Source organism: Perna viridis, chromosome 4 (assembly GCF_037379345.1).
Source record: "Perna viridis isolate PV_CMFRI_1.1 ecotype Kerala chromosome 4, ASM3737934v1, whole genome shotgun sequence".
In the NCBI taxonomy this organism is placed as follows: Eukaryota; Metazoa; Mollusca; class Bivalvia; order Mytilida; family Mytilidae; genus Perna; species Perna viridis.
Genome location: NC_142448.1, coordinates 17,397,183 through 17,519,078, shown reverse-complemented (window position 1 = coordinate 17,519,078; position 121,896 = coordinate 17,397,183). Strand labels below are relative to the sequence as shown.

Here is a 121,896-nt window from a genome sequence, read left to right as displayed (position 1 = left end):
CTGCGAATCCGTTCTCAACTTTTTAACTTACGACTTCACTAACTGACTGATACAGTTAATTTCATCTCTCAATATACTATTTTTTCCGAAATATTTGCATCAAATCTTCGTTCAACACCATCGATTCGACGAATAACTGCATCAAAAACTATTCGTAATTAAATATGCTCGGGGTCGATCAGAAGCCGTGAAAATGATAATTTAACTGAAGAAATATAAAGACACATGTGCATGTATAGACTTCGTCGTGCTAAATGAATAGCTCGTGATAGGCGGGAACAACCGACGAACAACCCAAGTAGCTATGTGAGACAACTGAAAAGAAACCAATTTCAATCTTCAGGTTTTCAAATAACATTGTTTACATCATTTTGATGTACATGTACATAGTTTCAGTGTCAGCAGGTACTATATAGTGACTTTTTTAAACTTTAAAGTACTAAAGTTGTGCATCAGTCATTCCTTCGTCCCACTGGCTTTTGATATTGTAATAATGTTAAGTCTTTTTTTTTAATTATTTATTTAAATTGTAATCTGTCTGTTGTTCACTTCCTTCTATAAGTGTTTGTTGATGACGTTCTTACAACGAGCGGCCCCGTGCAGGTCCGGGTGTTAAAAGAATAGGCCTGCAGCAGCGCTAAGCTTATCGTAAAAGGCGACTAAATAGTGCTCAGAAACCTAGCCGGGGGCTAGGCGCTCTGCCCACAGAGCAACTGGGATGTGTGCCCCAGGTGGTGGAATGGGGTACCCCTGGCGTGTTACATGCTGGGGTTGTCAGGCTATAATACGGAAAATCTGACCGCAAACCATAGTGGTGCACCGTGTTGGGAACGATGCCACATTTGCCCGACTTTACCCATCCCCCTTTTTCCAGTGGCAATCAAAATTTGTCGACCCTATTATCCTTTTGACCCATCCTTTTTTTTCATTTCATGTTCATTTTATCATCCATTTCATGTTCATCGTCTGAATATAGCTGAAATATTGCTGCTCGGACGTTAAACCCCAACAAACAAACTTACAACGAGTGAAAAGTATATGTTTTTGCAAGGGATATTTAATTGTATTTTTTCATACGAAATGAACATTAAATATTACATTTTAATTAGTTCATATCGTAAGCAAACCAATTTAGCTCCCTATGTGTTTCTTCAGTTTGCTAACTTTATTCTGGGTTTTGAGGATTTTTTTCAGTTCATTTGCAACTAACATTACTTTGGAATAGTGTGTATTGTTTAATGTAATTCTAAAGTTAAAAATTGGATTTCACCACTGATAAAACCATCCCTTGAACGTTTGGAATTATTGATAAATGCAATAGTTAGAGAAATAAATTGTTCAAACTATCCATTTTCAAATGATTTCTTATAGATTATGTACTTTATATACTCAAATAGTTGTTTATAAAGGACTTAAATCAGCCAATACAAACTGTAAATTTTCATGCCCAAATTCAAAGAATTTCATCATCCATGATAAGACCATCCCTTAGACGTTAAAACTAGTTAATAAATACAATAGTTAAAGATGGAAATCGTTCAAAATTTACATTTTGATGTGATTTTCTATTGACTATGTACTTAATATACTCAAGCGGTTATTTATAATGGACCTAAATCAGTCAAATATGATGTATATATTATTATGCCCAAATTTTAAAATGTAAATCACTGTAATATAAAAACAAATACAATAGATGATTAATAATGTGCTTCTGATGTTAACAAAGTTTCTTTAAAGTGCGAGGAACGTGGCATCTTTCCCAACACGGTGCACCAAAACAAGCAAAAACAAAGTATAAAAAATGGCAATAGTCAACAGATTTGTCTGGAAAAATCGCCATGGTTAGATTATATGAAGCTGACAAGAATTTATGTACCCCTAAAAGTTATTGAGAAGTTTGCAAAAACTACTTATTAACCTCCTACTGTCATTTTTTAGTTACGGCTTTTCGATGGGTTCTACAGTTAGTTTGGTGCACGATACCCATAAGGACATGTTTACAAAGTTTGAAAAGAATCTGTTTTTACAGTTTCAGAGAATAAGATTTTAAGAAATAATAACTGAAAAATAACAAAATAAGTTTAAAAAAAGCAATAGCAGGGATCAGTAGTGTTCTCACGAAAATATCGCCATAGATATATTTCATCCTGCTGAACACTTTCGTTTCGTCGATTTTGTCTAAACCCAATGAAAGCATTGTTTTTTTCTTTGTTTTGTTTTGTTTTGTTTTTTTCATAAATAGTGGCAAAAATTCCTGTTTGATCCCTGCGGGTTTGTTTTAGTAACAGCGGATCATTTGTTTTAACAATCATATCGGACCAAAAAAAATTCAAACAGCAGTTCTTGGTAGCAGTTATACCATTTTTAGTTCTCAAGGTAATGTGGTTAGAGAAGATATTTTTAGAAATAAAAACGTCAGAAAATGGCAATACATTTGTGAAATTTCGACATTAATAGATATTATTTTGCTGGACACTTTTATTAGATCAGAACTTGTCTAAACCTGATGCTTTTTTATATCTTTGCAAAAATTGATGTGTACTCATTCATCCCTAGTCTTTTTAAGCCACAGAAGCCATGCAAGTCGACGAATAAAAAATCCAAACATTAAATCCTAGCAGGATACCGGAATTGGTCAATCAACTTCCATAGGAAGAAGAAGTTTAGAACACAAAAGCAGCAAAAACACTTATTAAGAACTGCTGATTCAGTACTTCATAAAAAGTCATAAGATTTTTCTGAAATTTTCAATGATTGAAGGTCTTAAGATCAACTTAACGTTTTATTAAAGATATATTTCATCGAACTGAATAGCTTGTTTGTTTGTTTGTTGGGGTTTAACGCCCGAGCAGCAATATTTCAGTTATATTCAGACAATAAACATGAAATGGATGACAAAATGAACATGAAATGAAAAATGGGATGGGACACAAGGATAATGGGGGTCGAGAAATTTTTGATTGCCACTTGAAATAGGGAGAGGTGGGTAGGGTCGAACAATTTAGTCTTCTGTGGCCGAGCCCTATGGTTCCTACTCCGGGAGAATACCACAGTAGGATTTTTTTAACGTGCGAGGAACGTGGCATCTTTCCCAACACGGTGCACCACTATGGTTTGCGGTCAGGTTTTCCGTATTATAGCCTGACAATCCCAGCATGTAACACGCCAGGGGTACCCCATTCCACCACCTGGGGCACACAACCCACTTGCTCTGGGCAGAGCGCCCTAGCCCACGGCTAGGGTTCTGTGAACTATTTAGTCGCCTTTTACGACAAGCTTAGGCCCCGTTCAGGTCCGGGTGTTAAAAGAACAGGCCTGCAGCAGCGCTAAGCTTATAAAAGGCGACTCAATAGTGCTCAGAACCCTAGCCGGGGGCTAGGGCGCTCTACCCACAGAGCAATTGGGATGTGTGCCCCAGGTGGTTGTATGGGGTACCCCTGGCGTGTTACATGCTGGAGTTGTCAGGCTATAATACGGAAAACCTGACCGCAAACCATAGTGGTGCACCGTGTTGGGAAAGATGCCACGTTCCTCGCACGTTAAAAAACCTACTGTAGTATTCTCCCGGAGTAGGAACCATAGGGCTCGGCCACAGGAAGCTAAATTGCCCGACCCTACCCACCTCTCCCCATTTCCAGTGGCAATCAAAATTTGTCGACCCCATTATCCCTGTGTCCCATCCCATTTTTCATTTCATCATTTCATGTTCATTTTATCATCAATTTCATGTTCATCGTCTTAATATAGCTGTTAAATTGCTGCTCGGACGTTATACCCCAACAAACAATTGATTATGTTTTGTAGGGGTAAATTGAAAATAATCAGTTTGATTAGGGACTGTTTATTCATTTGTTTATACAATATTTAAAGAATACCAAGTGTATATAATAAAGTGACAAAAGGTAGGAATGAACTGAAACAAACATCTCATCAAATTATATATTTTCATTTACCGTACATCCTTAAGAGTTTCACTCGTACACGAACATCTATCATTAATTGGGTGCTATATAAACAAAGGTTTTAAGCCAGTGATGAAAATTTAGTGTCTTTCAGATGACGAATATTGAATTACATTTAGATCGAAGTATCGATATCGACACTTTGTCGTTGTGCATCACGATGAAGTATACAGTAATTCTTGAAGAGATCTACAGATATTGTTCGTACTGCTGATAATATTTCGAATTTTCCTCAATGTTCGTGAAAACATCCATTTCAATATTGCTAGGAGCTGTGACACGAAAGTCCATGAATGATTCATTAATTCTTGCTTTGAAATTTGTGTGTGCGTCATGGGAATGTTGCAGCATATATGGTTTCAAAGACAAAAAAGAATCAGCATTATGCCCGTTGTGCACGTGTTTCCTCAAAAATTGATTTCCATTGTCCTGTAAAATTAAAATGTCAAAAACACTTTTAGAACTGCTTTTTGCAAGCATGGTTTTAAACAACTTCCGTGACGACATAAAGTGAGTCTTCGCTTTTTACAATCTCAAATAAAAACTTATCCAATATATGTGGTTATCTTCCCTTCTTTTGAATTAAAGGAATTTTAGTTTCTTTTTCAGTCTCTAAAATGCAAGGTTTCGGAAAGATTTGGTTATAAAACATTCGTTTTATTCATATGCTTTTCCAGTCGCTTTTTTGCACCTGTGCCAAGTCAGGAATTTCTGTATGTCTTGTTTCGTTTTCTCTTCAGTTTACTTTTATGTTGCTGGAATATATAGATGCAATTGTTTTGCTGTACCCGTATAGAATGTTGCTTTTGAGCCAGCTGCCTACTCTGTGGTATCAGAATTTCCTCATCGTTCATCGAAAACCCATGGGTAGCCTTGAGCTTACATTTTTCATCCAGGTGGGGTTGTTGTCTCTTTGACATATTCACCATATCCATTCTCCTTATTCTGTACATTGTATACAGAAATTTGTATGCAGAGGGTTTATTTTCTTTCGACTTAGTCATTGAATGAAGACCCATGGGTGGCCTTGAACTTACATTTTTCATCCAGGTGGGGTTGTTGTCTCTTTGACATATTCACCATATCCATATCCATTCTCGTTATGTTTCGTAGTAATAAACTATTTAAATGACTTAGACAACACATATTTGGAAACGAAAAAGGGTCGAGTAAAGCAAAAACCTGTTCAGCAAATTCTCATAGACCAAAGCAAAATTATTGTCACGTTAAAACACAATACTTTCGCTAAAGATCAATAAATACAATAATTATTTTGGTGTACGAAAGTGAGCTTAAAAAGGTGTTGCAATATTATAAATATAATCAAAGAAACAAATGTAACCATTAAAAGTAAATTGCGTGAATTACCATAAAAGAATGAACTTTGAGATTTTTTAATATCAGTGTAACAATAAAATTACTGAACACTAATCTGTTTCATAACCAAGTCAAGTCCAAAATAAATCTGGCAAAATAGATACTGCACCACAGGAGCAGCTGGTACCAGACTTTTTTCAAGGAAATTTTCTCGTTTGTAATACTATCGATAATACAAAATACTTACAAAACCCTAAATTGTTAAAATTATTCTATCAAATCATGGAAATAGAATTGTTATTATACCTACATGTAGGTTAACATCGGGAAACGTTTCTCTCACTATTCGTAAGATGCTAGAGGTATTGACATCTTCGTTGTCAGAAAGTCGAATTCCTTAGAAAAAAGAACAAAAATATAAATAATTTGAGCATAATTTTCAAGTCATTTTTAAATTGTAATTTTTGACATAAATAAACAATGAACACATTAAACATGACTTTTTGTAACACAACAAAAATTAAACTTACAATTACACATTAATGCAAGTAGTTCCAATATATTTTTTTTTGGAAACGGTTATATGTTGTATTTTTAGCTTAATTACGTATATGTTCGGCACGACATTTAAAAAGGTAGACCTAAGGTAAGGGACACAACTTTTAAAAATCATTGGAACGTTTGTATTCAGCATTTTACATCAAACTTGTGTAAGCATCTAATTAACTTGGATTCATTGTATTCTGCTTCAAACGAAAGCTTGAGAGGCTTTGGTGAAACTGAATATGATACAAACATATCACTAATTTCATGAGTTATGTCCCTTACCCTAGGTCTACCTCCTTAGTCCGAACCCCGATATCTATAGATTATCGCCACTATTTATGAATAAGCTCACTGGTGTCTACAAATATCAATAATCAAAATCAATAATTGGTCTTTCTCCTCAAATCAATTTAATCTCTTACTAGGATTATTTCTAGTCGTCTTCCTACCAATAAATAAACCAAACATTTGTAGGAAGTCCTGAATTGACCCTCTCAATATATCAGTCACTCCGATTGTGTCCTCTTTACTATCTGGGCTTCCTCTTACGTCCTCAATGGCTTGATTCAATATAGCTATGAAAACAGTCATCAGTGTAAATATTATGAAAAATACATATAAGAAAAAGTATACCTCCGCGAAATTAGGTGATGCCTGCACCAGTTTATCTAAACTATTTCTTCCTATTAATGTGTTCGTTAGGCTACCAAATGAAACAAAAAGGTTCCTCCATTCGTATACACTAGATCCAAATAAGAGATAACCCAATATAACAAATCCTGAGAATGCAAAGAAGAAAACGACAAAGAACTGTATCATTTCTTCCCCTCCAACTTTTAGTACTGTAGCTATCTGTGTGAGACGCTTATTGTAACCCAACGCTTTGAGAAGTCGTATAACTGAAAAAAAGCAGAGAATTCCAAGCAAACAGTTGTACATATACTCCCAAACGACAATATGTTGAAAGTTGACAAACTTTGACTTGTCGTTGTAGTATGATTTTAGTACTTTTCTCGTAACTGTGAACTTACATGCCCATACTATGATAGCTGCACAGCCAAAACAACATATAATTAGGTCTATACAAGTCCAAAAATTTTTGACTGCTTTACACTTGTTTTTCTTTATTTTCTGGACAAGGCATATCACCATAATCACAATAATGAACGTAAAGATACTCAAGCAAATAATAGTAGTAACACCATTTGCATCTACCAGCATAGATGGTCGGAAGCTCTGAACGTCAAACCAAGTAAATGCACCGCCAGTTTCAGGAAACTCTGCCATGCATATAACATAAGCTAATAGGTTCACATTAGCGTTGTATAGTGTAAACTCAACAATAGCCGTCCTAGTAAGTCTGTCAATCCAGTTGTTTTTTATCATCTCGTCAATTATCTTCTCGGCTCTATTCACATCGTTGTCCAAAGTACTTATAAAACCTCCACCACCATAACTGTTATACTTCCCAACTAAATCTGACCCAGAAATCTCAGAAGCAGATATATGATGCCATGCGTCAGAGGTCCACGTAAGTGAACAGTCTTTACAGTATGTTTCCTTGCTTTCACTAGAACGACTGTACTTCCGACTACAGAACCGACTATGAACGAGGTGTCGTCCGAAGCACTTATCTAAATAAAAAAGGAATGTATCAAGCCTAACCTAAAATTAGGAGGTATGTAAATGTAGGTATTCTTGTGCTTAATGATGACGTCACAACAATCGTGTCATTATTTATTACTCAAGAAGTTTGCTTCTTTCCCATTCTATGGTATACGTTTGGATGGGGATAGGGAAAAGGAATAGGGGATGGGGAATTGAGGTAGTAAATGGAAATCGTAAATTGGGTGGGTTAGAATTTTAAATGAAGTGGATTGGGAAATTTGATAATGTAAATATTTGCTAAAGAAAAAAATGCGGTAGAGATTTTTCTATGGGGAATTGGGAATTCCAGTTGTGAAAGGGGATGGGACAGTGGGGTTGAGAATTGGGGGATGGTATATAGTGTAAATGGAAAGTGTATACCATTCACGAGCTGTAAACGAATAAACGACAATCGGAATATTTGGCATCCACCAGTTACCATTGTTACATGACTGGAGTTTGCTTAACCTTATAATCCCACGAATTATGACTTACCTTTATTGACCCTGAGTTGTCGAATTCTAATTAAACCAAGCCTAAGATTGGCCATATCTTTAATGAAGAATTTGTCACGGACACTAATACTTCCTCCGTTATGTGACGTTGTTGGGAAATACGAAGGTAGTAATGTCTGGTTAATCCAAGTGTAAAACCCTTCATACGACGAAACCTAAACAATGTTTAAAAGAATACAGGAGCTTTAGAGAGCTGTTTTTTTTTACCTGGTCAAAAATACAGTAATGTAAACAAAAAAGCATCAATTCAACTTGAATCCTAACATACATTTGTCATATGGATCATTTTAACAATTAAAAAGTTTGGCATTTTGAGTGCATTAACTTAAATAACCAAATGGAAATTTTTGTCATACAACAGCACAAAAAAGTGATGTCACATTTTCCACAAATGTATCCTATTGTAGAAACTGGTGACTTAACCCCAGTGGTCTACAGATAGCAATAATGTTCATGATTTACGCTTAACCTTCAATTTGTGAAAAAAAAGTTAAGTGCAGACATCAGACATTGATGACAATTGCAACGAGTTTGACATGAATAAAATAATGCCAAAATTTGTTTTTTTTTAACTTAAAATATAAGATTTAAATAAAAAAGAGCACATCTATAGAGTTATGTACTTGTTTGTAACCCAATTTCTAAAAAGTCGGGTATTGAAAACTCATAATATATTCAACTCAATCTCAAACACAGATTAACTGATACATATTGATCTTTCCAAAATAATCTATTTAGGCCAGGTCATAACTTAGTTTTTTCCATATATCGAGGTAATAGTCATGAAACATAAATGTATCCATAATCAAAATTTCCAAAATGCTTTCACTCGCATTGGCGTTTTGAACATTTTTTAAACTGCAGTTTATTTAACACTAATAGGGTTCAAAAGAACTTCGGGTTTGTACAGTGGTCTGGTCCACAAATTTTCAGGAAAATTGTGTTTTACGATCCAATTCAACATTCCTATACTTAAGTGAGTGAAAGAGTAATTAAAAGGACACCCCTTTAATACAAAATATTTAGAGACAATATATGCAGAACCAAGAATGACTCAAATGTAAAGCCTTTTGCTTTCAAATCTACATATAATGCCAAACCTTCATATAAAATTACATTAAAACCTCTTGAGTGGTGAAGGAGCAGTTGCACTCAAAATGTTTCAACATGTAAAACCCTTGATTATCTCATCTAACAGCAATTATAACACATGATGGCAATACTTTGAAGTATAATGAGATTTTTACCTTCTCGAAACCAAACTGGTATTTTGATGCTAAATGGAGTTGGTTTTCAATATTAGCTTTTAACAAATATGACCTTTCATCTCTGCTAAGGTAGCTTATGACCATTACTAATGTTGTAAACAAAAACTGCACAAGAAGGTTGAGGAATGCGCGCTTGGCTATTCTTTCTTTGAGAAGCTGTTTTCGTCTTTTATCTATTTCGGATTTGGCATTTTCTTCAGTCTTCATAACCACCATCTGCATTTCTGTGATGACAAAAAAGATTTTATGATAAATATTTTAGCAGTACATAACATTAAATTATCGATACAAGTTTACTGTTCGTATGCGTCGAAATTTTGTTGCAAACAAATATATTATGCAATATGTTCGATCGAGAATTATAAATTATATTGTTTCATGTTTTTAATGTCGAAAAACTTCTCATCTTCTCATGAATAGTTTTGTTCAATATCGATACAAGTTTACTGTTCGTATGCGTTGAAATTCTGTTGCAAACAAATGTATTATGTATTATGTTCGATCGAGAATTATAAATTATATTGTTTCATATAAATTGATTTTGAATTGTACAAATTTTGTTGACTTGTAAACGATATAAGTTATAAGATATATCCCTGACAATATAATATACCTAGAATGTAGCTACAGTAGCTGCATGGGATAAACTTTCAATCAATTTATTGGATAAATGTGCAATGGCGTATTGGAGGCAAGCATGGAGCTTTGGAGATTATAGAATGAGGCATGTGGAAAGGGAGTGTGAAATCTCTATTAATTAAATACTCACTAATGACACTTTTTTTTAAATCACAAGCATTATTATTTTATCAAATAAATTCTAAAAATTAATGAATTACGTTACATGCAAAACCCGTCTGTACTATACATTAGACCATGTTGAATGTGAATGGATAATGAGCATGACAAATGACAAAATTGGGTATGGGAAATTGGGAATTTGACAAATATGGAGAGTAGAAATTTTCAAGAAGAGCTGTACTCATGTTTTTTTTTCAGATTACCTATAGTAGAAATGTATTTCTCTAATTTTGCTTCAATTTTCATACCACTTAACCAGTGTGGGAAAAAAATGTTCTCATCACTAGTGACCTTTTCGATTGGCTTAGAAATCGATTGTCTTGGACTCCATCTTGAATCGCCTCGATTGACATTGTAGTTATATATTTCAGTTAAATCAGATAATTTTGGTGTTTTCTTACCTTAAATAAGAATTGAGGGAAGGGAAGATTTGAAGTGAAAACACCTTTGAAATCGTCTGGTTCTTATGTTCGCCTTTGTGTGACATCAACATGTTTCCTATGAATTGGAATCGTAACGTTTCGCGTGCTTTTCATTTTTGGGTATTTTTTACGTTTTTAGGACATTAGAGAAACAGAATCTACACTCAAAGCTTGTTGATTATGAATTTCTCACATCTCGTGAATAAATTTTATAGTTTGAATAGCTCGGCAAGCCTCGGTTATTTCACTCGATGTGAGAAATTCCACAATCAATTCGTTATCGTTGTAGATTCTATATGTAAATGCGTACCTAAAAATAGCTGTAGTTCAATATTTGTCTCGGCTTGCTTTTTGGATGACGCCAGCTTTACTGATTCAATATCTACCTCTGCCATATCATTTTCAACAGGTCTCCTGGTCAGGACAGCCACCAAAAAAGCTAAGAAAATAACCTGTCAAAACGACTAATGTATTAACCAGTTTTGCTTGTTTTTTTCCGTAAAATTCGCTAGTTTTCTGCTTTTCTATTGTTTAAAAAGCCTTTAAAATTTATTACTTCTATCATGAATGATAAAGTCAAAATTGTTGTTTTAAGTTTGCGTTCCTTTAACCCTTTCGGTGCCAATTTCAAAGGAGTAAAAACGTTTTTTAAGAAAAACGGCCAAGCAAAATCCTGAATTTTACGCCCTTACCAATAGAAAATATAATTCAATAATTATGAACACAATTTTTCATAGTCTTCAAATATGCCAAGAAGTCATATTGTCTGACCGTTAAAGACGGTCATTATATTGCCCGAATCATCGTCGGTAACGGAAAAGTGCGCATTTTAGATTAAAAAAGGTTTTATTTTATTAAAATTCAATGTGGTCGCATGCAAGGACCATAATTTAATTTTGTGAATTCATTTTTAAATGTATTTGTCTTCGAAAATAAAGCTGTTAAACCGTGGTCGAAAGCTGCGGCCTTATCATAATTCTAAAAAACATCTACATCGTCTGCTGCTGTAATCGGGAAAAAGATGTTCAACTTAATTCACAGACTTGATGATTGAAGATAAAGTGGTGATACAGGTACATATTTGTCAGAACTTTCTTAATCAGTTATTTTTAATCATCCGAATCATATTTTAGTGTGATGAAGTGCATTTTACATGGTCCGGAATCCATATCGTTGTCAGCGTATTTTGTCTGTAGACCACGATATGCTAGACCCACAATAGAACAATTATTAAAATAATTTTCAATTTCTACGGTTTACTTTTACATGTTATGTAAATATAAATATCAAAGTCGGAAATAAATTTGAGGTTGAAAATGGAAAGAATGCACGACAAACACGGAAATCATAGAGAAAAACGTTTTCATAATCAAGGGTAGTATACTATATATGAGCGTTCGTATAACTGAAATGATCCTGAAAATTTTCAGTCATAACATAAGAATATGTTGAAAAAAAACAGATACATTTAGCAGACGAACACCCTGTAATCTTATGTCATTCTCGACCGCGTCGATTTATGACTAAGTGTTAGTCTAACTTGAGTTAGAGCTGCCGTGGACTTGTGGTTACGTGGCCAGTATATATATGTTAGCATTATTATTATAATTATTTAATCTTTTGTGTGCATGTAAATACGTGTTACTGTATGGTTATAAGCCAGCCGTAAATGGAAAAACAGGATATATTTAGCAGACGAACACCCTGCAATCTTTTGTCATTCCCGACCGCGTTGATATATGACTATCTTTTACACAAATCGATTGCAGAGCTACAGTGGTCTAGTGGTTGCGTGTCTAATTTTTTATGCAGTTGAATGTTCAAATCTAGTTTTTATTATTTTTTTTCCAATTATTCTTATTTTAATTGTTTAATATTTTACATATGCCTGTACAAACATACGTGTTACTGTTTGATTATAAACCAGACTTAAATTGCCCTTGTGTTGATTTAATATATTAACCATACACACCTTTTTCTGTGTTTCCAAGAAATGCTACACATGTAGCAGCTGAAACACTGCCATTTATATACAATTCTGAATATGATTGTTTAACACATAACTGGCTGTCAAAAGCATTGTTACCTTTTTGCCGCATGTAAATATAGCGCAGATAAGGTCATCGTGGTCGAGTGGTTTTGTCGGCGTTTACATAAACATATTATTTAAAGTTCAAATCACGATGTGTTATTTTTTTATTATTTTTATTTCTTTCCTTTTTTTTTCATGGGATGCCTGGTTCTGGTCCTCTTCAGTATCCTTGCATATTATGCAACAAACGTACAAAACCATTTGAGAGAAGACCAGTAAACAAAGATTGTCTCAGTTGTCAAAATTACTGAGAAAACATTTTCTACTAGACAAACCAGAGGGAGTAATTTGTAATAGATGTAGGCATAAGTGCTATAAGATCAAAGACCAAACGGCTAAAAAAAATAGTCCAAGTGCCGTTGCCACAAAGCCTCAACAAAACGACGTTATCAGCGCCAATTACTTTGGCGACGTCATGAATATATGGCAAATAATTGGGATTTCAGTCTTTTTTCAAATTGCTGTTGAGCAAATTCTATCCGATCGATATCAACGATATTTTGGAAAACGTTCCCTATTGGTCCGCGCTTGATATTGAGATTCATAGCCTTGTGTTAGCTTACTGTCTTTCAACAGAGATATTCTGCTATAATGATTGAACATTTCTGGAAACGTTTCCTTATAAAGGCGTTTCTTATTTGACAGTATGTACTTAGTGATACAAATTAAATATAAATCATTGATCTCATTTTCAATCTGAATCGTAGTTATCATGCTACCACTTATAAATCGGTCTTTAACAGGATCGGATTCATAGGGGCGGACCTGTCATACCTACCCCCTACTCTAACATTTGGACACACTATTTTGTTCTGGCATGAATTATGATTTTTCCCTAATTCACTCCAAAAAATTATCTTGCTCCGCTTCACTCGGCCTTAAATTTTTTTACACCCCCTAATCCTGAAATCCTGGACCCCCCCCCGTTTGGGGACTGTAAACACCAAAAAAAGCCAAAACAAATCTCCTAATCAATGATTAACACCAAAGACCTAAACATGTATCAATGAAATCAAAGCATTTTTTTTAAAGTGGACGGTTACTATAAGATCGAGAATTAAAGGTGAACAGAAAACAGGATATCAGTAGAGCGGAGATGGGTATACCGGTGCACCTGGTCCATTCTCCCAGTTTTTAGTGGAGTCCGAGTTGCTCATTTACTTTTGTTACTTTGTATGTATGATTTTAGTTACTTTATGTTCTTTGTTGTGTATGTCTGTTTTCCATGTCTGGTCTTTGTCCCTGGATTACATTCTTTTGATTACCGCTATAACCTTGGTTCCCTTGATTACTCTCTCATTGGGTTAGGTCACGCCCCCTACCTTGACTTGCACCAGAGACACATAGCTATGAAGTTTTATGAAGTCAGCCTCAAATAGTTGAATAAAACATGAAGTAGCATGTTATCTTTAAGTCTGTAAGTCCAGTGTTGACAAGGTTTGCCCGTTAAAACAGGGGTCACTCCATGTTGAAAATGATGCGGGGCTATAGTTTGTCTTGCTTTAAATTACACTTATTTTTTTAAAAAAGAACACCACATGACCCTTCAAATTGCATAAATGGAACGTACACTTAATCTATCCAGGGTGTTTCTCGCCATTACATATTTTAGTTTAACAGTTCGCAGACTTAACTTTCTCCGTTTTCATATCAAAATATGTAAGAAAAGTATGTTAATTGAAGAAAAGAACAGTCGACAACACAATAGAGTGCAAAAAAAGAAGAAAAGTAGGAAAATAAGAGTAACTTGAGACTTTCATGAGTGAGCTAAATAAAAGTAATAACAAATTTACCGAACTAAAAGTCATAAATCGGCAAGGAAGATATCGTATAGTAAAAAAACTCAAGAATCAAGGATAAACCAGAAAAATGAAATTAGCGACAATGTTCCTTACATAGTACAGATATTTTCAAGTGAATAGGCTGTTAAACCAAGCTGTATGGCTGGCCAAACCTCCATTAGGTACATGATGGAACTACATATATAATTTTGTAATAAAAAAATAAATAGCCAACTTGACAATTTTGTAATCGTTCAAATTGCACTGAATACCTATATTGGCTCGTTCAATACTTTTGCTACATTAAATAGAATGATAAATGGCAATGGATAAGATGTCAACTATGCCGGTAGAACAATGGTTTAAGAACACTTACCTTCAATGGATCAACGACAAGGATGGATTCAAAAAATGAAAGTACAAAGCTAGTCAGCCATTCTTCTGAAGTTTTCTTTCCCCATTCCATACTGTATAGCAACATAAAAAATGCCGATGTAACTATTGCCAAAGTAAGTATGGTCCATGCTATGTAGATGACCCAGTGAGGTAACTTCCCCTTATTTATGAGTTTTATTTCCGTATTAATGACCTCGGTCTTTCCGCTATCATTCAAGACACCCACGTCACAGTATTTTTTTATATTGTCATCCAGTTTCATCTCAGATACATCAGAACGATTCTTGCTATTTTTTGATGTTTTCTTATTTTGTTTTATTTGTTTGTTTTTGGCAGTTCTGAACAAATGTGTGATTAGAAACGTAGGGACTACGGTGATGACTGCTCCGACAACAGATACATATGCGGTTTTCAGCGATAACCTGAACGCACCAATCCGTACCGTATCGGGGGAGATAATATCCTCGTCTTGCGGTGTGAAAAACATTGCGTTTGTAATCATAGAAAGAAACAGAAGACCAAAGACACATGATAATCTTTGAACACGAGTAAACGAATTGTTTTGGTGACGTAACAAAAGTGAAAACCAAATATGATTGTCAGTCAATTTCATTCGTGCATGTTCCGAGACAAGTGTGTCCAATTCCAAGTTGGTTTTTGATAATACTGGCAATATTCTGTCCGCAATGCCATCACCAATATCCGTGGCAAGCCAGTTATTACACAAGAAAATGAATCTATTAGAAGAAAAAAAATATAGTTATATTAGAATCGTTTACAAATTAAAAACAAGTTCTGTACTACATCTTGTCGGACTTTATCATCGTTGTTCGAAGACCAAAATACATTGCTTTAGAAAATTTGATTTGTTGTTTTTGTAGTTTACGCCGTTACCCTTTAAGTGTACATGGTCCATGTATCCTCTCCTAAAGTGGGCTTAAAAGTTAACATTTTCCGTTTACTTTGTTTCAGTATAAAGGCGGTGTTTCCTCCTACATGTTTTTATCGGTATATTTTCATCTTAGCATTTACCAAAATTTCATTTAAAAAAAATAACCAACAATAATTTGGGATATCATAAAGATTTTTGCCATTCATTAATTCATTTGTTCTTACTTGTCCCCAGTTTGTAGATCATCAATAACGACTTTATTGAGATACCAAGAACAGTCTGCTCCTTCACCACTACTATCATGCCATATTCGGAGATATGAAAGTTCTCCAAGATGCCCATGTGTACTCATAATAAATGGTTTGGTACTGCCAGTCTCAAAAACCTATCGAATAAAACGAAAGAATATGTTTTCTAACAGCCCTTTTCCTACTAAGTGTTTAAAAAAACTTAGGCTTAGTACTGGTTAATATTCCATTGTAACTTACTAAAAGTCGTCCGTATTATTTTTACATATCCTGTTTTGTTTTGCAAATAGCAGTATGAAAATGACGAATCGGTCCGTCTAAACACAATTTGACGGCATTTATGCCTAATTTGATTTCTAAACTGTATATTGGCAGACAAACATCCCAATCATAAGCAAAATAACTTCATTGGTAAATTGTAGGACAAATGAAAAGTTCAATTTGATGTATTTTGTACTTTACCTGTGAGTTACCATCAGAAAAAATTCTCAGACCAGTATCACCGTCTTCGCCGTTAACAATGAAACATATATTAGACTTGGTACCTGACTGTGGACGGAGACCTGTGTAGACTGTTACCATGTAGAAGTACTCATTGCCGACTTTGTTGTCACAAAGAAATACAGGTATCCACTGCAAGTATTTATTTTATAGATAGAGTAGCTAATTTGTAGTGGTAATTTATTTTTTATAACACAAGAAATGTCCCTTGTTTTATTAAATATCTTTTAAATGTCTCAAGTATAGCGCAAATGATATTTTTCATTTTTTGCAAATTTGATTTCAAAGTATACGGATGAATCATTAGTTCGAAACTGTTTAGAAGATTACACGGAAAGAAAACTGTTGGTTATTAGCATAAAGGAAAATATAGAAGAAACTAATTTGGATAGAATTGGACAAGACAAACATTTATTATATAGAAAGCAGTGAATTATCGGATGTTCCCAGTGTTATAAATTTCGATAATTCACATTGAAATAAATTCGCTAATTTCACTCTCGCGCTTTCTCCAGCCAAAACGTCACAATTTTGATATCAATCCGCCGAGCACAGAATTTAAAATTCATATTGACAATATCGATAAATTATGAAGAAAATCTATATGATAAATAGGATAATTAATTGGATATCGTGAATAATCAAAATACTCGTGATAATATTTTTGTTATTCACTCTTTCCAATTAATTATCCTATTATTATTGCGGTTTTCTCTTAACCTTAACATTATATAAGATGTATTTAATAATTTGAAACTATAACTTTTTCCATGCAAAATATTCCAATTTGTTCTTTTTGATCAGAAACCTTTTTCCTGAAGAAAAGAAGATGGCTCCTAATGGTGCGAAAATGGTACTGTTATATGCAAAGTATACGTTTTTCTTATACTTTCTTTTGTATTTTGTTTTTATCATTTCGACATATATATATGCTTTACATGAACACTATCAGCTTTATCCTTTCGTCTGAAGTAGACAACACCGACAAAATATAAAACAAAAAGTCCTATCATCGTCCCATAAACTGCTGCATTCGAGGCATCGAACTTTCCAAACACTGCATGAAAGTCAATGAGGTTCGGTGTGAGGAAACTAGTTGCAAAAAACTTTCCGGAACCAGGTGGACAACGACATGCCGTTTCATTTATTGTTGAAAAAGGTAGCACCTAAAAAGAGAAACTTGTGTAGTTTTGTTCTGAATGATCTTACATTAAAACTATAATTTTATAATTCAAAATGGCGTCTATTTAAACTAGAAAATACTATTAGTAACATCACAAAGCAAACACAATTGATTTTAAACTGAATTAATTCAAGTTAAACCCATAAGTTGAATAATTCTCATATGAATTTAACATTGACCTGACAATTTTTAGTAATGCATATATTTAACCATCCTACATTAATTCATCAAATCCATTCCGCTGTTTAAGAGGAGACGCGCTTAAAATTGTTATAATGCTGAACCTCCCTTTGCAGGCAGTTCACTATAATCATCTTCCTTCATATGTCTATGATGCTTCACTTCTCATTCAGTCTAGTCCTAGTTGCTCATTTACTTTTGTTACTTTGTATGTATGATTTTAGTTACTTTATTTTCTTTGTTGTGTATGTCTGTTTTCCATGTCTGGTCTTTGTCCCTGGATTACATTCTTTTGATTACCCTATAACCTTGGTTCCCTTGATTACTCTTTCTCAATACAATTTATAAAAAATCAATTGAGCAGTTTAGATGGAGTTGCGCTTACAAGATATAAGGAGGGACGTACAGACAGACAGAAAGACATAATGTTTCTTATATAATTCTATAATATCCTTTAAGCTTGAAGGCGGAGTAAAAATCCTCTTAGGTTTGTACCAAGCACTATAATGATCAAGGTTATCTCTATCACATAGAACACATGAAATTCACATTTTTTAGGGTTGATATTGACAGATGCTACCAACAAAAGTTCTAAAATATGTTGAAATTTGGTAAAATCCGGATTTCCGGTCTTTTGGGAGTATATTTCACAGGTAAAACTGTTCAAGGTTTAAGTAAATATGCCAATTAAATTATACCTACAGTACAACCGTTCGGGTTCCAAGAGTCAGTATTAGGATCATAAGCTCGACATCCCGTCGTTACTATACTGATTGATACATTGGTCAATACTGTGTTGTTAGCGTTATCATCTTCTTGAATGCTCCTTCTATGTCTTGATTGTGTTTCTCTATTTGGCGAATTTAATTGCGGCGCTATAAAAGGTATCAAAATTTATGATTCAATTTGATACCTTTGTTGTTTCCTACGGGTACAATCTCTTCCTTGTTATCTTATTTTATTTAATTTTTTTTTAGTTTTGGATACTGTTTTTGTCTTGTTGTTTTAAGTCTTTTTGTTCGTTTTGTGATAGCCATTCTCATGTGTTTTTCCTACATTGCGTTCTGAATTTGAAAATTTCGAATTAAATTATCTACTACAATGCCAAAAAATTACTTACCTTCAACAACTGTTAAAGAAACTAAGACGGTTCCAACTTCTAAAGTTCCACTGGGGACAAACACTTTAAACCCAAACGACGTCCAGCTTGTTGGTGATAACTTTTCAGTGAATACACTATCTATAGATGTTAGAGTCGAAATTGTCACCGTGTAGTTATACGAGGCTATATTTTTCTCGTCGAAACCCTCAGGTCGGATGTAGATCAATATAGCGTCGCTCTTATCTTTAAGTGGACTAATGAATTGCATTTCGCCACCTGTTGTTGCAGTATATTCGCTTTCGTAGGCAACGGCTTCGTTTTGAATTTTCAGAGTAAATGGCATTTCTATGTCTTCCCCGTGGCTATCTCGAGCTTTTATTCCCATTACCCGGCCTTCAATCTGATGATCGTTGTCAATATGGAGGAATGGAGATTTTTTAAAGACACTGACCTAATGAAAGAGAGGTGAACATTTTTATGAGAGAAATCTTCTGAGTTTTTGTAGGTAACTAATTTTCTGTAATTCATTTCGTTGCATAATTATCTCTGAATGTAGAATTACAACTGTTTTCATGACCGAACCACTCAGTGGTATTAAAATATGCATGCACAAATATAGTCCACAGTCATATCTGTTTGTGGATGATAAAGATTAATCTGAAATGTAGTTTTTTTTTATTTGGATAGGATGATTTGTCATGAGCATTTAATTTTTGCAATAATAACTTTAAAGAAATCATTTAACTGAATATTTATTTTGATCGGATTACTGTTAGTTATGAATGCATGTTTCTGTATTTTCTTATGCTTACAAACAAACGTCCACATGTTTTAACACGCCGTGGTCATTGGTCTACACAAGGAGTTAAATATAGATAAAAAATACTTGGTCTGCATTAATATGACAATTTTTCGAAACGTGATTAAAATGTTTGTTTCGCGAAGGGGAACAGTTTGCGGTCGGTTTTCTTATTCTTCTTATGATAATTTTGCATTATCGCTTAACCCTCATAGATTAGGAAAAAATAATATTGTTTTGGAAAAAAAATATGAACTGCACTTATTGTTTTGTGCTGACTCCCATACGCATTTCATTTCGACGGACCCAAAGAAAGTGTTTAGGGTTTACTCCCTTTTTTCCTTAGGTTAAGATTTGTGCTGACTCCCATTCGCATTTCATTTAGACGGGCCCAAAAAGAGGGGGGAGTTACTCCCTTATTTTCCATAGGTCAAGAATAATATCTGGTATTTTCGACTACCAAACTATCTCACAGAACTTAAAAAAAAAAAAAAAAAAAAAAAAAAAAAACCTTAAAAATGCATATGACCCCTATAATTTTATTTCGACTCACCTCAAAAGGTACTGACAAAAATTTGGACAAAAAAGATACCAATACTAAATATTTTTACCCCTAAAAAATACTCCTAGCCTGTGTATGGCAAACATTTCTGCGTGCCCCCTCTGGGCACGGATCATTCAATTAGCCTTGTGGGGAATTTGTTTTTTGTTTTTTGTTTTTTGTTTTGTTTTCTTCATCAAATTATCAAGAACTTCAAAAAAAAAGATAATTTCTGAGGAAAGGTTGAAAAAAAATAATGTGAAACGAAAAATTTTCTTTTGAACGCTATGAATTTATAGAAAAAAATATTGGCTGCAGTGTGTGAACAAAAAAAAAAAAAAAAAACAATGCACCGTCTCAGATTGTATTTAAATAAAGAATTATTTTTCTTCTTGCTGTAAATTTTTGGCAATTTGAGATGAACATACTATACATTCCATCAAATATTAGGGTTAGAGATAAACTTTTAAATAAAAAATAATAATTCATACTATCATGTGCAAGCTACAGAAACAACTTATTATCTCTTTTTAATCTTCAATATGCTAACTATACATAGTTTGTAGTCCTGTCAAACAGACAATTTCATGCAGGTTTCGAGAAGAGATGCATCGGTATTTTCTTTAAAACAATGTCATAGCATAAAAAATCTGGAATCAGTCCAGCATGTTCAAGATTAGCGAATAACATAATAACACACAAGAAGTCTGTTGATAACACGTTAACACACGAGAAGTCTGTCAATAATGTATAGTTGGAGAACGCAACTTTATGTAACGCATCGTTTGAGAAGGCCGTCGATTAGATTATTTTTATCTACATAACAAACCTGCAATTCTATTTCTCGCTCTGTGATATTATCAAACGTTCCATTGGACAGATCCAAGACAAAACCATCACGGATAATTTCAGTTTTATTACTAAATGCTTCTACCGAATCCTTTTCCACACTGACGTTCAGATTTTTCGCTCGTATGACTGTTTCTCCTTCGCCAAAAGCTGTTGTCTTTGACGTTATATTTAGTGCAGAGTCAATGGCGGTTACCATACTAGAAGTTGTATTACGAGTCTAAAATTGATTTGTAATATTTTCATTATTACTTTTCATTTTGTTTTGTTTTGTTCGATTTTTCCTTTTCATTATTTGTTTGGTAAATGAGTTGCTTTATTCACAAATATCCGACCCACGTGATCTGGTTATGCCTGATACTGTATTGAGGTTCAATAGATTTTGACACTAACACTCAAGTCGGCTTTGACCTTCATGAATAAACTTTCTGCCCGATCACATATTGCTGTGTACCACTTTACATAACTTAAGCAAACCAGTGCAAAGTGATTTCCGTATGAACAAATGATCAAAGGACAAAGGCCATTTTCCCAAGGATTCTGACCTGAAGTAGGGCCAATTGAAAAAAATATTAAAATGTCCGAAATCCTCATTAGAATATGTAAAAAAACCTCTCTTTCTAAAAATGCAAATTTGTAAACAATCAAAACTCAGAGTGAGGAAAAGTAAAAAAATTAGCAACAAAAGTTGTTGTAATTTGGATTAATTTCATTCTGTATCAAATGAATGCTTGATGGGCTCTGGCGAAATTGAATATAATTCAAGCATATCACTGATTTCAAGAGTTCCTTACCACTGGTCTACTTCCTTAAATTAAGTTTTTTGAGTTGAGAATTTCCAAAGAAGCACAGTTTCAGCTGTTTCGATTATTGTTTTTGCATTCTGTGATTTAAGAAAAATACATCAAAGTATAAGGTGTTTTAAAGTGATGATGTAACCTTTTATTAAAAGAATAATTAGAAGAAATAGTAAACCTTGTGTACAACGCTAATTAAGACTATTCAATATATGTAGCTTTTGTAGCCCAAACTGTCAAGACAGTCGCATTCTGCATTTATTGTTAAAAGGTTCGAACCTGACCCTGATATTTTCAATCGTTTAGGTTAAGTTTTTTTTTTTTTATTTTGTTAAAATGTTATCATTATATTCTGGTTTGAGTACCCCCCCCCAAAAAAAAAAAAAAAAAAACAATATTAAATAGCAGATATGTAAATAATTTGTTGTGTTTGATTTTGGAACTTACTTTCTTACAGTATGTACGTGTACGGGTTAGAATTAATTTTGTTCTTTTATTTGAATTCATAAGTTTCATTGAAAATCACACGAATGTAAGCAAACTAATGCTAGCCTCTTTAACAAACAAAACATGGCAGTTTGGTAGGAAAAGGTTGTAGAACAATAATCATTATTCGCTCATTCAGTATTTTCACTAGATTGATTGTTGTTAAAATGTCGATGTTAACCTAGTTATGAAAAATAAATATCATACTGCTTTTATAAGTGCTATGTAAATTTGCTCACGCTGTCTACTATATTTGATTTTCTTTCTCGGATTCGCCGTTTCTTTTCCCACATGAGATTCACCAATTCTCCAGTGATTGTAGGATAGCCTTCAATACCATCAGGATGATACTTGTAGTATTCTATCAATTCTTCTCGGACCACTTCTATTGTGTATGCTTTTGCGCAATTTTCTTGACCAGCAGTTCCAATGAATTTTAAGTTTTCTGACATTACGCCGATGATATCTGTGTTAAAAAAACGCAATGCATTTAAAAGAGAATATTTAATTGATGACATACAAAATAATCACATGTACTCAGAACTTCTTGTATCGCGGTGATATAGAAAAAACGTAGCTGAAAATTGTTTCGAAGATGCATACATGAAAGCTGCATTAATATAAAACGATGAAATATTCATTATTTTTTAAATGATTTTTAGAAATCGAAGTAAATTATGAACGAAAAAGAATAATGCTTAAAGAAACCAAAATTCTTTATAGCGTTTTGTGAAAGTTTAGAGTGATAAAATGTATATATGGATTAATTTTCGTCCGCCTGGTAATATGAAATATGGGTAATGACATGGTGTTTGAATTCAATGCATGCACCTTGTTATATTTAAATGAGACAATTTGACAGCTATACTTGAGTGAATCCTCATGACGGACGGGAATCATTGAGGCGTGTGACGCAGTACATTATTGATAGTTTAATATGATTTTTCTTTTGAAAGAGAACAGGAACAAAGACTCCAAATACATGATAATAAAATATGATTTTAAGGATCTGGAAACATGCGATAATTTAGCAAACATTCGGGGTGACATAACCGGAAGTTATTTAGCACTAGTTCTTATAGCCATGATCAAAATGATAGAAGTGAATACGTTGGAGTTTAACGTTTCCACTCTTTCGGTGATCACGGAAGATTTAGTTTTAATGTACAGCATTGTAAAGAAAAGAGTTCAAACAAAAATATTTAGTTTTACCCATATGTCGTTCCAAATTACTTTAAGAATTATTTATACCGATTTGACCCATGTTACAATTGCCTTATGTTATAACCATTATACTTGCCTGAAGTTGCCTCCTTAACATTTTGAAGTTCTGTCATTGGAAATGGGACCATATTAGCCACTGCTTGAACGCTTCCTATTAAATTTTTAACAGCTACAGAAACTTCCGCCTTCAAAATAAGCAGTAAAATGAATCATATATACAACTGACATAGTCAAATGCACTAAAATAATTCACCCGTTAGTTCATCTTTAAACCCAAGCATTTTATTTTAGTGATTTTCACGAAAAAGTTCATTTCAATACTAGTTCCATAAATTACTGAACCAGTTAGTTATAATTAAGTAGCAGTCTTTCTAAAAATCAGACAGAAGGTGATTCATGCAAGTCAAAAAACCACCAAATTCAGTTTTATTTCTTGTTCATAAACAGTAACTGATCACGTAACCAGTCTTAGTTTTTCATTTGGTTGTTGCGCTTTTGAGATAAAAATTATATAGATTGTACATGAAATTTGCACTTTGCAAGAGTAATCGTTCTTGATTTGGCTTCATTTGGTTGCTTTTAATGGGAGGTAAATGTATGATTTTCTCAAAAGTGCAAACCTGAATACAGAAAAGGTTGTCGTTATGTGAAAGTGTAGCATATGTAGTCTAAAAAAAGCATCGTTTGTTTGGTGGGTTTTTCTTGACCATGAATCACTTGACCATTGGTAATGTCTGAATTTTATGTGGACTGGTACTTAATGCATATAACGTCAAAAGTCCACCTGTTCAATGACAGTTTTCAAGTTTTCTTGCCGTAACCCATCATATTAGTCTTCGCCTAATGACTTTGAAGCTTAATTCAATTATTTTATTATTGAACCCACTGTCACTTAATATTTGTACGTATATTTCATTTACTACAGTAGAAGGTTGTTCATTTTTACTTATTGCAGACGTTTAAATAATAGAATTCCATAGAAACCATGTTTAGCCTTTAGAGAGAGAGAGGGAGATATTAATGTAAAAATTCCAATTTGCCAAGAGTCAACTTTTGTTTTTGAAAGGCACTATCTGCTAGAACTGTAACTACTAACGACAGTAGAAATGAGATGTACGATATAACCTATTGATAACAATGTTTATTTCATTTTTGACTGCTTAGAACTCAAGTATAATGTATGCGGCGCATCTGTTCATTAGTTTAATTGAAAAAAATGAACACACAGAATGGTGAAAAAGTAATTCTGTGCCAAATTACCACTTGATTATACATGTATTTTGAAGGGAAGTGTTTTTTTGCGCCTGTTACATATTTTGGAGGTATCATTTGCGCTATAAACGTTTTCTCTTATTTTTGAATCGCGCTAGGATATGGGGAACTCATAAAGGAGTAAGCAGTAGTACAAACACCACTGTCGTCACAGGAGTAAACAAAACTCTGGCAATTAAAGAAAACTTTTCTATTGTGAAATTACTTTTTGTGTGTAGTGGCATGTCTGTAGCTGTTAACATAGAAATCAAATTAATCTTCAAAAAGTTCGAAATTTAACCATACTTCATTATATAAATGGCTCAATCGAATACAATAAGTATTTGTCTAAAGTTCATCTATTTGGAAAATTGGGTGGCGCAAAAGGACGCTGAAATAGTACATAAGGACATTTCCCGATTGTAAGACAGACATACCGACGTGTTCGGCGTCATTAGGTCTACATTAGTTATGGCTGCCTCCATAGATTTTGCTATCAGTCTCGTATCAGCCGGAAGGATTACCAATGATGAGTTTCCAGGTACCTTGGATGAAATTTTGTTCACAATATCTAATGTTTTCTGTAAAAAGTAATATTCAGAGCATATAGTCACTCAATTTGTTTTCTTCATTTAAATGAATGCGAGTTTGAATATGCTTAACGATAGCTTTTAGATTTTGTTATTATTTTAACAGATGAATTTAGAATATTACTAAAAACTTTCCTTTGACATATTAACTGCACAAGGTATGTCGAGAAGTTGTGCTTTGAATACGTATTAAAAACTAACACCATCTTTGCAAGCTCAAAAAAATTAAGACGCCGCATATCATAAAAAATAAAAAAAAAACACTAATTCATTTGAAACTGATATTTGGTATTAACCTCTTGCATATCTGTCTGCACGTCACTAATATAAGAGTCTTCGTACAGCATGACTTTGTCTAATGAAGATGTATCTGCCTTAACTGTCGAGTTTACCTGAAAGTTCACAAGTTAAATGTCACGTGTTTGAAATATACCTTGTAAACGTTTTGAATAAATGCACGAAGACGTTTCGATTTTATGTTAATATTTTTACATAAAAAATATATACGCTCGAGTTTTTTCATTGGTAATAAAAATCTAAAGCCTTAAGATAACCACTATTTTAAATGATATATTGTAATATACCAGAACTTACAAACGTGAGCGTATTGTATGACCCTGCTACGGCCTTAATTAAACGAAACACTGCGTTGTCATTTCCACCAGCATCTGTCATCTCATAGTTGTCGTCTAGGCTTTTTAGTAACTTAGTTGTAGTGACTATATCTGTCTCCCCTTCAGGTGTTATTGCCTCATTAGGAAACACCTAGGAGACAAGATGCTAAGATAATTTAAGACATCACTTCAATCCCTGTGGACACTTCTATAAAATAAGCATTTACCAACGAACTATTGAGCAAATTGAATGAATGATTTTGTGCATAATTTAGCGAATAAAGAACTTCTTAAGATAAATACCTTCCATTTGGAGTTTTTGATTTATTAGTCGAAACAGGTAATCTTCCGTTTTTACTTAACTTTCAGTTTATGGATATGTAAATTACCTGTTTCTCTAGAGTTGGTCTTTTATTAATTGTATGACACTTTCTTGATGACATACGCCTTAGGTAGCTAACTGGATAATTGATAAGGCATTTCTTCAAGACAGAGTTATCAAGGGGACCAAGATTCGAGCGGGAAGAATATAATCCAAGGATAAAGAAAAGACGGGGAAAACAGACAAACACAACAAGGAACAGGAAATGGTAATGGTCTAATCAAGAGAATTTCAACTCTACTACCTTTAGTTTACTATTGCTTTTGCTGTAATAGTTTGCCTAGTTTCCAGTTATATTTACTTAAGGCAAGGCGTCGTCAATTTCACGAAAAATATCAAAGACGTTGCTTTCTTTCATTTTTGTTCAATTAAGTGTGTTCCATTTTATTATTATGTTATAGTTTTCTTACTTTCTGATTTTACAATTATCTGTATCTTCGAAAAAAAAGCTTAACGAATGTTTTACTCGTTGTTTTTGTCTTTTATTTTAGTTTAGTATAATATAATGTACTTTACTTTGATCTGTAATGTTACACTGCTGTAGTCACCGTAAACGTCATAGACATTCACCGTAATATCTATTATAAAATCATTGGTCTCAACACCTGCAGGAAACCGTAGTTCAGAGGCCGTACTCTCACCTGTAAACAAAGACATATAATAAATTGTATATTTAGGTCCTACTGTAAAGGATGATCTCAGAATTAAAATTATTCATTCCCTTTTGCAAAGAATTTTGGGGTTATTTGGTGGTTATTAACATCCTCTTTTAAAAATGGAACTTTTGTAAAAGTTTGTAGGCATGAATGTTGTGATTCACGGAACTTTTATACTTAACACTTTCATTGACAAAGCAGGTGCCCTCTTGTCATTTACTGTACAAGAAAATACATGCTAACAGTAAAACCTTACTAATGATTTGATAATATTGAAAGCAAAGATAACAAAAAAATCAAATTAAAATATTTAGCAACGAACTTGAAATGGTGCTACAGTTGTTTTTTTTTTCTTCTTATTTTCCATTCCAAATAGGATCCTTGGTGAGTGAAGACTGGTTTCTATAGATTTTTCTATGCTCTAATGTGCAACTTTCCACTTTTTTCTCAAAACGTAATGCGTATGATCCATATATAGAACTACCTCAAAAGGGTCAAAGTTTCGGAGTGAGATATTATGTACTTCTTGTTTATCATTCAGCACGACAACTTTTTTACTGTTTTCAGATGAACCATAATACACTTTATTGCCTCCATAATGAAGATTTGAATCTCAAATGAATGTAAATTTTCTGTTCGGATGCCTTGTAACCTAAATTACTTTGTGAGAACAGTCAAGAAAAAGTATCAAATATTTTATCAATACTCCCACAACTGAATTCGAATAAACAGTAAGACACATATACTTCGGGAATGTCAACGATACAATTTTAAGCTGTTACATTTTAATGAAAAGTACAAAAGTGTTCTTTCTAATCTCCAAAACCTACAAGAGGATTCGATCTAGACTCCAAAATCTACCAGGGCCGACTAGTCTCCAAAACCTAGTAGTACTGACACAAGAAAAATAATGTACGAAACTCTTAACATTGAAGACATCGAGCACATGCCATTCTCTCATGATGGAAAAAGTTTCTCCGATTGATCAATACCTTTATCAACGTCACAATACCTACATATATCAATACCAATACTAACCTCCTTTACGTATAGTTGTTGTTTCCTTGTACTCTTTGCCCTCTTCATCTGTATAAATTTGACTCATTAGATATTCGTATATGAAAGGCTTTTCTCCACTTTTCCCCCCTGAATCCACAGTGTCATCTTTCCAGCCGCTGCAGAGTATTGCGAACAGAGTATCTGATGCCTTGCCCGTAGGTACTACGTTTGTTGGTGTTCTAACTAGAGCCGCCGCTCTACCCGTGGCTGCAAATATAAATCAGCATTCTGTAAAATAAATAAGAAGTGTCTTTACTGAATATATGACGTAGAGCTACTTTACAGCCAATTAAGTTATTATTTACATGTGTAAAATAAGCAGCATTTACCCACCTCTTATCTGCATTTTCGCTTTTGTTAATTGTTACCTGATCTGTTAGACGCTCGACATGAACCCCCGAAAGGGGGCATTTTTGTAGTCAATACATAGCTGACTTCTTCGGTAACTGATTGGCCAATTCTATTGACCTTTACCCTCAGTAGATATGATGTCATTTGTTTCAGCGTGTTTGGTAGTATGACCAATTCTTCTCCGTTGACACCTAACATCGAAAATCAAAAGTTTGTTACTACGTTGACAAGGCATTTCCTTACTCGCATGTGTAATAATTTGTTATAAAGTTTAAATTTCTTAAAAACTTAAGTGAAAACTTTAAGATTTATTATTAGAGAGCAGTGATTTACTGAATGTTCCCAGTGTAATAAATTTCGATAACTCACACTGAGAAATAAAATCAGTAATTTCACTCTCGGACTTCAAGTCTCCCGCCAAAACGTCACAACTTTGATATCAATCAGCCAATCACAGAATTTAAAATTCATGTTGAAAATATCGATAAATTATGAAGAGAACTTTATAATAAATAGAATTATCAATTGGTTATCGTGAGTAACCAAACTATGATCACTCGCGCCAAGAACGCTTTTGAGGATTTAACTCGTGACCGGAAAAAGTTCCGCACACTCGTAAAATCTAGGCGTTCTTCTGCACTCGTGATAATATTTTGGTTATTCACTCTTTCCAATTAATTATCTTAATAATGATATTTTGAGAAAATAACAGACGCAGCACACAGTGACAAAAACTATTTGTTTGATTTTTCCCCCAAATAATAGAAAACGAAAATAAATTAAAAAAAAAAACTATATATCGCAAATAATAACAAATTTGCACTGGTACGAAAGAACTTTACCTGTGTCTGTTTTCGATCCAAACGAATTGTCCAGAATATAACTATTTGTGACGTTGTCATGGAAACTAAAAGTCCATAGATATTGCAAGTATGTAGAATTGGTGTCATTGTCTGTGCAGTCTGTACACACCGCCCTGAATATCGACCTGGACATGATGGCATATTTCTTTTCGCAGTTTAAACGGCAGCTATAATAAAAACAATATGTACCGTAATCTTACTCTATAGTTTTCTGTCAAATTATAACGCATGTGCATTTCATACAGGAATGAATAAATAAAAATGATAAATACTTTGTATTATAAATGATCGTAATGTATGTTAAATATAAGGACAACATTTCAGTAAATAAAGAGCTGGGAAAAATCTGGTGCACTCCCCGAATAAAAGAACATTTCTTTTTGTTAATGTCATGGTTACCCACCGGAAATTTTTTAAAAGAGCACTGTTCTTAACATATCGGTAATCCTCCAATATTAGGCTTACACGTTTCTACTCATTACTGTAACAGTAATGTTGTGACTTCTGAAACAGTACTTTTCAGTTCTTTCTTTCGGTATTGTGTTAACAGTTATTTTATAGTATAGTCTTTGACAGAATTGTTTCAATACTTTTTAAAAGTATTTAAAATATTTTTTTTTTATTTCGACAAAGTATACAGTAACGACAAATACCACTTGACAAGGTTTACGCCTACCTTATTTCAATGTCAGGAGCTGTGGAGTCTATACCCATGATAAGTTGTGTATAAGAACTAGATAGCGGCTGGGAGGAATTGGTTAATGTCACTACGACTGTTACTGCATAGCCTATCTGAGTACTCTGGTCTAAGAACAATAACACTTTCCCTTTCTCTTGATTGTCCAGTGTACAACCACCGTTTTTGTTTGTTCCTGCTTGGTGGTGCTTTGATAAATCTCTAATATCATTTGCTGAAATCCTTAATCGTAAAACACTTGATTATTATTAAGCAAAGCATATTAGCTACGAACCCCTGCTCTAAGAGTCATCAAAAGAACCAAGATAATGGCGGAAATCAAAAGAATGTAATTCAGGGACAAAGGTCCGATATGGAAAACAGACATACACAGCAAAGAACATAAAATAATCAAAATAATACATACAAAGAAACAAAAGTAAACATTAGCAACTTGGACTCCACTAATAACTTGCAGCATCGACCAGCGTCCTCTGCTTTTCTAGAAACACCAGCAGAGTTGCTCATAAAAAGTTAAGTCCCAGGTAGTCGTAAAAGAAAACGAAAACTATGACACGTTGAACAAATCAGTTTTATGGTGCAGATGGATACACCGTAACGATTCACAAGTTCATGATGACAAGCCTAATTGTAAGAAGTCCAACGCGATACAAAAGTTTGCGTAGTAACGGCAAGATCTGGCATAACGTATGAATTGTGATATATGAAAACTTCATACGCAGGTGCTGAAGGGATGTTGCCACAAATGAAAGTTGACAATACGGAATGAAAAAAAACAGCGTCTGTCGAATAGTTTGGTCGATAGTTTTCCTTTCCTTCCATCTCTAAGTGAGGCTGACTTCACAGTGTCTGTATTATCATTTATCTCAAGATCTTTTGGGTAGATGCGATGTATCAAATCACCAAAACTAGGATTGTTTAACGATAATACTTCATCTATTTAGTGGAAACTGAGATTATATTATCTAGCTAAACGATGTTCCTTCTTTTTAGATCAGATCAACTATAAAGACAGCCTCATAAGGGTGAAGGAATGGGTCAGCATGCTGAGGAGCACGATTTGTTCCTATTGGAATGACGACCGTTTGTTGAAAAACACGTCCACCACACTGGACACGCTCGATCAGAAACTCGAGCATTTTGAAAAGTCTTCGTTAAATTTGGAAGATGATTTGGATTATTTTTTACAATGTATGAGGAATCTCTACCAAAAACTACAGATTTGTATCTAGATGTTCCGTATTTTTGGAGTAACAACGAATGTACGATGTTTTTGAGTCGAGATTTTAACCGAGTATGGGAAATAGACGTATAAAGAGTTGAAAAAATCATAGGTTTTAATGTTGTTGTATGCAGCTGATAATAATCCTAAATTGAGGGTTTCCAGAAGATCTTTCGAATTTTTCAGGATCCACATTGAATTAATACCACTACGGGAATAACAAGTATCGTGGTAGGACCGGAGACCCTTTTTGACAGCTGGGAGTCTTATCTGACTAAAGTGTTGTGTTTTAATAAAACAGTCCCCGGGACCATTTTGCAATTCCGGTGAGTGCAAAAATGGTCTTCGCCATTTTAAGTCGCAGCGAAAACAATTTGGTTGGAGATGATGCACTAACATCCTAGTAAAAAATTTGTACGAGTTACATTCTTACTTTGCTTACCATCTAAGCACAGTAAGCATTTAAAACCAAATTTCCTCTGAGGAAATCTCATTTCCTTGAGTAAAAACTACATGTCAAATTTCCTCAAAGGAAATTTCAAAACAAGCATATCCTTTAAGGAAAAACTTTTTCCTTAAGGAAATTTATTGAATTAAAATTTCCTCCAAGGAAAAAGTGTTTCCTTCAGGAAATATATCAACAGGTCAGAATACAGGCCCTGTTCCAAACAGACTGGGGCTGCCAGCCCAATTTTCAAGTTTTATATGTAGACAATTTAGAACTTAACATACAATATCATGTGTTAAATAAAAAAATGACATACCTATTAACCTTTTGTATGTTCAAAAGGGGGAGATCTCCCTCTTTTCACCTTTTCTAAGACTGAGAATTAGCAAAACGACCTTTTTCGAGAATAAAAAGGATAATTTTGCTAGAAATCCAAGTACAATATACAAAGATGAGACAAAAATATAAAATCTATGATAATATCATTAATCTATTATGGGTTTCTAATAATAGTTTGAGTAATTAGTACAGAAAAGAACCAAATATTTGTTGATTGCTTCTCAATGCTTATTATGTTACATTAACATTGTATTTATATCAATTTAATAAGCCATTTAGAACACAATTTTATGTCTGCTAAGAGGGAGATTTTGGGGGGAAAGAATGTTGGGAAAGAGGGAGATTTGTGTCCCCCATATGGGAGACTTTCTCGGAGGAAGATTGACCCCAAGAGGGGGTCTCCCTCCAGAAGAGGAAAGATTAAACAAATATGAAATAATGCAAATTAATTCTGCACATTCCATCATAACCTTAATTAAAGGATTTTGTAATGTCTATTTGTAACTGTTAGACCCAACTTTTCTTGCTTTTCTCAAGCCATTAATAAGGCCTAATACTAGATAAGATCATTCTTTAACATGAAAGTATGTAGCTGACTGTCACAATGTCACTTGTACATTTGTACATTTTTATATCTACAAAAATCTGTTTTAGATTCAATAGGGTCGGACCTGCTGTATGCACCCCCTTTTTTAAAAAAGAAAACTACATTTAAAACAATATTTTTGGCACATTATTTTGACTTTTCACAATTGCTAACCTCCATAATTTCTTGGCTTGTTTCACCCAGCCTGTAGTTCTTGGCTTAGGCATTTTAACCACGTTTTTTTTTAACAGTTTAAAAGCCTATGCTATAAGAAAAAAAAACATTTTCGTCTTCCTTGACTCGTAATTGTGGAGAAAACCTTCACATATACTTCGCTGGAGGTACGGTTACATCATTGACCTGAATGTGGTTCCGATCCCATACCTGCAGATTGCAGTATTTTAAGGTATCGTTTATATTTAAAGTTGATTTAAACTGTTATAGTCCATTTTATTTCCATAAGATAATGAAAATAATCTTTTAAAATACAATTTCAGCCTATTAATACCATATTTATTGTAGGATTGCTAGATCGGGTAAATGTAAACAAAAAAAAAAGAAAAGAAAAGAAAACATGCATTCCGTGGCGGATCCAAGGGGTGGCTTGCGTTGTGCCCCCTTACATAAAACTCTGGATCCGCCACTGGCTTTTGGTATATTTATAGCTTGACATGTGTTCTTGAAATGGGTTTCGTTTGTATTTAAATTAAAATGGATATTACTTTTACCTGGTCACTCCTATACAAAAATATGGACATTTTAATTATTTATTTATTTTATTTATTTTAAATTTGCATTAGGGGTAATGGGAATCTTTTTTTATTTCTAGATGAAAGTTTTGGGTATTGTAAAGTTTTATGTTAAGCAAAGACATAGATATACAATTATATGTCTCAGATCTTAAACTAACTGCACGGACTGGGTAAATTTTCTAAGATGTATCTGTTCACTTGCATGCACGTACGGAGAATAATTAAGAAAAAAATAAGAAGCGACTGGGTTGTTAATTCTATCGCAATGCCCATGCAGGGTGTATATTTTACAAAACCGTGTCCATTGGCCTCTTGTGAATTCGCTTGACACTCCTGTGTAATGTAGAATTTGCTAGAGATGAATTGGAAAACGCAACCAAGGACATGCATGAAACCATTCTAGATCAGCAAACCCGTGCTATGAAGTATAACCTGATATTTGAAAACATACCGGTTAATGCGCCAAATCCCGAAGTTAAAGAGGAAACCGAAAATGTCTTGAAGCAATTCCTGACAAAGGAGCTTGAAGTAAACGACATTCAATTTCACAATGTCCATCGTCTGAAACCGAGGAGAGACGGAAAACCTCCATCCATAGTGGCAAAATTTGTTTACAATAAGGACAAGGACACGGTGATCAACGCAGCACGTACGAAACTAGTGGACAAACAGTACAAGGTTTACCAACAATATCCCCAGGAAATCAGTGACCGTCGTCGCGAATTGGTGCCGAGGATGAAGGAACTGCGGGATCAAAATCAAAGAGCGTATATTGTAAAAGACAAACTTTTCGTAAACGGACGGCCGTACGTTCACGACGCACGAGGACAAGGGGGAGCAAGAAACCCAGGCGACCGTAGAAACGATCCTCGAAACCAGGTTCAATTCAGTTAGGACAGGCGGCATAGTGATGTTAATAAAGAACATACAATAAATGAAAAACATTCAAAACTTAATGTTTGTTGTTTAAATATGTGTGGATTATTGTCCAAATTAAGAGATCCTGACTTTTTAAATATTTTCAATGATTATGATATTCTATTTTTTCAAGAAACCAAAATTGATGAATTTGATCATTTAGCTTTACCTAGTGAATTCAGTTATGTTGGAAAATATAGAAAGACGTATACAAGAAAATCTGGTGGTTTAATTACAATTTTTAGAAATAATTTGAAGCATTTACTGGAATTTCCAGATACTCAATCAAATTTTGTACAATGGGTTAAAGTTGACCGTAGTGTTTTAAAAACAGATCGAAACATGTTATTAGGTTGTATTAACATCCCTCCAGATAATACTAAATATACATCTCTGGACGCCTTCAATGAAATTGAATCAGAAATGTTCCAATTATGCGAACAAGGTGATCCTATTGGACTTTTGGGCGATTTTAATGCCAAAACTGGAACTTTACAAGATTATGTTGAAACTGATAAATCTTTACTAGATATTTTTGACATGTTAGACGATGTTGATCTTATTAATTTTATGTATGATGATGAGAATATTGTAAAAGCTGGTGCTTCGTTAATCAGAAAAAGTACTTGTACTGCTAGAACAAATATTTATGGTCATATGCTTCTCGATATGTGTAAAAAAATAATATCTATATTGTAAATGGAAGATTGGGTAAAGATAAGCATGCCGGTGAATGTACATGTCAAGACGCTTCTGTAATTGATTATTTCTTAGCGTCTTCTAAATTATTTTTCCATATTTTAGATTTTGAAGTTAAAGATTTTTCACCTCAATTTTCAGATGTACATAAACAGCTTCATATTTCGTTTAAAAACTATCGTACGGGTAGTAAGCAGATCGATATCGAAAATGATAAACCGAAATCCAGTCAAGCGAAGAACTGGAAGTGCGAAAAAATCAGAGGAATACGTAAACAACTTTCATGATGGCATGCAAAAAGTTTTAAATGTGTTCAATGAGTATTGTAAACTATGGAAACTCGAAGTTAACCAAAGTAAAACAAAAGTTGTTATTTTTTCTAAGAGAAAGTTTCGTCCTGCAGCACCATTATTGTTTGACGGTCATGATCTAGAATATACAGACTGCTACTCCTACTTGGGAATTTTATTTCAATACAATTGTAATTTCGTTCACACCAAAAAGAAGTTAGTAGAGCAAGCTCAAAAGGCTTTATATGCAGTCTATTATAAGATCAGAAATCTTAATTTGCCAATTGATTTACAGTTAAAATTTTTTGACTCTTTAGTAGCCCCTATTTTACTTTACGGAAGTGAAATTTGGGGGACTGGGAAGAACGATAATATAGAAAAAGTACATTTACAATTTTTGAAAAGAATTTTGGGTGTGAGAATATCTACTCCAATTTTTTTGGTTTATGGAGAGACGGGTAGATACCCCCTGGACATCAATATAAAATGTAGAGCATTATGTTTTTGTAGCAGATTGATGTCCACAGAAAAGTTGCCATCCAAGATTTATAGATTATTATATAACTTGTATATTAGAGGTCAAAGTCAGATTATGTTTGTTAAGAATATTGAATCTATTTTTGACAATGCAGGACTAAGCTTTATATTTGGATACCAGATGCAACTTGAGGTTAAAATGATCAAGTTTCATATAAAACAGATTTTGATAGATCAATTTATACAACATTGGCGTTCACAAATAAGTGTATCATCAAGAGGATATTTTTACTCTTTATTTAAACAAGAATTTTGCATAGAACCATACTTATTAAGACTTGAACAAAAACATAGAATTTACATTACGAAGTTTCGACTTAGTAATTTTCGTATACCAGTTGAAACTGGACGTTGGTATCACATTGATAGAGAAAATAGAAAATGTACAAAATGTTCGTTAGATGTTGTTGGTGACGAATACCACTACCTTTTTGTTTGTAACAACCAAGAAATAATAACATTACGAAATAGATATATCCCAAATTATTATGTGCAAAACTGTAGTATTGTCAAAATGGCGGGTATGTTCTCTTTGTGTCACACTAATCTTTTGAAAAATGTATCTTTATTTTTGAAAGGACTCGGAAAACTTTTTGCCTAGAAGTGATTTACTCCTGTCCGCTATGTTTCTTTTCTTCCATATAAATATATGTCACTTTGTCTTTGTCTTTGTATGTTTGATATGTTGTATGTTGTAACGTTTGTTTGCTCATGTTGCACACTGTGCCTGAGCTTTTCTAAATAAAATCTTGAATCTTGAATCTTGTATAGTTAAATACAGCCGCGAGGCGAAGTAATAATTAGAGGAACACTCCATCAGGTTGATTAGCGTACTTACCAAATCTCTCAATTGTCTCAATTTCGAAATTTCATAGATGATTATCCCAATTTTGTTCGGGTAAAAAAATTGTTCAATACACACATCTATTATTACTTATTTAAAAGAATAGGAAAAAAGATTTTAATGTCAATTGTTGCTAACTGTGTAACACCTTTTTTGATGACAGAAGTACATTTACATGTATTTGTATTAATTTTGTAAAATTTATGCAAATGTATTTCGTTGTAAATTTTATGTAAAACAAGAAAGAAAACACTACCATTAATTGACAAAATATCTTCTTTCTAATCTTATAAATAAACGATATTAAATTTGTTTGTTTAACAATTTTCTACGATAAGTCCACACTTAATGGTCTATAGAAATACACAAGAATACCACTAAACATTAAGATTTCATGCAAATATTCCCCACCCTATATTAGTGGGGATATGTCCCACAAGCCTTCCCTTTTTTCCCGATTTTCACGCAAGTTATATAAAGTTTCTTAAATATATAGCATTTACCATACACGCCAGTGTATGTATATGACTAGGGATATTTAGATTAATTTACGACACAACAGTAATATTGTTTTGGGAGTATCAATATATAATTTACACGGGCGGATTCAGGCGGGGGCGTAGCGGGCATGCGCCCCCTAAATTTGCAAAGCATGGGTATATAAAAAAATCAACCTCAAAAACTTTTTAACTGTGTGCCCCCTAATCCGACCCAGAATAATTTAACTATTTGATATATTATAACTGTATGTTGGAGAATCAATCATTCACAGGTTTCAAACGCAGGGACCCGGAATATTTATAAGTTCTGTTTATTTTGTATGCAGACTCTGCTTGTACAATTTATACATACGCTTCGGGATATACGTGTACATGGTCGAATCCCTGATCTTGTTACCCTCCTAGTATCGATATATCGGGTTGGTTCGCATAAGCACTACGTATGATGTTAAATGGGGGGGGGATCCAAATTTTGCTCGAATTTACAATAATTTTCAAAAAGGCCGGACCCCCTGCATCAACTATAAAAATCCTTGCCTGCATTTACCACAGACTTCTGTTATAAAACACCGCTCGATTCCAGAATTACTTCCCGAACAGAAATCGCACTAAAAAGTAAATATAAGTTGGAGGGTCCCCGGGTTTTTATGGTCATAGGAAATTTAAAAGGCGTCAATAGCTTAGGTACGAAATGACCTGCTAAGAAAATATAAGCATATCCTGATTCCCGGGACTACGTTCCAGGTATTAGTTATATTTGAATATGTGTAACATACTGGTCTCAGTCTTGTATTCTTTGACCTATAGGCTTCTATAGTATACCTTAAATTTTCATGATTTAAAAAAAATTCAAGGAGTTTCAGTCTAACTTTTAACTATCTTTTTCAATTAAGGAAATGTCAAAAATAATTTTTAGGTCCATTTTAGAAAAAAGAAGGCACGAACTTTGGTACACCAGGACAGGTCAAACTAAAAATAGACTTTTCTACTTTCACTTTTATTTTGAGTTCATAAAATAGACCCATTCTCAGAAGCATTATTTTTCATGAAAATACAGTTTTTCCTTAAAAACAAGTTTATTGGCCTGTAAAAAACGTCCTTTTTCGACTTAATTTATCAATTTAACATTAAAAGACCAACAAAACAACACAAACAATGCAATGAAGTTAAGACTATCTCTGATTTATCAGTTTATGAAAATAAATGCTGAGCCCCCTCCCCCTTTTTGACCATCTTTGCTAATATCTATGAATTTTCTATATCTTCAATGAAATACTTTTTAGGTGATTTTCTGGTAAAATTCATGTTTTCACACATTGTATAAATGAGATGAACAATGGTGTTAAATAAAAAAAATATGTAGATGATGAAGAAAAATCACCTTTTATAAGATCCTGGAAAATGTTTTTGATCAAAATATATATTTTCACCTTGTTAAAGGTTTAAGCATGTTATTAGTATTTTCATTATGTAATAGCTGATATTATTGAATTTATTATTCATTATGTAGTAACAGATATCCACAAAACCAACATGCCATCCCTAAGGCTTTTGAGGAGTTCCGTTTATTTTTGCTGTACTGCTGTGTACTGTACCGCCAAAAAAATGGTGTGCTGTTCAAATGATGAGATGTGATATATTTACTTGCATATTTATTGTTTCCAAGGCCAAGCTAATTCCATCACCTGGTTGATCTCCACTCATCCACTGTTATAGCACTGTCCTAAACAATCTCAGAGGACACACCAGCTAAGATGATCAAGCTCAGTCAGTAATCTGCTAACCATCAAACCCAGCAGGACATTTGTTTGAATGCTTATTAGAATTTATAGTTCATATGTATAATCCATTTATAGACAGATCACTTAAAACAAAATCAAAATGATTCCATGTTTTGATGTAACCAGTACAATTAATAATTTCAAATCAAAAAGTAAACTTTAAGTTTTAGTGTATAGATACTACAAAAAATAGTCTCAAGTTTGCTGCTCAGCTCATAAAAATATAAAGTATTGATATACATAATGTAACTAACTTAAACATCTTTCTAAAAACAAAACTTCTTCTTGAAGCTTGTTACTCTAAAATTTCATTTGAATTTTCCTCAGATAGAATTTTTGCAAAAGACATTTTGTTTTGGTGCATTTTCTTAAGACCTATTTTTTTCCTTTAAGGATATTCAAGTTAGAAAATTTCCTCAAAGAAACTAAATGAGATGAAATTTTCTTTGAGGAAATTTTATACAAAAAGTTTCCTTAAGGAAAAAGTTCTTCCCTAGTTTTTCCTTTAAGGAAATTTAAAATGATAGAATTTCCTCAAAGGAAATTTAAATTTGATATATTTCCTGAAGGAAACACTTTTTCCTTGGAGGAAATTTTAATTCAATAAATTTCCTTAAGGAAAAAGTTTTTCCTTAAAGTAAATGCTTGTTTTGAAATTTCACGTAGTTTTTCCTAAAGGAAATAGGAATTTCCTTAAAGGATATTAGATTTCCTCAGAATAAATTCGGTTTTAAATGCTTACTGTGCTTAGATGGTGAGCAAGGTAAGAATGTAACTCGTACAAATTTTTACTAGGATGTTAGTGCATCATCTCCAACAACAAAATTTTCGCTGCGACTTAAAATGGCGAAGAACATTTTTGCACTCACCGGAATTGCAAAATTGTCCCAGAGACTGTTATAAACACAATAATACATTGAAGAATTTGCGATTAATCAAAACGTTGTCTTTATATCAATGAATGTTTTGTTGGTTACACGTATTTGTTTTGAGCCTATAATTGTTCACATCTCTTGAAATTTTAGTACAATTGAGAATGTACAATATCGAATGCCGTATAAATTTTGCTAATTTTGCGGAACAAAATTTTTGGGGTTTGGGGTTGACAAATGTATCTTAAATTTGCGGATTTTAACTTTTGAAGTTCGTGCTATCTGCAAAAATAAAAATGAATGACTTTCAATTATTACGAGACATGTGTGTTTTCAGTAGTTAGTATTTTACATGAAACAGTATTATCTTTCGTATGCCATAATATTTTGCAATTTGCTTTCGTTTCCAAAAATTAAAAACATTTTGTAAAAGCGCTATAACCTCAATCCACAGGAAAAAATATTAATAATAAGTCGGCTTTTTATTTGACAGTTTGCTGTTCTAACCCGAAGAGTGCTTAAAACCATTATAGGAATAATGGACAAAGTAATCAAGGGAACCAAGATTCGAGCGGAAATCGAAAGAATATATTCCAAGGATAAAGACAAGACACGGAAAATAGAAATGCACAGCAAACAACATGAAGTAACCGATATACATGTAACACGTACAAAGAAACAAAAGCAGAGAGCAACCCGGACTAAAAACTGGGAGCAGGGAATAGGTGCACCTTTTTGTTCTAGAAACATCCGCCGAGATCCTCACATTTAATAAATTTGACCTTGTTTACCAGGTTATATCCATAAATACCAGCCAGAATTGACATATTATTATTTGAATATTACTGGAATGTAAGTATTCATCATTTTACTTACTTGTTACATAACCAATTAAATTTCAGATTCTGGTTTCCACCATATCCTATGCTAACATCATAAGAAGAAGTGAAAGCATCTAGTGTTATTTTATCCCGCCAAATCTTGCCAAACCTCTCGCTACCACCCTCTATATAAGCAAACGGGGGAGAATTCACAAACTGTAGGAAGGTAGGTTCATAAATCCAAGTAAGCCCAAGAATTGAAACATTTAATGCCACCATATATATGTCTTCTGGAATTGAACCCTTGGCAAACCTCAAAGTACCTCTTGGAGTGACAACCGGTGTGTATTCATACAAATGTTTAGTATTGTTTTCGTCAATAGTATAAATTTTCCAATCAAACTCTACAAGCTGATTTACACAGTGTACAGCCATTCGGCTTGCTATATCGAAGTCAACAGAGGTGTATACTTTCATCGGATGACTGATGTTGGAGTATTGGCGATCAAATATTCCGTTGACCGTGAAACAGTCGTTATAAGATTCTACTATTACTATTTTAGTGAACGAATCATAGAAGTTAAAGCATGTTATATTAGCAGTTAAATTTCCCAACACCTTGTACTCATAATGAAAGACTAAGGGATTCTCATAAGTAATATTTTGCTTACGTTGATATATTGTGTAATCAATATAATCACCCATTTCATAATAACATGTAACATGAGGTAGAGATGTGTGTCCTTTATCTGGGAGTCCAACTCTAACTATAACTTTGCCAGGTGGCAGCAATGTTCTCTTTGTAATATCTATGACAACTCTATCCAGCTTATAATCGACCTTTACTATATCATCGTAGTATAAGATTTCCATATAGTCTTCGTTCTTTGCAACGATGACGGGCCTATACTCCTTGACATAGTATTCATAAATGTGATCGTGGATAAAAGCGACATTTTGTTCTGTTTGTTCGTAGTGTATAGTTTCTTTTGGACTTAACGTCAGTTCGTAAGTTCCCCCAACTCCAATATTTTCCATGACATATCTAAACACAGCGACTCCCACATCTCCTACATATTTATCGACAGAGAAATCTACGGCACCTATTTTTATAGTATATACTTTAGTTGCTAGATTTGAAACATCATTAATGGTAAACGTTATGTTGTATAATCCTCTTTCCTGGTATACATGGTTATAATGCTTTTTGTCTGTAGTTGATAAAGGCGAACCGTCGCCAAAGTCCCAAGTAAATGTTACACCTGGATGAAATCTTACACAATCAAATACATGGACAGTAAAATCTACGTCAACAGGTACATGTTTTACGTCACTGGTCATATTCATGGGTACAACGGTTTTATATCTGATAATGTAATCGTTGACTGTGACTGGCTGAACATCAATGACTGTCGTTATTGAGACACTGGAAACTAAGTTATAACACGTAAAATTTACAGCTTTTGCTCCACCAGTGACGTATGCATGGGTTTTTACAATCTTAACGCCATATTCAATGTTCACAGGCTCACTGACGGTCGAATAGGACTGTTCATACGCAAACAAACAATAAACGTCGGTAGGGGAAAGGTTTACATTTGCCATTTCCATTGTTAACTTTATTTTTCCATTAGGAATAGGTATCATATATGGAGGCTGTGGGGTAATTCTCAGTCCAGGTACGGGATATTGTACGGTTATTGAGTAACTAAATCGTTTGTTGTAGTATTTATTTTCTGACGTCATTACTACGTCATATATATCAGGTGAACCATAACTTTTGTGTTTGGTTGATTCATTATAAACGTCTTCCATTACGCTCGACTCACTTGTGATCACACTGCCATCACCAAATGAGATTGTGTATTTAAACCCGCTCTTCTTAAAGTTCGCGAAGTCAAAAGTTATATCCTGGCCAACTCTAGCTTCTGTTAGCGAAGTCAATTCCAGGTCTGTAATATCGTCCCATATCTTTGCAGTAAGGAAAATTTCCTGTCTAGAAAGTTCAGCTTTGAAAATTATGGTCACGTTCCTATCGCCTTGAGCTGTATATAAATGAGTAAACGAGTAACCATCAGGTGATGCCAAAGTTTTGAAATAGTTACTATTCATTGTAGTGTTCAGAGACTCACTGTCTCCAAAGTCAACAATCATCTGGACCGTACCCATTGGTAATCGATTCAAAGAATCTAATTTGGCATTAAAAGTCATACTGGAATATGAATCGATCGGATTAGCTAGAATATTAACAGAAAATCCTCTTACGGGGTTAACAACTTTCAATCTCATACCATTACTAATTGCACTGTTTATAGAATTTCTGGCTACTGGCGTAATAAAATAGGAAAGTGGGGTTATAAAACTATGGTTAAAGGTGTACTTTTGCAATTCACCATTCGTCAGATCTATCGCAGAGTCGATGGTTCCTAGAATTATTTCTATCTGTTGGCTACTCCCAGTGGAAAATACTGCATTAAATGGAACGTTCCTATTGACAAGGTGTAATTCATCATCTCGGGTCATCTAAAACACCGTATAAAACAAAGTAGACGCATAAATACACTGTATCTAAACTTGAAACTACTAGTCTAGCAAAAACTTAGATTTTAGAGTTTCATAACAAAAATGAGAAGACGAATTTTGTTGGATTTCTATTAAAGGAGAAGATGTTATTGTGCAATTCATAAATATTGTAAATGTAACTATTCTGCAAAAAGTTCATGAAAATTAAATTTAAAAAAATCCTTTTCTTAACTAATTAATCGCTAATTATAATTTTGGACTTTGTGGAGCGCCATGGTCGTTTGGGCTCTGACGGCACGAAGTCGGTTTGTAAAGTGAAAGTAAATAGATAATAGGGTATGTAAGCCTCGTCACGTGATTCCATGGTTTCATGAGAATGGGTCCTCGTCTTCCATTCAAATGCATTGAGATTCGTCATTAAGGTATAATTATAATAAAAATACTGATAAAAAATGACAAATATCTAGTTCTACAGGATAAAATGTTAAGAAAAGCATAAAATAGAAGATTTTGCATTGTGTTGCAGTGCTCCGATTTCGCGAAAGTAAACATTTCATTTCAATACGTTCTACATTGGAAATTCCGGAAGGGGAACTGTAACTAGAACGAGACTTACAAACCATAATGATTACGATGCCAGTAGAAAGCGCAAATTTGGAACTTTCCCTCTGTAATCTCATTCCAAAATATACAGAGATTGAGACACAACGTGTCAGCAAATGTCAGACAACTTTTACGAGCAGCGCGAGTTGAAGCTAGAAGACCAGTATGTCTGAAGAAAATCTAAATTAAATGGCTACTTCCGTAAAATGTTTGTGTTGCCAGTCAAAAGAACTTTTGAAATATTTCCCTTTTATCACTTGTGCAATCGTAAGCTTGACAAAATAGCATACTTCGGTTAGAAGAAAAACAGGATCGAAGACATATTTACGGACTATTCTTTGTTTACATATTAATATGCAATACTTGTATCAGTACCAAATCAACTTAGTGACGTCACCATCCAATCGAAAGTTATCGGTAAAAACAGAGACCTATAATTAAATAACAGGCCTGGGGTAAAAATCAATAAAGTATACTTATGACCTTTCTTCAGATAAAAAAGTTCTGCAAGATGGTTATCCACATAAATTTCAAAAATGCAAAGGTGGTCTTTCCTTGTAACACTTCGTTATTGTAAAATGCTTTCGAGCCAGAAAAATAATAATTTGTTTACTGTTTTATTTAGAATGTATATTTTTTCTGCTACCCATGATTTGATATTTTATACTGGGCACTTGTTACTCAAAAGAACCTGATCAATAACTAAGAAATCCTAAAAGTTTTGGTTCTACATATCTTAATTGGTTGAACATTTATGGAAGCAAGACAATTTGTACTGACGGTCGTTTTCTTTCTTTCTATGTTTCCCAAAGCTTATTTATTTATTTTTATTTTTCCTGTAGTTTTCCTTTATTAATTTGGAGTGTTTAGTACAAAATTGTTATTTTTCGTCATATTCAAATTAATCATTGAAAAAAAAACGTGAACTCTTACCTGGAAACCACTAATACGTTCCTCGTGGAATATCGCAGCGCCTTTGCTTTGGGTCTCCCCTGATAAGCTTTGCAGCGTAATTTCCAAACGAAATACTCCTAAAGACATGTTCTGTAAAGAACCTTTTTTAAATTGAACAGAACCTGACTTTGTGTTCGAATTAAGTATAGCATCGACCATTATAACTGGATCAGAGTAAAGCTTTGCAGAAACGCTTATCCGTTCCCCGGATGTGTAGCTGAAGTGAATTATTTCATTGAAGTTACTAGTTGAGTCAAGATCAACCCTATTGTGACCAATTATTTGAAATCCCTGAATGCTCGGTAAAACGGTTACCTGGGTTGTAAACTCTTTAGTTTCGACAGAATTCGTACATTGGATAGTAATTGTTTTAGTTCCTGTTGAGTGATAGGTATGTGTTAGTACAAAAGGATCACTATACGTCATTGAAACCGACACGTTGAATGGGGAATCTCCATGCTCAAAAACAAACAAACAGTACATCATATCCGGGGGTTGGTCATCAGGTGATATCATGTAGAGTTTCACAGCTGTCCCATGTTCTGTTATTGGAACATAGTTTGGGGCTGAAGAAGAATGAGGTTCTACATCTAAATCTGGTAAGCGATTAAACACTAGTATACTTTTCGTACTCGATATTTCATAAGCGGGATTTTTTACAAAGAAATAAATGCGATATGTACCCGACGAATTGTAGTGGTAGGAAAACGGTGAATGAATTCCATTCGTGAAGACGTCTGGTTGATTCGTAGCAGTGTCGCCATTTCCATAGTCAATAATGTATTCAAACCTCCTTCCTACTGTGGCTGCGTTTTGTAAAAAAATCTCCTCATTCGTAAAAACAAATGATTTTGTTTCAGGAATAGTCAAAAATTCCCAAACCTCTAAAGAAAACGAGAATCTCATTTCGTCGAAAGGAAGATTTGAATATATTTTAGCTACCACTGAATAGTTACCTTCAATGTTGATTTCATGTGATACAGTCACTCCATCGTTCAAAAGAGCGTGTTCGTCGTCCAAAGACATGTTGTGAATAACTTTTTTAGCATTGACGTCCAGATCAAAATAGATTGTGCCCATAGGAAATCTTTTACTTTTGTCTACCGAGATTTTAAACACTACAGCTCCATAGCCGGTGACAGTATTGTTTTGAAGTCTGACATTAAAACCTTCAACAGGTTTTGTAATTTCGACAGAAAAATTAACTTTTTTCGGCTGATTCAGTGCGTTTTTTACAACAACTTCAATGTTGTACGTCTTTGCTGTGTCAAACACGTGCGTCAAATTGATAGCTCTTACAACTCCCGGATAAAATTGGGTACTTGTCAATGATTGGTCGATCAACCATTCGGCCTCAATGTTACTTCCGGTTGAAATGTTAATATTCAGAGTAATCCCCCTGTCAATCAATCCAAGTGCATCTGTTACCTGCGGTACAAAAATTATTTTGGATTATATAATTCACAGCATTGTATTCTCAATATATGTATTTGATACTAAACATGATCATCTCAAACGATCTCATTACTTCTTGCAACAGGACTCCTATCCTACGTCTATCATAATGGTAATGTATTTCAAAACCAAGTGACAAGTTCTTTTGAATGTGACAGTTGTGGTTTTGTCATATTTAATAATGTGATTATCTCCCTTTTTTTACACATGGATTAGAAAGGTGAACATAACTTTTATAATTTACCGGTTATATAATTAAAATTAGGTTGTTTCACTTCATAATTTAGAATATTTTTCGTCAAAATAGTTTCATTTAGAAAAGGTTGTGATTAGTCAAACATTTGGAAGTTTAAATTTTCTAGTATTACCGTCATTGAAGAAAACATGCATTCTACTTAAGTTTTAAGTGTATTATATACACATTGTCTTTGCTGTTACTTGTACAAGTTTGTAGCTAAGTCCATAAGATTTGTATAGGTCAACTTGGAGTTTGAAACTTTTAGATTCCATGTGAATTACATGGATAAATGGTCTCTTTCTTAGAGTAGTTGAGTTTTGATAATTAAATTTTGAATTAAATCTTAATTTTGGTAAAGCCTTTTAAATAAAAATATAGTTAAATAGACTTTTAGATTTGCGTGAAGTCACCACAATGTGTTCTTCCGATTAAATATTCACCTAGTACTTGCCATTAAAATGTAGCCACAACTGTCATATTTTGAACTGTATTTTTGATGAACAATTTTTGAACTTTTTGATAAAGTAATCAAGGGAAACAAGGTTATAGCGGTAATCAAAAGAATGTAATCCAGGGACAAAGACCAGACACGGAAAACAGACACACACAACAAAGAACACAAAGTAACTAAAATCATACATAAAAAGTAACAAAAGTAAATGAGCAACTCGGACTTCATTAGAAACTGGGAGCATGGACCAGGTGCACCGGTAGGGTAAGCGTCCTCTGCTTTTCTAGAAACACCCGCCGAGTTGCTCATAAAAAGTCAAGTCCGGGTAGACAAACGAGGAAGGCAAACCATGACCCGTTGATAAATTTACAATTATTACAATATTGCTCAGACATTTACATTCATGTTTTGTTATACATAAAGTATTTAAACTTGATACTGCCTTGAGTCTTATTGTCAACATATAGCTTATCACAGGGAACGAACTTTGAAATCTGGTTTGCCGTATTTAGAAAAATATGGTATAACATTGTCGTCATTCACAGGCATCTCTTTAAAGGCATCCATCGTCAATTATTTGGGTACAAGGATTAAAATATCTTCATTTTACACCTAAACATTGTTGGTTTAGATTTGGGTCGTTGGTCTGCTGTATTTGCGCTATTTTTTTTCTAGTCTTATTGGCATTTCTGGACTTCTACATACACAGCTGGAGACGGTGACACAATGACACCGAACCCAACTGTTACATGATGTTCATCCAAGGATTTTCAAAAGGTAAACATGCATGTTAAAAATTAAACATTCAAATGATACTGAAAGGAAGACTGGTCATATGAGGTGTCAAATAAAATCATTAACGTGTACCAAATGGAATGAACGTTCCTCCAGTCAAGAATATCTCGTTTCTGCCTATCTTTGTTTTTAGATGGATTTGTAAAACAAAATGGGGAAAAACTTAAGTACAGTTGTTATATTATTCAATTTTCAACATGAAAACAGGAAGCTAAAGAATTTTGTTTAGTAACGAAGCCACGGCAATCATAATCACAGTGATAAAACTCGTATGATCAGTCGCCTTTTCAATATCATAATGATTTTTTTTATTTTTCAAGTAGAAGCTTAAATTAAGTTTAATCCTCTAGGTAGCTTTTCATTAAGTTATTGCATTTCTGACTAAAGTCCTTCGGTTTAGAATCTCGAAATGTTAAATTCGTCATCGAGAACGTATAATATTATTATTGTTAAACGGTAAACACGTGTAAAAAATTCAGAGGTCATTTCAAATACATCCTAGTGTACTGATTATTATTCACTATTCTTTTTCTTAAATGATCAATATATTCTGCAATTTACGAAACCCATTGAGCTCATTTTCGTAGACAAAAAAAAAACATATTTTAGTCTACGAAAATAAGCTCAATAGGTTATCGTAGTATTTGTATTGATAACCATGACCAGGAGTGAAAAATGGGAGGTGGATTTGATATAAGCTTACATAAAACATGTCTCTGAATCGTCTGTATTCCAATTCATGTATGCGCATGTTTATTGTCAATAAAATATGATTAAACTAATAATGTATCTAAATTCGGTAGTATTCTTAGCTTTCCAGGTATGGTTTAAATAATGAAATATTGTTATTGTAGACGAAGACCTAGACAGCCTTTTGACATAGATATTGTAAAACACAAGTCGAACTTATGGTTTAGGGCAACATTTTCAACATTTTTCAGAAAGAATAATTAAGGAAAACAATATTCCAGCGGAAATCAAAAGAATGCAATCCAGGGACATTTACCAGACATGGAAAGTAGACACACACAACAAAGAACGTATGATGGCCAAAATAGTATGTACAAAGAAACGAAAGTAAAAATTAGCAACTCGGACTCCAGTAAAACTTAGAGAATTTACCAGGTCACCGGTAGGGTACGCGTCCTCTGTTTTTCTTTAAACACACGAGTTGATCATAAAAAGTCAAGTCCGGGGTAAACGAAAGGGGAAGGAAAAACTATGACACGTTGAACAAATCGGTTATCATGGTGTAGTTGGATAAACCATAACGATCCACGAGTTCGTGATGACGACAATAAAACTTCTGTAGTGATGACTTCAATCAGAAGCATTTCCATGGATATTCTATAAATAGAAAAGGAAAATCCTGGTCTTCAGAATAATATTTTCTTTATGAATGTTTTGATTTTATCCTCAAATTTGCTAAAATTTATACGAATGAATGTGAAAAAATGGCTAACAGGAATTATTCTCCCCATTTCGGTTCTCAGTTGTAGAATTTACACAAAAATAGCGATAGTCCGATGCGTTTCATCAAAAATGAGAACCAACGACGTTACACGATCTCGTGGCTAATTCTTAAAAAAATGTGCGACTTAGGTCATTGGCGATTTTTAACCACCTCATCTTCTCGAGGCAGGAAAAATAACTACAACCTAATATGACTTATTTATGAAAATCAACATGGTAAAAGCGCAAACAAACATTGGGCTAATGGCACGTTTGAATACTCTTAACTTTAATAATTGATTTAACATTTGTCAGCGTCGCATGCATCACGTAATAAAGTTATACGCTAGAGAAAAATGTTTTTTTCTCGGTCGATAATAGTTGCATAACAAGTAATAAGAATTGAAAGCTTGTCAGAGGAATGAAGTATATGTTAATTAATATTCCATTACGTTTTTATTTAGTGTTGTAGTCCTTTTTATAAAGCTGTAACGCTGTGTTTTGTACGTAAAATTCAATGTCATTGAATCCCTTCAGTCTTTTTTTAATTATTTAAAAACAATCCAATAAATAATACAATGTTCTTCCTTTTTTTTTATAAAGTTTGAATGACCTTGAATGATCATTATTAAATTTTAATGGGGTGCTATGGTACAATTTTTTTTTCCTTTATAGAACCCAGTTCAGATATGATTATTTAACAACTGGAATGTATTATCAAGAAGGTCTATAGTTTGTCAGAATGAGGCGGATTTTCCAGCAATTCTACGCCTTAGTTATGTTTTTACAATCGAGAGAAATTTCCACTTTTCAAAAATATCGTCAAAGCTACCGACAGAAACTTGACAAAGTAAGCAACATGCAGCAACTTAACTCAAAAGTGTAACATATTCTTTTTTTTCTACGTTGAGTCAAGACGAAGTATTTAATCAAACTAAGACAAGGTGAAATAATCCAAAAACAAAACGATCTGTGGAAAATTTGAATTGTATTTCTTTTTAAGTTACAACTAATGATTAGTTTCAATATAGACACAATACTTCATCAATATTTTACAGAAGGTTAGTGTGGCAGGCGGTAATCAGTTTGATAATTTTTATTGTAGCTGCACAGGTCCTTTTGATCATTTTCTAAGTAGCACTCCACATAAGAATCATGCAAAATGTTATTCATGTTTTTATTTTTTATATATTGTTTAAAATGTCGCCTTAAACAGAAAGTAACGTGTACTTTTTCTTATAACCCTTGTTCTTAAAGATCATATAGAATGTATTGTAGAATTCAAAATTAAATGATACTTAAATACAATGGAAACTGTTGGATTTTCAATGTGATTTTCTCCTAAGAACAGACGGATTGGAATGAATAATTATACATTTCATGATATGGAATTATAAAACAACTTAATAAAAAAAATCCAAATATATGTAGCCTTTTTTCAGTTGTATCACATTTTACAGAATTTGCATTATTCTTAAAAAGACTGCTACTTAAATACTACCATGAAATCATTTTGTTTCCATGTATTTTTATATGTGTGTCTTACACGCTCGTCCTTTATACAATATTTTTATTGCAATGCCAATTTTTTTGTCTATGAGGATATTTACTAAACTTTGGGCATTTGCATAGTGCCAAAATGAAGGACACTACTTGTTAGTATAATGCCTGCGTAATAAGTTTTATCTACTTGCAAACTTTCACTGAGCAATATAGGTATATAAGGATACAGAGTTTATTGATAAGATTATTGAAATCAACACCATGATAGTTACGTTGTTGTTAATATGTATCGGCGTAGCTCATGTCGGAGCAGAGGGTGTAAGTATTTATTTATCATATGATCATTTATATTGTTACGACTAATTAGATTCGAAAAAGTCAACTTTTTGAACGTTTTAGTGTTTAAAACGTGATAAAATGTGTCACTGCCTTTTCGGTTGGTCATTGACTTACCTTTTTAATGTATCTTACAATACGAAGTGCTGATATGATTAGAGTGATTTCACCTAATATATAGGTCTATTTATTTGGATTTATAGAGAACTCAGTGTACTAAAGATTCACAATGTAACCAACCATTAGAATGCTGTTATTATTATGAAGGGCCATTGGTTGTCAGCAAACGGTTCCTACAAATACTAACTACATTCCCTCCACACCAAGGTAAAGCATTATTCATTAGGTTTATATACCATAAGATTAATTTGTGTTATCAATTGGTAAAGTGAGTATGTCTTCATGTGTACTTTAAATATACATGTATTGCTTTACATTTTATTGTTTTTGTGTATGAATGTCTTAAATAGCTACTCTGCATTAAACTTTATTTTCTTAAAACCTTTTGTATTTCGAAGGTGGTTGGTGTGAGAGATACCTTACAAAAGGCGCTTCATGTAACCCGTTTTCGGCAATAAACGGTCATTGTAGTTGTGGACCGGGACTGACGTGTACATACTATCCATATACGACCACCGTACCAGTACTTAACAGAAGTATAAGACCGGGGAACTATCTCTGCTCACCTATAGTTTAAATAAACAAATGCTTCTGAAGTTTGTAAACGATTATTCAATATGCCCTGCATGTATGAGAGGTCTCATGTAAAATTTAGAGTCGTAAACAGTAACCATATATTCCCGTTGTTACATTATTGAAGACCTTGATTTCGTTATATGTTATACAACGCCTGATGGTGCAGGTATTTTTAATACATGACACATTTTGCAAATAAAACTCTATTGTATGATAAACGAGTACTAATCGCACGACAACAAAACATCAGAGGAGAAAACAAAGATTATAAGAAAAGTTAATTTATCCAAGAACGTACGGAAATACTATAAATAGGATAAGCATACTTTAACAAGTCTGTTAAGAATAGTGGCTGTGTTGACAAATCATATCACCATACACAGGATCAAGTAGGCAGAAAAGTTAATTTTAAAAAGGCCACGTTGTTCTTTTGGTTTTACATCCACTTCCTACTTTTCTTTTATTGGGTGTAAAGAGTAGAATTTGTCAAATATTTCTGTGATATATACAGTTAATATAACTCGATGTTTGCCAGCAATTGTCATATTTTCAGATTGTAATTTAATACGAGTTAAATAGGATTATTAAAGTCTACTAAGAATTTGAATTTGAATGATTAAACTCCGTGATATACTTCAAAATCAACAATCAACAATTCATTATTAAAATAACAGAATGAGACAGAAAAACCTTTTTGTTTAATATCGATGTCCTTCGGCGGACTGACTTTGTTAAAACTCGCCGGTGTCATTCCAGTAATTTTTTAAGTAGTGTCATTGATTATTTTTAACTTATACATTCAATTTCTTTCCATTTTATGTAAACAGACATACACAACAAAGAACATAAAGTAACTAGCGCGATTCAAAAAGTCTGCGTAGTTTCGACAAGCTCTGGCATAACGTATGAGTTGTGATATGGAACACTCCATACGCAGTTGCCGAAGGGATGTTGCCACAGATGAAAGGAAAGTTGACAATTCTGAATGAATAGTCGTCACGTTTGTTGTAAAATTTGGTCAGTACTTTTCCTTTACCATTGATTTCTAAGTGTAGGTCAATATATGAGGCTGACTTCACAGGGTCTGTAGTACCATTTATCTCAAGTTCTTTGGGGTAGATCATGTATCAAATCAGACATACACAACAAAGAACATAAAGTAACTAAAATAATACATACAAAGTAACAAAAGCAAATGAGCAACTCGGACTCCACTAAACACTGGGAGCTTGGACCAGGTGCACCTGTAGGGTAAGCGTCCTCTGCTTTTCTAGAAACACCCGACGAGTTGCTCATAAAAAGTCAAGTCCGGGGTAGACGAAAGAAGAAAATAATGGAGTAAACACTTGTAAGTATATATATAATTGCGAATTCAATTAGCTTTAATTTGCATTTTAAAATTTTAGAAAATCAAATTTATTAATTTTTTACAAAACAAATTTTTTATAATCTTTTAAATAAAACTTCTTTTTTCTACTATCATTCATTTTCAATTCAATTGAAAATACCGGTCATACCATACACTTGTTTCAAGGAGTAACCTCCTAACAGAAGCATTAGAACCAAACATGTAGGAAGTTCTTGATTCGAGGGTAAACCGTATACAAGAACGACCTAAACATAAAAAATATCGAAAAATATGAATGCAGCCGAATCCAACACCAATAAGTTCTACCAGAGTGTATCATTTCAAGGAACAAAGCCCAGTTTTGTTTAGAGGTTTCAAAGTTTGTGCAAGAGCGCGGTCTGACTAGTCTGACCACTGGTTTGATGAATACTATCTGGAACCTATGGTTCCTTAGCAGTGTCAGCATAGCCCCGTGCAGGTCCGGGTGTCGAAAGAATAGGTTGTAAAAGACTAAATAGTGCTCAGAAACCTAGCCGGGGGCTAGACGCTCTGCCCACAGAGCAATTGAGATATGTGCCACAGGTGGTGGAATGGGGTACCCCTGGCGTGTTGTATGCTGCGGTTGTCAGGCCATTGTACAGAAAACCTGACCGCAAACCATAGTGATGCACAGTGTTGGAAAAGATGCCACGTTCCTCGTACGTTAAAGAACCATGTTGTGGTATTCGATAAGAGTAGGAACATTTGCGCTCCGCCACAGGAAGATAAATTGCCCGACCCTACCCATCCTTCTCTTTTATCTTGTATCCCATCCCTTTTTATTCCATCATCATCATTTCATGTTCATTTTATCATCCCTTTCATGTTTATCGCCTGAATACAGCTGAAATATTGCTGCTCGGGCGTTATACCGCAATAATCATTCGATCAATCAGTATCACCGTCACAGTGGTTTCTAGATAAAAAAAATACCAACCATATAAATGTTGCAAACTTAGGATGATATACACTTGTATCAATTAGTAACCTCTCATCAGCAGCATAAGACTTGAATACGTAGTAAGTTGTTGCATTTTGTTATTTTAATGGACAGAAAAAATATTCTAACTTTCATACATCTGTGTACACTTTTTATCTTATCAAATACTGTGAAAGTACTATTGTTCGTGGTTTTCGTGGTTAGGCCAAACCACAAAATTTGGTCCCTAACGCAAAGGAGATTTTCATTTAAGTGTATACTTAAAACCCCAAAACCATCAATTCAAAAATCCATGAACTTGTGTTTCTTCCCTAATCCAAGAAAATTGATATCCACGAATTAAGATACTTTCACAGTAGGTAAAACAGAAATTCTTAGAAGATGAAGTCATACCTTAGATGAGATATGATTTTGTATACCTTTTCTAGTCAAAACAGTGAAGTGCAACAAAGAGTGAGGTGAAATCAAGATCACGGTTTACAGAATATCTAAAACTAGTCGTCAAAAAGATGTAGAAGAATACAATAAGACAGAATGAAATATAACGAATTATACATCTACTCTTATAGCAAGAAAGTAAATGCGCAAGAGTAATCAAGGGCACAAAGATCCTAGTGGAAATCAAAAGAATGTAATACAGGGACAAACGCCAGACATGGAACAGAGAAACACAACAAAGAACATGAAGTAACTAAAATAATTCTTACAAAGTAATTAAAGCAAATGAGAAACTCGAACTCAGCTAAAAACTGGGAGCATGGACCAGGTACACCGGTAGGGTAAGCGTCCTCTACTTTTCTAGCACTCCGATTTCGTTAAATGGCTTAGTTGGCCGGTATGGTATGTTTTGCTTTCTAGAAACATAGATGAGTTGATTATATCAAGTCAGATAACACGACAGGAAACTAAATTAATTAAATGTGTGTTTAAAAAGACATGACCATCAATATTTATCAGCGAATTCCTTAGTGCGACAGTCCAATTCTTTTCACCTTATAATTTGGTGATTTTTTTTAAGGGGATTTCTTTATTAACAGTATCAAATCGAATTTCCAGTTTTTTTTCTATTTTGTTAAAATCTTAATATCAAATAAGAATAAACTTAAGGATATATCAATTCTATCTAACCTTAGAAAGTGTGTTTATTGTAACCGAAAGCATTTACTCTTATCTTTTGTAGTGCAAACAAAAACAAAAATAAAATAAAGTAAAGTAAAATAAATTAAAACAACAACAAACAAATTGTAAACATGCGGACCCTAACCGTTAAGACTGTTATATCTTCTTCATAGTGAATGGTAGCTTGTTCTTCTTCGTTCAAGTTAGCCCCATCTAGAACCACTGTCGCTTCGTATGACCCATAGAGAACATTTGCCAAGCTTTCTGGTAGTATCGTGATTATACCAAATGTGTCATTAACTGTTCCATTTATTACCAGAAAATAACTTGAGCTAACGTGCATCGTTAGTGAAAGTGTAAACTGTTCTCCATTTCCCGTGAACGAAACAGGAACTGTTGTAGCTTCCTCTGGCGTTACACTAATATTCACACCATTGTCCAATGTGAGGGCGGTTGCTTTACCTAAAACTACAAATTAAATGATTTATTTAAGTATTTTTACAAAAAAATATCTCGGTGGAAAAGAAATTTGGGTTGTCAACATTTTCACACAAATCATCTATAAATACGCACAGCACAATAGACTACTTCGAAGATACAAGTATGAGTTGAAAAGTGAGTACAACTTACTTGAACGTTATTTTGCATGCTGAAGGTAAATGTAAATGTAAAAAAAACACTGCTCTACCAGTTTTAGCTTGTTGTTGTTTATTTTGTTTATTTTGTTTCTTGTTTACTTATGTGTTTATTATATTATTATATTTAATTTGATGTGTGAAGGGATATGTGGTGTGTGAGAAATTTACCTCCAAATGTTATCCACAGTGAAAAGAAAAATACAATAAGATGAGAAAACATCCTTCGAATAGATTCCAGTAACTACTTTAAGTTAATACAAAGAAAAACATCATATTGTGACGGGATTCAAATACGCAATGTGTGGTTTTAAATATGCCTTGAGCTCATGAAACATGTGTCCATCACAAATTCAATGGTTTAGAATATTCTTAAAATATTTCTTTGGATGCGGAACGATGTACGTCGAGAAACACATTTATATTTTACAAGGTTTACTTTAAAAAAAACCTAAGGGAGTAAGCAATCGCGCTAGTTTAAATGGGAATGTCTTCGAATTTTGAGATAATAAAAGCACTAAAATCTAAAATCATCAAAAATTTATTTTGAATTAACAATGTGGTAAATCAACTAACCGTAACATGCTGTTTGTTTTTAAATTCTAATGTGGTTATTTAAGCATGTCTTGTATTCAATAAGAAGTAAATGCCTTCATAGTGTCTCATTCTAGAGCACTCCGAGTGATTCAAACATAATCTCTTATCTTATCTTTATTCCCTAGTTTGTCGACTAAAATAAATAACGCCATGTTAAAAATATTGATTTTTCTTTCAGTTATTGTGGCATATGCTTGGACTGAAACGGTGAGCAATTTTAGAACATTAATTAAAAAAAAATATTATGATCGGAAACTGATCTGAGAAAAGAACACTGGCTGTTTGCATATTGTTAATACAAATAATGTCGATTCCACGTCATAAAGTTGTACACAATTAAAGGCAATACTTTCATTAAAGAGATATGAGTAACTTAAATGCATGGCCAGTAATAAAAATTTTATTGTGAGAAACTACGGCTTGTCAATGGTGCGAATATATGGTAAAGATATTTTTTTCTCCTTTAGATGTTATACCCCAAATCAACGAATGAGTGGTATATTGGATTCACTTTGTCCGGTCTGCCGTCATTCCACCCGTCCGCAATTTCCGAGGCTCCCAATTTATTTCAAATTAAGTTGTGGCTTTATATAGATAGGTCACCCGTTGTAAGCGATTTTGGATACTATTCAATGTTAATTTGCTGTATAATTGGACTTAACCATTTGTCAGTATATGGTCTAATAGATAAAAGTATTCGTCACACGAATGTTGGCTCTAATGAATGGATTTCAAATTTGGTTTGTGGCTTTATATAGAGGGGGGATAGGTTGTAAGCGATTTTTCCTATATCGAATTCCAAAATTCCTAAACGTGATGACTTTTCATTCATAATTGTCAATTTCCTTTCATCTATGTCGAAATCCCTTTAGCACCTGCGTATTCAACGTGTCATAGTTTTCCAATCCTCTGTCGTCTACCACGGACTTGACTTTTTATGAGCAACTCGGCGGGTGTTTCCAGAAAAGCAGAGGACGCATACCCTACAGGTGCACCTGGTCCACGCTCCCAATTTTTAGTGGAATCCGAGTTGCTCACTTGCTTTTGTTACTTTGTATGTACGATTTTAGTTACTTTATGTTCTTTGTCGCGTATGTCTGTTTTCCACGTCTGGTCTTTGGCCCTGGATTATATTCTTCTGATTACTGCTATAACTTTGATTTTTTCACTATAGGGACTGATAGAGAAAAGTTTTGTCATAAAAATGTCGGCTGACAATGGGTGGATTGATTTCAAATTTGATGTGTAGCTTTATATAGAAGAGGAATGAGTTGTATATGTAAGCGATTGCAACTTCATGTTTTTTTCCACTTTTTTATCCGTCTTTTATAATTGGTTCAATGCTACCCTTAAGTTAACATTAATTTATGTCCATCGTCTGAATATAGCTGAAATATTGCTGCTCGGACGTTAAACCCCAACAAACAAACAAATCTTTTATTCTTATTATATTGGCGGTGTGACACTTGAATGATCCTATTTAGTATTTAATCAAATATATGACCGTATACACAAATCGTACCTGTGATTCCTTCAGAGAACACAATGCACGCAGGATTCCCAATGTAACCAACCCTTGGAGTGTTGTTATTATCATGAAGGACCAATGATCGTCAGTAAGAGGGCGGTTTTTCCAGCAATGCACCAAGGTACATACCTGTAGATTATTTTTTTAAATACATGTAATAAAAAGTGAGATCAAGGCAATATTGTACAGAATAAGAAAAAGTATACCTTGACCAAAAATCCAAGCCTCAGACAGGGTCATGTAACTAATGTTTACAAAAAAAATAACTAGGTCATGCAACGCAAAATATATGGAGTTTCTGTCGGTACAAAATAAGTCGAGGTTTAATTACTCTAGTATAGTATTGTTCCGATCAAAACATCAGAAACGTTTTTCTTTCGTTAGATAAGAATAGATATTGAATATGAAGATTTTTTCGTGTATTTTGCGAATGATAAAGGCTTACAAACCTTCAATTCTGATATCAGTTTTTTATTGTACAGACAGTATTCCATGGTATGGTTTATGACTCAGTTTTTCAGGAAATTGATAGGAAATCCAACAGTATCACTGAAACCTTTAGCTATCCTAGTTCTTATTTAGTAACATGTAGTCAGAATAATAGTCTGTTAGAAAATAAATCACAAGTTAGTTCGTAACTAAATCATTAAAGGAAAATTTAAATTTAGATTATTTCAAAAATTATCAAGACGATTAAAATATAAATTGACAAAACGTAATTATTAATTTTCGCATTTGCTAACTCTCGCGGATTTTATTCTGGCGAGTGAACATATTCGCGGGTATAAGTTTTTTGCCGTTTCAAAAAATGATAAGCAATACTTAGTGCTAAAATCAATTTTGCGGGTACTATTTCTTTGCGCATTTCTGTCCAATGCAAAAATAATGAAAAATTAGAATATCGCAAAAATTAATACGTACAAACGACTTAATGAATTAAGTATTGCAGGAGGTTGGTGTGAGCAATATCTTACCGACGGCGCCAGATGTAATCCGTTTGATAAAGTAAATGGTCATTGTAGCTGTGGTCCAGGATTGACCTGTACTCGCTTCCCTTACACAACAGTCTCTGCAAAGTCCAAGAGGGGATTACTGCCCGGAGATTATCTGTGTGCTCCAAAAGCTTAGTTTTTTCCTGGATAATAAACATATCTGATTTCATTTTTGTTTCATTTGTATTTTTTGTTTTTGTTTTGTTTTGTTTTGTTTTTGTTTTGTTTGTTTTTGTTTTTATATCCAATTCGTTGCATTCACTAGTAGGCCATATATTTACTGAAACGGCCAAAATGCACTGAACATACACTGAATTTACTGAATATAAAATCTTCAGTAGAATTCAGTTATTCAGTGCAAATTCAGTGCGTTTTGCCCGGGTCGTGTTCAGTGTATTAAGTATACCGTTCAGTGTGTTCAGTTGTGCGCTTAAAAGTTAATTCAGTACAGTTGCTGTTCAGTGATTGAGTTCAGTACGAAACAAGAGCCTGTTCAGTGTGATTCAGTATAAGAAAATAATAGCTTTGTTATCTCCCGTTGATCTTCAATTATATAGTACATAATGTACATGCATGCAAAGTTACATAAGACTGCTACACAAACAACTTGTTTGTTAATATTTCGTTTTTGTGCTTGTTTGTTTTTGTTTTTGTTTTTGTTTTTGTTTTTATTTGTATTTTATTTTATTTTTATTTTTTTGCATTTTTAATTCTATCTTTTTGTTTTTGTTGAATTGGAATTTAATTGTAATGCCGAATAATCTTTAAAATATTCCGCGTGCAGTCATTTAAGACATAAGTAATTAATGTTAATTACAATATCATGGTTTCGATTTTGAAAAAAATGCCGATTTATTTCAAACGTTAACTAAACGTATTAAATCGTAACTGTACATGTACTGTTTTCGAAATGTCCGAACTGAATTATTTAATGTCAATTTATTTTGCGTACTGAATTTATGACGTTACGTCGATTTTGTTTTAACATGTGACTGCCGAACCGTGCAAAGATAAAAGAAGCCTTACATGTCTCTTTAAAAATATCACCAGATATGCAATACAAGGTTACAATATTATTAAGATTAATTAGTTACAATCTTGCGTTGAGCCCACTTTAATTTAAAATGATTTTAAATAACTTTTTTTTTATTTGAGTTTCTGACCCTGCCACCCTGTACATTTATCAAATAAGTGCGTTTTAGTTTAAGTTACCGACCCGTGCAGGTCCGGGTGTCTAAAGAATAGGCCTGCAACAGCGCTAAGCTTGTCGTAAAAGGCGATTAAATAGTGCTCAGAACCCTAGCCGGGGCTAGGGCGCTCTGCCAACAGAGCAACTGGGTTGTGTGCCCCAGGTGGTGGAATGGGGTACCCCTGGCGTGTTACATGCTGGGGTTGTCAGGCTATAATACGCAAAATCTGACCGCTAACCATAGTGGTGCACCATGTTGGGAAAGATGCCACGTTCCTCGCACGTTAAAAAGCCCTACTGTGGTATTCTCCCGGAGCAGGAACCATAGGGCTCCGCCACAGTAGGCTAAATTGCCCGACCCTACCCACCTCTCCCTATTTCCAGTGGCAATCAAAATTTCTCGACCCCATTATCCTTGTGTCCCATCCCATTTTTCATTTCATCATCATTTCATGTTCATTTTATCATCCACTTCATGTTCATCGTCTGAATATAGCTGAAATATTGCTGCTCGGGCGTTAAACCCCGACAAACAAACAAACAAACAGTTTAAGTTACCAGAACCGGTTCTATCAAATATCTATTTAAGATACTAATTGTGATTATTAAATTTTGTTCAAATATTTACAAAGGTAGCTCTAGGTAGACCTACATTAATCAAAACTTAAATGAAAACGAAGCTGTCTACATGGTTGATATAAAATTAGAATGAGCAAAACTAAAAGACCTAAGTCATAAAATGAGGTGGGGGGGGTGGGGGGGGGGGAGGTTGCGAACTTCTAGCGAAAAAAAGTGTAGGAGCACTATCAGATAGAAATTATAAATACATTTTAAAACTGAGACTTTAAATTCGAACTTGAATACATGTTTTGTAAGAGTGTTACGTTTTTACGTTTTCAACTTTAAATTACAAAATAGAAAATAGTTAAATTATCAAGAGATTACAGTTCTAATGCAATAATTGTCTGTGATGAAGTTTTGTCACAAGTTTGCACTGCTTTTATAAGTTATGGTTGGATAGGAGCTCACACAAGTTTCTAGTGTCAGATATATCACGGAAAGTCACTCGAATATCATCAAAATGTTTGTTTCTTCTGTCTGAGTATTGGACAATGAATAAGGAAGTAAATCTCGTCCTAAACTCGGGTGTCGCACATCTTAAAAGTTCTTTGCTCGACTGGAATATTTCGACTTTTACATAATTCAGTGCTGGTCTATCGGGATTGAGTCATATTTCAATATCAAACAAAATAAAAAACGAGCTACCAATCTGGGTTTTCTGGTGTATGTACCCCTCGGAAAAATTCAAGCCGACCTCAGTCAGGCTGGTTTAATTTGTGGCTTGTGCACGAATCAGTAAATCTATGTCAATACGACATATATCAAACTCCTACATTCAACCACAAATATCAATGTATACTTTCTATTGATTTTTTAATGACCAGGACATTTTTGTGAAATAAGGTAAATTTAATAATTTAAAACCGTCATAAAACACCTACTTGTATACTAAAACGATTAAAAACGAAGTCTTTTCAGATAATTGTCTGTCTTCGTTTTTATTAATGAAAGACTAGCAAGTATATAGAGCAATAAGGTCTCAGTATCGTATTAATTTTTCCATAGACTTCTATAGTGAAGTGCATATTTTTAGGATTTTTTAAAAAATATGTAAATTGATTCAATAAAACTTTCACTTATGTAGCATTTCTAAGGACATGTGAAAAAATAATTTCCCGCAAAGAAAATAGGGTGAGTCCACGAAGATCGGACAGAAAAGTAGTCTCGAACTATAAATAGCCATTTTCCCTACTTTCACTTTCGTTTTGCACTCACCAAACCAACCTTTTCAGTGGAACATTTTTATGATATTATGTTAGATTTTCTTTTAAAAAAGTTCTTCATCTTACAGTGTGATGTTTGCTCTATTTTATAAGTCATTGTTCATATCTTTTGACAAAATATTAGTTTGTAGAGAGGCAGAAAGAAAATGCACTATATTTTTATAGCATCCATGTTTTGACGTACACCTGCTCAGGGATATGCAATACGATACTGGTACCTATTACTAATAAACATTTCAATATAATCATAAAAGTTGTTGTTTTTCTGCTAGAGTATTCATTTTCATACTGAAAATTCAGAACATCATTGCCCTGCTATAAACATGAGTTTTCTATTAAAATTTTTATATAGGTACCCTATTCCAGGCATGAGACTAATATCTCAGTGTTAGCCAGAAAATATTACTTTTGATAAAAAGCTGCTGCATTAGTCAAACTAAGCAAATTTGTGGTTTATTCTGACATGGTAGATACATGAGCTGTACTATGAGTTCCAAATCATTATTTAATCCCCACTTGTGACTTCCATATATGGAAATATTAATATTCGAACCTCCGTTTTTGTCTTTAACTCAAGGGAGCCTCTTGTTTAAAGTAAAGTATAATGACTGGTACAACCAACTGTTTTAAACTATAGATATGGTCATTTCAATAATAATAAATCCAAAAAAAATTATACCAATATCATAGTTTTAAAAAAATATAGCTTTTCATATGCAGAAAATACAGATTTTAAGCCATTTTGGTACCCCAGGCAGATACAAAAGGACCTCAATATGACAGGAAAAGGACTTTTTCTTTAAAACAGATAGCTATGATGCAAGAAAAATAGTTTATTGGTATAAATATTATAATAACAACTGTCTGCTTTAGATATTTTTTTAAAAAAATTCAGTTTTTATATGAAAAAACACCTATATTTTTCTTGCCGCATTAGAATCTGTCCATTTGAACCACTAAAAAAAGTCCACTAAAAAATTGGCTGTTGACTTTTGTGACATTTCTGTGTTTAAATCAACCACACAGTTATATGGCAACTCATTTTAGCTATTTATTTGAAAGAAAAACAAAAAATAAAAAAAATATTCATTTTTTCATATATAAGAGGCAATGTATGGAAAATGACTATTTTCAAGTCCTAACCACATACTTAAAATGTGTTGTAACTTGAAAACTATCCTTTATGCAGGAGTATTACTTGCTTTAGGTTACATGAATATAGATATGCTCATCATAAACAGTCAAGATAATAATTTTATTGAACTGATATTATACAAATTCATGAAAACAAAATGCATTTCCAAATTTGGTAAAGATTAACCATAAATGCAAAAAACCAGAGCTACCATAAAAAATCAGGTTCAAAAGTTGGCTAATTCATCTTAAAAGTGTTACCTGCATTGGGGTACTACTTTTTCAGCTGGTAAAGACCACTTGCTGAATATCCAACTTTACTTGAAAAACTGGCTTACTAGGTCTCAGTATCGTATTAATTTTTCCATAGACTTCTATAGTGAAGTGCATATTTTTAGGATTTTTTAAAAAATATGTAAATTGATTCAATAAAACTTTCACTTATGTAGCATTTCTAAGGACATGTGAAAAAATAATTTCCCGCAAAGAAAATAGGGTGAGTCCACGAAGATCGGACAGAAAAGTAGTCTCGAACTATAAATAGCCATTTTCCCTACTTTCACTTTCGTTTTGCACTCACCAAACCAACCTTTTCAGTGGAACATTTTTATGATATTATGTTAGATTTTCTTTTAAAAAAGTTCTTCATCTTACAGTGTGATGTTTGCTCTATTTTATAAGTCATTGTTCATATCTTTTGACAAAATATTAGTTTGTAGAGAGGCAGAAAGAAAATGCACTATATTTTTATAGCATCCATGTTTTGACGTACACCTGCTCAGGGATATGCAATACGATACTGGTACCTATTACTAATAAACATTTCAATATAATCATAAAAGTTGTTGTTTTTCTGCTAGAGTATTCATTTTCATACTGAAAATTCAGAACATCATTGCCCTGCTATAAACATGAGTTTTCTATTAAAATTTTTATATAGGTACCCTATTCCAGGCATGAGACTAATATCTCAGTGTTAGCCAGAAAATATTACTTTTGATAAAAAGCTGCTGCATTAGTCAAACTAAGCAAATTTGTGGTTTATTCTGACATGGTAGATACATGAGCTGTACTATGAGTTCCAAATCATTATTTAATCCCCACTTGTGACTTCCATATATGGAAATATTAATATTCGAACCTCCGTTTTTGTCTTTAACTCAAGGGAGCCTCTTGTTTAAAGTAAAGTATAATGACTGGTACAACCAACTGTTTTAAACTATAGATATGGTCATTTCAATAATAATAAATCCAAAAAAAATTATACCAATATCATAGTTTTAAAAAAATATAGCTTTTCATATGCAGAAAATACAGATTTTAAGCCATTTTGGTACCCCAGGCAGATACAAAAGGACCTCAATATGACAGGAAAAGGACTTTTTCTTTAAAACAGATAGCTATGATGCAAGAAAAATAGTTTATTGGTATAAATATTATAATAACAACTGTCTGCTTTAGATATTTTTTTAAAAAAATTCAGTTTTTATATGAAAAAACACCTATATTTTTCTTGCCGCATTAGAATCTGTCCATTTGAACCACTAAAAAAAGTCCACTAAAAAATTGGCTGTTGACTTTTGTGACATTTCTGTGTTTAAATCAACCACACAGTTATATGGCAACTCATTTTAGCTATTTATTTGAAAGAAAAACAAAAAATAAAAAAAATATTCATTTTTTCATATATAAGAGGCAATGTATGGAAAATGACTATTTTCAAGTCCTAACCACATACTTAAAATGTGTTGTAACTTGAAAACTATCCTTTATGCAGGAGTATTACTTGCTTTAGGTTACATGAATATAGATATGCTCATCATAAACAGTCAAGATAATAATTTTATTGAACTGATATTATACAAATTCATGAAAACAAAATGCATTTCCAAATTTGGTAAAGATTAACCATAAATGCAAAAAACCAGAGCTACCATAAAAAATCAGGTTCAAAAGTTGGCTAATTCATCTTAAAAGTGTTACCTGCATTGGGGTACTACTTTTTCAGCTGGTAAAGACCACTTGCTGAATATCCAACTTTACTTGAAAAACTGGCTTACTAGGTCTCAGTATCGTATTAATTTTTCCATAGACTTCTATAGTGAAGTGCATATTTTTAGGATTTTTTAAAAAATATGTAAATTGATTCAATAAAACTTTCACTTATGTAGCATTTCTAAGGACATGTGAAAAAATAATTTCCCGCAAAGAAAATAGGGTGAGTCCACGAAGATCGGACAGAAAAGTAGTCTCGAACTATAAATAGCCATTTTCCCTACTTTCACTTTCGTTTTGCACTCACCAAACCAACCTTTTCAGTGGAACATTTTTATGATATTATGTTAGATTTTCTTTTAAAAAAGTTCTTCATCTTACAGTGTGATGTTTGCTCTATTTTATAAGTCATTGTTCATATCTTTTGACAAAATATTAGTTTGTAGAGAGGCAGAAAGAAAATGCACTATATTTTTATAGCATCCATGTTTTGACGTACACCTGCTCAGGGATATGCAATACGATACTGGTACCATAACATGTACAATCGGTTAGTATTTTCTGGTACACTTGTATATGAATTTTACTAAACGTAATTATGCCGTGTAATGTCACTATCGAAAAAGCCCAATACATTCCCCAATTAACACACGTGTTACATGGTTTAAATTCATGTCCCGTCGCTCACATGTGTTCACTCTACACGTTGACGTACTCCCAAACAGAGTGGGGAAACTCTCTCGGACCCACGCGGGGTCTGGGAGTAGGCCAGAGCGTCAACACAGCAGCCCAGTCGCTAGTAGGACATACTCTGAGTTCTTCGGTCAGGTATCCAGATGGCTGGGCTCCTGGCGCTAACTGGCATTACTAACAGAACCCCCGTAAGGGTCGGTTGTGCGAGATCCGTAAGGATAGTCAAGACCGTAAAAACTCCAAATCATCATCACCTGTGTTATACAAATATACTACACAATTATTCAATGCTTAATTTTGAAAAGATTTAACATTGTCATACATGTATAACACCAAATAGAGATCTTGGATCTAGAAATGCACATTTCCACCACCAGTGCAGATCCGGGTGTCAAAAGAATAGGCCCGCAGCAGCGCTAAGCTTGTCGTGAAAGGCGATTAAATAGTGCTCAAAACCCTAGCCGGGGGCTAGGGCGCTCTGCCAACAGAGCAACTGGGTTGTGTGCTCCAGGTGGTGGAATGGGGTACCCCTGGCATGTTACATGCTGGGGTTGTCAGGCTATAATACGCAAAATCTGACCGCAAACCATAGTGGAGCACCATGTTGGGAAAGATGCCACGTTCCTCGCACGTTAAAAAACCCTACTGTGGTAATTCTCCCGGAGTAGGAACTATAGGGCTCCGCCACAGAAGGCGAAATTGCCCGACCCTACCCACCTCTCCCTATTTCCAGTGGCAATCAAAATTTCTCGACCCCATTATCCTTGTGTCCCATCCATTTTTCATTTTATCATCCATTTCATGTTCATCGTCTGAATATAGCTGAAATATTGCTGCTCGGGCGTTAAACCCCAACAAACAAACAAACACATTTCCACACTTCAAATGTGCTTTTAATTCTTGCACACTTATCATACTCACTATGTAGGTATTTAATTACCGTTTAAAATTTTACTTTTTTATTGGAGAGTGATTTTAAAATCACTTCTTGTTTTTTATCTATATTAAAGTTTGAACTGCATGTTATTTCTAATTGCAATTAGATGTGAAACCAGTTTAGATTTATACTAAAATCCAAAGTATTGTAGAAAATTGGTTCGCTTTTCTGGGGATCACGGGAAACATTTAAGAGTTATCTCCCTTTTTAAAAGCATCACTTTACAGTCAGTTCGTTGGTATTCCATATGGGGCTAATTGTGTTCTTATAGCATATTTATTCAAACTTCTAAAACATTTACCAAGTTTTTTCACCTTTACAAAACTTTGATACAAAAACATAATAGCACATGTAGGTTCTTAATTAAAAATGGTATTGTCATTCCATTTTTTATGGAAAAATATCTATAAACACATTCTTTCAAATTAACTCCGATGGGTTTATCCACTGCTCTTAGTGAATTTATTGGAAAAAGATACGATTTTCGAATTATTGTGTTTTCTTTGAACCTTGCTCTAACTTTTAGAGATATTCAACCCCTAATTGCACCCCTGTGTAAAAAGTCATTTTTTTAGTTTTGCACCATGTTCTGAGCTAGCTTACAATAACTGCAAGCGTTCTTGAAGTGGATATATCGTTTGTCCATAAGATGTATGTTGAGGTATTCCGTAGAGAGAATCGGATGTGTTATTAAATTAATTGTTGGTGTTTTAGTTTTTGTTTTTGTTTTGTGTCAGTTCATTTATGACCTTGCATTACAGGGGATGGTTAAAGCCTTATTAAACTAGCTAACCTCGTCGCATATTTTATGCGTATATCCACAGTCCGGAGATGTTCACTAATTTGTCTTTGTGTTGATATGGATTTTATTACTTAGTTCTCGGGGCCATCCAGAGCTAACTTAAAGATGCGTTTACACTTATTGAAGACCCTGAAAGTATTTACCATTTTGTATTAATGTTATACGCTGGTGCAATTATTCGTTTCACTATATCTGTTCTTTTAAACGGTATGTACGAAGCAGAATGTGTCATGTGAATTTCAAAACCGGAAATGTTCAACCACAAATTTCTACGCATACATAAACACTATTTTTTATGCATTCTTCCTCAGGGAATATTGTACGTGGTTTCTATGAGTGTGTTTCATCAGGCAATACTTTACAGTACCAAATCAACATTAAGACAGGATTGTAGTAATTGTAGTCTCAGGTAATATCTATTAAAACAAAGACATAACTGTAGTAAGTGTAGTCTCAGGTAATATCAATTAAAACAAAGACACGATTGTAGTAAGTGTAGTCTCAGGTAATATCTATTAAAACAAAGACATAACTGTAGTAAGTGTAGTCTCAGGTAATATCTATTAAAACAAAGACATAACTGTACGTAGTAATTGTAGTCTCAGGTAATATGTATTAAAACAAAGACACGACTCTAGTAAGTGTAGTCTCAGGTAATATCTATTAAAACAAAGACATAACTGTACGTAGTAACTGTAGTGTCAGGGAACATCTACCAAAACAAAGACCCGACGGTAGTAAGTGTAGTCTCAGGTAGTATCTATTAAAACACAGACATAACTGTAGTAAGTGTAGTCTCATGTAGTATGTATTAAAACAAAAACGATTGTAGAATGTGCTACTTCTGGGTACAAATATCTTTTATACTATGACTCTAACGTGACTAGAGTGTGCTTAACATTAGAGAATAAGTATGTAGACAAAGATCTGAATACAGAATGTGTTACCTCAGGGAATAAGTATCTAAACAAAGACCTGACTACAAGATACACGTTCTCTGAGGTAAAATGTTTTACCTCAGGGAATGTGTATTTAGACAAAGACCTGACTACAGAATGTGTTAACTCAGGGAATGTGTATCTAGACAAAGATCTGACTAAAGAATGTGTTACCTTAGAGAATAAGTATGTAGACATAGATCTGACTACAAGGCGTGTTGCGTCAGGGAATAAGTATCTAGACAAGACCCGACTACAGAATGTGTTACCTCAGGGAATAAGTATCTAGACAAAAACCTGACTACAGAATGTGTTACCTCGGGGAATGTGTATCTAGACAAAGACCTGACTACAGAATGTGTTACCTCAGGGAATGTGTATCTAGACAAAGTCCTAATGTGTTACGTCAGGGAATAAGTACCTTTGTGGTACTTACTGTACTGTAACAAGACGGAGCCGTAACTTTAGTATATGAATCCTAATGAAAAAAATTTCTACATTACGATATCAAAGGAAATACTTGATAGTAGTATGCATTCCTAAAAGGATAAGTATCTGTATCATAATATACATATTCTTATTGTATCTGTTTTGTAATATCCACTGAGACGACTTGTAAATGAAGCAATGGAATTATTAATTAAAATTTACGTTTCAACGAAACGTGTAGAAGTCGCCTCCCGTTCGCTGATCTATCTTTTGAGAAACACATCGTCAATTGAACTACATATTTTTAATCGAGGCAGTGTAAAGTACCTGAATATCAAATTTCATTACAATGGAACAACTTTGAATTTTTGACCGCGGTGGCGGCCATTTTGAATATGGCGGTTGATAAGTACTTTATATTATCAAATGACCCACGGGTTCTTAATCGAGACGGCTAAAATAAACTAGATCTCAATTTTCATCAAAATCAGGCAACTTTGATTTTTTTACCACAGTGACAGCCATTTTGAAAATGGCGGTCGACACGTAGCTGTAATTGCCAACTGAACCGCAGATCGTTAATCGGGACTGCTCAAAGAATCTAGATATCAAATTTTATCAAAATCGGACAAAATATTAATTTTTTAACGATGTGGCGTCCATTTTGAAAATGTCGGCCGATAGGCACGCGATTTTTTTCAAGGTTTACTTTGGAATTTTGAGCTCTGTATATTTACCAAGTTTGGTAAAATTCTGTTCAGTAGTTTTTTTAGATATACGAGTTTCAAATTTTCGGTGTAAAAAGTGGATACGTTAAGTCCGACGGCCATTTTGAAAAATGGCGGCAAATGGATTTTTTTTTTTTTTTTTTGAAGTTCTGCATCCTTCGAAGAGTAGTTCAATTTCTTGAAAAGTTTCATCTCAATCGGACACTTTCAACAATTTTTATGACAGAATTAAAATAATAACAAGTTTTAAATCGTGCTTGAAAGCAAGTCATATACAAGTCCCCTCACGTTCCCCAAATGATCACAGAACCCACAAATTTAAATTTTGTATACAATTTTAAGCATACCAAGTTTCATAAAATTCGGATGAAATTTCCACTGTTTTCCAGTGGGGCGCCTTATTTTGGATAGTGGCCATCTAAAATAATCGGAAATATGCATTTAATCACATTTAGAATGTTTTACATAGCTATTAAGTTTTGTGAAGATATTTCAAGTTATTTTCCTACATAAAGAAAAAAATCTGAAAAATAAAAAATGGCGAAAGTTTTTTTTTGTTACCATGGCAACACAAAACATATCGATTCTTTTTTTTTGCATATATTGTAGTCTAAGAGCTAATCAAACTCTACCATGATAACACTAATTTTCAAGTTCCTGGCTACATAGGTTTTCGAGATATCGCAATGTCCTTAATTATGACCTATCCCTCTTTTCTGCCAAAGCGCCCCTCCTTTCAAAATTGTTTTTGCGGCATGCAGATCTGTGGGATGAAACCCAACTTCTGAGCATGTTTCGTTCAAATCCCTTTATTAGTTTTCCAGAAAACATGCAGACAAGTTCACGGGTAAAAAACCGTACAAAAACAATAAATCCCTGACTCTTCGTGTTCAGGGACTAAATAATAATAATACAGAAGAAACGGTGCAAAAACAAAAATTTCGCGTTTGGGGTCTTAATAATAAGAAACGCAGTAAAAATATTAAGTCTCCGTCACTTCGTGGTTGGCGACTTAATTTTATATTTGGAAAAGACGCGGAAGTATTTGGGACCATATGATTTTTGTTTCTGGTAATTCTTTCCTTAACCACAGAATTATTTTTTTTTTATTATTTTCTATTATTTTGCGTAAAAATCCAACGTTAGTTAGCCCAATGTCATTACCTGTCACACGAGTTATTTCAAAAATGTGGGACTCTTCATATTTTTTTCATTAAACGTGTCCATGTCACCTCTTGCCTGCCAAAATATTGTCATATTTATACGACACAAGCCTAAACTGTTGCCACCTGGGCGGGTTTGTTTTGCACAGAAAACGCATCTCTAATGATGGAAGACCCAACTATCCAAACCTTCACAGTTGCTGTCAAAATACAATTAAACAATAGATTTAAACACATTTGTATTTATGAAAAGCGTTTGATTTCCAATGACCCAATTCCAAAGCACACTATCCTGAACTCCTTCCGTTGACAGTCTAGTAACGGCACCAATTCGACTACTACCTATACCGATTGGGTCTAACTACATATACTGAGATGGCTTTTTTTTTTCAAAACTGCAACAAACTGACACCTTGTTAACGGTTGACAATTAAAATGACAATAAGTGCCCTTCAAATGATGGTGCCCCGAGTGGGTACGGGTGTCAAAAGAATAGGCCCGAAGCAGCGCTTAGCTTGTCTTAAGAGGCGACTGAATAATGCTCAGAACCCTGGCCGGGGGCTAGGGCGCTCTGCCCACAGACCAACTGGGTTGTGTGCCCCAGGCGGTGGAATGGGATACCCCTGCCATGTTACATGCTGGGGTCGTCAGGCTATAATACAGAAAACCTGACCGCAAACCATAGTCTTGCACCGTGTTGGGAAAGATGCCACGTTCCTCGCACGTTAAAGAACCCTGCTGTGGTATTCGATAGGAGTAGGAACCTTTCCGCTCCGCCAAAGAAGGCTAAATTGTCCGACCCTACCCATCTCTCCCTATTTCTGGTGGCAATCAAAAATTTGTCGACCCTATTATCCTTGTGTCCCATCCCATTTTTCATTTCATCATCATCATTTCATGTTCATTTCATCATCCATTCATGTTCAATTCATCATCTATTTCATGTTCATCGCCTGAATATATCTGAAATATTGCTGCATGGCCGTTAAACCCCAACAATCAATCAATTAATCAAATAATGGTCAAATTTTCATGTTAACTTTCAACGGATGCAATATAATCTTCTTCGCAACAAGAAGTTTTGACCATAAAATTAAAGCAAGCACAACAGGTTTAAGCTCCAAAGTGCCTTAATTTTCAATATATCAGAATTACTCCATTGAGGAGGGCAGCGGAATTGTGCCCAGCAAAATAAGGCACCTCAACCAAATTTTTGGTTCCCTGAACTATCAGTAAATAGTTGTATTATATCATTTGATTACTATACCCTTCCAAGAAAGTAACATTGGCCATTAAACCTATAAAAAACTGTAACCATAGCCTTATATCTTCTCTGATTTCATTATTCAAATGAACCTTGTAATGAGGCTTCCTGTTTTTACTTCTGTCAATAGATCGTAGAATCTGCGAATAAACGCTCTGGAAAAAGGACTGCTAAGGAACATTATGCCAGTAACAAAGTTAAGGCTTAATTGCCTTTTTCTTAGTAAAGGCAACAAAGATGTCCTAACTTTATCTTTCCTGTCGGTATTCTAACCAACATAAGATATATTGATACCAAAGAATTGTATAATAGTCTAGGGACCAACAACTTCTGCGATTGAAACAAACTCATCGCATTCTTCCTTGAATGCATTCATTAGTGTATTTCAATTACTAGTACCTTCAGTACCAACGAATTTTTCCAACAATCGTAATTACATCCGCAATTTTGTCAAAGGAAGAATAATTCACTGTACAATACTTCCTGCCAATGTAATAGTTTACGTTGTCATTTAAGGGAAAGAAAGATTCGAAATTAACTGCTACTACCTATCAGACATCGGCACTAAACCGATAGGCGAGATACGTACAGTAAAAATTGCAATATGTTAAATGGACCAAACATTCTCTCACTTTCTATTTCATCTTGAAACTTACGCAAGATATCATCTTTATTATTTGTCAAACGAGGTTGTGTAACATAATTTCTACCATGCTGTAACCTATTAGTCGCAAGTTGTCCTTTAGAATTTTGATTATTGCAGTCGATTTAAGAATGACCACCCACAACGTATGCAAATGAGAATATAGTAACAACGACCTCCATAGCAACTGCCCTGGTAATCGAAGTAAAAGCATTTGTTATCTTTATTAACGTTCGTGGAATTCAATGAAGTAGTAGGTTCTCTATTAGAATTAATAACTAATAGCCATAACTCAGAATTTAAACTGACTAAGAACACAAGGGTCAAAAACCTTATATAGACGTTACTGCTCGTCATACAATTTCCAACCAAGACTATTATAAATGCAAAGTGATGCACCTTACAGTACGTGGACTGATATAACCCGTTATGCATCCCCCACTCATCAACCAAAATATGATTTTCAGCTACCCTTATACCACCCATTTACGAAACATTTTGTCGCCAAAAATAAACTGGAGCATTGTTGTATCTTTTGGCTAATTTTTATACCTCTTTGAGGCAAAAATCCATTTTTTTTCTTTCTACAAGACGAAGTATATTGACATATATGTGTGTATCAATATGTAGATCAATGTCTCAGCTTAACAGTGGTATCAAGAAAATTGCGGTTACACGTAAGGTTTTATTGGTTAAATGAAAAAAATGTACCCCTACCCCACCGAAAAATCGATTAAATTAACATATTTTTTCAATGTCAAAACCTCTAGTACTTCAGTAAAAATGGCTCATTTGGTATGTTCTGTTTAGTGTTATCACTATTAATACTTCTTGAGTTCTGTTTTTTATTTAGTTTCTTGACACATGCTGCCATAGAAGGACTAAGATGCTCAAACAATTGAGTCAGAAAATATTTTGACCCGGTGGAGTACAATTGTAGGCGTTGAAAAAAAACTGAAAAAGTATCCGAGAATATTCTTTGTCGATAAATTAATTCGGTAATGGAGGTATAAAGGAACCTGAAAATCACCTCACCACGAGGTTGATGAGTGGGGTGTGCATGGTGGACCCTCCCAGCCCATCGATTTTTATAGTGCTTATACATGTACACAACAAATCGTTAATTTTTTTCTGGGTGTACCCTACAATAATTCTAATCATGAGATTCTTCATACTTATAGCCGTTTTTGATTGGTCGGGAACGTTAATACTTGCATGAACTTCGCCAGATCGTTCATACATGTACATGCATGAACGCCAGTCAACCTGAAACCAAAATGGCGGCCGTGTAGTTCGGAAGAGTGTGGCAACGAGCTAAACGGCATACTATAGCCGTAAGAATAGTTTATTACATACACATTGATTTTACCGGTCAAGTTTTTTTTTACAGAGAGTAATTTTCAGATCGGGGAAAGAAACTTATAAATGCTTAAAAATCTAACTACAAGAAAATTTGCCCTACATTAAATTGTCCCGGGACTAGATTTTTAAAAATACATATACCGGTTCAACACATTTAAAAAAAGTTCACAAATGTCGGGATAGAATTATAAGGATCAAACAGCTTTTTTCTGTCGTTCATGCATGTATGAACGGGTCTCTCCACTCCCATACTAAATGAACGGCCGAAGATATTTTTTTGCATGAATGTAATTAGTTTGGTACTTTATTGTTCAACATAACAATACACCAATTCCACTGGGAAAAATGTAATTATTGATTATCCAATTATCATCAGTACGAAATAAGATGAATTAACTTAAAAACTCTTCTTTTGTAAGATAGAAATGTTCTTTAAATTTATTGTCCATATTCACAGAAAATTATTTTGGAAAAGAGGACTGCACCAAGGTAAGCTTTCAAGGATTTTGACATACTGAAACAACTGTACTTTTTGATTTCATTGTTACGAAGCTAGATAGAAACAAAAGGCAAACCAATGTACAAATGGGTAGTAGATAAATGAGCATTTATAACCCTAGTGTTTACATGAATACTATGCTGAAGAGTAGTTATAATCCGATAACTATTGTAGATAGAAGACATTGATTCTAGTGAATGTTCTTTTTTTTTAATAATTGAAAAAGATTTTATTTACTCCACTTATTTTTCATTGGTCAAGTTCAATACAATAACAGCAACCTATAAAAAGATATTGTTTCTATTAGATTAAAAAACAAGAAAGCAGGAGGTCATTAATTGATTTTTTTAGTCTTGAAAGGAAAGTTGTGTTTTTTAACTTTTGGTTTAATCACAGAACACCTTTATAAAGTTAGATCAGCCATATATTATGAAAAAATGAATATTCCTTAATTTTTGATGTGGGACACTTTGCTTTCTCTATTTTTCTCATACATCATTCCATTTACGGATATATACCACCGTCGTATAAACACGTCTTATCTCCATTCACTTTATAACGGGCACATGTCTATAAGGATGAGTTACTTATTGATAGTATTATCAAAATCAACGTGAATCCGGCGTTTAAACCGTAAAACCTGCGTTAGGGCTAAGACACGGTGGCATTGTTCTTTTTGTTTAACATCTACTTCCGACTTTTCTTTTTCTATGTTTAAAGATTGGCAAACTAATCAAAACTCTTTTTTTTTGTTTCAACAATGTATTTTCTAGATGAGATTATGATAATTTAAGCAGCTTAACCGTTTCATAACAATTTAAATGTTTTCAGATTTTATTTTAAACCGTTTGAAATGATATTATTAAAGTCTACTTAACACAAAAAAAATGCCAATCATATATTTTGCAAATTTCGATACGCTGTGCTTCAATGGGTAACCTTTCATCGGTAGTTTTATTAGAATCAAATAGAAATACTGTGAGCATGTTCACAAAGAAAATACCCCCACCATACGCCCCCGTTAAATGTATAACCAGTTCGTTAAACTTCCTCTTTTTGCAGTGCCCCAACAAAAACATTATTCCTTCATGCACATATACAATACTGTCAACTTAAATTTTTAATATCTCCACTTTTCGCCGTGGAGATTATTTTAGTAGAGACACATTGTCTTTATTTAAACATAGCGGAGTAACCATTTAAAAATATGTTTGTAGTTTAATTCCTCTGCATGCTTATTTACTATTTTTTAGAGTTAAATAATAAAATAAATAAATTGAAATTATTGGAACTTTTCCACAACAAAAATCACCAAAATCCCTTATATGATTTAGGATGAGTTGCGCTTACGGGGTTTTAATATGTAACACCCTTAAGTTGGATCATCGCCTATTGGAGTCCCGACAGTAACAATATTCCGTCTGCATATTATGATGCCAAACTTACAGATAAAGTTTCACCAAAATCCATTGAATGGTTTATAGAAGTTGCGCTTTGAGGCTTTAACATGCAAAAACCCCTAAGTTGCAATATTTATACACCTTGAGACGTTCACGTTTCCCATTTAAGCGTCCGTGCATCTTTTATCGTGCGTTTACACATCGTTTTGCGTTCGTTTAAACGCACGATAAACGCACGATAGAAGCGTTCGTTTAAACGCACGCTAGGAGCGCTCTTTTAAACGCACGATAGTAGCGCTTGTTTAAACGCACGATACGAGCGTTCGTTTACTTTTGTACTTTGATTATTTCCTTGATTTAGCTGTTATTTATATATTTTTTGCTATTATTAATTTATATAATCTCATTAATTTTATTTTCTATTTTTTCTGTCTTCATTATATATCAATATTATTATTTTTCGTCGTTCGTCTATCGTGCGTTTAAGGAGGTAGGCCTAGGATAAGGGACACAGCTCTTACAAATCATTGGAACGTTTGTATTCAGCAGTTTACATCAATCTCATGTAAGCATCAAAGTAACTAAAACTGATTTCATTCTGCTTCAAATGAAAACTTGATAGGCTTTGGTGAAATTGAATATGATACAAACATACCACTGATTTCATGAGTTATGTCCCTTACCCTAGGTCTACCTCCTTAAACGCACGCTGGGAGCGTTCGTTTATCGTGCGTTTGAACGCACGATAGAAGCGTTTGTTTATCGTGCGTTTGGTTCAAGCGTTTAGCGTGCGTTGGGTATCGTGCGTGCGGGAAACCTAAACGTCTCAAAGAGTGCACCTTTGGTATCCCACGACATTACGTATCTATATTCCTTCATGCACATCTACATATGATGCTCAACCTCCCTATAAAATTTCAAAATTCTTAGAATGGTTTATAAGAAATGTAGACACATAGATAACCAGACACACAGACGAAGGGATTCATATCTACCCCCAAACGTTGTTTGCTGGGAAATAAATAGAAATATAATTATTGTTGACGATTCTGTATGTTTTGCTTGTACATTCTACCGTTTTTACAAAAGTTATGCTGCACAACTTTATTCATTTACGGCTCACAAACGAGAGGAGTATACCTTTGTTTTAAGTAGACAAACAGTAAGGCATTGAAAACTGTACAAAGCATACACAGAGAAAACAATCTGAACCAAGGACATATAAAATATAATATGCCCAAAATGTCAACGGCAGCAAATGTTGCTAGTTTTGAGTTTCGTTTTTTATGCTTCCTCTTAAAAGATTTGATTTTCAGCGTATAATTCTAGAAAAAAAATTCATGTTCAACCGTATTAAAGATAGAGGATACAAAACTCTTACAATTTTTTGTTATATAACGTATAGACATACATAATGAGATAGAAATTCATATTTTCTTGATAATTTATTTTGACCGGCTTTAGATATATAATTTTTAAAATTGATGTTCGCCTTTCCTGACACGTGCAGTTGCAATATGTTTTACACAAATTGCTGAATTTATGCAAAATAACGTATATAAATAAGGCACTAGTCTCTTAATATCTTTTTGGGTTTCTACCAAATGTTGGTTAACACATTGAAAACGTTTTATGGCTTTAGAATTTATTTCAACCGTCCACATCAAAGACTTGAAACGATTGCAATAATACACTTATTTATATTTGCGAGGAAAAAAAATCCTTTCAATTTTTTTTTATTATTAAGCGCAAGACGGTTACACTAATACGGAAGCCGAGATGGGACACAAAAAATAATGGGAATTTTTTTTTAATTCGAGATCACGGTGCACCACTGTGGTTTGCAGTCAGGTTTTCAGTATTATAACCTGACAACCCAGCATGTAACACGCCAGGGGTACCCCATTCCATCACCTGGGGCACACATCCCAGTTGCTCTGTGGGCAGAGCGCCTAGCTCCAGGCTAGGTTTCTGAGCACTTATTTATTCGCCTTTTACGACAAGCTTAGCGCTGCTGCAGGCCTATTCTTTTGACACCCGGACCTGCACGGGGAGTAAGATTGATAACGTGATTTTCGTAAAACATTTGTTTGCCATCATTCTGTTGAAGTTTGGCCATCCTTTTCATGAAAAATGCTATAACTTGATTTGTAATCATCGAAGCTAGCGTTTGTATTTCCAATATTGGTTCAGATCTCAATAACCCCCTATAATAAGTTGTATACGGCAATGGATTTGCCTAATGCAATTTTAAGTACTGATACTTTTAAGGACATAAGTAAAGGGAACTTAAATTTATCATACAATCATTTTTGTTCATGCGGTAGTGTATCAACTTGGTTAATGAATGAGTTTGCCACTGCTGATGCTTCGTTATTTTTTGTCGATATTTGCTTACTATGAATAATTTTAACGTTGGGAAATACATTCTAGGGGTGTAGCGACCTGTATGGCAACTTTTGTAATAAGGGTATACAAATACCTTAAAATTTACACACAAAATAAATTCAGAAAGCACTTTAGTTAGCAGTCTGACTCAGAATTCCAGTTGAAATCCTGGAGCTACGACGCTGTGTAAATGCACATTTCAAAATTTTGCAGGACTTAATTATTATAATACTATGTAATGGTTATTATACGAAATCAAATAAATTCTTAAGTTTTGGAGATTGAAATCGCTTGATTAATTTCATTATTTAACCGAACTTGTCTATAGAGAAGAATGTAGAATTTTAAAGCACGACTTCGCCCTTATGTCACTGTTGGTCATTAAAGTGTCTTCAAGTTGAGTTTTGACATTTTAACGTATTATGACATCGTTCTATGACCATGGATACAATTACTTTTGTTGTCGAGGCCTTTCAGAGCTTACTTGAAGGAGTTTTTACACTTATTTGAGACCTTTTGGTGATCTCCCCAGGTATTTACTACTTTTATAAAGGTTACACGATGGTGTATTCGTTGCGATAGTGTATTCGTTGCGTTATAACATATTTTTTCCTTTTTCTAGGATGACTAAAGAAACAATCACATTGGTTGTGAGATAGTATATATCTTATAAATAAATGTTACTTTGCCAATGTACACTTTTTCCATAATAAAAACAGAAAATAATCTTTATTAAGAGAAATAATTCGGATTACCCTGAGCATCCTAATTTGCATTTTACCTTTGTACTAAAATTATATATAATTTATTCTGATAAAACCGATGTAGTACAAAGGTATGCAGAAAAACATATTATTACAAATTGCATCGAGTTGTACAGTTGCGGAGGGAAATACATAGTTTTTTTAGAGGTCAGAGAGAATCCAGAGTGTCATTTATAATTCTAATGAATTTGCACAAATTTCTTAGTTTGGATTGCGTTTTTGATTCATAACAGCACTAAATTTTAAAATATTACAGTTAGATAGGAATTTTTTATTAATGTAAAGCTTTCGATCGTTTCGAAAGTCTGGACATTCAAGGTCGTGGTTACCCAGGATTTCGAAATATTTCAAAACCTTTATTTTGACCTTTTCCCCTTTTTGCCGCCATTTCAAAGCTTTGAACATTAGCAAATGATACCGCATAAGTGTGCAAAGTTTCATATCACTGCCGTATGATTTCTGAGAACTCGATAAGACAAAATTTTGGAGCGGAAAGTGGAAAAGAATAAGAATATTGATAATAATAATAATAATAATAATAAAGAGCAAATAGTAATCAAGGGAATTTAGTTTTGAGCGGAAATCAAAAGAGTATATTCTATGAATAAAGACCAGACAGGGAAAGTTGACACACTATACAAATAACAGGAACTAATGAAGTATACCATGGGCTGGGAGAGTCAATCGTGCACACCCACTCATTAACTTCATACCTGTATATCTCCCATTACCAAATTAATTTGTCGCCAAAGAATATTCTCGGATTTTTTATGAGTACAAGCTTATATTCGTACCCCACAGACACAAAAAAAACCAACAAGATTATTGTGAATCAATTTGTTCGAGTGTCTAAGTATTCATAGGACATTACATGTATGGAAACTGAATATATATAGTTATCATCATGTAGCGTAATGGGGCAGATTCTAGTGGATTATAAGGTATCATACTTTCGCTTAAATGGCTTTGAATAAGTTAAATTAATATTTACCTTGGCTCATTAGAAAGCTAACATGCTATCTAAATGTATTTGAATATACGAAAACTTGTTTAAGTACGATATTTAAAACAAAAAACAAAAACAAAACAAAGAACAAAAAACAGGTGAAATGGAAGAAATATGAAATTCCGAGAATACCCCTTTTTATCATTATTAACACCATGAAACTAAAATATTAGTGCCTGAAATGAATAAAAATATAGAATACATTAATAATTAAAACAGTAGTACCCAACATGTGTTTTCTACAATGTTTACATGCTAGAAATAAACAATTTGCTTCATTTGGCGGCAATTTTTCACCTAAATGGACTTCAAAAACTCAAATATTTATCACTTGGGCACATTAGAAAGGTAAGACACAATTCAAATATACTGTATCATACAAAAGCTTGTTTGAACTAAGGTGTTAACAAACACTATGACAATAACAGATGATATTTATGAAAATCTGAAATTCTGAAATTTCCCTTTTTACGATTTTATAATGATTGTTACCCCAAAAGGAAAGTATAAGCGCCCGAATTAATCAGATATGTTGGATACATCATTATCTTAATCATGGATGCCTAAAATATAAGTTTTACAGTATCGGTATGCTGTGAATGAAAATTTTCTAGGGGTGAGGGTAAAATTTAAACCTTTTTTGAAAATTCTTTCTTGAAAATAAGTTTTCGTGAATGCTCTCACTATGTAGGAAATTGAATTAACTATAGAATGATACCTGATTTGGTGGAGCAATAAGTTTTAGAGTCGAGTAAGTGCAATTTTGTAATGAGCAAATCGAAAATACCATTTTTTTGTTGTTGCAAATTTTGATAAATTCTGACTCTGAAAATCGCAACAAGTCATCAAAAGAACCTCAAAGTATTAGGAGAAGTATTCCTAAACAGAAACTTCCAAATAACCAAATAAGCCATTTTTTTGCGGAAGCAAAAATACTCCAGGGGATTCGACATTGAATAATATGCCAATTTAAGCTTTTTTTCGATTGGTTAGGAGTAAATATTTGTCCTTTTACTCCAAAACCCTAAGTGTTACCGCCACTTTTTTGGTACCATTTAAAAGCTGAGACATTTGTCTGTCTGACCTGTATACATAATAATTTACTTCGATTTGAAGTGAGAAGTTAGAAATGATATATAAAAAAAACATTAAAAAAAATGGATCAACAAGTGACCAACAAATACACATTAAAAAATGCTTGAGTTTATTCTTTTGGCAACAAAATGATTCGTAAATGGTATATATTAGGATATCTGAAAATGATATTCTGGTTGAACGGAGGAGATGCACGGGGGTTATCTCAGCCAACGTATTAAAATAATACGTACTAAGAAACAAACATTAATGAGCAACCCGGACTCCATTGCAAACAGGGAACATGGACCAGTTGCACCAGTGGGATAGTAAGCGTCTTCTGCTTTTGCTAGACATATCCACCGAGTTGCTCATAAAATGTCCTGTCCAGGGTACACAAAAGTAAAAAGGACCATCACAACACATTAAGCAAATCGGTTCCTATGGTGATTCTGTATACACCATTACGATCCACCAGTTTCCGAAGATTTGTAGTGATGACTTTAATCTGGTAGCAAAACACACTGTCCAAGTAGCCTGCTTGTGACAAATCTAGCACGGTACAAAAAGTCCGTATAGTTTAGGCAAGCTCCTGCATAACGTATGAGCTGTAAGAGGAAAACTCAATACGCAGGTGTTGAAGGAATATTTACATGATTTAAGGTGGGCAGTAATTTACACACACACAAGCCATGCCCAAAAATGTTAATGTTTAGCATATAATTGATGTAAAAAAGACATATTGGGTATGAGTGTTTTTATTATCGATGTATTTAACATATCAGCTCATTTCAGGTGCGTGTTTGTCATTTTCAATGTGACAATAATGAGATTTTCATAAACAAGGTAGTTTTCGAAATTTCATATTTTCTTTCATTCCACCTGTTATGTGCATTTTTTCATGTAGTCTACTTCAAACAAGCTTTATTTTTTATCTAGCTTCATAGCTTACTAATATGTCAGTTACAAGGAAATGCACGATTTAACGTACTCAAGGTCATTTTGGCGAAAGAATGATACCCATACACACTAAAATTTCTATGAAAACCCACAATTCTAATGTGGTACTGGTAGATTAGCAAACCCTAAGTGTTAATGCAATTTTCTTGAAACCATTGTAAAGCTGGGATACCTATATATGTTAATTTACTTCGTTTTTGTAGAACGAAATAGTTCGAAGATAAAAAACGTAAAAATGGATTTTTGCTTCAACGAGGTATACAAAGTAGGCAAAAAATAGAAAAATGCTTCAGTTTATTTTTTGGCGACAAAAATATTCATAAATGAGAGGTATAAGGGTAGCTGAAAATCATATTACGGTTGAAGAGGGACGGAGGGGGGTGCACGTAATGACATTCGTCGGTCCGTTAGGTCTTTTAGAAACAAACAATCTGAAACTATTCTTGTTGGATTACTTCTATTTTGTCATGATGTTTCACTGTGCATACAGTAAAGGACCCGGCGAGTGTTTTTTTTTCAGGTTATTAAAATTGAATCAATTATTAATAGTATTGACCTCGCATATACATGATAGGTGCTCTACTTACTCAACTTCTATCGTGTTGCAAAATATTCTCAGAAATATTAATAAAGGGCAAAGCCGTTGCCTAAAACATTACTTTCGTCCCATTTAAAAAATGAAGGGGGTTTATTATCTAACCAGTTAAGAAAGACCTTGTGAACGCATGTAGTATGAAATGTTTGGAAATGTGAAGATGTATGCTATATTGTTATGGAACATATGTCGATAACAAAAGCTGGTGGATGTTTGATATCAGGAAAAGCTTGTGAATTAAGTTTGGTTTGAACTCAGAGGGATGAATAACCTGTCACAAACTACCTATGTATACTGTAACGGACAAGGATGAATTATCTGCCTCAAATTACTATACTAACTTAAAGGACAAGTAATAATTAAACAATGTTGTAAAACATGTACAGTGACAAGTCCATTGAATCCGTTTTTACGTCTATGATAAGTATTCACCTAAACATGTTGAACAATTTAAACTAAGAAATCAATGCTTATGAGATTAAGTCTTATTTTGTATTGTGTATTGTGTATGTCTTTTCTTCGGCAGTCGCGGGATTACATTAATCGTTAAACGTTAAACGGAACTAAAACCAAAACCAAACCTTGAACCGGCAAGCTGTCTAAAACTATCCTCTTGCTAACAACTGGATATCCTTCATGGTAATAACATCACTCATTGGTACTACATTCAGAATCGTGCCTGCATGTTTCCAAAAACGAGAGGTAATGTATGAGATTGACTCGAAAGTTGTTTTTAATTACACTACATTATAGCGTTACAAAATGAATGATATGTATCTCATTTCTTAATGTTAATACCGAGTTGTTCCATATACATTCTGTATTTATTTACTTTTTCATAGTGAAAACCAGATGCTGTTACATGTATGTTTTAAAAATTCTTATCTACATATACATTAATTGAGTGTTCTCTGATGCAATAAATAAATAAAGTATAGCATTGATTCAAAGTCAAACAGTATTACGGAAAGGTATAAGTTCAGAAGTTTCCACACTACAGTGATCTATGACAAATCTTTTTTATCGGACCAAAATGATTTCTGTAATTCATTGTTGCCACTCCTTGGGAGAAAAAAAATCAATGGGATCATTTTTTTACAAAGTACTACATGACATTTGATAAAGATTTATTAACAAAACCATACAGCAAGAATCTAACAATACTCTGCAAGTCGAATTCTTTGGAAAACTTTACAAAGTTACAAATAAGTAATGTAATTAACATGATGATAAAAAAAACTAACCATAAAACATAATTTACATTTTTGTAGGCTGATTTACAGTTAAACGCGCGAAATTTTCTGTTGGATCACCGGAGTCAGAAAAATGAATCTGATTGTTGCAACCTGAAAACCTGTGCACTGAGTTTAAAGATGAAACATTCTTGATAAAAGAAACTAATCCCTTTCCTTCCGTGTTCAAAACTAATTTTTCTTTGAACATGACTATCGACTTATGTCCATTAGGCGAAATATTTGAATACTTCTAAAGTCAATGGCCGAGTGGTCTAGAGCGCTGGACTTCGTGCAGGCGGTGTTGCCATAGATGTCACAGCGGCCAAAAACAACCAAAAATTTACATCGCAAATTTGACAGTTCTAACATCGTTGGGAATTTTTCATATATATATATATATATATATATATATATATATATATATATATATATATATATATATATATATAACATCTAAGAATGTGACTGTATTCGCTACACTGCTATATGTACACAAAGTCCTAACATCGTTGGGAATTTTTCAGAATCATATATATATCTTGATAAGACCATGGTTCAACTTGGTATCTGGTAGCGTAGGTTTCCGGACTATGCATGGTTGAAATTCTGTCGACGACATTGGAAATTAATTAGATCAAACACTGTTTTCAACTTACGTAAGGGTTTTTGTTCCCTACTTTCTTAAACGATCTATTCTATTAACCATTATCGTTTGTGTCTTTTTTTATTTTCTTTATTGGCATTCTATCGTTTCCATTCAATGTACTTTTGTTCTCGAAATTATGTTTTTTGGTTTACAGAATTAATATTACATGTATAATTAATCTTTAAAATTCACTTGTTATTTTATTTATATACCTATCTCCGTCTTTCCCTTTTTTTCTGAAGGTACATGTGTTTTGTGTCGCACTATATAGCTAGATGTGAGATAAGGTTTCTCTGGTTTATTTCATATCTGAAGTAAATAAATTGTCTGCCAATGAATTTTGATAATATATATTTATGTTTAACATTTGAAGAACAGAGCACAGTCAGCAATTGATATTGTTAAATTTAATTTCTTTGTATAATTGTATTCATTATTTCACAATGTCATATCATGACAAAATTTCATGCTATGTCTAAAGAAATAACACAACATTATGAAATCGTCATGTTGGATTGATAATTGATAATTTTTAAAATGAGTGCAATAATTAAATTCTATAGAAAATACTTGTATGATGGTAGCTTCAGAAGTGCATTAGAAGTCAAACATTTGTAAGTATGACCCTTTGATCATAGCTCCACTTTGATGTCTTATAACAGAAAGTATGTCGAAATATTGCTCCAGTAAATAATCTTACTTAGAAACATTAACTGGCACGCATAATGTGTGACCAGCTTTTTTTTGTTGGTAAATATATCATTTATTGTTATAAAACATTTTTGTGTTTATTACAATTGATTAATTTTTTTAGCTTAACAATATCAGCTTAGTTAGTCTTATAGAGGCGTTCTCTTATCGTGAGTATTGGAGAGGAGATCGTCGGATCACACCAAAACAATTTGAAATACACTGTTTTTTCGTAAAGCATGCGGTTTGAGTTTGTCAGTGTGAGATGATATGATTTATTGCTGACTGTTGCTTCCGATAAATTCACCTCAGCTTGTCGGGCAAGGATAATTCAGAGCTTATTCGATTGATTATTTGTTCCTGTCTTGAAATTCCTAAAATATTTGTCTTGGGTGTAAAACAACAATCAAGCAACCAAATTACTTATCGATAATAATTTCACAATCAAGTGGTATCATTTACTATCTCCTCAAAGATACAAATTGATTCCAAAAACTGAACAATCATTCAAATAAAAGATTTAAATGAAAGTTTAAAGAGCAAAATGACCTTTGATATTTTTAAAAGACTTTTAAAATCAAAAGCTAACTTAGTCACGTAAATGGATTGAAAACGAAATATTTCAATTGAAGATGTATGGTTTTCGCTTTTTTTGAAGAATAGATGAATAAATTATATATCATTGATATTTTTTGTCAAATATTTGCCCTGTCATATACTCAACTCCTCAGATAATTTTCCTTTGCTGTGTTTTAATTGCACGATTACTATTTTATGACAAATGAATGTTCTTGCTGGTAATGACATCTAGATCTTTTCCCGTTAATTCTTTAGAATCACAAGTATATCAACAATAGAATCAATACAATAGAAACAAGCAAACATTCGAAAACAATTCCTGGAAAATAGACCAATATTTCAGTAAAAGCCGTAACGACCTATTTACATGAGTTTCACACGAAGATGTCAATTTATTTGTAGTATTCTTATTTCAAAATAACATGAATAATCGATATCTTTACAAGGACTTTTGCTCGATACTTTTGTAAAGCAGACATACAAACAAGCTAATAACAGCTAAAAATCTAACAATCAATCAAACAAATAAGGGTAACAACAAAATTACCGAACACTAACTCAAGTCAAAATAAATCTGGCAAAATAGATATTACACCACCGGAGCAGCTGGTATCGCAATGGTCCTGACTTGGTACAGGCACTTCAAACGAAATTGTGGGTTAAATCTAGGTTTTACAGCGCCTAAACCTCCCTCTTCCATTGCGGCGCAACTAAACCAGTGGTGATTAAAAGCATTTGCATGATATTGTCATAATCAGCGGTCACATCAGCAAAAAGAACATTTTACAAAAAATAATCATTACTCATTGTTTTAGAAGAGTTTTTTTTAACCAAGGACTGCAATCTGAAAAAGAATTTGTTAAGAAACCTTTTGAGACACTATCCTCATACCCCTGATTCTGTTACGCAGATAGTGTTCAAGGAAATCAGAGTATCTAGTACTTGCTCTAGCGTACCGAATCAATTAAATATAAACATCCATATGCACAGGTAAGAAAACCTTATTATATTTAAAACAAAGTTGTCTATTTTAGCATAAATCTTGGTACTGAGATAACCACTGTTGTCAAATTCGAGATGAAGGTCCAAAAAAGATGCACAACAGTCTCCTTTATCTCGAGCTCTTGTAGACATATTGACGGTAGTCATTTACCAAAAGAAAGGTTGTTGATGGACAATATATCATCAATATATATGTATGCAAAATAAAAGGACTTAACATCTTTTATTTTTTTTATTATTTAGGAGGTTCTGACGAAATTCAGTCTCGTATGAATATAGAAACAAATTGGCTAGGACAGGAGCACAGTTAGTGCCCATCGGAATGCCAACTTTTTGTTGAAAAATAGCTCCTCCAAATGTGACAAATATGTTAGCAATGAGGAAATCAAGCATATCGAAAACGTGCTTTTCTGTGTAGCACACTTGGCCCTTCGGCGATAGAAAAATATGTGGATATGTAACCGAGAACAACATAATTTTTGAAACAGCAAATGATTTATGGATAAGTCCTTTTAAACGAGATTTCAATTTATCATGTGGTAACGTAGTGTAAAGAGTTGAGAAGATATTTGCAAGATCCAACCCAAGGAATTAAGTAGCTCTATTGCAAATAATCTAGTTTGTTGAATTTGTTTTCTGTCACGAATTAAACTTATTGATCAATCCCAAGTCAACAAAACATAATCAGAAAAAAACAAAGCAACAATATCGCAAAAGTAATAATTTGAAAAAAAAGTTTATGATAGATAGGTATTTTTATTTGTTATATATTTAATTTGACCTGTTTGAAAACAAAACAAATTTATCAAAACGAACGTCTGTACTTCCTCTTCTGTCTGGGAAACTTGTTTAAAGAACAATCATGGTTGTTTCTGTTGCACTGTAATATGTTTACATAACAAAAGGACAGAGAACGTAGGTAAGTATTGATACAATGGAAACATTGAAGTTTGTTTCACTGCGGATGAAAAAATTACAAAAACAAAACAAAAAAGCAACATGAAATACCAACAAACAAAAAAACAACAACATGAAAAGAAACAAAGAGAAAGGAAAAGAATCTCATTTAATCTCAAAGTGACAACAATTTTCTCGGAGCAACAAACTGTTTTATCACCCTACTAGCTGTATGTTATTTACATACTGTCTTTTTTAAATATTTACCTGCATCATTGATTCCCTCGTTAGTCGGCAATATAAGAATTGTTGTTTAGAAATGAATAATTTCTGTTTTAAGAAAAAAAAAACAACTAAATTCAATGCTTTGACAGCATATAAGAAAAATAATCGTAAAGTCCATAGGAAATGTTTAGATGTATAGTGCCATTGATATTTAAGTTTCTTTAAAATATTTCAAGTTCGAATTAAGTACGACTAAGTAGTATACTGTAAGACAACAGGAATGGTTGCGTCTTTTTCTGACGTTAATGATTTATTAATATTTTGTTTCATCGAAAGTAAAGAAAAATAAGAGATTTTTTTTTGATACAGCAGTCAAAAAGACAAAAGAGTAACAAGAGTTTAAAAGAGTAATCAAGGGAACCAAGGTTATAGCGGTAATCAAAAGAATGTAATCCAGGGACAAAGATCAGACATGGAAAACAGACATACACAACAAAGAACATAAAGTAACTAAAATCATACATACAAAGTAACAAAAGTAAATGAGCAACTCGGACTCCACTAAGAACTGGGAGCATGGACCAGGTGCACCGGTAGGGTAAGCGTATAGTATTTTTTTTTAAATAAATCACATTACCTATCAAATTATATCATGTCGTGATAATGCTGATTTTTGTACATAACAGCGTCATATGTATTGTTGTATTTTAGTTAAGGTGTTTGAAAAAGTCCAAATACAATCAGAATATTTAAATAAAAACACATTCACCGTTATACCAAGAAAATTAATTGACGTCAGACAAAATATAGGTATTCAAGTACTTAAGTTGATCCAATGAAAGGATTTATGTCATTTCCTCCAATATTCTGATCACATATAGGACCAATTTCAAAATCTGTTTAAATGTTCGAAAGTGACTTAAATCTGAAGGGATTCCTGATTATAATTGTTTAATGAACTTCAGAGAGCGGAAATGTACAACAAAAAGAAACAAAATCGTTTACAATATGTTTTCAACTTTCTTGCTTTATATTGAACACAGAAGGTTATTTCCAAAGTCATCTTTTTAACCATGGCAATGCATGATATTTAGTATTCTGTGTTTTAAGAAAATACATCTCTTTATAGCTCTAAGTACGTAGTTATAGTTATTAGCTGTTTAAGTGAAAATGCATTTTTAAAGTAAAATGGAATGATTTAAGAGCAGGGTTGAAGAAGCATTTCAACAAATCTACTGCCTAATGTTCGCAGTCCAATTGACTGAACAAAACTCGTATGTTTGCGCTTTTCTGTTATAAGGAAACTTTAGTTTATATGTTTGCAAGACGGTCCATCTATACTTAAAATTTTATGTTTTACACTTACTGTCGCGGGGTTAGCAAATCGACTCTTTACGTACTCTTGAGTAGTTTTGTGAACAGTTTTATTTATGTTTTCAAACAGTTCATTTCGGAAACAAGCATTTCAATTATCGTAAAGGCATATAATGTATCCCTGTAAGTAAAATAAAAGTGTTTTTTTTTTTGGAAAAACCGCGCATATAAAAAAAATTCTTTCCCTCACAGAAATCTACTTTATTTTAAATTACTTCGACTTAAACACTGAATCAGTTGAAAATGTTATTTGAATGTAAGAAAATTGATGATTTTGACCTTTATTTAATCCTGAAATAAAACATACTAACTCATTTCTCCAAATCAATAGAGAAAATCCTGTCTTTATTCTTTAATCTTGATTTTAAGTATATTTAAAATACACTGTCAAAGTGGTGATGTATTGCATACAAACAACCCGATTCTTACAGAGAATAACACTTGATGGAGAAGACCATGTTATTGTAGTCCGAAGAAAGCGCAAATTTGGGACTTTTTTGCTATAATTTCCACCCAAAATATACAGAAGAAGAGACTGAGGCACAACGTGTAAGCAATAGTCAGACAACATTGACGAACAACGGGATTGCAGCCACAAAACTAGTATGTCTGAGGAAAATCTAATGGCTGTTTCCGAAAAAAGTTTGTGTTGCCGGTACAAGAACTCCTTGAATTTTTCCTCTTTTATTGTCATTTTTGTTGTGTAACGTAAGTATGACAAGACAGCATATTTTGGTGATAAGATAAACAGTATTGTAAAAATATTTACGGAATATTCTTTGTTTACATATTTTATGCAGTACTTATATCAGCACCAAACCGACTAAGTGACGTCACGAACTTCGTTCAGAAAGGAGAGTTCTATAAGATGGCTATGCGTATATATCTTTTTTGCATAAACATGAGCATTTTACAAAAGTTTTAAAGACTATTTTTGTTTACATGGGAATGAATTTTTATAAGATCCCAATTAAATGCAAGGGTGGTCTTTTTCTTTAAAATTAGCAAACAAAGAAATGTCACATGCTTTATGTTGTAAAATCTTGTAATATTTTTATGACATTATGTGATTTTGTAGATATCTAAGTTTGTTTTTCTATTGATATATGCTATATTTGATGACTTCTGAAATCTAATCATTTAGAGACCCAAATCGACCAGTTTTAAGTTTAAATTTCCATTTGTAAAAAATTTGTAATTTCGGCATGTTTGATTTGATCTTTTTTAGCAAACGAAAGTAATTTTGTCAAACATAGACGTTTCGTCCTGTGCTTAAAAACTAGAGTCTCAACAAGACAATGACTTTAATTTGCAGTACTTTTTTAAATCATGAAGAAGAAGTTGTTATGGCAACCCGACAAATCCCTTTTCCTGATACAAAACGTTGTAGGAACCTATCCTGCTGACAAAAAAGGCCAGGTCCACATTCACAGTGACCATTTTCTTTATGTAAGGTATAACAAACTTCTCCTTCTGTCTTGTAGCGCTCACACCATCCACCTTCAGAAAAAAACAACGACGATTATCTTCCAAATGGTTAAACAGTTTACTGGGCAATCATTACCTTTTATGTGTCATAAGAGTATACATAAATTTTGAATGTACTAAATATGAAATACACGCGTTGTGTATAATAAGAAAACCTAGTTATTTCAATTTTAGACTTTTTTACCCGTAAACACATTGATGCTGTATCTACTTACCGCATTCTCATTTTTTTCTTTTTCATCTAAATGCATCAGCTTGTCGAAAAAAAATTGGAGAACAGGTGACTTTTAGATTTGAAGATATCAACATTAATGTATATTTCTCTTCCAAGCTGATCTTTGTTTAAACAATATTTCATTCAACACAAAGTGAAGAGGCACTAGGTAGCAGGCAAAGCCCTCTCCTGGTAACAAAGGTATACAATACATATACAAAGCATTCTGAATTACTTGTGCCACAGATAGAGATTGATGGGATAAGTCAAATTAATTTGAGTACTAGAAATGTAGATTTTTAAAAAAATGTCTTCTTTGAACAATAAGCATTATCATAGAAGTTGAGTTGAAATTTCGTACAATGATAATTTAAAGTAAAAATTAAAAGAGAATTCTCTTTGATTACTTGGTTTATAAAAGCAACTTTACTTTAATTCAACAACTAAAAGCTTGACTAATGTAGAAAAAAAACTAGTACAAAAATTTCATGATCATGTAAACCTTAACGTAACAAAATGTAGTAAAACTGACGACTATGTATATAACATTAGAAGGAAAATTGAAAACAATTATGAACTAGACGATGAAAAAAAAGAAACGGTAAGGTTGTCAACATATTACATTTTAGTAACAAAATATCTTTTTTTCATGGATAAAAGCCTTATAAAACTCATCTTAACTTGAATAAAACACAAATACCTGTTATAAAAATGTAAGAAGAACGTGTAGAAAAGAAGAAAGTGGTGCTTTATTGTTTGATGAATAAAAAATCATGCTTGATATTATAAGAAGTCAATTATCTACATGTATCCTAAAATGATAATAAATAAAACTAACTAGCTAAATTGTCCTTTAATCATGAAATACATTAGTGATAACTACATTTTCATCATAATTAAGCATGTTATCGCCAACAAGAAATAATTCTAATGACCAATGTAAGTGCAACCTTGAGAGTTTCTCAATTAGCAACATTCTAATATCATCATCAGCAGGACAATTGAAAACAAAATGCTGATTGTTTGGTAGCTTACATGTTTTCCCCAAATTGTCTCTAAATTGGTTAAGAGATACCCTTATCTAAATAATTCCAAAGTCTGGCCGTAGCAAACTCAAAACTATTAAGATAAGAGGTTGTCATACACTGAGGCCGTATAATAATTTTTTGTTCCTCACTTCTTTAATTATAAAAAGTTGGTCTCAGAAAACAAGGAACTTTCATGAAGATTCCAAGGGAAAAATCCATTCTTCAATTTATAAAAAGCAATCAATTTATATAGCTTTCTTCTATCCGATCATATTTCGAAACCTAACTCTGTATAAAGCTTGTTTACAAATGTAGTCGCCTTAAACCTGTGATAAAGCGTACTGCTTCAATTTTCACAAGCTCTAATAAAATTATTCTTGAATAGTACAATCATCACAGAAAATATCGGAAAACTCAAGTAGAGGGCAAATAAAGGATTAATAAATTGTGATGAGAGCACTTCTGTTCAGTGTATACTCTACTTGGCGAGTACTTCAAGTGTAATCTTGAACAAACTTAAACGATATGGAATTAAAAGGCAAATTCCACGTCGCATTTGAAGTAAAATTCAAACCTAGTTGACAGTGTTCATTCACATTCTCAATAGGCTCCCCGACATGACCAAAGTATACGACAGGTTGTTGAGTGTTTATCATAGAAAACGCAAGTGACTGATATTTTGATGGATTTAATGTTACAATCCACCAGTAAGGATTAAAAGATGCAAAAATCGTTTCCATCTATGATAACAAACAGTGAAGTGTCATCAGCAAACAATATTACATGGTTATGCATTTTATCAACAATATCATTGATATCACTTAGGAAAAGAAAAGGTCCAAGAACAGAATTTAGAGGTACTCCTGCATTGATTGTTGTTTTTGTTTTTTTATGAGTAAATTCATCGAGTAACCCTTTTTGAATCTGTCCCCTAGGTAAACCTGCCCCGTACGGGTCCAGGTGTAAAAAAAAATAGTTCCTCAGCAGTGCTAAGCCTAGGCGACTGAATAGTGGTCAGAACCCTAGCCGGGGGCTAGGGCGCTCTGCCCACAGAGCAACTGGGATGTGTGCCCCAGGCGGTGGAATGGGGTACCCCTGGCGTGTTACATGCAGTGGTTGTCAAGCTATAACACGGATAACCTGACCGCAAACCATAGTGGTGCACTTGTTGGGAAAGATGCCACGTTCCTCGCATGTTAAAGAACCCTTCTGTGGTATTCTATCGGAGTAGGAACCTTTGCGCTCCGCCCCAGGAGGCTAAATGTCCCGACCCTACCCATCCCTCCCTTTTATCATGTGGCAATCAAAATTTGTCGACCCTATCATCCTTGTGTCCCATCCGTTTTTTCATTTCATCACCATTATTTCATGTTCATTTTATCACTCTTTTCATGTTCATCGCATAAATATAGCTCAAATATTGCTGCATGAGCGTTAAACTTAAATAATTAATCAATTATTTCATGTTCATTTTATCATCCATTTCATGTTCATCACTTTAATATAGCTGAAATATTGCTGCTCTGGCGTTAAACCCCAACAATCAATCAATAAGCCTAGGTAAACCTTAATCCAACCAAGTAGTTATGAACACATATTCACTAAATGTTTGATAATAAACTATCGACTGCCTTACATATATCACAAAATGAACCTAACATCTCTACCTTGGTCAAGATAAGATTATATCATAAACTTCTGTAAGTTGAAAACGAAACATGTATTTTGACAACAATTTGTTTTCATGAAATTAAATAAATGTTTGAATATCACCTTTTCCATACTTTTGCAAACAATGAGAGAAATAGGTCTACAATTTTCAGAATCATGAGGACTGTCTTTGCTCTTAGAAATATGAGTAACATGTGATAATATCCATGCCATTTGAATAGACTTGGTTTGAAAGGAAAAAATGAAAAGCGGTGTCAAACGTTTTAACATCTCATGTCGTGTTTTCTTCAAGTACAAAGAGATATACCATCTGGACCCGGAGGTTTGTTACAATTAATATTTTCAAGCTGGCAAAGTATTTCTTTTTCACTTATTTGAAATTCCTCCACTTGGTTGTTCTAACATTTTTAGAATTATAAAATAAATTCACGAATTCAGATAATATGGAGTAGGCATTGCCTAAATCAGCGAGCACCGAGAGCTTTAGCACACGTGTGCTGTCTGTTCGAGATTCGTCAAAATAAAAAAAAAAAATTACCAAAATGAAAAAAAAGGGTGGGGGTCCGACGAAAATGATTGTTTCCCAAGTGTAATATTTCTATTTAAATTTCAAAGGCAAGCGAAATCAATATTTTTATTTGCAAATCTGTCTTGTTAAATAATGGAGATTTTTTTCAATGAGTGAGCAAAGAGCTAATTTTTAACTGCTTGAAACGAGTGACTATAAAATAAAAATTTCCAACCCCATCCCCTTTTCATTTCGCCTTTTAAATAGTCGATAGCTATGTAATACATCGCCATACTTTACAATTTTTATTAAAAGCGTCTCTAGTAACATCCGTTTCAGTTTTTAGCCGGTCAGATCAATTTGTACAGATACGGGAAATATTACAGTTCTCCACGAATGGTTGGAATATTGTACACATATCATGTGACGTAAACAAAATTCAGACGCAACTGACAGCTGCAAACAAGAAAATGATTGCCTTTATAAATGAATGAATTTAAAAAAATAAACAGTCGCTTTCAAAACTTTCAAATATATGGAAAAAAGCATTAATAAAGATTCAACACAAAATTACCGGAATGTTAGATAAATTAATATTACGATGGAAACCAACTAATTTTAAGGATTGATATCGAAAAATATATCTTAACCATCCCCCCTAGGAAGAGTGACAGAGAAACAATTGTTATAGTATTCGTAAGTGTGCTACATCTTGCGGAAATACTACTCCGGAAACCGCTATATAAGAGAGTAATCAAGGGAACCAAGATTCAAGCGGAAATAAAATATAACGAGAATAGGTATGGTATGGTGTATATGCCAAAGAGAAAACAACCCCAAAAGAATGAAATTGTCAGCCCAGGGCCACTTATTGGCCTTCAATGTACGACAAGAAAATCCCCATAGTTCAGAACAGGCTGCACAAAACATCATTATTTACAGGTACAGCGGCATGATTTCCCTTACATAATCAAGAAACATAACAAATAACTAAAGGTGAAAACGAAACGATACATACTAATGTCACACGTTCCTGGCTTTGGATACTAAAATCAAAACCAACCTTGGAACAAACTGTCAAAAATTATCCTCTTGCTAACAACTGGGTATCCTTCGTGGTAATAACAACACTCATCAGGACTACATTCAGAATCATGTCTGCATGTCTTCAAAACAATAAGCAAATGATTAAAGTTGACTTGAAAAATGTTAAAATGAAACTACCTATCAATATATATGGTATATACAGTATTTATAAGGTATGCATTGCATCAATATTCAACTAATCATAAAATTTCATTTCTGAATGTTAATACTAAGAAATTCCGTACACACTCTGTACAAATTAGCTAAGGAAATGCAATTAGGTTTTATTATCATTGTTTTAAAATTGTTATCTACATATACGTGAAATTGGTACGAATTAGTTATCTATATTGAAATTGCCGACTATTCGAAATTGGATTATAAGAGTGTTTTCATTTTTGAACAGGTTATACTCATTAACCATGTTTGGGTCAGTTTACACTTTACACGGCTTAGTATACTGCTGCAAAACAGGATATTTAATATAACCTGTTAAAAATTAAAAATATTCCTTAAATGATTATTTCGTAATCAAAAGATAATGAGCCATGTTATACAAAATATTATGGTTTGCTCAAAGAGAACCAACCAATCGGGAAGAATCTTACAAATAAAATTAAATTAATGTTACTTGTTTAATTTAAATAAATGAATAGTAATGTAACATTGCTGATTAAAGAAAATACAGGGAAATCCCTTACCGTCTTTGCTGAAATTATGGCTAGTACAGCCACTGTCAAAACTACAACTTGTTTGATCATGCTTATCGACTTCTTTACATTTGGCGAAATAGTTCAATACATCTGAATATATAGAAGATAAAATCACGCTATCAATTTGACATCCGGTAGCGTAGGTTTCCAGACATTGCGTGGTTAAAATACTGTTGACGGCATTTGAACTTAATTTGAACAGGCACTGTCTGAACTATTTACCCCATTTAACCATACGATTCAATTTAATGATGCAAGTCTTTCTTTTTTCTTGTACTGTATCTAAATCTTTTCTATATAAAACGCTAATGTTCGCAACATTATGTTTTCGTTTTCATAGAAATACGATGACATGCACATATATCTTGAAAACCTACTTGCAATTTCTATTTCTACCACTGTTTTCTTTGCTTTGTCATAAAATCAATGGTATATGTTTTGTGTCCCGCTTTAAAAGCTGTTGTAAAACAAGATTTCTGTGGTTTATTTCACATATTAAGTAAAAAAATATTATAATTAAATTCTTTTGTTTTATTCTGAATATTTCAAGAATCGAGGACGGTCAGCATTAAATCTTTTACTTCATGTCTTTGTCTAATTGAATATGTCATTCTACCATGTCCTTCTATGACAAGGTTTAATGCTACAACGAAATAGTAGCCTCTGTATACTAGTAGTCCAGCAAAATAAGAGTAAACCAAAAGAAAAAAATGAAAGAGGATATACAGAGGCCTGAAATTCCTGACTTGGGACAGGCGCAAAAAATGCTACGGGGTTAAAGTACTTTGGCGTGATTACAATCCTCCTCCTTTAAAATATGGCCACTGTGGAAAAACTTTACACGATTAAACACACCTAAAATCAATTTAAAAAAGGTCTGAGTTCTTTCTTTAAACAAAAATAAAGTTAATGGTTGTACATTTAACAAAAACTAGTAGTTAACAGAAAAAAAACAACTGCAATGGTTTCTCAACAAAAAGGTTTTTTAGTCTAGTTTGTACATTTCTATCACAGTTTAGAAATTGTCCTTTTGTCTGAAGGTATAATATTTGTAGTTTAAAACCAAATGATGCTTTTATTCATAACCTGTCTGACAAATATCTTAGGTGCGGGTTAAAGACTGCATTAACTGCGTATATAACTAGAATATAATTGTCTGTTAATTTGTGAGGCAGTATGACGTTAACTGTCCTTTTGCCCATGACACCACATTTGATGTTCTGTTACACAAAGGATGTCGACAAAATCGCTTCAGAAGACAAGCTGGCTTTAAAGCTTGAAAACGAAAGAAACACAATGTCAGTTACGTAGTGTTTTTTTTTTAAGATTAAACGAAGCATATTTTTAAAAATCTTTTTCTTTTTGTTTTAAAACTAGTTTTGAAGTATTCATTGCACTTGATCTATGAAACATATCAATAGCAGTTTGGTTAGTCTATTAGAAGTGTGCTTGACTTTAGTGTTGAAGAAGGTATCGATCTTCCATTCAATTCCTAGCTGATTCACACCTAAACTTGGTGGAAGTTTCTGCACTCTCGTAAACCACATGTTATAGGGAAGGCAAAGTATGGTTAGCATGATGTCATAATAGTTCGTCAGAATAGGATTATATAACTACCTTCTTGTTGTTATTTCCTTGAAATTATGCTCAGCTTGTCGGGCTAGAGCAAACCAGAGCATAATTCCTCTTGTCCTGACACTCATACAATATTTATCTGGGATGTAAAATAACGATCAATCAACCAATTTATGTAATTATTTCATTATTAAATTGCATTAATTACTAACTAATGATAGATTGTATCCAAAATTATACAAACATTTAAGTAAGAGGTTAAAGTATGAAATGACCGTTAAAATTTGTCAAAAGCATAAAATGACCTATAAACAGTGTCAAAATGTCTTAGAAAACAATCTTGGCTTCGTTAATGAATTGAAAACAGACTATTCAGGATTCAGAATGTTTAGTTTACATTTTTTGAACAATTATAGACGAATTTTGTTCTTTCTATCCTATTACAAACTCAACACATCGAATTGATTCCTCATATTTTGACCTATATTTAGAGATCGAAGGAAAAACATACACATACGACAAACGCAATGACTTTTCATTTCGTATTATCCAGTTTCCTTTCATCTGTGGCAACATTTCTCATTGCTCATACGTTATGCTAGAGCTTGCAGTAACTACGTAAACTTTTTGTACCGCACTAGACTTCTTAAAATTTGGCTTCAAGATTGAGGTCATCACCACATAAGTGTAAAGGTCGTCAGCATGAACTCGTGAGCAACTCGGTGGATATTTCTAAAAAAAGTTGAAGACTCTCATCCTACCGATGCACATGGTCCATTCTCACAGTTTTAAGTGGAATCAAAGTTGGTCATTTCCATTTGTTTCTTCATACGTGTTATTTTTGTTAGTTCATGTTCATTATTGTGTGTGTCTGTCTTCCCTGTCTATTCTTTATTTCTGGATTGCATTCTTTTCATTCCTGTTAGACTTTAGGTTCCCTTGTTTACTCTTTCCTGTATTGTTATCATAAATGCACACAGAATACTCTGTAGCATATGGTGCTTTATTTATAAAAATAAAATTGTCGTATTCACGTGAAACTTTATAGAGATCCTCACAAGCAGTTTTGACCAACAATATTGTAAAGCAATCTTTGTAACAAGCAAATACCAATTAAAAACCAATTAAAAACCAATTAAAAATCAAACAAACAATGAAACAATTTAGTTATTTAAAAAATCTAACCCAAGTAGCCTTGTTCAAATATGTATGGGGATATATTTTTACGCTGTTTCTAAAAGCAATTATATAGATTACTTTTTCAAAGAAGCCTCGTCATTGAAGGAAAATAAGTAATTGATGAATGCTGAATAAGACAAATTAAAGTCAACAAAACAAAGCAACTTTAATCACAAAATGTTATTATTTGTAAAGCTATTAAGTTAAAGTCTATCTTGCTGAATACATGAGTACATGTATTTTTACATTGAAAAGTCATTTTTAACAAATGATCGTCTTTTTTTATTGGTCACCAATGGGTAATGAACTTTATTTCTTTTTTCCTTTTTCATTTAATCACAAGTTATTATTTATGTGTCGTATACAGGAAGAAGAATTATCAACTCATTTTACCATTCAGTTTCATTACACAAGTACATATCGTCATTTCAAACCTGTCACTTTGAATTATTTTTACCTGTTTTATTTTGTATTTTAAATAAACTTTATGGACGCAATCGTCATTACCCCGAACAGGTCAGACCAATATATATATATATATAAATTGGTCTGACCTGTTTGTAAGACAAGTATATCAGAAAGCTTTCCTGTCTGGGAAACTAGTTATAAGAAGAAAAACAATTTTCTGTAGCACTATAATATGTTTAAATAATAATACATAAGTCTTATCAATAGGACAATGACTGCAGATGAGATGATTTAAATGATTGTCTTTCTGTGGACTAAATATGTTAAAAATAAGAATTTAGCCCCGTGCAGGTCCGGGTGTTAAAAGAATAGGCCTGCAGCAGCGCTAAGCTTGTCGTATAAGGCGACTAAATAGTGTTCAGAAACCTAGCCGGGGGCTAGGCGCTCTGCCTACAGAGCAACTGGGATGTGTGCCCCAGGTGGTGGAATGGGGTACCCCTGGCGTGTTACATACTGGGGTTGTCAGGCTAACCTGACCGCCAACCTAGTGGTGCACCGTGTTGGGAAAGATGCCACGTTTCTCGCACGTTAAAGACCCTGCTGTGGTATTCGATAGGAGTAGGAACCTTTGCGCTCCGCCACAAGAGGCTAAATTGCCCGACCTTACCCATCCCCTCTTTTTCCAGTGGCAATCAAAGTTTGTCGACCCTATTGTCCTTGTGTCCCATCCTTTTTTTCATTTCATGTTCATTTTATCATCCATTTCATGTTCATTGTCTGAATATAGCTGAAATATTGCTGCTCGGACGTTAAACCCCAACAAACAAACATACATCGTTTTAAATCCTTGTACCAAATTAGGACCATTATGGTAACAGCTTCTCCGGTGGTGTTTTATTTTGTTAGATTAAATTTGGGCTTGACTTGATAATGGATAGGAGTAGTGTTCGGTAATTTTGTTGTTACCCTTATTCCCTTCCATTGTAACATAATTTGTGATTCAGGTTTGGATTGTCCGGGATAGTCAATCTTAAGCGATTGCTTACAAAACTTTTTTGTGGTGATCTTCTCAATCTATAGTTTGATCATACAAGCTCTGACAACTCGAATAAAATATTTCTTGTTATGTTTCTGCTGGTTTAATTGCGGCACTACTCGGAAAAGTTACTTAATTTCATCAATATCTATCAGCTTATCGTTCAAACTGAAAATGTAAGGAATCCCAATTTTCTCTCCTGTAAAGTGGATATTTAAATGAGTCTTATAATGCCTTCTCGAGTTTTAATCTCTTGATTTACGATAATCATCATGAAAGCTAAGGCTTGATTCAGAGTCGCTAGAGTATGACATGTCTAAATCAGAATAATCCAACGAAGATTACTTATTTCGAGCATGTTTGACTTCTACCGAAATTCAAGTACTTTATTCATATTTTTTAAAAATAAAGATATGAATGAAATGTGTTTAAATAACCTTTATTACCATCCAGAGCGACTTCTGTATTGAATTCAATAAATTTGTTCTAAAAACACACGCTGTTGACAACGTTTTTCCTTTGTCCAATATGAGATAAACACTTCCGTCAAATTTTAATGGCAATAACATTCAAACACAAGTACAAGAAAGGACAAAGCTAATGAATACCGCACATCCAAAAGGAGGTAGTGAAAACCTAATAGCACAAAGCTGTGTTTATGTGCAGGGATTGTCTCCCTACTTCCAAATGTACGACGCTGGCACTTGTTACAGAAGCAATCCAAAGATCACACAGAAATTATAGGGGTTGAACACTCAGTCCAAGAAAGGCGCGTAGTCGAAAATATAGTCGGGAACCAGATAAAAAGCTTCTGTTCAAATTTTAAAACAGTAAAAGAGATAAATTATACAAATATAGGTGCAAGTTCGGAACGTGAATTGTTACTTTCAGAGGATAAATCAGATTTATCTAATAATCTGTGGCGTTCTGTAATATTAAAGCTATATACAGCCCTTTTAATTCTGTTTTTATTAGAACTTAGACAGAACACTCCTCATTACCCAAAAGATTCATTATAAATTGCTGAAATGTTAACAGTCTACTTACAAAAAATGGTAACAGTTTGATCTAAGGTCAAATATAATTTTTTTTTTAATTTTTCTTTTATGATTATTTTTGTTTTCAATTTTGGTTATTCAAGAACTAATGTATGTGTACAATAAAATAATTTGATGTGTTAACCTATGGCAGTAATATTTTGAATATTTGGCATTTGATGTTGTTTGAAGTTTCTTATTTATTATTTTGATCGCTACAATAAACAAATTTCTTACATATTAGAAATAAAACAACAGTTATTATTTTGAGATTGTTTGCCTAAAGTTAGATAATGTTGATTATGAGGCAATTTAATTTTGAGTTGCATCCAAGATAAAAAGTTGAAGGCTAGGTTACCTACCTTTTATCTGCTAGGTAGATAATAAGATGTAAAAAGTGTTAATGTGTTTCAATTATATTGATAAGCATCCAGAAACAATACCTGCTGAATGTACTTATCTTTATACTTTATTAAGTTGTTTTGATGAATATCACGATTATGTAGATTAGTAGTCAACACTGAAATGAAGGAATCGAATACTTTTTTATATTACTTAAGTATCGAATAAGTGAAGGATAGGCTCAATTAGGAGAAAGAGAGTTTAGAAATAATGCGTGTTTAACGGCACGATATATGTTAAATTAAAAGATGACAGTAAATGGCTTTTTTTTTCGATTTGAAAATAACATTTTTATTGTCATTAATTACATTTTCAGGTAACCAAGGCAGTTGTAGTGTCAAAACAAATTTAGTTTACGGAAGACATGACTGCAGTTCAACATTAGCTAGTTCATTATATATTTAACGCACACCAATAAATGAATGGTATGTTTGACACAGCCTGGTCTGTATATATACCTGTCTTAAAGTCGTTAGACCATCATAACCGCTTCCCAAATCTAATAAATATAATTGTAATGCTGATGAATAAATCAAGAAATTTGTAGTGTTCACTCCAATATCAAATATTTTAAATTATTCATCTTAAATATTTTTTTACCTGCAACAGCATAGGCGGTTTCGAGAAAAAGGGGCGGACGGGCCGCTATACGAATTTGAAAATATACAAAAAAAAATATTTTACGTTTAATGCACACATTCAATTGTTAATCAAGGATTTTTTTTTAACCCTCTTGTGGGTCAAATCATAGGTGATTCTCTGGATCCGCCACTGAACAGTAGTATTTTAGAAATATTAAAAGGGGACACCCACTCATTACGCAGGAGAACAAAACATATGCTAATTATAATTTTACGTATTTACATTACAATAACTGTTGCTTTGCGACGCTACTTTAAGTTAAATTGTCATTCGCATAAACCGCCAAATATAAGTTTTGCAAACTTAATAATTGGTCCCTTTCGTTCAATACAGTTCAAATTCAGAAGGCACTGAACACTATATGTGTTTGAGAAGATATGCACGCTTTGTTTATGTTTAAAAAATACAATTTTGGTCAAGAACAGTCAATGGTTTGTTCCCTTAAACTTTATTAATGATTTGTGATATTTTATGGGATTAAGCACTTTATAATGTTTTAAACTTTTTAGAGTGCTACTTCTTTCAATACACCGTAAAACGTACAAAATAGACTTAATGGTTTTGAAAGGCTATAGCTTTTACAACATATTTCAATTAAATAAAACGTTTTTTTATTCTTATTTTTTGTTTCAGTTAATATTGATTAAATGAATAAATGCCTAAAAATAATATATATGTTTACACTTACATTAATTGTTCATGGTTAATATTATCTATTGTAAAGGTCAATGTCATATGGAATCATGTAGATATCCGAATATTCTTATTTCACTGCTTTGTTTATATTGCAATAAACATAAAATTAAGTAAAAATTAAGTAAATAACCACCTGCATTTCTAAGTGTACATTTAAAGTTTAAAGATTGACATGAAACATAATTTCGTTTGAAATAGTTATCAAGGAAACCAAATTATAGCGGTAATGAAAAGAATGTAATCCGGGGAAATAGACCAGACATGGAAAACAGATATACACAACAAAGAACGTATGAATTGTGATATAAACACTCCATACAGAGGTGCCGAAGGAAAGTTGAAAATTCTGAATGAAAAAAACTTCACGTTTGTCTTAAAGTTTGGTCAATAGTTTTGCCTTACCATCGCTTTCTAAGTGTAGGTCAAGATATGAGGCTGTCAATGTCTGTAGTATCCTTTATCTCAAGTTCTTTGGTGTAGATACGATGAATCAAATCCCCGAAATTAGGATTGTTTAAAGAAAATACGTCATCTATATAGCAAAAACTGAGATTAAAGGATCTAGCTAAACGATATTCTTTATTTCGGATCAGATCAGCTATAAAGTCAGCCTCATGAGAATAGGTCAGCAAGTAGAGGAGCACAATTTTTTCCAATTGGAATGCCAACGTTTGTTAAAAAACGCGTCCACCACACTGGACAAATATGTTGTCGATTAAAAATTCCAGCATTTTGTAAACATCTTCTTCTGTATATTTGGAAGACGATTTACAACTATTTCTTACAAAGTATGAGGGAATTTTACCAAGAACTATATATTTCTATCTAGGTGAACCATCTTTTTCTTTCGAAAGAAACAACGATGTATAATGTTTTGAGTCGGTCTTTGGTATAGACCAAAAGAGGATAACACAGTTGTATGGTTTTTCACAATCTCTTCTTTGGAAACTGTGGTAGCAGTATATGTCTTATCACTGCTATATTGGATGTAAAACCTTTTGCAAACAAAAACAATGTTGTTTTCTGCTGTTACGACAACATATTTGTCAGGTATAGTAGACATTTTGTTTGCTACACAGGGGTCTCTGAAAACTGATGTAGCACTACTGGCACTCATTTTCCTACTTTCGTTCGTTTCAAAACTAAAGACCTCACAGCCTTTAACCACTCTGACAGAGAATATATGCCTTGCGTAGTCCTCCACGGCGTCCATAAGAACTTTAAAGTTATAATTCCAATTTATAGAGCGTGGTTCACGGTACTTTGGACCTTTAGAAAGAATATTATGCAGAGATTGGTTTACGAGGATGGTTAAATCTTCTGTAACGACGTGACCAGAAAACCATACTTGAATAGGGAGTTTTTGCTAGAACAGTCAGGTGGTTTAGCCTTGAAGTTCTCATTCACGAGGTTCTTCAATGGCATTTTATAATTGAAAATTTATGGATGCAATGGGTGAAGTATAGAAATATGAAAATATCGGAAATGATTTGTCTTTTAAATATTGGGGAATTTTGTTGGTAACGTTTTTGTGACGGGGGATGTTAGCCGAATCAATTGCATCTATACCTATATTGACAAACGGTAGTGGAAGAAATTCTCGTTTTTCTTCACCTTGACTTTCCTCACAAACTGATTTAAAGAGTGTGTGGAAACCAATTTCCAAAATGGTGGCAAGAAGTCTGTATAATTCTGAGGTTGGAGAAGTGTCAAGAGTTGTTTACTAAAAGGAGTGTAGTAGAGTAAGAGGTATAGAATAGAGTTTGGTTCGAATGTGATGAAGTCTAAGAGGTTTTTGTATGAAAGGAAGGAGACGTCATGTAACTTAGGTAACGTATTGTGGCAATGGAGCATCTTAAAGTCCAAAGGCAAAAATTCCTCATCTTTAAACCATTTTTATGTACCAAAATAAGGAAAAGGCATTAAATGAATAAACTCAAGGTTAAGTATTACTGATAAGGTTTTCCCTCGGTATGATTATGCGGAGGGAACATTATGATGTTGACCATTGAAAACCGTGGACCTTCATTATAATAACAGCATAAGGGTTGGTACATTGTCAATCTTTAGTACTCCAAGGTCCCTCAACATTCAAATAAATAGTCAATTATTAAAAAAAACACTTTTAATGACATTAACGCTTGAAAACCGCACATTGCCTATTCAGAACTGCCCAGAGTTTGAATGCTGAGTCCATAATATTCCAACGTTTCAGATTATGACATCTGTGGCAGTACAAACTGCACCATAAAAAGCATTGTATGGAACAGTTAAAGAACGATTATACCGAAGGCTTTTGTCCATTAACTTTTTAGATGGTGATGAATAAATGTATCTCCGAACTTTGGTTACAAAATCATAGATAACAAATTCGATTTCGAGATTGAGCCTTAGAATTGTCGTCTGTTTACCTGATGTTATATTTTTAGAATTAATTCCTGGATGCCGGGCTTTATGCTGATTTATACATGGATAGGCATTATATTATTTTGAATCGTGTTTCCAGAATCAGTCCAGAGGTTAAAAAAATATTCCTCTCTGAGACATGTGATAGATACTGATTATCACTTTTCAAAATCCAAGACTCCTATATCACCCCAAGGGCAACCGGCCCACGGGATGATAAAAGTCGAAGGTTGATACAGCATGTGATTCAGATTTGAACTTGTCATGTTCAGTGTATTATTTATTCTAACCATACTATATAGGTCTAGAGGTGTGATATAGGGTATATAGGTCTAGAGGTTTGATATAGGGTATATAGGTCTAGAGGTGTGATATAGGGTATATAGGTCTAAAGGTGTGATGTAGGGTATATAGGTCTAGAGGTGTGATGTAGGGTATATAGGTCTAGAGGTGTGATATAGGGTATATAGGTCTAGAGGTGTGATATAGGGTATATAGGTCTAGAGGTGTGATGTAGGGTATATAGGTCTAGAGGTGTGATATAGGGTATATAGGTCTAGAGGTGTGATATAGGGTATGTGATATATGATTGATTATATAGAGTTTAAACAAACACTTATAATGCATATACAAAAAAAGTAAATTAACATGAAGTATCATAAAACAAAATATTTACAAATTACGGTCCTGAAACACATTTCACTCTTTGTGAATGACATTTCAATGTTGATTCGCTAGCGTGGTCATACCTTAATTGCCGTGGCCGATCCCGTCATTTTACTTGCGTCATACAGCAGACTGGTACATTGTACCTAGAATTCGTTCATTGCCAATGCGATTTTCAGCTTCTCGCTTCGGTTCCTCTTCATAGTAAATAGCTATATTAATTAAAGCACGGTATAACATAATTAAACACATTTCCAACGATGGTACCGGTAATGAAGTCATATGTATTTGTTTACTTGTGTAAACGTGGTTTTACGTGGGAGTGTCGAGGGAGTAACCTAATGTTTGAGCAATATATCAGATATTTTTGTACGAGTTTTTATGTAGTACGCTAAGATCGTAATAAGGGCGTTTCTTAAGACGTGACCCGTTCGTAATGATGATTGCGCAAGCGTAAGCAAGATTTTATGATATTTAAATACCTTCTTTGTTTAAGAGCAAACGTTTCATGCAATCTTAGAAACATTCTAAATTTTATGAACATTTTGTACATAAAATTAATAGACACAAGACATGCAAATATTATACCACAAAAGCATGCAGAAATGTATAAATTAAATAAGACACACAATACAAAAATTAGCTATGGTCAATTAGCAAGCTGCTTCAACTGAAAGCACGAAGTAGAATCACTATAAATCTAAACCATCACATGCATGAATAGGAAAGCATTACAACAGAAAAAAGCTACAAGGGCCTGTCCATGTATTAATTAGGGTCTTAAACTAGTTTAGATTGGTTTCAAAGCTCAATTAGGAGAATATTCCCTATTTTAGGGGCTGAAAACCTAGTTATTTAAGACCATACCTGGAAGGTTGTACTTTGGATATATACTGATGTACCTGAAGTTGTAGGATTTCTTTTCATAGTTACATAGTTACAAAATCTTGTATTAAGTTTCTATTGCTATCGTTCTATATACATTATTCCTGCTAAAGTTATGTAGAAACATTGGTACACAGTTAAACATGCATATTTTTACAATATTAATGTACAGTTGTTGAGGAAAAAAGGTCGAAGTACATATAGCCAAATTACAAATAAGTAAGAAAGATAAATACAGTGAGGAACAAAGTTTGAAGTATAAATGACAAACTTACAAAAAGTAAGAGAGATAAATACAAGGTAGCATATTAAAAGATGGATAAAATCAGGGTGATGAGTTAATGGCTAAATGAGAGAATACCTTTTCTTATTGATAATTCTGATAAATTGACACAACTTGCGGAGTGCAGACATTTTTGTAGTATTCTTTAGTTTATTGAACTTTATAATATTGCAATTCACTAAAAACTTCTATATATATTTTTCTTTCCATCATGAAGGACCTGCATTTTAGTATATAATGATACTCATCACCTATATCGCCATCCCCACAAAAAGGCAGACTCTGTTATCCCTTGATATGTTTTTCCATCTCCTACTTTCAACAGGTAGTTTATGATTTATGAGCCGAAATTTATATAACGTTGCAATATCTTTATCATTTAAGTATATCAAAATATTTTTCGATATCACTTTCTTTTTTGAATAGTCGGTAATTTAATGTTTTAGCACCATTTTCAATATTTGATTACCATCTTTGCATGAATTGGTCATGAAGAGTTTTTTTTTCAGCAGTGCTTTTTAGCCATTTACCATTGTAGACAAATTGATAGAGCCATATGCATTGCAGGCCATCTTATTTTAATATCTAAGACTAAAGGACATTTCCCTAGTTAAATTCTCTATAAACCATGAAGCTAGGCGTTGTTGATTTAACTCGGAGTAGAAGTTTACAAAACTTCAAATGGAATTTTTCTATAATTCCATTATTATCAAAGCCCCACATTTCACAACCATACAGTAAGATTGGCTTGACAAGTTTGTCAAACAGACCCACCTGGCATTTAATTAAAATATTATGGACTCGCCCTTTTTTCAGTAGACTATACATGGCTTTATTTGCCTTTTCAGCTAAATGATGTTTGCAGGTTTTAAAGTTTCCACTATTCGAAAAATGTACACCCATTTACGATTTCTACAGCAGAATTGTTGAAGACAAAATTATGTAATTTTTTAGTTGTCTTTTTCGCGAAAAAAAAATCATATTTTTGTTTTTTCGACATTTACTTTTAATTTCCATGTGTTACAGTATTTTTAAAAATTTTTCAATGAGTATTGCAGATCACTTGCCGATTCAGCCATAATAACAGTGTCGTCAGCATAGAATATAAAATGACAAAAAGTTTTAAAAAATAATTCTAATTCTAACTAGTTATTGTATTTAAGCCCATATCATTTCTCTCGCTAAGAAAGTTATCGAGATCATTCAAAAATAAAGAAAATAAGAAGGGGGACCGATTTTCACGCTGACGCAAATTTCACATGGGTTTAGTCTGATTTCTGACCACTGTAATTCATACGAGATTTTATGTTTTGATGTATATTATGTATAACTTGAAACATTTTCCCGTTTATATTATTAAGTATCATTTTCTGCCTAAGGGCGTCTCTCTTTACGGTATCAAACGCCTTTTCGAAATCTACGAATGCACAATACAGATTCTTTTTCTTAAACGTAAGAACTTCAAATAGAGAATGAAGTACACAAATATTGTCAGCGGTGAAATATCCTTCACGGAATCCACATTGGTTTTCCTTGATCAAGAAAGATTCATCCGAAAAACTATTTAGCCTATTATTCAGTACGGACATGAAGAGTTTTTCAAAGCAGCTCACTATAGTTTTTTGGATTATATTTATCTCCTTTGTTTTTATAAAAGTGTTTTATAGTTCCCACTAGCCAGAACTCTGGAATTTTACCCGTTTCAAATATCACGTTAAAGTATTTTTCATATACATCAATAAATTTATCTAAAGTGGCCTTAAAATATTCGTTAATTATACCGTCATCGGTAGATGCTTTATTATACATTTGCATATTTCTTCCTTCGTGATTGGCATATTTATTTTCTCATTAATGTTTTCATAATTATTATCTTCTAAAAAAAGATCTTGCATTAGTACAACTGAACTTATCAGAATGTAAATCTTTAAAAAACAATCATACAGTTTCGTGCTGTCAATATTGGACTGATTACAAGAGTCTCGTTCGTTAAGGATTTTCCAGAATACCTTTTGGTCTCCGTATCTTAAGTTATCCATACGGTTTCTGAGGGTTTTTCTGTATTCGGTTTGTGCCTTATTTAGAACACTTTTATAGTTCTGTTCGGCTTTTGTAAATAGTTTGCGGATGTTATCTAACTTTTCTTTATTTAGCTTTAGTTTTCTGAACTCCTTTCTTGCAAATTTACATTCATTATTAAACCAAGGTTGATTTTTAAAGGTAGCATGGAAAAAAAAATCTTTCGCTTTCAACTTTAATTTGCTTAGTTCCAAAAGGTTTACAAGCTGTTTTGCATACAACCTCTGCAATCTTATCTGACACAGAATTAACAAAATATTGATCAGCTTGTCCTCTAATTCTTTGAGATGTACATTTATTTCTTCGCTATCTATAGTACCTAAAAACACACTGCTCGATTTATTTTTTCATTTATTTACCTTTGTTTTACTTATCCTGTTTAACTCGGGGTTTACATTATATCTTACTATTTTACCATTTTGAGCTTCACATGCAAATGACAAGGCACATCAGAATATAGTGTGGAAAAATCTGATACATTATATACTTCAATATATATCAGATACTTCAAAAGAAATGAGTTGCATATGCAATAGTCAACGACACTTGCATTCCGACCCGTAGTGTCGCTTTTTGACCTACCGTTTGAAATTTTAAAAAATCATTTCCTTTGCTTAATTTCAACAATTGGTTTCCGAATCTATTTTTATCTTTTAAACTTACCTGTTTTCTATTTTTCAAAATACAATTATACCCTTTCAATTGTATATCATCTAGATCATCAGTATTTGTTTCAGTAAAGCATGCAATATCGTTATCATATATCAGTTCAGCAAATTCAGGATAGTTAAGTTTGGTTTTTAGGCCACAGCAATTTACACATAAAATGTTCAGATACGATTGGATCAGTGGACAGTTAATTTTATCATTGTTGGATTCTCCCGGATGTTCCTACATTCTTGTGGTTTCCGTTTCACTGGGTGTGCATGTGGTGTCGGAATCAGTTGAGTCCATCCAATTACATTGGCGCGTGTATGGTCGAAGTGGTACTGGTGGGTATTTATCACTTGGTATTTGTTGGCTTAGTATCACATCTCTGTGTTCTTTTGTCTGTTTATTGCAGCTTGAATGTGGATCCACCGTTTGACAATAAAGCTTTCCGTTAATGTATAGTTTATCGCGGACAAGTTTAGCTTTTTTCCAGATTTTCTAGCTTCTTTCATTACAGGATACAGTAACTTTCTCTTGTTTTCTATTTCAGGTGGAAATTGTTCGCATATACCGAATGGCTTACCTTTGAATTTATAACTTTGGTGAAGTACGTGTTCGAGTTCTTTTCGGTAAATGAATCGTGCCATTATTGGGCGTTCTCCATTTAGGCCTTCCTTTCCAACCTATGGACCTTCCAAAATGATATTCTATAATTAATTCCAAGTTCGTTATGTATAAGTTCTTGGTCGCAAATTTCATCTTGCTGATACGCTCTGCCCGAGAATATCAAATTATTCTTCATGCTTCTGCATTTCAGATCGATTACAATATCCTGTAATGATTTGATTCTCTCGCTTTGATTTTCTGAGACTTGCTTTGACGATCGCTTCTATCTCCTCTATTTTATGAGCAGCAGTCGATCACAGAATCGACCTTTTTGCCGATTCCTTCAATTCCTTTCTCAACCTCAAAGTAGTTTGTTTGGATGTTCTCAATTATCTCCTCAATTGTCTCTGTACTCTGGTTTTCTGCATTTGTTAACTGATATTCTCGATTTTTTTTTATTTCATTTTCCATTTTTTCCATTCGATAATCCATGGACATCAATGTTTCTAAAATGTTTAGTAATACGATTGTATTCAGTACCCTCTTCGCTATTGCTGACTTCTAATGAAAGTTTTGTTTTCTCGGCGGACATATTAAAAATTGCCTTGCGTTATTATTGTCGTTGTTAACGGTGACGTTTCCTATCAATCACTCACTTCTATTTTTGTGTTCAAGAATAAAAACTTGCGGGTAAATGAATAGCTAAAACAACTACAACAGTTTTATCAAACGATGAAAAGGGAGAGTTTTCCGATGTTTTCCGGAGTTTTTATCATCGATATTAGCAACTTAAGCTTGTAATATCTGGAGCAAAAAAATGTGCGGCATCCCTCAACAACGTACCGGTAGTGTATCACTAGTATCCCCTTTTTAACGATGGCAACAGTGATTTTTGTAAAAAATAAATTCATAAGAAGAATGTAATGTTGTCGTTGTAAACAAATTGTAAAGCTCGGTGTCTTTTTTCATATTTTTGCTGTATAACCCTATGAACAAAAATAACATGCGAGCGGACAAAATCTAAAATTTGACATTATTAAATAGTAATAAACTGTTGTTTTGCTCAGACTGTTTAAATGATGACTGATGCGCTTGAGAACAATAAGCAGTCATGCAGCTTTTCTACACATATTTATTTGACTATTGAGGATAAATATAAAATCCATAGTTATACCAAGTAATTTCACGTCTCTTTCACATTCTATTTTAATACTACCAAGATAAAAAAATGTAACTGCTGATTGTTGGGGTTTTTTTTGTCCAGATCTATGGTCTGAAACTTGTCACGGTTGCTTTCATCATTTTGAAAACCAGTTTATAAGTGTTTTACTGTTATTTTCTATTACATATTTTAAATAGTTTTGTATTTGAGTACTTCTAGTATACAACTAATATTTTTATATGATCTTCTTATATATTTGATTTTAATTCTGCTGATGAGAGATTCCTCCTTGAAACACGTGTACAGCATATCGTAATTTACAATATATAAAACTGGTATTTTTTTGTATTAAAGTGATCTTATTATTGTCAGCATACGATACCGTATAATCATCAGCATACTTATATAAAGTTGATTGATTTACAAAATCAAACATGTCATTGAGAAATATATTAAACATGACATGAAACCAATATGGATCCTTCGTGTACACCTTTCAGTATATATACTGATAATGCTCTTACATTTGTTTTGTTTTTGCGAAACTTTGACATCTTGTTTTTTTGGGTTTTTTTTGTCCATAAAATAACTATTGAGAAGTTCTAGAGAAATGTTGCTGCCTCCATAAAGCTGTAATTTCATAAGAAGCAAGTCGTAGGGAGGCATTCAAAAGCTTTTGACAGATCCATGAGGTTGGCTTCCACCTACTTGCCACTATCAAGTGCCTCTTTCCAGTCCACTTCAACTCTCAGCAGAGTTGACTGACAACAAAAGCGAGTTCTGAACGCAGCTAGAAAAATAAAAAATATTTTCAAAGTGCTTAGTTAATTGAATATGAATAGCACGTTCAAAAATGTTTGAGATTGTAGGCAAAACGCTGGACGATAATTCCCCTTTTCAAGTCGACTGTTTTTCTCATGGATTGGACAGACGTTGACTTTCTTCAGATTATATGGAAACAAAATAGAAGATGATAAAGACATATTGATCAGCTTCGTTATAGGTTAAATAATAACTGGTGATCCACATGTAATAAAAAATGGAGATATGTTGTCAACACATGACAATTTCACACTATTACTATTTATTTAATACCAACTATATATCAATATTGTGGAATTGTAAGTTGTACACATATATTATTCATTGATTTATCATTTTTTACAATTCTTGGATGACAATCATCGATACTTATGTTCGTGTCAACGATGTCTCTGGCTACATTAACAAAGTAGTCACTTAAAATATCATATACATGTTTTTTATCTTTTACCAATTGATCATTTGCAAACAAAAAAGTATCTTTATTTACATTACGGCCTTTGTTTGATAAAAAACTGCTTAATTGTATGCTAAACATCCTTGGAATTTGGCCCGCTAATACCAGTGTCTACAAATTGTTGATTTATTGATATTCGTTTTAGTTCAATGGAGTAGTTTATCTGTGTGGTATATTTTGCAAGTTCGCAGATATTTTACACTTTTGATACTAGTATTTATGAAAACTAAACGTTTCTTATAAATCATCTTCCTCAGTGTCACATTTATATAAGGTATCTGATTCGATTGAACTCGTCTTTCATTAAAAGGAGCATGTTTACCACCGTGATTTGTTACTAAAATTGTTAAATGCTTTGTTTACATCCTCAGTGTCCAAAATATTGTCAAGGTCGTGAAAGTTAAAATTATTGTCGACATTTTTCCATATTAATGACAAAAGAAATAGATCAATCATATTATTGTTATTCGAAAAAAAAAGTAACGATACAACTTCATACTGAAGTAAACTGAAACATTGAAATATTACTGTCGAACTCTGCAAAATTCTTATAAAAGTTTTTACAGCCAAGTTAATCACTATATACACTGAAGAACAATCGATAATTGTGTGATTACATCGTAACATACATTTTATTATGTATTCTCGAAGAATATTCTATTGTGTTAGTCACCAGGGCGCTTTTAAAATTGGGAATAACCCTTTAAATAAACCAGAATAAGCAGACCGATTATCTTCAACACTTTAGATATCTAAACATTAGGTGACGGAATTTGACCACAAAATGTTGGAACTTATATAACTGATATGCAATAAAATATAATTGAGATCTTAAGTACTATAAAATAGAAGTAAAATAAAATATTGCATGAAACAATATTGAATTCAGGAATGTTTATTTATCAGTAAAACTAAGGTTTCGGTGCACACAGGTAATCCTCGGGCAGTATTTTCCTCTTGGACTTTGCGGAAGCTGTTGTTGTGTAAGGGAAGCGAGTACATGTTAATCCTGGACCACAGCTACAATGACCATTTACTTAATCAAACGGATTACATCTGACGCCGTCCGTAAGATATCGCTGACACCAACCTCCTGCAATACTTAATATAATGCTTGTATACATTCATACTTCTCGCTTTTATGACATATTAAATAAATAAATATTTCCTCCGATAATTTTGTGTGCGGGTTATTTTATTAAACACACGATAAAATTAAGAAGTCCTTCTGTTATCCCAACGATCATGAAAAAATAGTTTTCCTAATATCAATATTCTCTACTTATTTTGTCATGAAAGAAAGTTAGTATTGCCTGCTAGAAAACGGTTGATTTTGGTACAAAACTTTGTCTGCGGCCTCGACATTTGATTTTTTTTTTAAATAACTAGTTCGACTGTTGCAGAAAATTACCATGATTTCATTTTGGAGTATTAAATCAAATCAATATAAATACATGTACATCTGTACTTTGTTACATTCTTGGAAAAAGCGTTCTCTTCGTGATAGTAACAACACTCGTACCAAGAACATAGTTAGATTCAACTAATGTGCGAAACAAGTTCCACTTACTCCTTAAATATTGGCGTTTTTCGGAACACGTGGTCATATTTTAGTTATTAACTTTTTCAAATTAATTATCTTATTATTTTTAATTGATTTTTTGTAGTTATTGTGCTTTTAGAATCGAATTTCCAATTTTGTAGTTTTTTGCTATTCAGAAAATGTCTTATCAAATGTGAATAGGCTTCAGGTTATGTCACTGCTTAGGTAGTAAGAAGTCGTGGTACTTGAAGTGAAAAAACGCTCAAAATTAATAATTCATTTATATTTACAATATGGTAGAAAGAAAACAAATCGAAATGCATGATATCATTTTGTATTATTAACAATGAATGTCAAATAGATACTCTCCGAATGCGCTAATTTGAATTTAGTGTTTGTGATTAAAAATAAATAAAAGTTGAAGTTTTTGAAGACAAAAACCGAAATATTCTTCCCAATTTTTGGTGATCATCATCCAGCCTTCAACTAAATATTAGACGCGTGAATAAATAATAAGAAATAAAGAATTTACTGATATTGATTAAAGCGTACACATCATTTACACTGAATTGGCTTTCTTCAACATAACTAACCGTTTTATACATATAAACTTGTACATGTAATAAATACTTTTCACCTAAAATTGAAATCAAAGGAAACTATGGTTATTTAAAACAAAAAAAGACGAAGTTATAAATTGGATGAATTAGAATATCATGTTCAGATCCAAGAAACGGTGTTATTTAAGTATGCGATGCAATTGAACGATTTTTTTATCTTTTATGCGCATTATTAACCAAAGGAAAAATTCGCCGATCCTTTAACTCCCTAATAGTATGATAAAATGGTTCACATGGCACAGCTTAATTCGAACCTTCCGGTTAAACCCTGGACAGTAGAGTTAAGTATGGGCATACCATTCAAAACTGATATAGCTTTTAATTTTGATTATTATGTCATAATTGACAGAGGATAATGAAAACGGTAACTTTTTGGCATTTTTTCGTGCTTGAAGTGGTTGAAGTCGAAACATCCAAAATCAATCCATACCCTTTTTGGGAATGTGGTATCTGTGGAACAATTTCAAATCAATCTATTCCCTCTTACTGAAGTTAAAAATCAGGAAAAAAAAGTTTTTGACCCTGTGTGGTCCCTAATTCATACTTGACTAAAATCACATCCCCAATTCCTTTGGTGATAAGGCACCTTGTAGTAAAAAATATATATTAGATCTATTCATTTTTACTAAAGTTATTGTCCGAACTTTAGGAAATGTTTATTCCAGTCCCGTATTTTTCGCTATATAGATGACGTATTATCTCAAAACAGTCCTAATTCTGGGGATTTGATACATCGCATCTACCCCAAAGACCTTAAAATAAAGGATACTACAGACACTGAGAAGTCAGTCTCATAGCTTGACCTTCACTTAGAAATTGATGGCATTTAGGAAAACTATTGACCAAACTTTACGACAAACGTGATGACTTTTCATTCAGAATTGTAAATTTTCCTTTCATCAATGGCAACATCACTTCAGTGCCTGTGTATGAAGTATCTATATCACAACTCACATGTTATGCCAGAGCTTGCCGAAACTACGCAGCCTTTTTGTATCGCGCTAGAATTCTAACAAATAGATTTCTGGAACAGGGTTATGTTGCTACAAAATTGACGTCATCACTACAAAAGTCATAGTTTTCCTTTCCTCTTTCGTCTACCCCGGACTTAACTTTTATGAGTAATTCGGCGGGTGTTTCTAGGAAAGCAGAGGACGCTTACCCTACAGGTGAACCTGGTCCATGCTCCCAGTTTTTAGTGGAGTCCGAGTTGCTCATTTGCTATTGTTACTTTAAATGTATGATTTTAGTTATTGTATGTTCTTTGTTATGTATGTCTGTTTTTCATGTCTGGTCTTTGTCCCTGGATTATACTCCTTTGATTACAACTATAACCTTGGTTCCCTTGATTACTCTTCCAAAAAGGTTCGAGTCTGAACCTCCAAACATCAACATAAGTTTTCCTTTGGTGATATGCCACACAACTTGTTATAAAAGAAAATTCAAAGCGATCTATACACTTATAGTCAAGTTATTGTCTGAACATCAGAAAAATGAAGGCTTATCACCCCAACACAAACACACACATACACATACACAAACATTTGAGCCCTAATTTATAAACCTTTAATGTTGCCCCAAAATTCAATACCAATTTGACCATTGTGGTATAAAATATTGTGGAACAACATCATAGTCATTCTATAGTTAAATTCCATGATATGCTTGTTTTGGCCTCTTTTCGGTTCCTAATTTTAAAATGGTTAAAAAAATATTCTCAAAACATCCATATCGACAATTCTTTTGGGTTCTGAAACTTCGTTTTTAAATTAAATATTGAACCTACTAATATTCAATCTATCGATCGAAACCAAGTGTCTAAGGACGACGATATTGCCATACCAGAATTCGCCGATACTTTAACTCCATAAAGGACTAATTTGCAGAGAATTCACCGATCCATTTATTTTCTTGAGTTTAATCAGGAGAGAATTCTACGATCGTTTTACTCATTATGTGAGATTTTACCAATCCTTTAAATCTCCAAAGAACTTACAAGAGGAAATCTCACCGACCCTTTTACTCAAAAACGGTCTAATGAGGGGTAAAGTCATCGATTATATTTCTCCCGAGACTTTGCCGATCTTTTAACTCCAAATGGTATATAAAGGAAAATATTAACAATTCTTTTAACTTCCGAAAGAACTTATAAGGAGACTGATAATTCACTGATCTTTTTACTCGCTGAACGTTTAATTAGAAGTGACCATGAGAAACAAAAAAATAAAAATGTCATGAAGTTTTCTGTGTATGATACAAATGTAATTAAAACACTGAAATGATTAAATATCTCCAAAGACACAACCTGTTTACATCATACTTCACAGTCTTTAATGACAATGTCTCCTTTCTAGAACACTCTAAGTGACTCGTATCTTATCTTTATTCCCTAGTTTTTCATCGAAACGAAATATCGCCATGTTGAAAATAGTGCTTAGTCTCTTCATTGTTTTGGCATATGTTAAGTCTGAAACGGTAAGCATTACATTTACATATATTTAAAACGTATTTTTTTTTTATTATAATCAAAACCTGTTCATTGAAATGAGTTCTGACTGTTTGCACATTAATTGTTTTAATTATACTGATTCAGCGTCATAAAAGACATTGTATAGCGTAATTAAGTTGCACGCTAGTAGCAGAAATACTTTTGTAAATACATAGCAGATTATTGTGATGTTTATAGCCTCTTTGTTTCTTTCTTAAATGTTCTGATAATAATTTGTACTTTTTTATCTTGCGGTAATGTTTTTTCTTCCAAATATTTCCTTTCAATTTATATTAACTTATTTTTGTACAATACAATATAATGCAATGGACTTTATTATAATTCTATTGGCGGCGCGGTATTTTAAAGGTCGTATTCAGATTAAGGTTAGATGCTATGGCTGTACACACTTTTATACTTGTGATTCCTTCAGAGAACACAGTGCACGCAGGATTCCCAATGTAACCAACCCTTGGAGTGTTGTTATTATCATGAAGGACCAATGATCGTCAGTAAGAGGGCGGTTTTTCCAGCAATGCACCAAGGTACAGATAAATATATAATTAAATTGATTTGATTTGTTTTAATGCTGAAAAATGAAATTATGGGAATCGTCTGCAATGATTGAAACAGTTTATCAAAATTAAACAACAGTGCCGCAGACAAATTATTTATCAAAACCATACATTTTTTTTAAATCAAATGTAGCAGCCAATACTAACTTTCTATCATGACAAAATAAGCAGAGAATTAACGAAAATTGATATTAGAAACTCTGTTCGTTACTTTCGTTAAAGTTGGAATAATAGTAGGACTTCTTAATCTGCAGTTGTTTCGTGTGATTTGTAGTAAATCGTTGGAGGAAAATTTTAATTATTTCAAAAGTCACCAAAACGAGAAGTATGAATGTACATAAGCATTATATTGAGTATTGCAGGAGGTTGGTGTGAGCGATACCTTACCGACGGCGCCAGATGTAATCCGTTTGATAAAGTAAATGGTCATTGTAGCTGTGGTCCAGGATTAACATGTACTCGCTTCCCTTACACAACAACAGCCTCTGCAAAGTCCAAGAGGAAACTACTGCCTGGGGATTATTTGTGTGCCCCAAAAGCTTAGTTTTACTGATTAATAAACGTAACTGAAGTCATTCTTGATTCATGCAATGTTTTCTTTTACTTCTATTTTATAGTACTAAAGTTCTTAGTTATATTTCATTGAATATCAGTAATAAGTTCCAACATTTTTTTGTTAAATCTCCACCAGCTGATATATATATATATTTGAAGTGTTGAAGGTAACCGGTCCGATTTTCTTGTTTATTTAAAGAATTACCCCCATTTTAAAAGCGTCCTGGTGACTGAGACAATAAAATATTCTGGGCCCCGAAATAGAAACAGGTTACAATAGCGCAATAATTTAGCGCGCTTGTATCCAGTATTGTCTCACTGTCTGTGTGTCAGTCCGTAACCATTTCAAAACGCTACATGAATATGTTGCGTTTGGGTGAATATATTTCGAGAAATTGGACTCATAGTGGTCCACTATTAGCTTCCACACATACATGTATAAATCGACACAATCTATGCGCAATGTTAACCTAAGATATAGAAATGTAATTAATGATAAATGATGGGGCTATAGGTCGCGGCCTTTGTTTTGGCGCTTGTCCAGTTATTTTGTTCATATCTTGATTTCCTCAGCATATATATGATGAATATACAAATGAAATTTAAAAAAAAGACAGTAAAATCATGAAAATTTAAGCAAATACATTAATTAATCATAAATAATTGATGATGCTAAAAAGGTAACTGACAGAGGAGAGAACCATATATCAATATCTCAAAACTAAACATTCCGTATCATAAAAAGCATCTTTAAGGGCGTACATTATTAAAAGTATATGTGACGATAGAATCACACAATGAGCAGGTAAATAAAAAAGTTTCGCAGAATTCAACTGTAACAGTAACAGTAATATTTGAATATTTCAATTTACTTGCAATTTTAAAGTGCATCATTATATTTTAAGAGTATTTCATGTGCTTAAATAAATCCTGTATGTTTCAACCAAAATAAAGTTTAGTGAGTAATTGTTAGAGTTTTATAGAATAGTTTTGCAAACAATTGCAGTCCAAGACAAAAGTTCACATTTATGTTCTAGTTATAACTTAAACGTGTTAAACCCCGAATTAAAATAGAAAAAGGAGACCCATACAACGAGTTGTCAGATGACCACTAAATCACCTACAAAGATTTGTAAATAAGGGTAACAACAAACCACCGAACACTAACCCGATCCGTAATCAAGTCAAAAATAAACCTGACAAAATAGAAATTACAGCACCAGAACAGTTGGTACCGCAATGGTCCTGACTTGGTACATGCATTTCAAACGCAGTGGTGGGTTAAACCTTCCTCTCCCATTGTGGCATTCATATACCAGTGGTTATATCAGCATAATTATTTACAAAAAGCAAGCATTACTCATTGTTTTAGAATAAACTGAGTATTTTTCAACCAAGGACTGATATTTGAAAAAGAATTAAGTACAACTCCTATGACGTAGCGCATGGTGTTCATACCGACGTTATTGCTACAACAAAATACATATAATTTCGGAATTCGTCCCGAATAGCTGGATTTGTGGTACCTTTTCCTTCGAATATTTAAGTAAGACTGATGTTTGAGAGGAGGCAATACAGTTTAGTTTACTTTTTGACCAAACACAATGTCTGTTTTCTGTATGTTTTTACATTCAAATGAATACTCATAACACGTCCAGTAGCAGAACCAGAAATTCCGAATCGTTGGGGGCCTGACAGACCTGATAGGGGTCTGTCCGCTCGTGTGTTTTCATTACCATTCAAATCCTGGTTCGCTTGATTTCCCTTCCGTTGATCTTAATATCATCAACCAAAGTACTTGAGTATAAACCACTCTCCCATTTACTAGATCGGCCTATGACATCCAACATACACCGGATAACAGTTTTTCACATGATAATTCACATTAGGTAATTTAAGTTTTGAACACAACATTATTATATATAGCTACGCAAGGAATATTCGTACCTTTCATACCTTTTTACATACTCCCTAAAAAGTTTTCGTATCCATTTTGCGACATAAACGTACAAAGCGTTTTTGCGGTTCAGGACAAAATGGCTGGACTTTTTTTGCACATTAAATAATTTTGAATTCTACAGTGCATTCTATAATTTTTATCTCTTATGAACAAGGGTTCTATGAAAAGTCACATATTTTCTGTTTACTTAAGCATTTTAAACAAAACAAAAATAAAATACTGTATGTAAATCATGCTGAAATTGATTTCAAATATTGAGCGTAGTTACAAAATGCATTTGAAAATAAAAAATCGATATTTTATTTTTTTCCGTAAATTATTTTGTCATTTATTTTATATAGGTTAATTACGAACTAATGAACAAATATCATAAGAGAGTCACTTAAAGTAGATCCTGCATGCGTTAACAGTCACGAAACGAAATCGCTCATATCAACACACTTCACCAGTGTTTTGTATAATTAATGTTCCGTTTTTTAATTTGGCATCATCCAATACTACAGAACTTACAGAAACCAAAGAAAATTGTATTTCAATGACAATAAATTTAAACGGATATATCTTGTTCAAAATAGTTTTCTTTTCGCATCATGTGTACCTAACTCTTGGATAACCTCGAACTATCTGTTTCAGTATACAACTTTCTGATAAAGCTTTAACTTGGGTAAAAGTTACTAGCAGGATTTTTACACAAAACTGCGATAACGGTGTTTTTATCTTACTTAAGTGCCAAGATTTTTAATTTTCTTATTCGTTCACTCTACATTAAACTATTTACATACTTATATATTTATATATGTCCTGAAACAAACATGTGTTTGTCCTTCACGTCGATACATAAAAATTCCAACCCCGAAGTGGTCTTTAACATGCCGACCGAAGTCATTAATTTAGCAAGCATGTACATGTATCATTATGGTGACATTTTTGCGCGAAAAAAAAATCTGAAAAAACATCATTACATGTATGCCTAGATCCAGGCAGATATATTTTTTTCTTTACGAAAAGTCACGAAATTAAAAAAATATTTTCGATGCAACGATGAATCAAAGCAATTAAGAAAAAAAACCAAAAGTAGTTTATTGACTGTTACCACTAAGAATATTGTTTATTTCACGGTTTAGACAATGGCAATTTGATTTTCTGAGGTCGAAGTGTGGTCTGGAATTTTT

At 33.3% G+C, this 121,896-nt stretch overlaps 4 protein-coding genes across 4 annotated transcripts; 2 read left to right on the top strand and 2 right to left on the bottom strand.

Moving 5' to 3' along the window:
- Positions 1-3,845: 3,845 nt before the first annotated feature.
- LOC148619120 (uncharacterized) lies at positions 3,846-55,934 on the bottom strand. Its single transcript, XM_088577019.1, has 28 exons — positions 55,883-55,934; positions 55,197-55,544; positions 51,052-51,104; positions 44,684-46,132; positions 40,680-43,147; positions 29,995-30,237; positions 29,298-29,485; positions 28,473-28,646; positions 28,084-28,311; positions 26,906-27,030; positions 25,988-26,158; positions 25,690-25,785; positions 25,241-25,384; positions 23,629-23,737; positions 22,568-22,794; positions 21,026-21,265; positions 18,875-19,307; positions 18,457-18,629; positions 17,330-17,557; positions 16,353-16,523; positions 15,867-16,027; positions 14,731-15,487; positions 10,792-10,933; positions 9,238-9,482; positions 7,971-8,145; positions 6,251-7,462; positions 5,593-5,678; positions 3,846-4,394 (listed from the first exon to the last, which is right to left on the bottom strand). Exons 1-28 carry the CDS (start codon positions 55,932-55,934, stop codon positions 4,155-4,157), a joined length of 10,338 nt encoding a protein of 3,445 aa, XP_088433145.1. The 3' UTR covers positions 3,846-4,154.
- On the top strand, positions 50,763-51,650 carry LOC148619121 (uncharacterized). Its single transcript, XM_088578684.1, has 3 exons — positions 50,763-50,916; positions 51,138-51,261; positions 51,453-51,650. The coding sequence occupies exons 1-3, from the start codon at positions 50,860-50,862 to the stop codon at positions 51,629-51,631; spliced, it is 360 nt and encodes a 119-aa protein (XP_088434810.1). The 5' UTR covers positions 50,763-50,859; the 3' UTR covers positions 51,632-51,650.
- A 34,636-nt stretch (positions 55,935-90,570) lies between the features above and the next one.
- On the bottom strand, positions 90,571-96,098 carry LOC148619119 (uncharacterized). The gene is made up of 3 exons (XM_088578683.1): positions 95,980-96,098; positions 95,256-95,358; positions 90,571-90,783 (listed from the first exon to the last, which is right to left on the bottom strand). The coding sequence occupies exons 1-3, from the start codon at positions 96,037-96,039 to the stop codon at positions 90,611-90,613; spliced, it is 336 nt and encodes a 111-aa protein (XP_088434809.1). The 5' UTR covers positions 96,040-96,098; the 3' UTR covers positions 90,571-90,610.
- A 21,373-nt stretch (positions 96,099-117,471) lies between these two features.
- LOC148619118 (uncharacterized) lies at positions 117,472-118,784 on the top strand. The gene is made up of 3 exons (XM_088578682.1): positions 117,472-117,621; positions 118,068-118,179; positions 118,572-118,784. The coding sequence occupies exons 1-3, from the start codon at positions 117,565-117,567 to the stop codon at positions 118,751-118,753; spliced, it is 351 nt and encodes a 116-aa protein (XP_088434808.1). The 5' UTR covers positions 117,472-117,564; the 3' UTR covers positions 118,754-118,784.
- Positions 118,785-121,896: the final 3,112 nt, after the last annotated feature.

Bases quoted from the DNA above. Each gene is read 5' to 3' on its own strand.
- LOC148619121 (XM_088578684.1), top strand. From the start codon at position 50,860: ATGATAGTTACGTTGTTGTTAATATGTATCGGCGTAGCTCATGTCGGA. The intron at 50,917-51,137 runs GTAAGTATTTAT...TTGGATTTATAG, and splicing joins CTCATGTCGGAGCAGAGGGT to AGAACTCAGTGTACTAAAGA. The intron at 51,262-51,452 runs GTAAAGCATTAT...TGTATTTCGAAG, and splicing joins TACATTCCCTCCACACCAAG to GTGGTTGGTGTGAGAGATAC.
- LOC148619120 (XM_088577019.1), bottom strand. From the start codon at position 55,934: ATGTTTTCTCATCTTATTGTATTTTTCTTTTCACTGTGGATAACATTT. The intron at 22,795-23,628 runs GCAAGTATAATG...TTTTTAACACAG, and splicing joins TGTTAAGGAGGCAACTTCAG to ATATCATCGGCGTAATGTCA. The intron at 8,146-9,237 runs GTAAAAATCTCA...AACATTGTTTAG, and splicing joins ACCAGTTTGGTTTCGAGAAG to GTTTCGTCGTATGAAGGGTT.
- LOC148619119 (XM_088578683.1), bottom strand. From the start codon at position 96,039: ATGATCAAACAAGTTGTAGTTTTGACAGTGGCTGTACTAGCCATAATT. The intron at 95,359-95,979 runs GTAAGGGATTTC...ATTGTTTTGAAG, and splicing joins CCATAATTTCAGCAAAGACG to ACATGCAGACATGATTCTGA. The intron at 90,784-95,255 runs GTTGGTTTTGAT...TTTTTTCTGAAG, and splicing joins TTTTGACAGTTTGTTCCAAG to GTGGATGGTGTGAGCGCTAC.
- LOC148619118 (XM_088578682.1), top strand. From the start codon at position 117,565: ATGTTGAAAATAGTGCTTAGTCTCTTCATTGTTTTGGCATATGTTAAG. The intron at 117,622-118,067 runs GTAAGCATTACA...TGATTCCTTCAG, and splicing joins CATATGTTAAGTCTGAAACG to AGAACACAGTGCACGCAGGA. The intron at 118,180-118,571 runs GTACAGATAAAT...TGAGTATTGCAG, and splicing joins TTTTCCAGCAATGCACCAAG to GAGGTTGGTGTGAGCGATAC.